We start from the raw sequence: 139,046 nt of genomic DNA on the forward strand, positions 1-139,046 counted from the left end.
GTGCAGAATTTCTTTTCCTGAGGACATTTGGAGAGGGGTTGTGAGTGAACAGTGTCTGTGATTTAACGGGAGGAGCGGAGACCGCGGCGGTCGGAAAGCCAAGCTCTCTCACAAAGTGCTTTCCCATCGTTTGCTCGGCCTGAATCATCAGTTTCTCCCAGATTCCCCAAAGTTTTCTTGCTTTTGAAAGCCCAGGCTTCCCTCAGCAGTTTGAGCTCTGTGCCTGAGGGATCTGCAGGCAGTGATTCATCAGGGAGACAACGCATCCCAAACACCGCGGAGGTCAAACGCTTCTTAAGGCAAAACTATTTTGTGATGATTTGTAGCCATATCAGGGCAAACAGAGCTCCTACGTGGCTAAAACAGGCAAATCAGAGATGGAGAAGGATTTCTTCTCATCCCTCAGGGCCCTTCTCAAGCAAGCACCACACGTTTTCTGTACTGTAACAAAATGTAAGTTTTATTCCATTTTATTAGTAATGGGTGTGGAATAGCCACAGTTGAGTTGGGCTGGTGTCCCTTTCCCTTTTGACCAGTGTTTAATATTCTAACTACAGCCCAGGTGTAACATTTACACTGAAAAATACTTACAGATTCAACTTCATACTCCAAAAATTTCTAGTACAAATACAGTTAGTACATTAAAAAAAAAAAAAAAAATAAAAAAAAACAATCAAAAAAACCCAAAACAAAACAAAAAAACCTATCCCAGACACTTTGTAACAGCACAGACTTGTTATGGCCTTGAGTTAAGTTCAAGTATTTCCCAGTGGAATGCAATGCAAGCAAGAAGGTAATCTGGCTTTTGTGGGACATTCCTGGCCCTGAATGGTAAGAAAAGAAATATAAGTGTGGGCACTTTATCTGACCAAGTTTAGCGAGAAAGTCAACGTTTATGATTAGTTCAGCCACAAAGCTAAACCTGTCTTGTGTGTGGACAAAACTGCTACCTGGAGAAAACACAGAAATAAAAACAAAGCATTAATTATACCATTGGTATTTCTTCCGTGGCTGACACTTCACCCTCTAAATGAATTTCCTTGAGCTGCTGGTTGAGTTCAGAACAGTTGTGGTGGGGATTTTGCTTGTGGCTGTGAATACTTTGCTGCTCTATCCTTTTCCTGCCCCAAGTGACAGGATAAAGGAAGGGACTGTTGCTCCTGCCCTGAAAGGAGTCATTCCTGCAGAGTCATCATTGCATTTGGTCACCTTTGTGGCAGTGACTCAGTGGTGAAACCCAACGTCCTAAAAGGTTTATAGGTCACAGAGTGGAGGAAGAAGGGGAAAGTGAGCAAATCAGTATATGTAGCAATAATAATAACAACAATAATAATAATAATAACAAGAATAATAATATTTTCTGTTTCTAGGGCTGTTTGACCCCTGCTGGCTCCTGTGTGCAGCCCAGATGGGATCTGGGAGAACTGGGATCCCTCCTGCCCAGGCTCAGAGGATCAGCAGTGTCCTCCAGGCTGGCTGGGACCTCCCAGGCAACTTTGCATCCCTGACACCAGAGTATTCCTGCTGGGAATATATCCCTGTGCTTGAGTCCTTGGGAAACATGGGAAGGCAGGATCAGCTCCCATTGGGAAGGGATGTTATGCAGGGAACTACTCCAGGCCTGAGGGCTGAGCAGGGCTGGGGGTGGTTACCCTGTGTCCCTGCCCAACAAGGGGGTTATTGATCCCCCAAGAGTCTGCCCTGGGTCTGGTACTCGTCAATACTGCAGTTATTGACTCTCCCTGCGGAAAGCAGCGTGTGCAGATGAGATGTGAGGGTGACACCAGCTGGGAAGAGGATCCAAACCCTCTGCAGGACCCACGGGTCACTCAGAGCCCCCTGAGCTCACCGTGTGACAGTAAAAAGGGGGTTTGAAGGAGGGCAGGAAGATTCTGGCTGGGGAATTCCACACATCTGGGGAGGGCAGCAATCCCCAGGCCTGCAGGAGACTGGGAGGACCCGAGTGCAGGGAGAGAAGTTGGCACGAGGACCAGCACTGCCACACTGCTGGGAAGACATGAGTGAGGTGGCTGGTGTTGGTCCAAACGGGGAAAAAAACTCTAGAAAAGCAGCCCTTGGAGAAAGGTTGATGAGATTGGAGGTGTTCAGCTTAAAGCAGATTTGAGGGGGAAAAAAGTCTCCAAACAGACAAAATATGCAGAGGTTAAAGGCATGAGACTTCTCCATGTCTCCATGGGGGTGCAGAGAGGGGGTTCACATCACCCTTGAGGGAGCTGTTTGATGGTGGCAAGTTGGCAAAGTCCATGGTCTTTTCCCACCCTCCTGCTCTGGACCTGGAATCTCCTCCCATGGGCACTGCTGGGGTTTTGCTGGGGCAGCAGGTGCTAGCCCTGCTGTCTAGACTGGGTTTGATGACTTGATCAAGTCTCTGTGACCAGGTTTGGGGGGGTTTTGGTTTAAAATCTGCCTCCCGCTTTCCTCACGGCGAGGCGTTTGCCAAGATTTTTTCCTGGAGCGTTTGCGAGGGAGTCACATTCCTATCCCCGGTGTGGTGACTCACGGGGGGGATCTGCAGGTCAGCAGGAGCTGAGGGGCAGATCTGAGTCACCAGGAAGTGCTCAGACCATGAATGGTGCTGAGGGAGGTGTCGCTGGTAGGGGCAGGAGAAATCCAAACTCCCAGCTCCTGCAGGGCACGCTGCCTTCCAGCATCGTGTGGGAAGCACGAGTTTATCTGGGGCTGCGGTATCATTGCTCATGGAAAAGGAATCAGAAGAACCCAGGCAGCATCCAGCCATGGTTATCCTCAGAGTTTCCATCCTTCCCTTGGGATCACGACTTTAAATACACACAGATTCCCACGGGACACAGGGCTGGGAATAAAAGAGAAGTCCCACTGATGTAGAGGACAAGCTCCTGCCCTGGACAGCTGCAGCGACCAGGGAACAAATTTCCACCCAGGATCACCTCTCTCTCTCCTCCCCAGCAGCCTGGGCTGTGACCCTGCAGGCATTTTTTCCAGGTGACAGCAGCCCTGTGAGCACCCAGCCTCTCCTGCTCTGCCCCAGCCAGCAGAGCACATTCCCACACGTGGGACAAGGACAAACAGAGCAGTTGGATATGTTTGTCTCCCCACCAACACGGTGTGACCTTTCTGAGCCTTTTCTGCAAAATTCCCAGCAGAAGGGGATGGATGGATGTCACTACTGAGTGCTGCTGTGCTGATCCTCCTCCTGGCTCCAGTCATCCCATTTGAGAGGGGAAGCGAGAGCAAACAGCATTCCAGGCATTTTACCAATGCCTTCAGCAGGACCAGGAACAAGCCTGGAAGCATTCCCCAGACAGCTACACAAAGCCACAAAGCTGGATATTTGCTGCTGGATCCCATTTCATGGGATGTTTCTCTGCTTTCCTTTTTTTTTTTTTGCTTCCAGGACTGCCCTCTAATGCATCACACAGCTCAGCTGAAGTTCCCAGGGGGTGAAGGGCATATCCAAATTCTCTGCCTGCTCCCAAGAATGGCCAAAGGGCTGGACACTTGGGGAACAGGCATCCTCTGGGCTTTTAGGGCCTGATCTCAAGGACATGAGAGTGATGTCCAGCGAGAAGCCATGAATATCCCATGGATAAGAAATCCTGGCACAGCCTGAGGGAACAGCTTGGCACAGAGAGTGCAGTGTTCAGGGAGAATTTGCTTCTTTTGCAATAGGTTTGATCTTGTAGGCTCTGCCTCTCTGGGTTCCCCGTGGTGGTGGTGATGAAACCATCCTCTGACAAATAACAGTAGGAACCTTGGAGCTCAGCAGCCTGATTTTAACACACACCCAAAGTACTCTAAGTGCATGAAAACCACCCTGAAGTCAGGCCCAGCTGAAAAAATTCCTCATAAACTCAGGAAAAACTTCCTGCTATTGTCCTGATCCTGTCCCCGCTGAAGCCAGATCTCCTGCAAAGCCCCCCCAGCAAGTGTGGGACCCCTCCCAGTTCCCCAGGTGGGGCTGGAGGCTGAAATCCCCCAGGGTGAGATCAGCCCCAGTCCTGGAGCAGCTGGGTTTCCTCAGGGGAGGTGGAAGGCTCCAGAAGGAGCAGAGGGTTGATATTTTACGTTTACACCTATCTCTCTATGCCTACGTTCACACGCACGTGTTCATACGTGTCTGTATCTACACATGGACACACACACACACATCAGAGACACACTATGCATAGATCTGCCACCTGCCACTATTTATAAGGGTTTGATTAAGCAGAAAAACAAATTTGCCAACAGTGCTTTTTTCCTCAATTAATCAGGAAAACAAATTTGCCGACGCCGGTCGTCTCAAAATTCAGCAAGTAAAGGAGCCTAAACCCTTTAGGCTTTTGTTTTCCTGCATAAAGGCACTTTCTGATGATGTGAAGCAGCAGTTTGTTAAAAACTCTGAAACTGCAACAATTCCCATCACATCTGTAGCAAGTGCTACACAGGCACCAGTAGGACGCAATGTCACTGCTCACTCCTGCTCCGGAGGGTTTGGAGCAGATTTTTGCTTCAATGCAGAGGAAGAGAAGACGAAACCTTCAGCCCTGTGCTGGTTTTAGGTCTCCCTGTGCGAGGCAGTCGCTGTGTTCCTGCCCCAGACCTGACACGAGTGCCAGCTCTGTCTCACAGCATCCAACGAGTCCTTCTTTGGCATCTGCCAGCCCGGGCAGGCCATCAGCTGTGAGCCTGCCACCAAGGTCCGCGCAGTATTTCAGTGGTTTTCTTACCAAAGGATCAGAAATTAATTTGATTAGGGGTATTTAGTAATTAAACACTGCCTGGCCTGCAGCACTCGAGCCTTGCTGTGCAGGAGGGTGGCTGATCCCTGTCAGCCTCACTTCCCTCCTGAGCCACCAGCAGCTCCCCTTCCACCACAGCGCATTGTCCAGTCTCTGCCGGGGGCTCCGCTGATGACCCAGGGGCTGGGAGGTGTGGGGGGTTTGCTGTTACTCTCTGGAGGTTCCTGTCACCCACCAGAGGTTCCCAGCTGGAGAACACGTTGGAAACAGGGAAGAAATGTCTTTTGTTAACGCACTGGAAGACAGCATTAAATTGGTCCGAAACTCCTTGTACTCTCTTGGCTTCCACACAAAAATCGTGCCCTGCGAAACAAACGCGAGATAACACTGAAAACCAGAAACAAACCAAAATAAAAGCCCTGCTCACGCTGCCCTCTCGCCTTCCTGACGGAGTTATATCCACACAGACGTCTTCCCGTCTTTACTGCTGGAGCTGCCTTTCTCCAGGGAGGCCTTGGGTTTAGCACCTTGTTTCTCCTGGGCGGTGTTGGCCCTGTTCTGCTCCACCACGGTGCCCCCCGAGGCGGGGCTGCTGGTCCGAGAGGGCTGTGTGTTGGCCTGGGTGCTGCTGTAGCTCTGGAAGGCGATGTCCAGCTGCTCCTGGGCCACCCGCAGGTGCTTGTGCAGCGTGGACAGATCCGCCGGCAGGTTCTCGTCCGGGCTGGTGCACTGCTGCTCCTGAGCCACGTTGGCCAAGTTCTGCTCGTGGGCCATCAGGCTGTTGGGGATCTTGGTGGACTTCTCGGATTTGACGACCAGGTTGTACTCGGGAGGGCAGGAGATGTTCTTGGGGTAGGCGTAGTTGTAGGGAGGCTGCCGGAAGCTGTTGATTTTCCGGTTGCGGATGGCGTCGCGGATGGTCCCGAATCCCAGGTGGAACATCTCGCACATGTTCAGCAGCAGGCACAGGCAGCTCACCACGTACATCACCAGGAGGAAGATGGTCTTCTCCGTGGGCCGGGACACAAAGCAGTCCACGGTGTGGGGACAAGGGACCCTGTTGCAGACGTAATAAGCTTCCACCTCAAAGCCGTAGAGCAAATACTGCCCTATCAAAAAGCAAACCTCGAAGGAAGCCCGGGTGAGGAGCTGGAAGACGTAGATTTTCATCAGTCCCTCCTGCTGGATACGCCTCCTCCCGTCGTGCTTCTGCTGCTCCTTGCACTTGGGCTTGGCCTTGTCTTTCTCGTGCTCGGCCGCGTCGTCGGAGATCATGGGCTCCTCCTCGTCGGCCTCCATGGCGTCCTCCATGTTGCGCACGGCCTGCCAGTTCAGGGCAAACTGCTTCTTCTTCTTGAACCCCTTGAACTTCTTCTCCTCCTCGGCCGAGCGGGCGATCCTGTGGATGGCGTAGCCCAGGTACATGACCGAGGGCGTGGAGATCATGATGATCTGGAAGACCCAGAACCTGACGTGCGACAGCGGCGCGAAGGCATCGTAGCAGACGTTGTCGCAGCCTGGCTGCTTGGTGTTGCAGGTGAACTTGCTCTGCTCATCGGAGTAGATGGACTCGCCCCCCACCGCCGTCAGGACGATGCGGAAGACGATGAGCACGGTGAGCCAGACCTTCCCCACGAAGGTGGAGTGATTGTGAATCTCTTCTAGCAGGCGGGTGAGGAAGCTCCAGCTCATGTTGGTCATAAGGGCTACTCAGTTATAACCTGCAGGGAGAGGGGGAAATAAAAACCAGGGCTGTGAGGTCATGTCTTGTGCCAGCAGGAGGAACAGAGCAGGGACCGTCCCCTGGGCACTGGTGAGGCCACACCTCAAATCCTGGTGTCAGTTTTGGGCTCCTTTTGACAACACTGGGGTGCTGGAGAGTGTTCAGGGAAGGGAACAGAGCTGAGGAAGGTTCTGGAGCACCAGGAGAGGCTGAGGGAGCTGGGAAAGGGGCTCAGCCTGGAGAAGAGGAGGCTCAGGGGGAATTTCTGGCTCTGCACAACTCCCTGACAGCAGGGGACAGCCAGAGGTGTCGGGCTCTGCTCCCAGGGAAGGAGAGGGAACAGCCTCAATTAGCACCAGGGAAAGTTTAGATTGGAAATTAGGGAAACTTTCTCCCCTTAAAGGGTGGTCAGTGGAGGATGCTCCCACATCACAGAGACTTGCCCTGCTGAAACATCTTTCATTAGCAAACCCAAAAAAATGCAAAGAATCAGTGAAAGAATGGGAATATTTATGTTTACAGGCTGATGGCCCTTTTAAGTTCCTCTTGAAACAAAGCAAAACAAAACAAAACTTTAATCAAATACAGACTGTTTCAAAAATAAACCTTGAGAAGCTTCCAAGAGAAAACCATGCATTTATTAGGAGACCTGGACAGCTGGGGAGGAAGAGCTTCTAATAAGCATTTTGTGTTTAGCTTAACTTGCAGTGGGACCTCTGCCCGAGTTCCTTGGGCGACCTCAGGCAGCACAAAAGACAGGAGGCAATTTCACTGCTTGACTGGTACAGATACTGGGAGATAAAAGCAGAAGAGAGAGCACCTGCACCCCAAGAACAGTGGAGGAAGAAAAGAGAAAGGAGAAAGGAGCTTTTTTCCTATGTGGAAGGAGTTGGGACATCAACCCTAACTCTCCATGCTGGGAGAGCATGGCTGAGTGGGGGTGAAGATCCAGGGGGGGAAATGATCATAAAATCCCAGAATCCTATAATTTGGAGGGTTGGAAGGGACCCTAAAGATCATCTTGTTCCATGGGCAAGGACACTTTCCTCTAGACCAGGTTGCTCTAAACTCCATCCAACCTGGTTTGATGATGCCGTGAGACACTAACTTGGCTTTGCACCACTGGAGACACAAAATTTGGCTGTAGGGTTTCGGTGCTGGGAGCAGCCACAAGCACGACCCCACACGGGAGCAGGAAGGGAAACGTGCCCCGCTCTGCTCTCCACAGCCAGCCTCTCTGGAATGCGATTTTGCTCCTGCTGCTTCCCAGGACGGGAGCCAAGCAGAGCTGGTTTGCTCCGCGCTGGTTCGCTCGGCGCTGCCCCTGTCGAGGGCTCTCGAGAGCAGGCAGATGGAATTTTCTAACCCTGCTATTTCCAGATCAAACAAATCCCCTGCGAACACAAACCCTCCAGTCTTCACACGCCGGGCCGAGCCTGTGGGAGCGCTCTGCAGATGGTGCTGTTCTTGTCCTGGGCTGGGGAAACTGAGGCAGGGAGGGGAGAAGCAGCTGGGTCATAAGCCAGAAGGAGAGGTGGGGAAATTCTTCTCTCTGCCCTCAATCCTCAAAGCTGCTGGGACCAGAATCCCCCTCTCCTGCCCCCAAAGTGATGCCTTGGTCAGTACAACTGTGCAGGTGGGACAATTCAGGCACTGCAGGACGTGGAAAGTGATGCCCACTGAGATATTCTTTACTTATTGAGGAAATTTGGTTTATTCAGGGGTGAGATGGGGAAGTTCCCTCTTTGAGTGCCTTTTTTTGCTGCCTTACAGTGGGTACACCCTCAGGGGTCTTTAACTCTTCCTGTGTTGTGTTCACATTCAGATATGGGCAAACTGGGGTGTTAAATGATTTGCAGAATTAATCCAGGCACTCAGCCAAGCTCCAGCTGATGGGGGGCTGGGAAGGGAAGACCCTGCTGGGTGTGGGGCATGGTGCATCTGTCTGTGGAGCATCCGGGCCTGGATGAGGCAGGGTTGGATGCAGCCCCACCTTGGCTGGCCCCATGCAGGTGTCCAGACACCCCCAAATTAGCTGCAAGCCCCCAATTGTTCTTAAAAATCCACTTTGAATGTCCTATAGAGCAGTTTATCCAAAATTCAGTGCTCCCCAAAAGGGTTTCTGAAGCCTACACGGAGGATAATTCAGCATTTTATGGTCAAATGTTACTCATGGACACATTCCCAAAGCTCCAATGCACCTCCCAGGAGCTGTTTGCTGGAGCAGGGAGGGTCTGACCAAGCTTTTGGAGTAAATATTCAAGTTTTGAACTGGTATTTCTCAGGGTTGTTAGCAAAGCACCCCCTCTAGGAGGCACATTTTAGAAAGGAGAACCCAACTAAGTGCTCCCAAATCTCCTGAGCCAAGGAAAAGGGAAGGAATTGTAAAATAACAGAAGTGATGGGTTGTTGCTTTGAGAAGACCATCCCTGGCTACCAGCCACCACCCTGAGCTGTGGCTCCTGCCACTGCCCCTGCACATCTGGATCTACAGGAACATCTGCAGGAAACAGTCCTGAGCTGTTCCTGTGGCCCTGGGACCCCTCTTTGTGGGGTCACACCTTGGTATTGCACCCCTGTGTGTCCACCTGCCCTCCTGGCATTGTATTTGGGAGCAGGAGCCGAAGGAAATGAGGTAGAAACCCCTCCCTACAAATCAGTTTGGTTAAATTCCCAGTGGGTTTTAGGATTCACTGCCTACAAAGACTAAAATGTGGGATTTCAATGTTTTTAATTGCTTGTGTGGGGGTTTAGTGGACCTTGATGTTTTGGAATCAATTATAAATAAAACAAGCTTCTAAGGAAAGTTTTGTTCACAGTGCTGATTAATAGATTGGCACTAGGAAAAGGCTGTGGCTCCTCTCCTCACAATCCCAACCTTCAAAGCACAGAAAGTGGATTTTTGCATCTTTCCACCTGCTACAGACCCGATTCCTCTGTGCAGTGTGAAAGTTACGCAGTCTGGATGAAAAATAAAGCAAAGAGAACCGATCTGGGTGGATCTGCAGCAGGTAGATGGATTAGCTGAGGTGGTTCATGTAGCTCAGTTGTCTCCCTGAGAAAGGACTCCCCATCCCTGTGGCTTTGAAATCCATTCATTCAGGCATCCATCATCGCATGCCACCTCCAGGGGTGTATGAAACACACACAGGGTACCAGCTTCACTTCAGAACAGCTGCAAAGGGGGGATTGGACTGCTCAAACCACCTCAAGTAGTCAGAACTGTGTGCAGCCAGTTCCTGTGAATGAGCTGTTGGCTCCACGTTCTCACCCACAGTGGTTCCCCAAAACCCGCTGACCCCTCCACACAATCTAGGCACAGCTCTAGGAAGTGGGAAAACTTTATAAAACTGAGTCTAAAATACGCCAAAGAATGAAAAAAACCACATCAATCAGCGCTAGCGGGACATCCTTCCATTCTGCACGCTTCTCTCTCCGCTGCCTGAACTGCAGGGAAAACAACGGCGAGGGGGGAGAAAAATCTACTCACAGAGACATGATGCTTCTCGCGGTGGCTTTCCCTCCTCCACCGACATTCCTGTGCCTCCAATCCCTCCGCCTTGCCCTGGATAAAGCCCCGCCGGCTCGGTCCAGCTGTGCTCCAGCGGTTGGGAAGCGGAGCTCCAGGGATATTTAAGGCGCTGCCAGACCCCGCCTTTGCCGCACCACCTGCCCGACCCCCGGGGCTGCTCCCACCGCCTGTGCCCACCCTCCTGCCCCTCGCCAAGCCTCGCAAGGTGCTCCACACACAACGCCAGGCAAGAGAAGGGCATTGGTTTTAAATCCAAACAAGCCGCCGGGTCTGGTTTTAGGAGCGCTGCCTGGAATTCTGCCCTTGTGTCGGTTGGGAGTAAATTAATAGCATCAGCTTGTGGCACTGGTAACAGATTTGTCAGACTGAGAGCATGACTAATTGGGAACATGTGGGAAACACATTCTGGTAAAAGTTCCTTGGCTGATGGGGGTGAAAAAAATAATAGTAATGAAAAAAAAATAAAAGTAGGGGGAGCTCACTGGTGGGAAACACTGCCCTGGAGCTCCGGCTTTGCTGCACTCCCAGGAAAAGCTGGAGGAGGTGGATCCCCTCTCTCCAAGCTGGTGGGGGGAGCAGAGAGCAGGTGAAGGGGTTTTGAGGACCAGCAGAGACTTTTCTGGCTTCTTTGCAGCTGCAGGAGGGAATAGCTAGGATGGGGATGCACTGAGACAAGTGGTTTTCAAGGAGAAAACCTCCACCCTGATGGCCCAAGGATCACCTGCTCCATCCATGAGGAGCTTTGGCATTGCCCAGCAGCACCAGGGCTCGGGGTGTCTGCTGAGGTGGAAATGGAGAGGATTTCCAGTCATGGAAAGTCCACCCAAGGGCCAATGAGGAGGAGAAGGAAGCAACAGCAGCTGCCAGGTCATGGAAATGATCGGATATCAGGGAAGAACTGCCCTGGGATGAAGGGAGGGTGTTAGAAACCATAGGGTTTATCAGGAACTATTATCCCTGGTGCTGACAAAGCAGGATATTCAGATTTCTGATTTCCCAAGAAGCCTGAATGGACCTGGAAGGGTAATTCCTGCTCATTGGAACTTGTTGCCTGGCTGCTCTTGCAAGGAGCAGCATCTGTACCACATTTTATTGCAGTAGCATTCCTCAAGGTTTTCTGCTATAAGCTAATTACTCACTTATCATTACTGATAATTCCCTGTTTGGAATTAGTCACCCTAGATAGGCAGGAAAAGCCCTATCAGCTGAGTGAGGTGTAGAGATGAACACACCTTTGTGGGAATTTGCCACGCCAGGAAAACCAGGGTTTGGGAGGCATTTTTGGGGAATAAACCTCTAAAAAAAGTTAAATTACCACAAGCCTGGCTTCATGTTTCAACTTCAGCACATGGCACGCTGACAGCCTGCTCTCCCAAAGGCCACAGGGAGGTTCTAAAACACCAGCACCAGGCCTGGAGATCTCCAAACCCATCCCCAGCCTCCCTGGAGATCTCCCACTGAGAGTGAGAAGATGCAGCAGGCTGAGGCCACATTATCCCTACTTATTCCTGGGGCAGGGATTGGCCTCCAGCACGCTGGGGCAGTGACCTCCTTCCCCTGCAGGTCCTTCAGCTCTGGAGACAGCTGTGGGTCACCTCGTGGTCACTCCACAGGGGCCACTGAATGTTCTTGGGGTGCATCCCCTGCCAGCAGGGTCCCCCCAGCACACGTCACACCTGCTCCCTCTGAAAGCCACAGCCCGTGACATCCACCAGAGCCCAGGGATGGCCACCAAGAGCTCCTTCCCACCCAAGGCCTGCGGTGAAAGTCCCACCTGCTGGTGCAGGACAGAGCTGCAGGGAAGGGTTATTGGTTATTTAAAAATAACCAGCTGAGAACAGCTCCCAGGCTCTGCAGGACTGCAGGCAGCAGGAGATAAAAGGCAGCTCAGCGTGGTCCCAGTCCCGTGGGTCAGGAAGATTTTCCAGGCTCTTTGCTTTCTAACCATGAGGGTTATTTATACACACAGCACTCGTGTCTGGGCAAAGTTTTGTGGGGCATCTGTGCTTCAGGCAGGCCAGGCAACATCTGCTGCTGCTCCAGCCATCACTGACCCATCACCCACCCATCACCCAGGGAAGGAGGCAGGAGGCAGAGCCATTAATGAGTGTACAGAGAAAAAAACATCCCGTGTCCTCAGTTCAATGCCTGGCTCTGAGAAATGGGAATAAAAGAGAGGAGATGGAGGGGAAAGGATGTGATGGAGCTTTGTATAATTCTGGCTGCTGCTGGGAATCACCTCTCCAAGCCACCTCTGCCCCAGGCACCATTTGTGTGTCAGAGCAGTGATCTATACATATTTATTTAAATGTGCTATTGGAATAAATAAGTGCTGTCACCAATGATAATGAGACCCGGTGTAACATCTCCCTGCTAGGTCAGGGATGAGGAGTGGCCATAATTACCCACTCTGAGCACAAACCTGCAAAGCTCTCTGCTGGATTGTGCTGACAGGCCATTTTCTTCTCTAATTTTCCTCTTTTGGATGTTCATTTGTTCAGTTTTTAAACTGAACGCAATGAAGGTATTCATCTTTGTGCAAATGATGAGCCTGTTTTTAACACAAGGCCCACTGTGTTGAGACAAATGTGACAAAATCGGGATAAATTAAAAACGCCATCTTTTTACCTTATTGATTATTGTTGGATTTGGGCTTTTGAGATGATGGAATTTCACCTCTGAGACAGAAAAATGTTTGAACACCACGAGCGAGAGCAAAACGTGAAGCAGCAGTTTTAGTTCTTATATTTTTCCTCTTGGATTTATTTCACTAAACTTTTTTTCCCTGACTTTTGGGTGTGGGATGCAGGCCTCATCCTCACTTTTGGTGGCTGTGTGTGCTGTCCACTTTGAAAGGGATTTGTGATGGAAAGTGTGGCAAAGGCACTACTTTTTAAAAAGTAATGTTACATATTAATTAATATTAATTATTAATTAATATTAATTATGCCTAGTAATTAATTTTAAAAGGAATATTGGGATGTGGAAAATAGTCTTTCCCCTTCTGCACAGACTAAAAATCCAGGGAACTGTGTTATTATTCTTATTTGCCAGTAATTTGGTGGCAGTTATGGGGAAAAAGGGATCTGGGGGCTTCCAGCTTGGTCAGAAAGTGACAGTCACAAGGGAGGCACACCGAGGTTTCATCCCCTTCAAGATGGGCTTCAGGGGACACCCCCCTCCTCAATGTGTCCTCCTTCCCTCCACCCTCTCTTCTGCTTTCAGAGCTGCTGTCCCATGAGCACACAGGAATCCATGGGTTTGGAAGAGGATTTGGGCTCATTTTTGACCGCTTTGGTTCAAGCCAGTGTTGCAGATTTGACATTTCTAGTGGCACTGGCTGATAGGACGAGGTGAATGGAGCACTGTGGAGATTCCCAGAATGGTTTGGGCTGGAAGAGACCTTAAAGAAACTTCAGTTCCACCCCCTTGCCATGGGTGGGGACACCTTCCAGTGCACCAGGTTCCTTGGACAAGAGTCCAAATGTGTGTCCCACTGGGACATCTCCATTTGCATTTCCTGGTGGGAAAGAGCTCGAATGGGAGCTCCTTCTCCATGCCTGGAGTCTCCAGAGCCTCCAGCAAGCCCAGGAGCCAAGCTGTGTCCCCAGGGCCCCAGGCTGTGTCACCGCCTCGGTGACATGGCCGGGCTGGGCCACATCTCTGGTGTGCTTTGGGACAGGCCAGCGCCTCCCAGCAAGGATGGAAGCACCATGCTGGGACAGAACTGAGGTTAATGGGTGGAGGGGCTGTGCCTGGGGTCAGAAACAGCCCATTTCTTCATGGAACAAACCCAACCAACAACTCCATGGCTGATGGGATCAAGGACAAGCGTGGCTGTCCCAGGGAGCCGTTCAGGATCTGGGAAGCTGAGGCAGGAGGGAGCAGGTGGGAATGGCCCCTGCTCGACTCAGCCGTGCCAGCCCAGGCCTCCAGGCTCCCTTTCAGTCCCACCAAACTCCCTGACTTAACACCAAAACTGTTGGAGTCTGAGACACAGAGTGTGTGCCCTTGTTTCTAATACTTAGTTCTAGGATCCAAAGAAACACTGAATTTCATATAACATGAAATTCATGAGCGTGTTTTCATGGTGATACATGAGAACAAATGCTAAAGTTAGATAAGAAAAATGTAAGTGTGTAGATTAGAAAGTTTCTTAAATCACTGGGTGAAAAAGAAGTTTAGAGAACAAGAGACAAGATGGAGGATTTAAGGTGTTGTCTCTTGTCCTTCTTCTTTCTTCTTCATGTTCTTCTCCTGGGGGTTTTTGGGTAGCAGTGAGTGATTGGGTAAAAAATGCCACAGTGCAGCACACAGGTGTTGGGTCATTGGGTCACTAATAAAAATAATTTAGTTGGCATCTGTTAATTGGGTAAATGGGCATATAAAAGACCTTGAAGAGGATCTTTTTTAGCCATTTTACCCCTTTTCTATCTTAGTGCACATAGCTCCTTGAACCCTGTAATGCTGATAAGAAAAGAATAAACAACTGAGACCGAACGAGAGAAAACTGCCTCCCTCTCATCAATCTTCAGTTCAAAGGGAAAAAGAACCCAATCCAAAAGTCCCTAACAAGACACAAAACCATCCCAGTTGTGCAAACTTCTTCCCTCCTTCATGCAGAGCTTTGGGTGCTCTCCAAGATTTGGGGCTAATCAGGGCTCGCATCCTAAGAACTCAGCCAGAACCTTAACTCTGTTAAAAAAAACCAATTTACAAGCAGCAGAAAAAGCTGTGCCAGGGTCTGTTCCTAAAATCTGCTTCATCACCAATCTCTGCTTAGACTTTTCAGGGCAGTGGTGATGACAACCCCAATGCAAATGTGTCGTTTGAAGGGCAGAAAGACAAAATCTCTGCTATTCATCATCAGGTTGGTTTTTACGCCATATCCAGCTCTGCTTGTTGGATGAACCCAGGAAGGTTTTGATCTGGAAAAGAGTTATGTGGTTGGTCTCTGGCTCTTTGCAAGGATAAAACAGAGAAAATCTGGTCTTACACATTTTTCCAAAGCCCGTGGGGATTTTGGCTGAATAATGTAAGACTGTTTGAAAGCGAGGTGAGGGATGTTTTCCTTCATGCACTCTGAAAATGTAAACTCTGGCTCTGAGCTGCCATGACATTTGGACCACAGTTATGCCTCAGTTAGCACAAAGATAGGTCAGAAAATGGAATTTCTGTGAAGTTTGCATTGGTTTGTGCCTGGAGCCAGAAGCAAAAGCTGTTAGCAGAATAAATAACATTTCTGCTGAAAAGCAGGGAAAAGTTTCCTTTCAGATATCGCTGGCTGATGACTGCGGAAAGGTAAAAGCACTTCACTTTGAAATGACCTAAAAACTTATCTGATATGGTTAAATAACAATGAGATTTAAATTCTCAAGTACAAAACCCCAGAGGAAATGTTTAAACCCGAGCTGGAGAGCAGAAGCAATTTATTCCAGCCCTTCCCAGCTGAAAATTTCGCTGCGATGGACACATTCTTGAGAAAAATTTCAGTGTTGAGAAAAAAACACATTAATTTTTCTGAGGGGAACCTTTCTGCTGAAGTGTCTGAGGTGGTGAGATGACAGGGGATGTACTGAGAGCTGGCAAGAAGGGCCTCAGGTGGAGCCCTGGGACGTGGCTCAGCAAAGCCCTCTATAGCTTTTTTTTCCCCAGCATCTATTCCTGCTCCAAAGAAAACATCTGCCTCGACAGCCAGAGGTCAAATCGAGCCATTATTCCCTCCTCTATTTGCTTCCCTTTCCTGAAGTAGCTGGAGGAGCAATGAGAATGAAAGGCCATCTCCAACCCCACCCACCAGGGTCATCCCTGGAGTTAGAGCTGCCCGAGCTTCTCCTGAAATCCCATCATGGCTCCCTGAGCTCTCATAACAGGAAACAATAAAATTTCCACTCGGTGTTGCCAGCCCTGTGAAGCCAGGCCAGGCTTGCCTTGCTCTAGACCTTCCTGAACTTGTACAAAAGAGTGAAAAAAAAAAATAAAAAATTAAAACAATTCAATTAAAATTGGAGGAAATCCATCCCTGGGCCATGCAAAAGCTCACGGATCATCTCCTCCTCCTGCTTTTGTTCATGTGAATATCCCTCCATCCACAGTTCAGCCCACAGCGGGGCCTTAATGCAGGTGGGGGCAGAGGAAAAGGGTCAGGGTGTATGGGAAAGGTTAGGGGATGCTGGAAAAAAAGGGAAATGGACACATTTTTGGCTGCTCCAGAAAGGTGTGGGTTTTTTTTTTTCCCTAACACCTGTGGACAGGCAGAGGTGGAGTGTTAGGAGGGAGCTTGGAAGAGCCCCAGGAAAAGGGGTCAGGAGAGGTTGGGAGCTCAGCCACGGCTTCCGAGCTGCATTCAGGAGCTGCTGGGTGAGGTCCCTGACTGGTGCCAAGTGGATGAAAGGAACATTTTCCCCTATTCCTCAGCGGCACGAAAACCACATTCCCTGTGTCAGTGTGGGAAGAGGGAAGGGGATGGGAGCAGCAGCACCTTGAGAACAGCTTGAGCATAAAGACAGCAACCCCCAAAATGGAGGTGGAGCAGTTCTGTCCGTGGGACCTGCACAAGCAAAGCACAGGAAAGGACATGGAGCTGTCAGAGCAACTCCAGAGGAGACCCCAGAGCTGCTCCAGGGCTGGAGCCCCTCTGCTCTGGAGCTGGGAGAGCTGGGAATGTTCCCCTGGAGAGGAGAAGCTCCAGGGAGGGCTCAGAGCCCCTTGCAGGGCCTGAAGGGGCTCCAGGAGAGCTGGAGAGGGACTGGGGACAAGGGATGGAGGGACAGGACACAGGGAATGGTTTCCCACTGCCAGAGGGCGGGGATGGATGGGATATTGGGAAGGAATTCTTGGATGGGATATTGGGAAAGAATTTCAGGCTGTGAGGGTGGGGAGGCCCTGGCACAGGCTGCCCAGAGCAGCTGTGGCTGCCCCTGGATCCCTGGAAGTGTCCAAGGCCAGGTTGGACAGGGCTTGGATCACCCTGGGACAGTGGAAGGTGTCCCTGCCATGGCAGGGGTGGGACAGGATGGGTTTTAAGGTCTCTTCCCAGCCAAACCATTCCATGATTCCACAGTTCTTTGAAAGCAGCTCAACACCTCCTCCAGCTTTCCTCACCAATCTCCTCTTGCAAACACCTGCAATACTCACAGGTTTGGGGTGGTTTTGTGTGTGGAAAATGTTTTGCAGTGTCACAGTCAGGCTGCTGACCCTGAGAGTCTGACTCTTTTATTTTCCCCTGGAAGTTCCAGTGGAAAAACTAATGGTGTCATTTCTGTCATCACACACCTCATCCCTGTCAGACACAGGGACAGCCACTGCAGCAGATGGCACGACCTGTTCACACCCAGCCAGGACAGCCATGAGAAATGGTCCGAAGTTATTTAATGTTTTTATCTTCTCGCAGATAACGAGTGACAGGAGAAGAAGAAATGGCCTCAAGTTGCACCAGGGAAGGTTTAGATGGGATATTAGGGGAAAAATCTTCTTCACAGAGAGAGCTGTAAAATACTAGAACAGTCTGCCCAGGGCAGTGGTGGAGTCACCTTCACTGGAAGTGTTCAAAACTGTGTGGATATGGCACCTGGGGATGTGGTTTAGGGGTGGTTATGATGGTGCTGGGTTGACTGGTGATGATCTGAAACAATTCTATGATCCTCATTTTTTAGAAAGGCAAAAGTATCTGTAATTTGCCAACCAAAGTTGATGTTAAAGAAATCTCTCAATTCTACCAAGGCCAGGAGCTTGCAGCGAGCAAGTGCCCCATAGATTTGTCCAGGAACAGGACCCACAGGGCCCAGCCCAGGTATTTGCATCAGGTCCATGCTCTGCCTGGTTCTCAGGGTGTGGTCTCTGCCCTGGCCAGACCCTGGGACCACTGAGCCCTGCCCTATCCCACACCATCCTGGGGGCAGAGCTCATGTCTTGCTGCTCTGAAGAGCCTTAACAGCTCTGAGGTGGTTAAAGACCATCTGGGTCTCATTTGGAGCAGACGCTGTGCTCTAGAGCAGCTTCCAGGTCCTGCTCTGGTGTGTCACCTTCTCAGGGTGCTGAGTCACCCTCTGCAGTCTGCTCTGCCAGGAATGGAATCCCAGAATGGTTTGGGATGGAAGGGATCTTAAATCCCATCTTGTTCCAACCCCTTGCCACGGGCAGAGACACCTTCCACCATCCCAGGATGCTCCAAGCCCTGTCCAACCTGGCCTTGGACACTTCCAGGGATCCAGGGGCAGCCACAGCTGCTCTGGGCACCTGTGCCAGGGCCTGCCCACCCTCACAGGAAACAATTTATTCCTAATATCTCATCTAAGGCTACTCTCTATCAATATAAAGCCATCCCCCCTTGTCCTGTCCCTCGATCCCTTGTCCAAAATCCCCCTCCAGCTCTCTTGGAGCCCCTTTAGCCACAAGGAAGGGTTCCAAGGTCACCTTGAAGCTTTCTCTTCTCCAGGCTGAACAATCCCAGTTGTCTCAGCCTTTCCCCACAGGAGAGGGTCTCCATCCCTCTGGTCACCCTGGTGATCCTCCTCTGGTCTCTCAAACCCATCACCCACCACAGGGCTCTGAGGTGAAGCTCAGCCAGCAGGACTTGTGAGATAAGACAAAATTTTACCTGAACCATAATAGCTGAAAAACCAAAAATTTCTGTAGATTCCAACACTCATTGCTGGGATATCTATTTTATCTATTTCCCAATCTTTTGGCTTTGGAGAAGCCTCTGACTTGCCAGGTCAGATGGAGCCGTCACAGTGAGGCTGCTCCATGATCCAAGTGTTGTGCAAGCAGGGACAACGGCTGGGAACAGCTGTCAAACCCTTCCTTCCACCTTATAAAACCATACCTGTGCCCTCCCCAAATAAATCTGCTGCACACTTGCCACCCCAAATCACCAAAACGTCCTCCTGAGCTCAGCCCTGGACACCAGATTTTCTTTATGGTAATGAAATCTTTATGGTAAAGAAATTCAACACCAACTTTAAAATTATATTGAAGACAACAAGAAGCTGCCCAGAGAGGCTGTGCCCTCCCCATCCATCCCTGCAGCTCTTCCAGGCCAGGCTGGATGGGACTTGGAGCAGCCTGGGGTGGTGGAAGGTGTTCCTGGCACGGGGTTGGAATGAGATGATCTTTAAGGTTTCTTCCAACTCAAACCATTCTGGAATTCCATGAAGACAAGGAGGGAAATTCCACAGCAATAGTCCACAGCACTTAGATGTGACTTCGTGGCCCATTTCCCCATTACTAATTAGACCTAAACAGGGTTAAAAGGGAGGACAGAGACTCGAGCATGAAAAATAAAGCAGCAAATGGGCTGGATGTGCTCTTGCCAACTGTTCTTAGATAACAGACCAAACAGAAAATAAGGGAAAAAAGGAAACATTATTTCCACAAGAGCTTTCCTACCCTTCTGGCCAGGTTCCCAGCACGACCAGGACAGGTTCCTATGCTGCTCACCGAGATATTTCCCTACACTGATATCACCAGCAAGTATTTAATAACCCCTGAGGTAATTGCAGACTCGGTTACGCGGCCAGGTTTACACGCAGAGAGGAGGATGAGAGAGAAATGATGAGAGAGAGGAGAGCCCAGGGCTGGGCGAGCAGCACGGTACCTTCCCGGAGCTCCGGGATGGAGCATCGGCGTGGGCTGCTGGTCCTGATCCACTGAGGCTCTGATCCGAAGGCGAGCACGGGCTGGAACAGGGACGGGAACCTTCCTGGACGTGTTTACATAGGTGGTCCCCACCCGCTGACGCCGCAGAGGTCAGCAGCTCCTGCCTCACATCTGGACAGCTCCGGGTGCCCCGTGCCAGGAAGGGACACCACGTGTCTGTTCATCCCCAAAGCTCGTGGGGTTGGAGGGGTGTTGGATCAGGGTCCCCCCTCCCCTCAGGAGCTGGACAGTGGCATGGGGAAGGTGCCCCCAGACTGGCATCCAGGTGGGAATGGAGCCAGCGCCAGCTGGCCCTGGGCCACGCTGCTGCTGCTCAAAGCAAAGGTTACCCCTGTGATCTGCAGTGCTGGACTCCTTTGGGTATCCAGCAGGGCTCCAGCAGCACCTTCTCCACCCCCTCCACCACAATGGGCATGAACCCACACCTGCCTGTTGGCCAAACCCTACAGCACAGCACCAAACTTTGTACCAGCAGCACCAAACCCTACACCAGCACCACAAAAACCTACACCACACCACCAAACCTACATCAGCAGCACCAAATCCTACACCAGCACCACAAAAACCTACACCACGCCACCAAACCTACACTGGCAACACCAAATCCTACACCAGCACCACAAAAACCTACACCACACCACCAAACCTACACTGGTACACCCAAACCTACATCAGCACCACAAAAACCTACACCACACTACCAAACCTACACTGGTACCCCCAAACCTACATCAGCAGCACCAAACCCCACACCAGCACCACAAAAACCTACACCACACCACCAAACCTACACTGGTACACCCAAACCTACATCAGCACCACAAAAACCTACACCACACTACCAAACCTACACTGGTACACCCAAACCTACATCAGCAGCACCAAACCCCACACCAGCACCACAAAAACCTACACCACACCACCAAACCCTGCACCAGCAGCACCAAACCCTACACCAGGCCCACAAAAATCTACACCACACCACCAAACCTACATCAGCAGCACCCACCCTACACCAGCACCACAAAAACCTGCACCACACCACCAAACCTACACTGGCACCACTAAACTTGTACCAGCACCACCAACCCTATGCCAGCACCACAAAAATCTACCCTACACCACCAAACTCACACTACCAAACCTACAGCAGCATCCCCAGATCCTACACCAGCACCGCAATAATCTATGCCATGCCACAAAACTTATACTGGCACCACCAAACCTACAGCAGCATCCCCAAACCCTACACCAGCACCACAAACTTATACCACACCACCAAACCTGTACCAGCACACCCAAACTCTACAACAGCACCACCAAACCCACACCAGCACCATGAAAAACTACCCAACACCCCCAAAACCTACACCAACACCCCCAAACCTACCCCAGAGCACCAATCCATGCCCCACCTTCACCAAACCCTAGAGCATTCCCCAAGCTCATGGTGTGCCCAGGCTGGGACCACGATCCCGAGGGTTTGCTGTGATCCCAACATGCTCCAGACCAAGGCAAATGCTCCCAGCCTTGCTCTGTGGTGGACCAAGCTGGTTCCTTCACCCCACACCAAGCCAGGATAGAAGGACCCAGGAGATCTTGGCTGCAGCCAGGTGTTCTGAGGGGACCATTATGGGATGGCATCTTCCTCCCTCCCCATTGCATGGCCTCACTGCAGGAGCACATAATCCCTTCCAGCCTCAATCCTTAATGAGCACATGGGGCTGTGCAGGCCATGGAATCACAGAATCCTAAAATTGTGGTTGAAAGGGATTGCTGGAGATGATCCAGTCCAACCCCCTGACAAGGCAGGGTCACCTGGAGCAGGTGACACAGGAACTCATCCAGGTGGGTTTGGGATGTCTCCAGAGAGGGAGACTCCACACCCTCCCTGGGCAGCTCTTCCAGAGTTCTGGGAAGAAGATTTTCCTCATGTTGAGGTGGAACTCATTGTGCTTTTGTTTTTTGCTCCTCATCCTGTCCTGGGCACCCCTGGGGAGGCCACCAGTCCTGGGGGGACAGCACCACTCGCTGCCCCTCGGGCAGCCACAGCAGGCTGTGCTCCACCTGAGCTCACACTCTGCTTCCCAACAGGTTGCTGTGGGGAATGAGCACTAATAAAAAGCTGGAGAGAAGAAAGGATAATATGGAATTCAGCTGTGAAAACAAAGATTAAGTCCCTCTGAGCCTACAACCTCCCTTGGCCGACGCGCGGGAAAAAACGCGCCAACATCAATTCCTCTCCCCACGGCCATCCAACTGGGAATTGTTCATGAATGAGCGCGTTGAGGCAGAAGGGGAAGGCAGGAAGATGGAGGAGGAGGAGGAGGAGGAGGTGGAGGAGGAGGAGCAGCAGCACAGCCCTTCCATGCCTGTTACACAGGGGAAACTGCAGCTCATGGCTGTGGGCCTGAGCCAGCAGCGCTCCAGTGCCCAGGGCTGATCCACCCTGAGAAAAGGGGGCAGTGAGATGAGGATTCTTCATTTTTAGGCTGGTCCTGAATGCACAGATCTTCCCAAGGGAGCCCCAGGCCAGAGGGTGCAGGTTTTGCTAGAGAAATGAACAGCTCAGGTGAGCCCTGCCCTGCTCACACCAAACCCTCAAACACCAAACGCTGGGAAGAGGGGAGCTCCTGCTGCCAGGGCAGGTACCCCTGGTGAATTTGTCTTGTTCCCAGGCAGGGATGCCTGAAGCTTCACTGTGAGGCTGGGAATGGGACACAGAGGATGTTGCAGTCATGGTTTAATTCACAATAATACTAAAATCCCTCCACGATGTGCAGTGAGCCCCTTCCCAGGCTCCCAGTCTGGTGCTCACATTTCTTCCACACTTTGTGCCAGCCCAGGGCCAGTTCATCGTCCTCTGCTAAGTTTGAAGAGGCAAACAGCACAGAAAATGCTGTGGAAAGAGGGTATTTAAGGGAAAAAAAAGCCTGATTCTCCTTCACTTAGTGATAAATAGACCTTAAAATTGCCAAGCCAGACCTCCAGGCAGCTTTTGGGACATGCCTCAGTTTGTTGCTGCTCAGCTGAGGTCCATCCTCTTTGCTGTGGTGGTCACTGGCTGGGCAGCCAGCCCACCACATTTCAATACTCCAGGAAACCCCTGAGAATTTTCCAGAGTGAAAAGCTGCAATCACTGGCCCTGGCCATCACCAGAAGCTGAGAAAAGAAGATGAATTGGTGGCAGGCTCTTCTTGAAAATTCACTCTTTCCGTCTCTGATTCTTCCCCTCCCTTCCTCTGTAAGTCATCGTCCAGACAGAAATAATTAAGAAACCACACCACCATCTGTGTTTCTGAGAAACTTAAACAACTTGACATGAACCAAATCCCCAAATCATGTCCTGCTGGGGAGCCTGGAGCCAGAGGAGCAGTCCCACACCGGACTGGTGGCACCTGATTCACTGAGCTGTGATAAATACAGAGCCTCTGAGCTTCCTTGTGTCATTTACAAGCAGATCTACATCTTTTTTCCTGGCTGTTTTTTGGTCTCTGCTGACCTCAAAGTCTTGGAACCTCCACTTGAATCCCCTGGAGCTCATGTCAGTGCTGCTTGGCCAGCTCTGTGCTGCCTCTAGGCTGACTCCAGGCAGAAAAGAGCAGGAGATCCCTATTCCATACCCTTCATTCCCGATTCCACCCCTTGGTCACACAGGGGATTAGCTCTGGTGGTGGAGTGCTCGTTCACCATGTGAGAGGTAATGGGATTGGTGCCTGCATTCTCCTTTTGGGAGCCGGATGATCTTTAACGTCCCTTCCAACCCACACCAAGGGATTCTGTGATTTCCCCCTCTCCCAAAGAGAACAAGGGAAATATGGGAACAAGGGGATGGTTTTGTCTTCTCTTGAGCTGTGAGAGTCCTGCAAATCTGGACCAGACACAGCCTGGGATGGAGGGTGGCAGAGATAGGACGAGGGAAGGGACAATATCCAAACCAGGATGTCCCACAGAGATTTTCCCCCATGCATTGTCACCCTGTGCCATGTGAGACCTGATCCAAACCAGCTGCATCATTACCTCCTTCATGGATGTGTGCAAAATTCTGTATCATCACCCTGACATGACCCCAGACCCCTTTATGTCCATCCCCACTGTTTTCACTCGTGCTGCTGGTCCCAAAAGTGATCAGGCCTTCTCCTGGCACAGCTGACAGCACATCCCAACAACCTCAGCAGAGCACACCCAGCCCTTGTCCTGCTGCTGCCCACTCGGAGCTCCTCACTCCACCCTTTCCAAAAATCCCGCTGACCAAGTGGGATTTCTCCTTTGGCCAAAGGCTTCTTTTCTGCTCTGCATTTAATTGCCAAGAATTTCCAAACCCTGGCGGAAAATTAGAGAACCAGCAAAGCCTGCCCTGCCTTGGAGCGCGGCGCTCTCTTTTCCTGCCAGCCATCCTCTGTCAGGCACTGAGAGCAAAATATTTCGGGCCTTTCCAGGCACTAAATCACCCTGTTGGACTCGTGTTGGGGGCAGCTGAACTACACCTAGTTCCACCTATTGAAATGACGGCAGCAGCCTCCATCCCACAGGAACTGACCCCTCTGCTGCTGCTGGAAGTGCCGATGACATCCATTTCCAGAGGTGTTTGTGGAGCTTGGAGCCACTGCAGAGCCAGGGGAGGAGGGCTGTGAGCTCAAGGGACTGGAGAGGGGATGTGGGATGTTCAACACAAAGGAGAAGCCAAAATTCTCGTGGAGGGGTGGCCTTGCTGTGTTAGCCCTACCAGGCTACATCATGAAGTGTCATTAAGGTTGGAAATGAGCTCTAAGATCATCAAGTCCAACCCAGCACTGCTGTGTTCCCCTCAAACCATGTCTCCAGGTGCCACATCAGTGTGTGTTTGAACACTTCCAGGGATGGGAACTGCCCTGGGCAGCCCCTTCCAATGCCTGACCAGCCTTTCAGGGATGAAATTTTCCCTGATGTCCAAACTACACCTCACCTGGTGCTAATTGAGGCCATTCCCTCTCCTCCTGTCCCTGTTCCCTGGGAGCAGAGCCTGATCCCCCAGCTGCCCCCTCCTGTCAGGGAGTTGTGCAGAGCCAGAAATTCCCCCTGAGTCTCCTTTGCTCCAGGCTGAGCCCCTTCCCAGCTCCCTCAGGAATTCTCCAGCCCATTCCCAGCTCCCTCAGGAATTCTCCAGCCCCTTCCCAGCTCCCTCAGGAATTCTCCAGCCCCTTCCCAGCTCCCTCAGGAATTCTCCAGCCCATTCCCAGCTCCCTCAGGAATTCTCCAGCCCCTTCCCAGCTCCCTCAGGAATTCTCCAGCCCATTCCCAGCTCTGTTTCCTTCCCTGGATATGTTCCAGCCCCTCAACATCCCTCTCATCATGAGGAGCCCAAACACGGACACAGAATTCAAGGTGTCCCATCTGTGCCAGCACAGGGGGACAATCCCTGCTCTGGATCAAGCCAGGTGTCAGCTGGTTGGTCAGGATGCACATCAGCACCTGTTCCAGACATTGATAGAACCAGAGAACATCTAAATTGGAAGGGATCTACAAGGACTCTCCAGTCACCACTGAAGTTCTATACTCAAAAATGCCTGATGTGGTCACTGGGCTTCACAGGATTGAGAAATGGGGTCAGCACGGAGGTCACCACAGAGGTCACCATGGAGGTCACCACAGAGGTCACCACAGAGGTCACCATGGAGGTCACCACAGAGGTCACCACAGAGGTCACCATGGAGGTCACCATGGAGGTCACCACAGAGGTCACCATGGAGGTCACCATGGGCTCCTCCTGCAGCTCTCAGCAAAGTCTGCCCAGCACAGATGTCCACACACACCCCCAGCCCATCACCTGCCTCATCCTGGCCAGCCCCAAGAGGTCCTTGCTGCCCCACCAGCTCTCCCTGCTCAGATTTCTGTCCAGCTCCCACTTTAGGAATTTTGGGTGCTTTCACTTGCATTTTGGGAGATCACCAATTTTACCCTGCCTGTCCATACAATGTCCCCGTTAAGCCAGGGACAAGAAGGGGATTTGGGAACATTCAGCCTCTCTGCCGTGCGATGGAAGGGTGAAATCTGCTTCCCTGGGCAGATCTGTTTTTGAAAAGCAATTACCGGCAGGGAAGACCAAATCCCGCATTCCTCAGCGAAGGAATGTGGATGATGTCACCTCCTGCCCGGTGGCAGGAGCATTCCTGCCCGAAGTCTCTCCCTCCAGGCAGCCCCTGCCTTTCCTCCAAATATTTGTTTTGGCTGGTTTTTTGGAAGCTTCCCATTACAAGGAATAACAGCAGGATGGACTCTCCTACTGTAAGGTTTGTCCCTGAGCAGCACGTTCACAGGGCCATGGGTTAATAGAGGCTCACATGTGTCAGCCAAAATTTTACTGCCAGTAGCAGAAGTGGGGGATTTGTTGGTTTTGTGTCTTTTTGGTTTTTTTTCTCTTTTAGAATCTGTCTGGTTCAGTGCAGGCTGAGAGATATCAGAAATCTCTTAAAACAGAAGGTTCTCTGCTTCGCTAAAACACTTTGAACCAAATTCCTTAAATTTTCCTGTGTGTGTGACTGGACTAGAGGCACGTAGATGTTCTTGTAATGCTGTGCTTTTCTTTCCCTCCTTTCTTATTAGGATCCATCCAGCAGGACACATCTACTGAGGTGCCTCGTGCCAGCCAGGACCTTTCCCAAACAACTGGCCTGGAATCAAATGCCCTTTTGCCTGGCTGTGGAGTCCCAGTGGATGTTTCTGGGAGAAGGGTTGCAGGGCTATGGAGCAGCTGTGGGGTGATGTGGAGGCAGGACCTTGTGCCACACTCTCCTCAAAAGGATAAAATCGCTGTGGCATCCTCCAAAACTGGTTTAAGGCACTTGGGTGGGATTGCATTGTCTAAACTTGGGTGGTCAACCCTCCCTGGAGCTGAGCAAAGGTTGCCCAGAGCAGCTGTGGCTGCTCCATCCCTGGAAGTGTCCAAGGCCAGGTTGGACAGGGCTTGGAGCAGCCTGGGACAGTGGGAGGTGTCCCTGCCCATGGCAGGGGGCTGGAACAACAAGGGCCCTCACAACCCAAACCATTCTGGGATTCTGTGACCTGCCAAGGTCCAAGGGGGACTCATCCCAGTTTCCAGCTCTTCACTCCTCTAGATTTCACCACCTGCTCTCAGGAAACAGGAGACCTGAAGCACTCCCTGCCCATGATGTGATATCCCCCTGCAACTCTTTCCTGCTGTTTTACATTTTAAACTGCCCTTAAGAATTCCCCATCCCACACCAAGGTGCTGCTCACACCCCATGGATCCCCCACATCTCCTTAGCACCTGTGATGCTGGAGAAGGGAAGGTGGACACGACTGGAGGGATCAGGAGCTGATTTTAAAGTAGGTTTCTTATGGCAGATGGATAAATTCCTTCCCTATGCTCCAAGGTGAGACATTGCTGGCACCTGAAAACGTTTCCTACACAGAATAATTCTGCAGGACTAATGGGAGAGGGATAATCCAGTGGAAAATGAGGAGCAGGAGGTTCTTTCTTGTGAGGGGCTTGTGAGGGTCAATCACTCCAAATCCCACAGATGCTGATGGGATCTCGCCAAGGCACTGAATTCACTAAAACCTCAGCTGGGACACTGAGATCCTACAAAGACACGGGGTGGGAATGAGCTCTGTTTCCAGCACCAGCACAAGGTGTTGCCCCACATCTGAGTGTGGTCTGGGTTATAAAATAAAAAAAAAAGCAACACATTTAAGCAGCTGCTTTCCTTCCCAAGCTGGAGCCTCTTGCATCTGCTGTTTGTCTTGTTCTCTCAAGGGTGAGCAGGGACAGGAGCCCGAGGCACGGTGATCTGTCCCTCTCAGTGCCAGATGTGACCTTCGCTGGCAAAACGGCTCAACCTGGATGGATCCCACCCTGCTGATGGATGAAATCGTCTCTCCTTCCCCACGGGGACTGCAGGCAGCAGCAGCCCCTCGGAGCCAAGCGGGAGCCATGCATTTGGCAGCCCCAGCCCTAAATCAACCCCTCCCCAATTAACGCAGGACTTTTCATCAGCGGCTCTGTTGTTTTTCAGCTCCGGCGATAAAAGGCTTCAGCGAACATTTCTAACCGTACATAAACTCCAGCCTGCCAACATAAACACCATAAAAACGCTCCCTATAAATCAGAGCTCGCCCTCGCTAGAAATGTTCAAATTCTCCGGAATGGCTAAAAAAAAAAAGTGCCGTGGGCTGCCAGGAGGGCAGGCGGACAAGAGAGGCGAAAGCTTGGGAGAAAGCAGCTGCCCTGAGCTGAGCTTCCTCCTCATCCTCATCCTCATCCTCATCCTCATCCTCATCCTCATCCTCATCCTCATCCTCATCCTCCCTCCCTCCCCGGGATCTCCAGGAGAGCTCCGCTGATGGAGGAATAAATAAAGGAGCTCCACGCCCACACGTGTCCTGGCCAGCACACAAAACCTCGCATGTCTTTGCCTTTATACACAGAATTTCTTGCAGAAAGCTGCTCCGCTGAGCTGGCCGCATCCCTCTCCTGTTTTCCCAGTTTTTCCCCCTGAGTTTTTTCCCTGATCTCCAGGCAGAAACAGCCCCGAGAGCCGAGCGGGACAGGTCTGGAGCAGCCCCAGGCAGGGACCAAACCCCAGCCCTGCTCGTTTTGTGGGTCTCACCCACAGAAAGACCAGTCCCAGGTCATCCCCCAGGCCGAAAGAGAGGGCACAGAAGTCCTCCCTTCTCCCAAAATCCCGGCGGCACGCGGTCCCTCTCCCGGCTCCGGGATCCCCGGCAGAGCTCCTCACCTCTCCACTCACCCCGGGATGCCGGACAGGTCTCCATGGCCTGGCCAGGGGTGTCTCCTGCTCCACCAGGCCAGCCTCCATCCCCTGCAAGCCTCTGCCTCCATCCAAGCAGGCGCTGAAGCTGCGGCTGATCTCACCCGTCTCCCCGCGGCCCCGCAGCGTGGAAAATGCTTTGTCCGGGCATTCTGCGAGCCCGAGAGCGACCACCTCCCACCAAGCCAAGCCAAGCATGCAGCAAAGCCCCGTGAGAGGCAGATTTCTCTCTGGATGCCCTCGGAGAGGAGGCTGCAGGAGCGGCGAGCGGCTCCTCCCGGCAGCCGGAGCATCCCTGGAGCCAGCGGCTCTCCCCGGCACAAATAATGGGTTGTGGCATCTGGGATGACCCTAAACACCTGCCCAAAGCAGCCCGGGGTGTCCCTGACACTCTGGGCACTGAGGTCAGCTCAGGGTCCTGGCCCTGGTGGTCTCCCCTTTCCTGGGGGATCCAACCACAGCTCCCAGGAGGAGCCGCGCTATCAAACGATAGGATCAAACAATCCCTGTGTCCACAAAGCAGGGATTGCTTTACAACGCCCGTGGCATCATCTTTTCTCTCTCTCTCTCTCTCTCCCCTCCCCTCTTCTCCAGCACCGCTTTTTATTATCATCCTGATGCGTTTTGACTGGAAAGCGCGGAGCCGGTCCCATGTCCCGGAGCCAGGAGGTGCTCCCAGAGCAGGGATCCCAGAAAAGCTCTGTGCCGAGCCCCAGAAAAGCCCCGAGCCCCGGGCAGTGCTCGCACAGGGCCACCGGCTCACGGAGACATCCTCTGCTCTCGCACCGCGGCTCCTCCCCGGAGAAATCGAGGACATTTCATTTCTTAGCCAACCTGCTTAACTATTTCTGTCTGGCAGCGCAGAGGAAAGGGCTGGGCAGGGCCCTGAGCAAATCTATTGTCACCGGCAGGAAAAAAAAGAAAAAAAAAAATAATAAAAACGTGCCTGGAGGAATTTGGCTCGGGTTCATGTTTGAAGAGGCTTCAGATTTCTGAAGCAGAGGCTTCCGGATGCACGGCGGGTGTTCTCTGGGGCTGGAACCGGCAGGGAACACAATTTGGGGTTGTGAGAGGGATTAGCTCTGCCTCGAGCCAGAGGGTGACAGAGAAGGGATGGAAGCACCCAAAGATGCTCAGGGCTGGGCTGGAAGTGATGCCTCGCCCTGCTGGGGGATGAGCCCCATTTCTGGGCTGTTTTCCTGGGATTTTGCCCATTTCCATCCCAAATGATGGTGGTGCCATCAGGGGCTCGCTGCCTCGCTGGCCCCCGGCCTGTGTTTGAAAGCAGGCTTGCATGGCTCTGGGCCACTTTAGGAGGGTGTTAAAAAGAGGTCAGAAATAACAACTCAAAGCAAAAAACCAGCCTCAGGAGGTGCTGAGCTCCCTCAATCCTTACTTTGCCAAAACAGACCTGATCTCTGGGGCAGTGGGGATGCTGGGTGTAAAAAAACAGGGTCTTGTGACCTCACCACCACCTGAGGAGCAGCTGGTGCCACCCTGGCACCCCCCAGTGCTGACAGGTCCTGGCTGGTGGTGGCATCTCCTGGGGATGAGGAGTGGGGACAGGGCTGTGGAGTGTCATTAACGATCAGGGTGATGGGGATGGCACCGAGTTTGGGGGGGGAGAGCAGTGCTGCTCTGTTGGGGGTTCTCACAGACACCCCAAAAACACGCCATGCAAGGAGAAGATGCAGCCAGAAGAATTTCAGCTGGATAGGAAATAAAAGCCTGCCTGACAAACAGTGGTGTAGGGAGCTGGTGGCACCCACAGCTCCTGAGGGACCCTCAGCCTCTGCTGTCCTGTGATCACCCTCAGATCCCCACCTCGCTCAGCATTTCCCACACCCCCACTGGTAGCCAGGAAAAGGTGGAACCCTCCCCAGAGGATGGAGAAGGAGCAAAGAGAGTGTGCAGCTCTTAGAGGAGCAACTCTGACCTGCTTGAGGGCCTGGCTTGTCCCATTTATAGAGTCACTCCCTTCCTTGGGGACAGCTCAGGACACCTGAGGGTGGCACATGGGATCCTCACCTTCTGAGGAAACAGCAGGACAACCCACAGCACCAAAAAATGGGAGAAGCAGGGAGATAAATTTCTCCAGCAAAATTTATTCTCATGTACCTTAATTAATTTATAGGATGATGGGGCTCCCCCTTTTCTAACCATTTTCCATGTCTTCTACTGCTACAGTCCCTGGTTGCAACAGTGACGTGCAGAAATCCCACAAAAACCCCTTTATTTTCCCTTCTCCTGGCAGCAAGGAGCAGAAACCACGTGGATTTTCATTGCCACCACAATCTCCAAGGGACAGACCAGGTCAAAGGGAGCTGTGCAGCCTTAAAACTGACCCTTGGGATGCTGGGATGAACACTGGGTGGAAGAACTCCAAGCAGGCCATAAATTGCAGGAGAAGAAAGCTCTCCACAGCACGGGGATCGTTCAGGAATATGGTGCACACCATCTCAGATTGCTGGGGAAGGAGGGGGTTTCTTATGGAAACACAAAAAACCCCTCCTGGTGTTTTGGTCTTGGACAAGACCCAAGGATTGTGTCAGAAATGGCTCTCCCAGCTTGCAGGAGGAGCACAAGCTGCAGATTCCCCATCTGCCCTTTTTCCGTTCCCATTGTCTGGAGCTGGGTTCTGCTGGGATTTCCTCCCTCTGGCTTTCTAAGGAAGCTTTGGACACAGGGCAGGTTGCCCTCCTGTGGCATTCCAAGGAAATTTGGGTGAAAGGAGAAGATGCCTGTGGCCTCCCAGGATTTAAGGGATTCTGTTTCCCTTTGGGGCTATGGGAATGTTCACTTGCCATCAAGCAGAGCTTAAATAAATTCATTAAGCCAAGCTCCTGTGTTTGGGATAGACGGGAAAGGGTTTTTGGGATGGGAGGAGATGGAGACAGGAATGCCCTCCCAGGCCACCTCATGAACAAGGAGGGGTCAAAGCTCCTTCCAGCCCCCCCTTCTCCAAGAAATCCTTTGGACAAACACTGGTTGCAATTAAATCTGCAGAGATCTGGAGGCAGAAGGGACATAACTCAGGGTCACCCATCAGCCACGGGGAAGATCTTTAGGATTTTAAAGGATGGGACCATTAAAAGCTGTGGAAATACAACAGCATCTCCACATGAGGCTCATCTCAGGACCTTGAGGTGGGGATGAGGGTTCCCAGTTGGAGATCCCACCCCAGTGGAGCATCCTGGGTGTTTGGGAACTAAAGGAGAGTTTTCTCTCAAAGAAGGTTGGCCAAGAAGATGAGGCCGCCGAGGAGCAGCTTCAGCTCCCACTGGTGGTGAGCTATGAGCTTCCCCTGCCTCAGTTTCCCCAGCTGCACAGAAGGGAACACAGCCTTTCCAAGGTGTTTAGGATGTGAAAGTGAAAAGTGTGCTCACAGCCTTGGATCTTATTTTGAAAGCAAGCCAAAAGCACCTTAGACAGAAGATAAACTTCTCATGGATGAGAGACACCAGCTGCAAATCCACAGCTGCTGCTGGGCTGGGCCCTGGTGGGTGCTGGCCTCAAAGCCCAGCTCATCATGCAGGAGCAGGGGGATCTAAGCTGATGATCCCAAAGTCAGGAGGATGCAGACCCCAAAATTTGCAGAAACCTCGGGAATGTAACACAGGATCAACGGGAAAATCAGAACCTGGTGTTCCTCCCCCCAGCTCGGGTGGTCTGAGGTAAGAGGAGGTTTGGGATAGGGACTGGCCAGGAGGTCCCAGAGCACAGAGACATTTCACAGAATCCCAGAATGGATTGGCTTGGATGAGACCTTAAGGATCACCTCATTCCACCCCTGCCATGGCAGGGAGGAATATCCACTATCCCAGGCTGCTCCAAACCCCAACCTGGCTTTGGGCACTTCCAGGGATCCAGGGACAGCCACAGCTGCTCTGGGCACCCTGTGCCAGGCCCTCCCCACCTCACAGGGAACAATTCCTTCCTTTTTCTGTGAGGAAAAACCTAAACCACAGCTGGTTTAATCCCAAACTCCCTGGACACGGCTTTGCAGTGCCCTGCGTGCCGGGGGATGATTTATGCCAGCAAAATGTGCACAAACTGATGCCAAATAGGGATGTTGTGCCTCTTACCCCGGCAGGAAAGGCACCACACGAACATTCAGCCTCAACAAACGCATTTCCCACCCCAATAACCCGGAAAGGGCAGAAAATGAAGAGCAGGGAGGGAGCAGAGGGGGGCTGCAGCACAGGGAGGGGATCTGCGAAGTGCTGGGAGCCAGCCAAGCTAAAAACCACCGGCAAAACATCAACACGAGGAGGAGGGAGAAGAAAACAAAACAAACACCAAAGTAACATACAGAGAAGCGCTGGGATCAGTCCTTTCTGGAATTGTCCCATCCTGGCCAGCTGTGGATCCCTGGATTCCTGGATCCCTGTCCGGCGCCGCTCTCCTCCCTCCCACCCAGCCAAAGCCGCGCTCTGACGTGGAGCGGGAAAACTCCTCTGGATCTGCAACCCCAGCGTTCCCTGGGACAGCAAGGATTCCTTTGGCTTCCCTTTATTTTTTTTTTTTTTTTTTTGATTTTCCTTCTCAGCACGCATAAAAGGTGCCATAAAAAACAGAGTGAGAGGAGTAACTCCAGAGCCAAGAGTGGTGCTTATGGAAAAAAAAAAAAAAAAAATCAAATCATTTAAATAGTCAAAGGGTTTAGGGCTAAAAATAGCAAAAAGAGCTCCTTGGAGCAGGAGAGGGAGGGGGAAGCGGAGGTGCTGCAGCAGGATAAGAAATGTTTCCTTCTTGTTTGGGATTTCTTTTCCTTTCTGCTCCAAATCTGGTGGAAAGTTGGCTACAAACTCTCGCTGTCCTTGCAGCTACAGTGAAACACTGCAGCACCACCAAAAATCATTTCACCCCCCACCAATTTTTACGCCCAAAGCAGTGCTGAAATTTTGTATTTTAATGCTTTATGTTGACCAGAGGCTCCTATGCCAGCCCCTCTTCGTCCCCGCTCTCCCTTCCCAACGCCGTTTTGCTGGGCAGGGGAACAGCTGGAATCATCTCCCTGCTCTGTGGAGAACAGCTGGAAGGGAAAACAGCTGGAAGGGGACAGAGAGACATTTTCCTCCTGCCCCAGCCCCTCCTGCCCTCTGCCAGAGGGATTTTTTTCCCCTGTACCCATCTCTGCTGCAGGGGAGGGATGTTGCCCCCAACTCAAACCCACAAGCAGGGGTTCAATAATTGCCCCATGCAGAGGCCACAACCTTTGGCGCGTCATCCTCTGTTCCTTCCCATTGCCAGCCCGCATGATTTTATGGCTGACCTCACAAAAATTGATGTTTTCCTTAAAGGCCCCATGTTGTAAGGGGAGATTTGGCTTCCAGGAGTCCAAATCAGTGAGGTTTTACACGCTGCAATTAAAGAAAACCCCAAAACTAAACAAATTCGGCATGAGGAAAGCCCTAAACCTTTAAAATCTGGTGGCTCTTCATTTCTTAAACACACATGACCCTCAGCGTTGTCTTAAGCAGCTCCCACCATGTGAAACTCCTCACAATAACTTGTTTTTCCTGGTTTGAAGGAAATTTTGAGAGATGTCCTTGCTCCTCAGAGCAGCTGGGGATGGGGCAGCCAAGTTCTCATCCTCGAATTTAATTTCTCAAGTGTGCTTCTGCTCTCCAGCTGCTTCAGGGGAGGAACAAGCTGGGAGCAGCCTGGCTGACTGTGCAGGGGTTGTGTGTTCCCAGAAGGAGTTTTCCAGAGAAAATCAGCTCCTAGGGTGCTCCAGGGATGGAGGAGGATGAGGAAGAAGAGAGGCATCACCACAGCACTTGATGCTGCCGCCCTTGACACAGTCACGAGCCCAAAGTTCAGCCCAAATCCAAGGATTTCAAGGAATTTTGGGCAAGGAAAACACCCTCAACCAGAAAATGTGTGGGGAGATCCCTTTTGTAATCACACAGCTCCAAAACAACCTGAAAGATGCTCCTAAAAAACCTCAGCACTGCTCTGTATCAGACACGGAGCAAACTCTCATCCAGCCTTGTATAAAACAGCTCCAAGCAAAATCCTGGATCCAAATTTCAAGGGATTGTCCAGACCCCAAGCAGAGTTGGATTTCTGTATCTTATGCAAATCTTTAATGAAAAACATTATCTTTATAATTTTAGAAATATAAATTATATATAATTATAATTTTTATTTATAATATTATAATTTATTCTTAGGAAGAAATTATAATTTTCACGTCTCTCAGTGCTGCCTTTATACATTTAATATATCAAATATAACAAATATGTGATATAGTACAGGGATCAATGGAACAGTGACACGGCCTGCTGGGATGAGGAACATCTTTTTGCTCCCAAATCCACAGCCCCTCCCTGGAGAGCCCCACCCTGGTCAGGAGGTGACGATGGAGCCCTACCTTTCACAGCCAGGAAAAAAGGTGCCCGTGGAGCTGCGGCTCTTCACCGCATAACCGGAGCCCTGGCTGGGGAGAAGCCCTGCAGCAGCAACAGCACAGCCCTGCAACAAAGCCAAGGAGGAGGCGATTATTCCCGGGCATCTCTCTGCCAGGCACAATACGGCAGCGTGTCACTGTCCCCACTCAATGGCACCATTGTCCCCTCCCCGAGCCACGGCTCCTGCGGGTGGTGGCACAGGGAGAAGCTTCTGCTCCTCAGGGAGAGCCTAAAAGGCTTCGTCCCACCGATAGGAGGCTTTGTTTTGGATCCCAGGGTGAGGTTCCTGCAGGAGAGGGAGGAAATGGGATCTTGGGTGAAATAAATGGGGGTCACAAAGGGGATGGGAGGGTTGGGGTGGGAATGGGAGTTCGCAGCTCACTGATAAAAGAGAGGGATGCTCCCAGGGGGATTTTGTTGGGATCCCTGCAGGGGTTTGCAGCTGGATGCTGCTTCCAGGGGAAGAGCACACTGAGGAGCTGGAGAAATCTTAGAATCCCAGAATGGTTTGGCTTGGAAGTGACCTTAAAGCTCACCCAGCTGCACCCCCTGCCACGGGCAGGGACACCTGCCACCATCCCAGGGTGTCCCAAGCCCCATCCAACCTGGCCTTGGACACTCCAGGGATCCGGGGGCAGCCACAGCTGCTCTGGGAAGTGCAGGGAACATGGTCAGGGCTGGAGGATGGGATGCACAAAGGGAGACTCAGCAGGGAGACTTCACTGATAAACACAACTCTTAAATGGGAAAGTGGTGCAAAAACAGAGCCAAAATATTCTCAGAGGCACCCAAGGCCCAGAGAGGCAGCACATCCGTGGCAGCCACAGTGGTGAGAGTGCACAAGGGAAGATCCTGACTGCTTTTGGAAACACCAGCAGCTGCTGCAAGAACACCAGTGAAAAGTCTTCCCTATAGGACAAAGAGGATCAGAAAAAAAAAACCACAGTAAAGATCCCAGAGATGCCACCACAGCTGTGGGGCAAAGCTGCAGAGGGATGACCCCAAGGAGCAGCAGCATCTGTGCATGGGAAGGCAGGGAAGGTGAACAAAACATTATGTATTAAAAAAGAAGGTATAAAAAGGCAAATTAAACAGAAACGCTGCTGTGATGGAGCCAGGCTGCTCCTGGGGATGCTGGCAGGGGCTGGGAGGGCAGGCAGCCCCTGGAGGAGGCAGCAGAGGGAGGTTCCCAGGTGGGAGGTTGGGATAACCGTGGGTCAGGCTGCAGCAGGAACCAGCAGTCGGATCTGGGATGGATGGAACGTGTGAGATCTCCCTCCCTGCTCAGGGGCACAACCTGACAGGCACTCAGCCACAGACACCCTGCCAGGGAGGGAGATTATCCCTCTCTGTTCTGGGCTGTGGCACCACTTTCCCCTCTCCACCCAAACCGGGGTGCTGTTTTCTCTCTCATCACACCCCCACATCCAGGAGGCACCACAGGATTGCAGCCACGTTCAAAGCAAGGGATGCAGCTCACGTATCCTGCCCTTCCAGCCAGGAAAAATAATGAATCTCCTCTATTTTCTCATCCCTTACCCAGCATATCCAGGTCAGCACATTGGTGGTGACTCTGGAACATTCCTCTTGGCTTTCTGAGGTTTTTCCATCACCTCCATGCTGACTCCACATTAGGGAGCCAGGCCATCCCTTAAGTTCAATGCCCACCACACAGACACTTTGTTTTCCATCAAGACTTGATAGAAACAGGAGCAGCAACCCCTGACCCTTCAGGGAATATCTTCAGATTAATGCTGGGCTGATGACTTGGGCTCCTTCCCTGTGCCCACTGGACCCAGCTCCCAGGGGTTTTATTCCCACATGGCTTCAATAAAATAAACCCTCTGGAAATTGAGGAATATATATCTATATTTTCCCAGCTCCACCTGGATACTGGAATTTTGCTTTTCTGCCTCCCTTCTTTTTTTATCCCTTCCTTGCATCTCCAGAGATGGGGAAAGTAAAATCCAGAAAAACATCCTGTTCTCCCTCCTTTTTGTGGCCGGACAGAGAGGAATCAGGCGTCAGGAGGGGGATGCATCCCCGATTCCACAAACATCCGGTTGTTCCGGTGGCTGTAGCAGTTGCCACGGCACAATGGGAATTGCAGATGGCTTCTGGTTGTTTACAGGGCTGCAGCAGTGTCCGGGACAAGCGGAGACACAGCTGCTGCTGGTGGAAAAAGCCGAGCCTGTACTGGATTCCTGAGTTTTGGAGGCTGGGAGCAGGGATGAGCCGGGAGCAGGGTGAGGATGCCGGGCCGTGCGTGCCATGCCGGCCGTGGTTATGGATTGGTGTCCCACGCTCTCCAGGGATGGCACAGTTGCACATCCAGTCGATGTGGCTGACCCAAATAACAGCTCCCAGCAAGGCAGGCACAGCCTGGCCCCTGAGCCAGCTGCTCTCAGCCTCGTGGAGCTGATGGGCACGGCAGAACTCCTACAAGAACCCTGGAGCATCCAGAAAATTCCATCCTCCCACTCAACTTCCCTTCCAGCAGCAGCACAGGCAGAGAAAAGCCCTGGAGGAACAATGCTTTGGCCAAGGGATGCTGGCACAGATCCATTTGAGTCCCACCTGGATCAATTATCCCAGGGATAATGGGACTGGTGTGGGACAATGGGACCTACCTGTGGTCAGCGTTGGTGGTGCTGGCTGGAATCTCACCCTGAGGCTGGAGGGTGGTGGTCACCTCCTTGTCCTGTGGGAGACACAAGGGACATCAGGATACCCTGGATCACACCACCCAGCCCAGCTGCAACCTCCTGACAAAAAGCCCAGGATCCACATGGCTGGAGAAATCCATCCCAAGCCCAGTTCCCTCTGCTCCCACGGGCTCCACTGCCCTTTATTCCCTTTGGAACAGCTGGGAGCTGCCAGAGGTTTTTGCACCCTGGCAGGTTGGGGAACACGGGCAGGTGGGTCCACAGCGGAGGGATGAGGATGAGACCCCAAATTCCCTGCTCTCCTGTTTGAAGCCATGCAGGGATGAGGATTAGACCCCAAATTCCCTGCTCTCCTGTTTGAAGCCATGCAGGGATGAGGATGAGACCCCAAATTCCCTACTCTCCTGTTTGAAGCCATGCATGCTGCTGAAGGGTTTCCTAATGCTTCCATCATGGATAGAGCAGGAAAGCTGTCTTTGCCAAAAAAGGTGGGAATTAGTGACCTCTCGCATTGAACAGCCTCTCCAGAAGATCCCAGGAGCTTTTCCTCACAGGATAACTGCTGGCAGCATTTAGGACACCCATGACACCCCCTCCCCATGCCCCAACACAAGCACATCCCCTCCCACTTCCATACCTGGGATGCTCAATCCCAGCGCTGCCGTGGGAAACGCGCGGAGCGAGCCGGACGCTGATGGACGAGCAGGAAAATCAGGATTATTCCTGCTCCTTCTTCCCCCCGTTGCTCATTTTCTACGCCGGCTGCCCAATTATTTCCCAGGCCGGCTCTGCCCCGCGGTGCCTTTCTGCAGTGGCATGGAAGGAAGCCTGAAAATCAGAGCTGCCTCCAACGGCACTGAGATGCCAAGGAAAACCACGGCAAGGACGAGTCTCTGGACCGTGGGCTCATCAGGATGGGGGAAAATGGGCTTTGGGCTAATGTTGGCTGCTTCAAGTTGTCCTGGAGTGAGGCTCCAGCTTTTCTTGGATGATTTGGGCTTTGGGGACTGCCTGTCCTCCTGCATCCCTGCACAACATCCTTCTCAAGCAGGGTCGGGGTGCTGCTGGGTCAGAGCAGAGGTGACCTCTGAGTCCAAACCCCACGTTCACTCCTTGAAGGAATATTTGTATTGACAAAGAGCTTGGGTAGGAAGGAAAATCGAAAAATGGGGGAACAATAATCAGCTCCTGCCCCAAAAGCAGTGTGTCAGACTGGATTCAGTGAAAAAACAATGCTATGGCTGCAAAGCAACAGCTTTGAAGCAGAAGTGCTACAGGGGGTTGTTATTTCTTTGGCATTGGTTCCAAAATATCCTCAGCCTCAGACAGGAGAGCTCCCAGGGCAGGTTTTATCCCAGCTTTTACCATCCCCTGCACTCCTCTTCCTCCCCCAGCATCCTCCTCCTCCTGCAGGAATGTAGGTGCTGCCACATTTCCCACAGCATCTCAGCTGAAAAAAGCTGAAGTCTGTCCAAATTTATCTCAGTCTGACGGAACAGTGAATATACAGTTATATAAAATCCCTACTTCCGGCATTTGTGGAAGCAACCGAGGAGCAGGCCTGCTCCTTTACTTGGGTGCACCCCAAGATGGGAACAGCAGCATCCTGCCTGGAAGATCTAGGTGGGGAAATGGTCCTCCAGGAGGAGCATCTTTAATCCCAGACAACCCCTGGGTTGACAGGCTCCTGTATCCTCACTTTCCCCATCTGACCCCTCAGTGCCAGCCCCACATGGAGCACTGGCAGCAGATGTTTGCAGCTGTGGAGAACCCAGCATTCGACACCTGCCATGCTCAGCGTGGTCCTTGCCTGCCCCAGGGATGTGGGAATGGAATATCCCAATGGGCCAGCACCAAACCCACAGGTCCAGAAAGGCATTTATGGCTGCAAATACCAATTAACAAAACAGACATCCCATTTCTGAGGGTGCAGGAATTAAACTCACTTCAACAAGTGCCTTCACCCACCCAGCTTTGGGATTTGATGCACAGCCCCTCCAAATCACCAAACCTGGAGAGGGGCACTGCTGACAGCACCCAAAATGACTCCCTGGAGATGCTCCACAGCCATGTCACCTGCTTGGGGACCAGCCTGGCTCCACCACCCACTCCTGCTCCCTCCTCTTCCCATCGCCATCCCGATGGCCATCCCGTCACTTCACGTTAGCACCAGCGTTCCAGGCGTTCTCCGTCTGCTCCATCGCCCACAGCAGCTACAGCAGGGCACCCCACCAGGCTGGGATATTTCCAACTTCCCTCTCCCTGCCCATCACCAGGAAAGGGGGGATGCAAACGATCCAAAGGATTTGTTTTTCCCGTTTTCCAAGAGCTGCCACGCGGCTGGAGCATCGCTGCCGTTCCCCGGCGCACTCACCTGTCCCGCAGGGATGAGCCGAGGCCGGGCTGGCGGGAGGGATCCGCAGGGAGCAGCTGGGCACTTCCATCTGGTGCCAGCCCCGCAGGTGCCACGCGGTGGCCGCAGAGCCCCGGACTGAGGCGGGCGCCGTGTCCTGCACCTCGGCTCTGCTGCTCCGCGACTCTGCCGCGTTCCCGCTGCCGTTCCTGCCATCTAGAGGAGACCTTCTCTCATCGCAAACGCAATTCCCTCCGATTGTAACAAAATCCCACGATTCAGAAGGAAAAAATAATCACAGCCCATCACTTGATGGCGAAGGAAGAGCCTGAACACAGCCGTTCAAACCATGAATCCACACAGGACTTTCCTGCTTGTTTAGCCAGTTCCAGAACCAAGCAGTGGGAAACCCACAACAACAGGAAGTGTTATTTTCTAGGAAATCTAGACCAAGAAACCAGTCCAAGAAAGGTAAATGAGCAAAATAATCTTCAAAACATAGCTGTGAATGAAAGGTACTAAAAGGGTTGCCCAAGGGGGTTTCTGCTTGTTGTCTCCTTAAGGTGGAGGACGGGGCTTTGGAGATGACCTGGACCAAGAGCAGTGCAGCTGGATAAACTGGAGGGGTAGGATGTAAAGAGGATGAAACCCAAAAATGGAGTGTTTAGGTACAAACCTGCCCTGGTAAGATGTGGTCTGGGTAAGAAAATATCCCAGCCTGGCACTGCGGGGCATGGCTGGTCATGGGCTGTGTGGGGAAAGCAGCTGTAGGATGGGAGCTCTGACAGACAGACTGGTCATCCCACAGAATGGAATCCCAGAAGGGTTTGGCTTGGATGAGACCTTAAGGGTCACCTCATTCCACCCTTGCCATAGCAGGGACACCTTCCACCATCCCAGGCTGCTCCAAGCCCTGTCCAGCCTGGCCTTGGGCACTTCCAGGGATTCAGGGCCTGCCACCCTCCCAGTCAGGAATTCCTTCCCAATATCCCATCCAACCAGTGGGAGTCATTCCCTGTGTCCTGTCCCTCCATCCCTTGTCCCCAGTCCCTCTCCAGCTCTCCTGGAGCCCCTCTAGGCTCTGGAAGGGGCTCTGAGCTCTCCCTGGATCCTTCTCCAGGGGAACATCCCCAGCTCTCCCAGCTTGTCCCCACAGTTTTCACAGTGTGAGAAACCAACCCAGGGACACTGAGGATATCTCCTGCTGGAGGGATCGAAGGCCTTGGAAGTTTCATGAAAACATCAATGTTAAGGCTAAAGAAAACTTGGGAAATGAAGTGCAAAGCTCTCCAGGTCTCAGAAGAGAGACCTGTACAAGCAACAGTTACTGGATGCAGTGGATTCCCCCTAGGAAAAGGGATTTATCGCTGCCTTCAAGCACATCAGCCCAACAGCTTCCTACAGCCTTCCAGAAGGGCTCAGCCCTTTGGCAGCTCAAACCTGGGGGAGCACGTGCTGAGCACTCAGTGAACACAAACACAGGCATGACCCAGGTTTCCTTTTCTTTCCTTTTAATATAAACATCCTAGGTAGGTTGGGGGAAGGAGCAGCCTAAAGGGAATGTCTTTTGGAATAAAACAGTGACGTGCTTCGGGAATGATGTGCAAAATTGAAACGGCCAAGTAGGGTCAGCTCAGGACTTCCTGGATTCTTCGGTCTTCTTGATTTCCTGCAAGGAGATCAGGAAAGAGACTGAGAATCTGCCACTCTTTGATTTCACAGGGAAACAACTCCTGGTTCCACAGCTTAGGAGACCAGGAGTGACCAACAATTCAGACCAGTTCCATGACATCCCAGGACCAAGCCCTGAGTGCACCTTTAGGGATAAGGCAAGGTTTGACTTGGAAGCTCCAGAAACAGGAATCCCCTTCTTTGCTACTCAGGGATGAATGTTTACTTTGCCCAAACTCAGGATTGTGTTGGATTCATTTCCCACTCTTAGGCCACTGATCCATCAATCTCAGCAGCTCCAAGCAGACCAAGCGTGGGATGAGGTGACATTTCTGTGGCTGCCTGAGAAGACCCTCACCTGCCTGACCCAGGAACAAAGAGGAAAAAAATCCCCAAGGACTCACCTCCAGCAGCACCTCCTTCAATTCAGAATAGGCCTTTTCTAAATCATCATTAATAATGACCAGGTCGAACAGCCCAGGCTCTTTACCTGGGGAAGGAGAAGATGACAGAGTTAGAGGAGAACTTTTCCTCCCTGAGTTCTCATGCACAGAGTCCTGTGGCATTTTAATATCCTTTTTTAGCATTAATATTATTTCAGCTGCTGCTAATGAACTGCTCTGCCAAGCACCCCCAAGGAACTGCAGTGGGAAATGCAGCAGAGATCCAACTCAGCCCATGGCAAGCCCTGCCAGCACTGCTGGAGAGCACAAAGCAGATGTTCCCAGAAAAACCAGCTCCCAAATCACGCAGGCATCCCCTCTCCCTGCACACACCACTCCAAGGACTTACTGAGCTCCAGGTCCACACGGGCTGCAGTCAAGCGCTTCTGTAAACTCTCCTCTGTCTCAGTCTTTCGGTCCCGTAGTCGTTTCTCCTAAACCCAAGGACAAGGACATTAAAGAAATGAGTGTCCTGAAAGCTGCAGGCAGAAACCACCCCCACCCTCAGGCCGGTGCTGTCTGTGACCACGGGCACGTGAGAACACCCTGCAAAGGGTGAGGGGCCTCACTTACAGCCCAGTGCAAACCAGTGGCTTAAGATCTCCTACCCAGAGTTCAGGGTCCCAGGTTTCTTTTACCTCCCTCTCATTTATTTATTTTTCCAGGTACTGCTGGAAATGAGATCTCTCTGCTGTGCTCTGGCATCTGGTGCTGCTGGCTTCCTCCTCCACAAACTCAACGAGAAACAGAGCCTGCCTGATGTACTGAGAGCAAGAGGGGAGAATCAGGAGTTGTGCTCATGTGTCCTCATCCCTCTCTGAACCATGACAGTCATTCCACTCCTGCACAAGTCCCACCTCAATCACTTACATAGGGGTAAGACCAGAGGGCCATAGAATTTATGGTGCTGCACAGAACCAGCCTCCCTGGGTTTAATTTTAACTGTGGAGACAAATCTCAGCACAAAATCCTTGTCTCCCCAGCATGAAGCACAATTAATGTGTTCAAAGACTGGCCACGCTGCAATGGAGTCCATAACCAAGGTGTGGAAAATATTTGAGGAAGGACTCAACAAAACACAGGAAGATCAATCCCTGCAAGCCTGGGGAGCTGGGCTGGACAGAGATATTCTTGGGAATGTCCTCCCCATCTAGTGCAGGGCCCTGAGGAAGACAGAGGTGGCTGAGGAAGGGGAGCCCCGTGGCTGCAGAGCCGGACGCTGATTACCTCTAACTGCTAACGGCAAAGCAAGGCGGGCGCTCACCAGGATCTCAATGGACGGCGGCTGCACCGAGATGTAGATGGGGTTCAGCTCCGTCTTCTTGATGTTCTTCACGCCCTGGATGTCGATGTCGAGGACACAGATCTGGTTCTGGGCCTGCACGGCCTGCACAGCTCCTTTACTGGGGACACAGCACACAGGGAAGGGGTCAGAGCGCCCGGGGGGTTGGGGTGTCCCCATCCAGCAGCGGGGGAACCTCACAGGGCTCCCCTGTGCCCGGAGAGGACAGAGCCTGCTCTGCTCTCGGTGAAGAGTTTCTCCAGGTGTCACTGCTCTGGGTGGAGCTGGGAGCTGCTGTCTCCTGTTAGAGAGGCTGGCAAAGCCATGCTGGAAGGTGTGGGAATGGATCAGGTGTGACTATCCCACAGGATGGGTGGGATGTCCACAAACTCCCGCCTTGGCAGAGCTTCACCAGCTAGATGGAAGTTTCCTGCTCATGGCAGGAGATTGGAACTCGATGATCTTAAAGATCCTTTCCAACCCAAACCATCCCAGGATTCTGTGACAAACATGGAAACAACCTTCACCCAAAAGCAAAACCACTGAGAACTCCACTTCTCCAGAGATCTACACACCCTCCTGTGTGGATGGACATCAATGCTCCATCAAGTCACAAGATGCACTTAATTCTCTACTTAATTTTTTCTAGTGGTGGCATTTTTACATTTAAAATTTTTAAATTTTTCTAGTGGTGGCATTTATATCCGATAAAGACAATTTCTCTTCCCCAATTTGGGGAATTGCCTCAAGCCTTTTAATCATTCATTATTATTCACTGATGAGAGTTAGGGAGCAGAAAGGATTGGTGACAACTTCAACTAAGCATGAGGGACTCCCCATTTTGTCCCACACCTGAGCAGGAACATCCTCAGGGGCTTGGAGAGGTTCTGTATTTATTTTCTAGAACCCCAGAACAGTTTGGATTGGAAAGGGTCTTCAGCACCATCTAATTCCAGCCACTCTGGCACAGGCAGGGACACCTGACCCACCTTGTCCCGTACATATTCCCAGAGAATTCCGCGTGCTCGATAAATTCACCAGCATCAATTTCCTTCTGCATTTCCTCTCTGGTCACAAAGTGATAATCTGGAGAAGGGAAAATGGGAAAAATGGACAGAAATTAACATTTGGTCAAAATGACACCCATGGGTTTTGGGAGGAGAAGACACTTAAAATCTGCTTTAGGCAATGCTGGCAGATTGCAGAGATTCGCTTCCTACTTCCACACCAGTGGTCCAAACACCTGCTCAAAACATTCTGGAGTTTTCTGTGTGGCCAAAATGCTGCTCTACCCTATTTTTCATATCCTTTCCCCATTCCTAGTGCAGTGGGAACTTCTCCCCCCTTGCCTGCAGGTGTGGGACACATTACAGCAGGAATGGTAAGGCTTTTCATTTGAAAGGGCTTCTCATTAAAGATCAGAATGGGATGAGAGAAGGGAGATAAAAGGGAACATCAAAACCAAACTAATTAAAAAGGAATATTTCTCTATCTTCTGTTGAAATTCCTTCCTTTCATTTCAGAGAAAACTGCCATTAGAAATTAAGAGCAAACCTCATTTGATTGTTCTTAAATATGCAAATGCATAAGAAAACAGCTGGGCACAAGTTATCAATACAGCCAAAACCACCTCAGCAGCAGCTGCACTTCCCAAAGCAGTGGCCATTGGAGATATCTCCCCAAAACTACCTGGAACTCTGGAAAATCAAATTACTCAACACCCAAGTTCAGAGCACAGTACCTAAAATGAGAGCCCAGCTTTGAAAACCTGAATTATTCTGAGAGCCCAATGAGACAGACCCAACTGCAACAGGCTCACCTTTGCCATTCACTTCTCCAGGTCTTGGCTGCCTTGTGGTATCTGTAGGGGAAAAAAAAGAAAAAAAAAAATTGTAAATTCTGTATATCACTCACAGGTGTTGCAGGATCAAAGAAATGCCAAGGTCTGAGTGGCACGTGGATCTCCAGGAAAAAAAATCTCTAGCAAGAGGCAGCTTGGGAAAAATAAGGTTTAGTTTGGAGTGAGATGAGAGATTCAGTTGAATCAGGAGCGTAGAATCACACACACACAGAAAAAAAAAAAAAGACAATTTAAAGTTTTTTTCTCCTCCAACAGCATTATATTTTTATACATCCAGTATTTTCTCTTTCATGGTAGAGAGAATCCAGATCTCAAATCACAGATTTTACTTGCAGTAGGCAAAATGTTGGGACATTAAAACACATTTTGGTAATGGACCTAAAAACACCTTTCAAAGCTCCATGGAAAAATCAAATGGCTTTTGAAGCAGAAATGTGGGGGGGATTCTGTTACTTTCAGGGTCAAGAATCACCCAGAAGGTTCTTGTTTCCTCTCTGAGTTGTGTTTAGAGATGTGGGGCATCACCAGACCTGTGGAAAGGTGTTACTCCAGACCAATCCTAGACTTGCCACTCAATACCAAGAGTAAAAGGTGCCATGAATTATTTAAACATCCCCAAGAGCCCACAGGCAGACTGGGACACAGAAAAACCATGAAAAAGCATTATTTGGGGTATAAAGAGAGGCTCTGAGCTGGCACTCCTGAGCTCCTCCACAGCCCATCCTTGGATACTCACGGGAGACGCTGAAACCGAAGATGTTCTCATAATCTTTGAGCAGTTTCTTTAACAAAGTGCTTTTCCCTGCACCTGATGGGCCACTCAGAACCACTGGCCTTGGTCCCTGCATGACTGGGGAGAGACAGAAAAATGTGTCTGGTTAGAAACACCCTTGGAAACACAGCTGTGGATTCCCAGGGGTGCTCAGTCCCTCAAAACAGCACCATTCCTTCACCCTTGGGTACAAATTTCTGCAGGAAAACCTGAAAAGATGCAAAATCACAAGCCTAGAGCTGATATAAAGTACTGGGAGTGCAGAAACACTTCTCAAGTGACTGAGGTTAAGCTCATAGGATGTAACTCAAAGGAGGAGGAAACTGGGATTTAACTGCCACTAAACTGGGATGATTCAAGCCAGCTGTTTTCCATCACAGCTGGGCTTCACTGGGACCAAAATCCTAAGGAAAACTCTGTCTAAAAGGAACAAAATGCTATTTGTGCCTGGTGGCATTTGGAATCATGGGACAGAGGTACAGCAGTCCCATCCCTGTCCCTCTGACAGGGAGAAAGGAGCTTCAAGGAGAGTTTGCAGATAAGACTTTGCATCACCAACCCCCAAACCCTTGCAAAGGGTCTGAACACAGGTGCAGTCACTGCCATGAACATGCTCAGGGGTTTATTCCTGTTTCCTGAAGCACCAACTCCATCTGCAGGTGCTTCACAGCAAAACAGAAAGAGATCCCAGAGATCAGCTCCTGGTACAGGTGAAAAAAGGCAGCCTGAGGCCACACAGAGCTTGCTGCAGTTGCTTCTTCAGCCAGAAAGAAAGAAAAGTGCTTTCATGTTGCTGTGTCTCTGGAGAGGAAGAAAGGTTAATTGTCCACATGGGAAAAAGAAGAAACGCTGTGTAAAGGTGCAGGGGGCACCACTGGGGACCCTCATCCATCAGCAGCTTCCAAACCCAGAAGTGATGGTGAGAGTGACAAATCAAACAAGTTCTTCCTATTTAAAAACAGTTACTTTCAGCAAGCCGTAAAGTCTCTGGAAAAGCATTTTTTTAGCCTCCCGGGCTGGGTGTGGCATGGGGAGCCACCAGCCAAGAGGCAGATAATGCCTTTCCATTTTAAATTAGCTCATAGCAATGTCACCCTGACCTTACACATCACTTTTCAAACAGCCTTAAGCCAAATGCTGTCTCACCAGAGCGGCCGCGGGCTAATCCCGCCGGGCTCCCTCTCCCTGACCCCGCCTGCGTGAGCGGGACGCCTCCTTAGCCCTAAATCCCTCCTCCCCCGGGCAGCACGACAGCCCGGAGAATTACACAACTTTTCCCTCTGCTCCCTGAGGATACTTGTCTGACCGCAGTTCATCCCAGGCTGCGCCAAGGGACGGGATATTAATACACAAAGGCTAAGGCGGTGCCAACAGCGGCAACGTGGGCGGTGAAAACACCCACGGGCAAGAATCATCCATAAGGAAATTCCTTTATTCCTTCTTTTTCCTTTGCTGATGCCTCAGAGATCCAACAGATGAAATCTTGTGAGGACCAATCTCATCAGCACACTGTTGGATTAGGCTCCATCATCCCCAAACCACAACTCTAGGAAGTCCTTTGGGGGCATTCCTACCATTCCCCTGGTCCTTAAACTCCGTAATTTACAAAACACACAGGTTTTGCCTAAATGTTCAATACACCAGAGAAATGCTACTCAGTGCTTGCAGCAATGGAGCAGAGCACTCCCTGAGGAATTATCCAAAATTTCCCTCTCTCCTGTCCCTCACAGTTCTCTCCCACAGAATTCCATCAGGTAATCCCTAAGCATTCCTTGGAAAACTCTCCACACAAATTCATCCCCTTCAGACATCCCAATGTGCTTCACAACACGTCTGCCCCCAAACAATGCTCCTTCATCACACACCAGCTTCCTCAAGCACCCCAAAACTCCACAAGTGACACTGGGATGCCAACCTGGATTTCCAGATGTTCCAGACTTCCTTCCAGGATCCAGCTGGGCCAGAACTGTGCTGGATTTGTGCACAAACCCCAGTCCCAGATCCCAACCAAGGGAAGGAAAAAGCTTTCCCCTCTTCTCCCTCAAAATTCCATCTGCTCCTCAGCAAACACCAGTAGGAATTCAAAGCTGCCCAAATCACTTCCAATCATTTCATTCAAGCCCAAACACTGGGAAGAGGAATGGGCTGGGAGCAGGCCCCAACACATCCTTACCTTTTCCTTGTGCTCCCTTCCAGCCACGGAAAGCAGTGCAGCCCCTGGCAGCAGCACAGGCTCCTGGTGACAGAGCTGGGCTATTTGTGAGCTCCTAAAGCCTTAATTAATGAGCCACAATTTGAAGATGGCCAATGAGAACAATCCTGCTGAGCTTTAATCTCCCCTCGAGGTTCCTCCTCCACTCTCTGCTCTCTTGGCTGGCAAAGCTGCATCCAACACCCCCAAAAGGCTGAGGGGTGCCAGCCCTTGCTGGTCTGGAACCATGGAGAACAGCAAGGCTGTCCCTGCAGTCACCAAAGGCTCAGGGATTTTGTCTGTGTGGAAGCCTGGAATGGTTTCTGTTGGAAGGGACCTCCTGATTCCAAACCCCTGCCATGGACAAGGACAATTTCCACTAGACCAGGCTGCTCCAAGCTCCATCCAACCTGGAACACTTCCTGGCACTTTCCTTCTGCAGGAACATGCCTTTTCCTCTGGATCAAATGCACAGCTTCATCTCAGGTCCAGGACCACAAAGTCAACAGGAAAACTCCTTCTCCTGCTCACAGACCCAAACTACTTCCACAGTGGGACCCTCTCCTTTACTTCACTCCCTTTTCTTTCCCCAAAATACTCATAACTAAGAGAAAAGACACCTGGGTTGTGATCATGTCTCACTTCTTTCAAAACAGCTAAAAATAAACCTAAAGACTTGCAGGTGTTTCCTCCTGCCTCCCTCGTGAATCCCTTCTCTTGCTGGAGATCTGCAGAGGAAAACAGAGGGAACAAAAGCCATTTCCACTCCCAGATAATGGAGCTGGGCCCTCACACAAGGAATGATGGCAAACTGAGAATTTCATAGAATTCTAGAAAACTTTGGTTGGAAGTGATTTTAAAGCTCATCTCATTCCACCCCTGCCGTGGGCAGGGACACCTCCCACTATCCCAGGTTGCTCCAAGCCCTGTCCAGCCTGGCCTTGGGCACTTCCAGGGATGGAGCATCCCTGGGCAATCCCAGGATCTCTCTGCCCTCGTTCCCTGCTCTCCCATCCCTGCCAAACAGCTCCTCCCTCCACAGGTAAAGCAACAAATGAACCCCAAAACCCCAGGTCTGGTGGATGTGGCACTTTTCTCTCTCTCCTGTTTGGTTCCAGGAATGCATCGGTGAATCACATTTCCAAGCTGCCTGCAGCAGGAGTGTCACAAGGATGTGTTTATTTTAGGCAGAAGCTCAGATTTTTTCCCCCCCCTTTTGTCAGATTTTGGCATTTTCAGAGCAGCCAATCTGCAAATATCCAGAACAGAGGGTTTCCTAAAAATGGGTTGGGATCCAGCCTGATCCACCAAAACCACTGCAGAGTTGATCAGCAAGAAAATAGCCCAACAAATTATCAATATTAATTATCTCCCACACCTGGGACTGAGGACAAAGAGGTACATAAACCCCTCTGGGCTGCAAAAAGACGAGGTGGTCACAGGAGAATGTCCCCAGTGCAAGGAATGGTTCCTGGTCTGCCTGTGCTGTTAATTCACCCTGGATTTTACCTCGTAGGTGGCAACATAACCAGGGAAGCAAAGGACAGACATCACAAGAGTTAAACAAATTAAAACTGATTAGCAGAGAGGCTTTACAGGGAAGGCAAAGCCCCCTTATGAAGAAGAAAAGAAGATTAAAGCACAGTTTCCCTGGAGCCTTGAGAAAGGTCTCCTAGATTAGGATTATAATCCCACCCCCTATTTTTAGCCGGTTTGTTATAAAGGTGCCACCCCCACCTTTCTAAGATTTGGGACAGGTTCCAAAAAGGGAGAGAGCTCCTGCTGTGACAGACAGGGAATTATCTGCAGCACAGGAGCAGGGAGGTTCCAACCTTCCAACTTTCCCCATCCTGGGATTCTGTGAGGAGGAGAGCATATCACAGCAGTACAGGGCTGGAACTCAGCCACCTTTTTCCTGGAAACAATTACCTAAAAAGCACTAATTAGCCTCTCCACTGGCTGCACTCCTGGCTTGCAGGGAGCAGTGATGCTGCAGATGGAATACAAACCACTTGCTCAAGGTGACTGCAGAAATCAGAGAGGTCCAAACCAGTTATATCCCAGACCATGTCCTCCTGTAAACCAGACCAGTTTAACCCACCAGTAGGATAAAACCAGTTTACCCACCTGGGAAAACCTCTACAGAGGTGAAGCTCACACAGGTGTGGTTTTGCCATCCACTTGCCCACATGTGTTTGTTTCCAGACACCTGAAGGATGCTTATCCCTAAACCTCTCTTACCTCACCATACCCCACGGTGCCCACAAACCTCACCTGATTCCACATCCCTGCCTGGCTTATCCAAGCAGGGACACCTTGGAGCCACCCTGGAGCAGCTCAGCAATGGGGACCCAGTGTGGATGTTGGGAAGGGGACACAGCCAGCCCGGGGACAGCCCTGTGGGGCTGTGACCTGTCCCAACCCCCTCAGCCATCCCACATGGATAACACAGGACATGCAGGATGCAGCGGATCAGGAGGAGCTCAGCCTCCCCGGGGCCGGGTATCAGCCCCCTCATCCAGGGGGGGATCAGCACCCCCAGGTCGGCACCTCAGTGTCCCGGGACACTCCAGCCGAGGAACTGAGGATCCCCATGAGGCACTCAACAGCTGGGGCCAGCTGGGACCACTTAGCTCAGGGATCCCATAAGGGGCTGAGGGCTCTCAGTGCAGGACCCTGTGACCCGCTGAGCATCCTGGGGCCTGCTGGAGCCCCCCAGTCCCAGGCCTTTGTGAGGGGCTGAGCACCGCAAACGCAGCCAGGACTCCTCAATCCAGGGCTCCCAAGAGGAACTGAGCACCCCGGCATCCCTCAGCAGAGGAGCCCCACGAGGAGTTCGGCACCCCAGGGCAGGTTGGGTCCCCTCAGCCAAGGGCCCTTGTGAGGGGCTGAGAACCCCGGAGCTGGCCAGGACTCCTCATTCCAGGCCCCCCGTGAGGGGCTGAACGCCCCGAGGCCCCTCAGCCGAGGACCCCCGTGAGTGACCGAGCTCTTTGGGCTGGTTAGACCCCCTCTATCCACGGCTCTTGGGAGGGTTTCGGCACCCCGCGGCCGGCTGTGCCGCTCAGCATGCGCTCCCCGTGAGGGTGTGAGCCCCGCGCCCCATCCCCGCTCACCCGCCCGGGCGATCCCCGCCCCGCGCATCCGCCCGAGGATCATGAGGGGACGGGGGGGGCGGTCCCGGCAGCCCCCGCGCGCGCCTGCCGCCACCGCCGCGCGCCCTGACGTCACTGTGGGGGCGGGGCCCTGGGGTGTGCGCGGTCACGTGAGTGCGGGGCGGCGGGACGGACCACGCAGCGGCCCGGGCGGGGGGGTGGGGTGAGCGCGGCTGCGGCGCCTCGGATGAACCATGCTCGGGGAGGGGGAAGCACCGGCAGGGCCGTGATTGTGGAGGGGAAGTTGGGGGAGAACGGAGGGGGCTAAAACATGGCGGGGCAGAGGGAGGGCGGTGTTGAGCCGAACCACGATGGGATGGCGGGAGCCATAGTGGGGCTGAACCATGGTTGGAGAGAGGTGGGAGGGCTGAACCAAGGAGGGTGTGGGGGGAAGCATTATTGGACCGGTGGTGGGCTGAACCATGACGGGGAGAGGGGGGAGCTATCACGGAACTGACCCACGGCTGGGCAGGGGGAAACGTGGTTGAGCTGAACCATTGCGGGAATGGGGGGGAACCATAGTGGGACCGAACCATGGCGAGGGCGGGGGAGACATAGGGCTGAACCATTGCGGGGGCGGGGGGAGCCAGCATGAAGCCCGACCGTGGCAGGAGCTGTCAAGGGCTGCTCCGTGCTGCAGCGGTGATGTGGAAGCTTCACAGTGATGGAGACACGGCCATATCGCCCCACAGCCACGCCAGGACCTTTCCTTACCCTCAGAGTATCCCTAGGCTGTGTCATCTGCTCCGTCTGCTGGAGCTGGGCTGAGATGGCGAGCCGGGCACTGAGGTGAGCACCGAGTGCCTGTGACCCAGCGCTGGGAGCGGCCTGCTGGAGTTGGTGTCACCCTCACGCTGACCCCGCTCCTCTCCCGTCAGTGCCCTGCGCCTCCGGGCCGCGTCCCGGCCGCCGCTCGCTGCCTGTGTCCGCAGCAACTCCAACCGCGCCGCCATCTCCCACCTGCACCGGCAGCTCTACGGCCGCCTCTACCCCGTGCTGCTGGTCAGCACCGACGGCTCCACCGTCCGCCTCCGCTACCGCGAGCCCAAGAGGATCCTCATGGTACGGGCACAAAGCGAGGCCTGGCAGCCTCGGGCGGTGTCCCAGGGGTCTGGTGCCTTGTCTCAGGGCTTCGCGCTGTGTCCTGTCCCTGGGGAACCTCACACCGTGTCCCTGGGGAACCTCACACCGTGTCCCTGGGGTGTCACACCGTGTCCCCGCGGTCTCATGCCCGTGTCCCCCGTGTCCCCAGATGCCCCTGGACAGCAGCACGCTGCCCGAAGCCGAGCGCAAGGCTCGTCTGCGCCGGCACTTCCCCAGCAAGCTTAAGGCCAAGGAGGAGGAGACCTTCGAGGGCATCGACCTGGACACCTACAAGAAGTTCTGGAAGAAGTGAAACGCTAAAACAAGAAATGTATAAATCCATAAATAAATACATATAACTGCATCCGTGTGTCGACGGTGCGGCTCTGCGGGGTTCCCCCCGCGCTGGCGGCGCGGTGGTACCGCCCGTCTCGTCACTCCCCCCCCCCCCGGCGGTGCCCGCGGTGGTAGCGGCGGGGCGGGCGGGCGCGCGCTCGGCGGCCGGAGGTGCGTGAGGGGAGCGGGGGCGGCTTTGGGGTTTGGGGATTTTGGGATTTGGGGGCTCCAGCTGTGACCCCGCGGGTCGGGCTCACCCGATCCTCGCACTCCCCAACCCAGAGGGTCCGGGGCTGCCCCGAGCTGCTTTCACAAGCCTCGGGGACAGGCAAACTCCCACCTCAGGCCCTGCAGCGTCCAGGTCCTGCAGCTTCTCCCGGCCCTGAACCCCTTCCCAGACCTTGAAACTCTCCCCCAGGTAATGTCCCACCCCGGGCCGTACAGCCTCTTCTCGGGCTGTACCACCTTTCCTCCAGGCCGTGTAATGCCCTCCCCAGGCCATGACCCCCCCTTACAGCTCTCATCCCATCCAGGCTGTGAACCCTCTCCTAGACCCTGAAAACCCCCAGGTCCCGAACCCTCCCTCTTGAAGCCCAGAACCCCCATGCGGGTATTAAACCCCTCCATCAACCCTGGAACCTCCTCCCAGACCCAAACCTTCTTGCTATTAGTCCTGGACTCTCCCCGCACAGACTGTGAACCCCCCTCGCTCTGCAGCCCCTTCCCAGACCCTGAAACCCCCATGCTGTGGCTGCCCCACTGCTGACCCTAAACCCTGCTTGAGGCTCTGAACCCCACCCCAAACTCTGAACCCCCAAGGCCATGAACCCCCTCGAGGCTGCCCTAAGTCCCCCTCCTCACCCAGCAACCTCCCCCGAGGCTGGGACCCTCCCCAAGGCATTCACCCCCTCTTACCTCCTCATAAACCCCCCTTCCAGCCTGTAACACCCCCACAAAGGGCCTTTGGTTATTCCACTGACCCCTGGTGGGGCAAATTTGGTTCCCTGTACCTTCAGGAGCCCCCCCAGAGTTGCATGGAGGATCTGGGGTGGGTAAACCCAGGGCTGTTGTCTTTGCAGGTCACCGGAATCCTCCCGAATTTGCCGCGGGGTGCGGTGCCATGTTCGGCTCTTCCCGGGGCGGGGTCCGGGGGGGCCAGGACCAGTTCAGCTGGGAGGATGTCAAGACGGACAAACAGCGTGAGAATTACCTGGGTAAGGGCTGGTCCTGCTCAGATCCCCTACCCCACCCTCCCTGTCCCCTCTGCCACGGTTTTGGGGTGCCATGGTGTTGAGGGGGGGTCATTGTTTCCCCGCAGGGAACTCCCTGATGGCACCGGTGGGGCGGTGGCAGAAGGGCAAGGACCTGACCTGGTATGCCAAGGGCAAGAAGGACACGGCTCCCTCGTTATCCCGGGAGGAAGAGCTGGCTGCTGTCCGCCTGGCTGAGCAGGAGGCCATGATGGCAGCACTGTGAGTCCACACCCCACAAAAAAACCCAAAAAACAGGAGGGGTGTGTGTGTCCCCTCACATATCACCTGTTCTTGTTTCTGTAGGGGCTACAAGAACTTGAAGAGGCAGCCCACGGGCCTCAGCAAAGAGGTAAGAGGGGCACCACAGTCCCAGCAGTGTCCCCTGGGCTGTAATTTTGGGGACACACACAGGACACTGTCCCCCTCTCCCCACAGGACCTGGCTGAGGTGTGCAAGAGGGACGGCGCCGAGCGGGACGACAAGGACGTGGATCGGGTGGTGGGTTTGGGCAGCTCCAGGTAAGGAGAAGGAAAGATCCCATACCAATTTCAGAACAATTTGTTTGATTTCAGTGGTTTTTATGCTTTTTTTGTGTGGTTTCTCTGCAGTGGCAGTGCTGGCCGGGTGATGCTTTCCAAGGAGGACAGAGAGGCAGCCAAGCTGGGGCTCTCGGTCTTCACGGTACGGTGCCAGTCACGTCCTTGGAAGGTTCAAAAATAGATGGAAAAACGCAAAAAGCAGTGCCCCACACTTGGAATATTTTATTTAAAAACCTATCTGGATATTGTAGCACAGAGATCTGCAGGAGTTTCCTGTGTCCTGTTGGCGTGGAGCTCATTTGTGGGGCTTTAATTTGCTAGCAGCTCCTAAGTGTACTCTGATTTTTCCCAAATGTAATTTAATTCTTTTTTCCAGGTTTAAATTTTAAAGGGAGAAAACCCCCTTTGTTTTGTAATTACAAACTATGGCCTTATGGATTCACTCTTTTTCCCTCTCTCCAACCCTAGCACCAGAAAGTCTCCAGCAGCCCAGAGATACCTGTCTCCAAGAAGAAGCAGGAAAAGGAGGAGAAGGTGGAGGAGAAACGGTGAGGATTTTTCCCAATTTGGTGGGAAATCACCAGAAATGCCCTGGCTTTTGTGGGAAATGTTTTACAAAATGTTTCCATGGCTCTGTTTGGCACTGGGCTTGTTTTGCATCTCTCTGAATCATCCCCAAAAGCATCTGTGGGCTTTTCTTTGGCAAAGGAGGGATGTGGTGGGATGTGCCTGGAAAAAGGGTTGGGGATGAGTTTTTGGAGCCAGAGGGATGCACAGTGCAGGGATTCTCATTGCTTGATCTCTTCTCTGCAGACCTGAGAGCAGCAAAAAATCCAAAAAGGAGAAAAAGAAGAAGAAAAAGAAGAAACATAAGAAGGAGAAGAAGAAGGACAAAGACAAGCATTCCAAGAAGGATGCTGCCCCATCATCCTCCGATTCTTCCCCAGATCGGGATAAGAGGTAGCTGGGATGGGATGAGGCATCATCAATGGAAATCAGGAGGAAGGATTCAGGAGAGCCACCTGGTCATGGCTTGCATCAGGCTGCCCCACTGGCATTTCCTGGCTTTCCAAAACCCCTTTTTCACCCGCAGAATCAACTTGTTGGCGTTCCCATTATCCCTGCTGTCACTTCCCCCCTGTCCCCGCAGGCACCACCGCAGGAAAGCGCAGCAGCACTCGGAGGCCCCGCGGCACGGCAGCCGGCGGCGGCAGGACACGGAATCCTCGGCGAGCAGCGGCAATTGCGGCCGGGGCCCCGCCCGCCGGCGCAGCCGGAGCAGGGACGGCCGGGGCCGCCACCCGTCCCCGCGGAGAAAGGGCAGGAAAAGGAGCAGGTCCCGCTCCCCCCCGGCCCGCGGGGTGCGGCAGCGCCACGACACCGACTCGGAGGACTGAGAGGGAGCCTGGGGTTGTTTCAGGGAGATCTTCCAGAGATTTATATTTTTTAAGGTGATTAAATTAAAAACGCCGCAGCCCCGCGGGCGCAGGGGCAGAGTCTGGCAAAGGGCATTAAGGTTTTGGTGCCAGCAGCCCTTCCCTGCCCGCCCAGGGGCAGCACCAGCGGGTGAGGGGGGCAGCAGGGCCTGGGCACCCTTCTCCTCACTCCCTAAAATCCATCTGGGCAGGACTGAGCACAGAGGATGCTCTGGGTGGGGACTGGTGCTGGGGTGGTTCTGGCTGTGGTGCTGAAAATGCTGTGGATACCTCGTGTTTATGTACAGAGACTTTGGAAGAGATGATTATTATTATTATTACTATTATTATTATGGGGTTTTGTCTTCTTTCTCTGCCCTTGAGTGCTTGCCAGTACAGTGGCTGAAGAGTTTCTTTCCTTAAAAATTCCTTAAACTTATCAGCTGCATGGATGGAGGCTTAAAGCTCATCTAATTCCAGTTCCCCTGGGCCAGGCTGCTCCAAGCCCTGCCCAACCTGGCCTTGGACACCTAAATAATTCCTAATCTTATGAGGAGAAAGTGGATGGGACCAGGGCCCCTGGCCTCATCCACCCACCCCAGGGAGCAGCAAACTCCATTCCCATCCAGGATTCAAACCCTCAGCACATGATTATTTATGTTCTTGGCATACTGAAAGAAGGGAATTTTACACCAATAAATAGAAATATTGATCTGAATGGAAAGGGGGTGTCCCGGGCGGCTCCAGAGCATCGCTGGCTGTGGCGTGGCTGTGCCAAGCACAAGGGCCTCATTTGTGTAATTAATGATGCAATTGAAGACAGGGAGGGTTTGTGTATCTTGGTGGACAAAAGCCCAGTGGGACCGTGCTCAGGAGCTGACAAAGCCCTTCTGTCCCAACAGGAGCAGAGGGAGATGCTGTGGGGCCGTCACAGCCTTCAGTGATCCCCGCCCCAAGATGATTTTTGGGGTTGACAGGCTCTTGGCACGAGGGCTGCTCCTCGTGCTCTGAGCAGCTGCAGCTCCAGATCCATCCCAGGGATGCCCTGAGCCCATGCACTCCCTGGCCAGGGGCTCTGCCGCTGCTCACCGGGCTGAGCTTGGATTTTGGGATCCAAACTGTGGCTGGAGCCTGCTGGGAACATTCCAGAGCAGGACTGGACCTAACGGGAACTGGGCAGCAGGTTGAAAAGGGAGCCAGGGGAGAGTGAAAACAGCACAGAGAAAAAATACCACAAATCCCAGTGTCCTGCTGCCTCCATGGGCTCCCAGTTCCCATCTTCACATCCCAAAGTTTGGGATGGATGCTGTGGCAGGCCTGGGCTCTGGCAGGATGAGCTGCACCCACAGCTCCTCAGCAGATGGAGAGTGCTGGGCAGAGGGGCCAGGGCACTGCTGGCCCAGCTCAGTTCAGCTCTCCTGGGCTTTCTCCTGCTCTCCCCCCTTCCTGTTTCACACTCCAAGATCTGAGGAAATCAGGTTTAGAAACATGGGAAGCCAAAACTGAAGGGGACAGGGATAAAGGAGCCCAGCCCCATCCCTGCTCACCCCAAAACCTGCCTGTCCAGCTGCTGGGTGGCCAAAATCCAGGCTGAGAGCCTGGAACAGAGCAAAGCCTGTGCTGCCCAGAGCAGAGGGCAGAGCTCCCACAGCTGTACTGATAACATCACCATATTACTCATTTTCCACAGCAAATTCTGCATGCAGAAAAGAAGCATCCTAACCCAGCTTCCCCTTCAAGTTCAATTCCTACCCAGAACAGGAATAAAGAGCTGTCCTGCCCTATTAGGGATGCAAATATCCTGATTCAGAGCTTGGAATTCCAAGGTGAATTTCTGACTTGCAGGAGGTTTGTGATCCCAGCTTGCCCAGTGTTTTTTACCCTTTACTACAGCCCCAGCCACAGTCCGTGTTAGCCACCCTGGTCCCAGGTTTTCCCACAGGGAATTTTTTTCTCTCTAACCTGCAGGACAGACCTTCCATCCTATAGCTTTCCAGCCTGTGAAATGGGGAATGTGCTGCAGCTCCAGCCAGGAGAACAGCTGGGAGCTGGCAGGCAGCCCAAGCGTGAGCACTGGGGAGGAGAAGCTGCAGCTGACAGGGAAGGCAGGAGGATCATCCAGAGGAGGAGCTCTGTCCCGGATCCAGAGGGGACTGCAGAAAGGAAAAATGCAAAACAAAGCACTTAGGAAGCGGAATTCCTATTTTTTCCCCACAAAACTGCTAATTTACAGATCCTGTAATTAACTGGGAGCAGCAGGAGGAACAACCTGTTGGGGGAAGTGATGGGGCTGCTCAAGAAGCTCAAGCTGTGCTGGCCCAGAAGCAACAAAATGACTCCAGTAGAACCCAACAAGCATCACCACCATTTTACCTGCAGGGTTCCAGCCAGGAATGATACATTTTGTGGAAAATACAGGAGATATCCTCAAATTTTCATGCAAATCATGATGTTGGCAAAACGCTGCCTGGATGTGGATCCCCTGCACAAAGATGATAAAAACCAACACGATACCAGTGCAAGTTTCATGAAACTTTTTATTCAACAAGTATTTAATTATGATTCTGCCAAGATGATCGAATGAACAGCAAGGCATAAAAAACATGAAATAGTTAAGAGATTTTATTCTAATAGCTTTAATTACAGTGCTTGTTTGTCGAAATGAAAACTGAAAACAAGTATACAAAACAGTTGATTACTAGTTGTGTATTGAAAGCAATAAAGGTTTCCACAACACTAAATAAACCAGTTCTGATAGTTCCTCGAGTTAAAGTTTAACAGCTCCAGCTTCTTCAGTGTTTATCAAAATACAAAAGAAAAGTAAAGAGGTCTTTTTTTTATTTTTCTGATGGCAAATCTGAACCTTGCAGTATGAGGGATGCCAAGGGTTTTCACACATATACAGATATGGGATTGTTCCAAAATGGGATTGAATACTTGTAGAGTGGAATGACTCTCCAAACTCTCATGCTTTTTGTTTGTTTTCCCTAGACACTATACATAGATGTTTGGTGTTTTTCATGGCAATTCTTACGTTAAGTACAGTACTTTCTGCCTATAGAGCTTAGGACTAGGACAGGCTGTGCTTCCTGTGGAAAGGTTTTGCCTTCTGGAGTGGTTTACGCACAAGAAAAGTACAAAACACTTTTTGACAAATATGACAGGCTAAAAATGTTGACTTCTGGAAATGATTCAAGTTCAATGGAAACAAGAAATCTCACCTGAACCAAAAGTCAGATGTTTAGCATGAGTCTGCAAAGCTCATCTAAACCAGGCCCGGGAAATCTTTTGAACGGTTGTGAACGAAGATGAGCACAGACTACGAGCTACACAAAGAGCCAGAGATCTACTACTTATGATCTGTTCGTTAAGCAGATGAAGCTAATTGGGTGTCAGTCATTGCTTCACCCTTTCAAAAGAATCAAGAGTCACCACATTAGAGCTGGAGCAGCAGAAGCGATGTCAAACGTTTGTGTGTTTTAAGTGTTTTTACTTTTCCTTGTCTATTTAAAAAAATACAGAATTCAGGTTAAAAACCAACCACCAAAATGGATCTCACAGATCTCACAACCCAACCAAGATGGAATCCAGCTCTACTGCACAAGGACTACTGACAACCCTTACGTTATTAACCCACTTAATTCCCTTCCAGGTACTAAACAGTGACTTGATTCTTTACAATAAAAAAGCTGAGTAATATTGCATAGGAGTACCAGAAACTGCCTCATTGGAAACAAAAACTATTTACATTAAATAAGAAACCTAACTGTTTTCAGGCTTGTATTTGCCACATTTACAGCATGATGCAATATATACTGTGACAAAAAGAAATGAAAACAGCTTCCGGCACTCAATACCACAAAGTAGCACAGTTTGCCACATTAGAGTAAAGCGAAGGGCGAATAGGAGGAAATAAGAGGGAGGGGTGGAAAAAGAGGGAAGAGGAAGGTTTATGGTTTCATTTCTGGTTTCGGAGCTGATTGGACAACCAGTCCAGTCCTTCATAGAGACCGTCTCCACTAGTGGCACAGGTTGCCTGGATGTACCAGTTCCTGTGACGAAGAGAATGCAGTCCAAGTTTGTCTGTGATTTCTGCTGCATTCATGGCGTTCGGCAGGTCCTGAGGGAAGCAACAACAGTCATTCCCCACTCTTCACCACCAGCTTTAAAGGCATTTCAACAAAGTTAAGAGCTCTCAGAACTTCTTTTTCAGAAAACCCCAATGGATTACTTTGATATTCAAGCTATTTCCCCAACACTGACAAAAACCTCAAAGGTTTAACAACCCAATGTGAATCAACATTATGGAATATTTCATAGGGAAGTGAGACAGCTGATACCTGGATCCAGCCATTTCCCCAGTGCTGATACTGCTGACAATTCCAAGTCTGTTTTCACTCAGAGGTATCCTTTTTGTGACTGCAGTTATGATTTAAGATCACATTTTATCACCCAGTACTACTCTGTTGAGCACAGCTTCTTTAGAGCCCATCCTTTCTGCTCCTGGACATGACTTAGGGCATCTTCACCCTTCCCAGCTGAGGCTGTGCAATCAGTGGAGCAGGATGTTATTCCCTCTTTACATTTCCTGCTCACATTTCAGGCCCTTGACATTTGGGGTTAAGCTGCCAAGACCTTTACAAGCAATAAAAGGCACAGCTCTCAGCTAACTCTGAGGCCTGGGAGAGCCCAGCTCACAGCTCAACACAAGCACATTAAAACTCCAGTGCTTCCACCAACACCAGCAGTGCCCTCAAACACCCTAAATGAGGAATTCGGGGAGGTTCTGGCATTCCAGCATTCCTCTCTGGAGGAGGTTTGGGCACGTGCTGTAATTGAGCCATGTCAACCTGAAAATTCAAACTGGTTTTCACTAAAACTGAAAACCTCTTAGCTAAGACTGTTTAAAGGATGCTCTTTTCAGATGAGAATTTAATCCACGGTTTTCTCCCTTCAACATACCTGAATGGCCATTTACTCTGAGTTTATTTATCATTACACTGAAAATACGAAAATCAAGATCTGGCACTCACAAAGATGTTGGAAGTTTTGAAGGGTTCTGACAGACAGACACCTTTCTTGGACATACCTGTTTGTTAGCAAACACTAATAAAACAGCATCTCTGAGCTCATCTTCTGCCAACATTCTCATAAGCTCTTCTCTGGCCTCATTCACACGTTCTCTGTCATTGCTGTCAACCACAAAAATCAGACCTAGAAATAAGCAAACAAGAATAAACATAAACTTGAAGTCTCATGTCTGAGAGAAAGTCTGTTCTTGCTGAAAGATGGTGAAAACTGGTGTTGGTTTGCATTTGTTTTTGCAACTTGGGTCCTCTTTCTACATAAGCACTTGGCATTTTCCAGGGAGCAGCAGCTCTTGAAATGCTGCCACAGGACTCAAAACACGCACATGGAAAAGGCCCAGCAGTGACAGAAGTGACAAACTCTCAGTTCATGGGGCTGCAGAGCTTCCAGTAAAGACTCTGCTTTGAAGTGAGGGCAGAGCTGTGATGCTGACAGAAGGAAAACAAACTCCTGAACTCGTTCTGAGTCAGAAGGACAAGGAAGACTGGTTTCTGGAATTCTTCCTATCCCTCTTTGAACCTGCAGTGGCTTAAGAGAAGAACCAGAGCAGCACACCAACACACCCTTTTATAACAATAAATATTTCCACTCCCCTCCAAGAAACTTGCAAGATTAACTTGGTGAAGACAGTGAAAAACTCTCTTAGATTGTGGAAAGCTGGGAACGAGGTGTGTGGACTCACCTTGTGTGTTCTGGAAGTAGTGGCGCCAGAGCGGTCTGATCTTGTCCTGACCGCCCACGTCCCACACTGTGAAGCTGATGTTCTTGTATTCTACTGTTTCCACATTGAAACCTAAAAAGATTGTGGCACAAATCTCACTTAAACATAACTGCCCTGTTGTATTTAGCAAGTCACAATCAGACTGTCATCATTTTAAAAAAGTTCAGTTAAAACTGGAATTACTTTAAACTGGCAGAATCCTGTGCTGAAGTTCTCGAAGCAGACAGACATGGGTTGACCTGCTCCCACCATCACCCCAATGAACAAATCTAATTGCTCTCTGAGCAGCTACAAGAAACAAACTATGTTGCCTTAAAAAAAAAAAACAACAACTAAACAAAAAAACCCCACACCCAAACTCCCCTGGGTTTTAAGAGCTGCAAATCTCAATACCCTCCAATAAAGAAAAATAAATAAATTTTAAAAAGTGAACCCTCTGCTACTCAGTCTGATTGACATGATGCCACAACAGCCTGGGAGACAAACTGCCTTTCTGTAGCCCATAAAGGCTCATTCCACAAACAACTGATGAGAGGGAGTGGAGTGAGAAAAGAGTCACAATCTCCTCCCATGGCAGAACATTTGGCTGTGCCATCTTCACACTGTGGCTTTAACAAATGTTTGTTCTGACAGACAAGTCACTTAAATCAGCTGAGACCCCAATCTCAAAGCCATCAGTTAGAGAAACATAAAACTCTTACCTATAGTAGGGATAGTAGTTACTATTTCACCAAGTTTAAGTTTGTACAAAATAGTTGTCTTTCCTGCAGCATCCAGGCCAACCATTAGAATACGCATTTCTTTTTTGCCAAAAAGGCCTTTGAAGAGGTTAGCAAAAATATTTCCCATGGTTGAGATATGTTCTCACTGGCCAGTAAAGTCTGGAGAAAAAAAGATCAGAGTATCACTCATGAGTTACCACCAGTTGTGTTCTGACCACGACACAAAAACCACAAAAAAACCAAAAGTAAGAGATAATGTGAATCATTTATAGACACTCCAGCCACCACTGAGCATTTTTCCCCCACTGAAGCAACACAAAGATGAGCAGATGTGCCAAAACTCGGTGCTCATGAAATGACTCAGCTTTAAGTGCTTGAAATGCTTCAAATATTCTTTCAGAGGTTTTAGCATTAATTGCTGTTCTCAAACTTTTGCTTGCAAAATTCATGCAGCATTTCAGATACTTTGCTTCCTATTGTTATGGGATAATTAATCTGCAAAAAAGTGTCACCATTAAACAAATTTTTCCCAACTGACCTGCAGATAGTAAGTTTTTGCTTAGCACAGCAATAGCTGGTCCTTCTTTTGGGAAGGAAACTGAATACAGCTTGGATTTTCTGCTACTCAAAACAGTTTCCTTCCTCTCCATCCCTGAGGAAATGGTGTGTGAATAGCACATAAACACAGAACAGTTACTTTCATTAACAGCGGAGGGAGACCTTCTGTAGGAAGCAAATCCACATTTAATCAAACTTAACTACGGAGAATTAACAGCCACATTAAAAGAGCAGGTTCAAGGATGAGCATTTCCTTCACAGCCAACACTCCTGACTGGATGATTAACATGATTAATGTCAGGAGGGGCTTCCTGTTAGGAACTGCAGAAGCTGCCTCTGCACTCCAGCCTCAGACACTTTCCTGTGCCCCTGGGACCTGACCCATCCCATCACAAATTCCCCCCCTCTTTCCAACCTTACCCCTGCACAGTTTACAGCAGGATTGAAATCCCCATGAGAACTTTGCTGTGCTCATACAAGGCATGAGAAAACAGCCTAGAAGCTCCACAGACCAGGGACAATTCATACCCTCCCTGCTGCCAGCTCTAGAAGCTCTCAGATGTCAGTTAAGAAGAGACACAGCCCAACTGAAAATTCAAGTTTCACATAAGATGAACAGCCAATACATTCAAAGTATGAGCTTCCTGTAAACCAAACCAAATTTAAAGCATAACATGAAGTTTGAATCATCTCTGGAAATATTCTGTATTTAATGATGAAGCTGTAGTTGAAGCAAAACTCTCCCTAGAAAGAGGCTTTACATAGATAAAAATGTCTCTTAAATAGATATTTAAGAACATTAAAGCAAGATTTGGATTGAAAAGCACACCACAACACAAAAGCCTTTTCCCACTCTCTTTAGTCCTACTCATGTCTGAGGCCCAGCTTCCCCACCCTGCACTGGGAAAGGGCTGAGCAGTTCTGTCCTCTTCAGGAAGCTTTGCTGGATACAATTTTTAACCCAAAAGTTAAACTCTGAAACATTAACCAAGTCACGTGCCCAAGCAGCCGCAGCTCCACAGGGAAGATCAGAGTCCACTCGAGTCCCTGCAGGACGTCAAACCCCACACGTCAACTTGCTGAAGCAACGCCAGTCAAAGATCCATTTCGTTTAAATGGCTGAAGCTTTAAAACCAAACTCCTCTACAAACCAGACTGGGAAGCCTGGGAATTAAAACCAAAGGGGAGGTTTAGAAGTTCTATTATTCCCCCATTTCCTTTTGTATTTCTGCAGCATGACCATGGATATTCCATTCCCACTGGAATATATGAAGGCTGTATAAACAGGAAGGTTAATTAGGAAGCAGAGAAAACAGTTTTGCTGCAGTCTCCATCTCTCCACAGCAGGAAATCTCCCATCCCAACCCACAGCACAGTTCTCACCGGGCTGGAGGGCAGGGAGGCAGTAAAGCTTTTCTTTGTCTGGCTGCTCATGCCACCTCTATCTCCTGCTTCATCTGGAAAGCAGCAGTCAGGGCTCAACTGTGACCTTTTACCAGAGCTCACAGAAAGGGACTGCAAGAACTTCTGCAGCAAGAGAACCTTAGAAGTCTGCACAAAGAATGCCTTTCTTTGGTTTGCACACGTTTAAAAGCATAATAGGTTATCAAATGCTTGGACTGATCACAGTAATTATGTAAAAGAGCAAAATCCTATCATTTACATCCATGACATCGTTCCACACACTGGAGAAGTCACAGGTTGCTGAACAAGTTGCTTGTCCTTGGCACTAAGAGCAGCGAATCCCATTAGATCCCTGTTTCCCTGGCAGCTATTTCCAGGTCAAGCCTGCCCTTTGCCATTGAAGCTGCTTTTATACCACCCATCCTCCCTATTTTTACTTTTTGTGAAGAGTAAGAAGTTAAGATCCATTTAAGCACTTGGTTTCCATTCCCCTCTTGTTCTCTTCCACATACCTCCTATCCAAACCCATTCTGTAACTTTATTTGGTACTTCAGGGTAGGTGGCATTACAAAAAGTCACGTTTATTTTTATAGGCAGCACAGCATAGTTTACAGCCCACTCCTGCAAGAAAAGTGTGTTTACAAGTTGACTAAAAAGTAGCTGAATCCTTGCTGTCTGAAATTAAAAAAAAAACAAAACAGGAGAAATTTTTCTGCAGAACTCCCACAAACTGTTTTGGTTCCCATCAGCGTTTTTTTGGATGGGGCTGGGGCAGGGTCCCTGTCCTCCCCAAGGGTGGGACCATCCCCTGAGCAGAAATCACTGATGTTCATCTCTTCCCACAGGGAAGGAACTCACAGCCCATGGTTTGTACTCCACACTCCTCTCCCTGCATTGCCACAGGAACTTCCCCGATGGGCCTGAGCTGCTTTGGCTGCCTCTGTTAATACAGCTCAGCTGAGGGATCACGCGACTGCTCCCGCTGCACTCCAGGAATGAGCTTTAATTCCCATTCCAGCCCATTACTTGCACCATGAGTCTTCAATTTCCTCCTATATGAAGTTAAGCAAAAAAACCTGTTATTTTTTCAGGCATCATCACCCCTTGCAATGTGTACCCTGACTCATCAATATCAGACCTGTATTCCTTACTGAAGTTTAACTTCCTCCTTCCCTCCACTCAAATGTTGTCAGTAATTGCTACAAAGAGCACAAGTTGAATAAAATTCCTGAAAACATAAAAGACTAAGGCTTGTGAGCTGCTTGTAGTGCTTGAGCACATCTTCAAAAGAGGGATCCATCAGGCTAAGTGGGAAGATTTGAGTATGAAAGAGAACGATTTGAATAAACAGCACAGACTATTTTCACAGAGCTCAGTGCGTATTTTCCCTCAGTACAACTCCAGCTTCTGGAAACGCTCAGCACCCCTGACCAGACCCAGTTCACTCCAGCACTGAAGTGTCTGTCAGTCTGTCTGTCTGTCCCCCTGCCCGTGGAAGCCCTACAGCACTTTAACCCACCGCACTCCACCTGAGCAGCACTAAAACCCGTCAGGCAGGTTCGGCTAAGATACAATGTGCCATTGGTAAACAGCAGCGCTGCAGTTCAATGGGCAAGTTGCAGTTTCATTTCATGAAACAAAAGTATTTTCAGCCACCCGTTTCCTAGTAAGCGATACATTCAGATAAGCCATGAGGAGAACAGGCAGCCCTTTGCAGAGAAGCTGGCAGTGAGAAGTTAAAAATGAATGAGTGTCTGCAACAGCAGCAGCCCGGTGGTTGTTAAAGTGATACAGCCCATGAGGAAGAAGCAGAATCTGCTTTTATTAATTGTAGTGGTTAGAGTAAGAGCTCTGAGGAATATCTCAGGGCCAAAGAGCACTAAACACTTAATCATCCTGCAGCATTTTATATTCAAACGTACATTAATGCATCTGAACGTCATTTCATTCAGGCTGCTTATCATGACAAGTCCAATCTGCTGCTTGACCTCCAAACTCCTTGGGTGAGCTTGGTTAACAACCCCACGGATGTATGACCAGAAGGATGTGCAGGCCATCAAAGACAGCATAATACACCTTGAAATTCCCACAGAACCTCAGTTTCACTCCTCTGGGAAAGTTCTTTTTGACCACATAGAGATTAAACTTCCCTGAGACAAGAATTGTGTTTAAACAATTAGGTTTACACCATTTCTTTAAACATACCAGAGACAAAATGAGAGGCTGAGGATGCCATATGCATTATTTAGTCAAACTGCAATACAGAAATACATTTATTTCACTTCTATGGACCAGCACTTACCACATAAAGCTCCCACAACGAAAAAATAACACTCCAAACTCTGCAAGTGTTAAAATCAAGCTTGCTGGGCCCGTCATTTTGGTAATCTGAAAATCCCAGCAGCCATGAATACGGCAAGGGGTTGGAACCAGAGGAGCTTTAAGGTCCCTTCCAACCCAAACCATTCTAGGATTTTATGGTTCTGTGGTAAGATCAGTCAAGGAAAGTTCAAGCCTCTGTCCCTCCCCTGCACAGCAGGCTGGGATAGAGGTACAGAGGGCATTTGCTGTCTCTGGGAGCTGCTCCTATCCTGTTTTAAATGCCCATTTCAAGGAGAGAGAAACACGTCACCACTACCAATGACACGCTGAGCTACACAGCTACAGTCAGACCAAATATTAAAGCACAGGTAAAAGCCCCAACAGCTGCAGGTTTATCAAAAAGCTCCTTCCTGCACCTTCTTCCATTTGCTTGGGCACCTTGGCAAGTAAAACTGGCCTGTTTATAAAGGCAGTGGATTCACTACCAAAATTCAATCGCCAGTTAAAGGAAAATCTACTTGATATTGGCCTAAGCTTTTACTCCATGTCTAAAACAATTAGAAAACCCCCAAATCAATAATTCCTAACCTGCTATTAACATACTGGTTCTATCAGTCACAGGGGAACAAAAAATGGATCAATTTGTTATTTACCAGAAATACTGACTTGAAATTCAGCCAGCTATCACTAGTTGGCCTGAACCATTCTTTCTCATTTATAGCGTTCTAGAATGTTTTAAATTAAATTATCAAGAGAAGCAAAATATTCACACAAGAGATCACCAAACCAATGTGCAAATAAGAGGTGAGAAAGCATTTTTTAAAAAACTCATGCAACACCAACAGCTGTTACTGGTGTAACGTGCAAGAACAACTGGCAAATAATTTAAAGTACAAATCTAACCCGACAGCTTGTTCTTAACAATATAAAGTGTGATTTAAAGGAGAATGTGAGAAGAGATCCAACAAGAATAGAACACTGCTAAAATTCAGGATTAATCTACAGCCCCAGTGTTTCACACCCCCACTCAGCAGGGAACAGGACTGATGTGTTCTCTTGAACTTGAAATAATTTCTTTACAGATTAAAGCATTCTGTTACAGCAAATTTTGGAAACACCTCTTTAAATATAGCCAGGGTGGCCCAATACACTATTCCAGTACAGTTACATTCAACTATTTTTAGAAACTGTTTACTGGCCTTCAACATCTGCTAAGCTGAGAGATGACAACTTCCCAACTCCTTTAACTTTGGGGCCTTAACACTGAAATTTAGCTCGGATAATTTGGATCTGAGCTCCTTTAGACCGTATCAATATGAGTAGGCATGGATGACGTGTAAAATGAAAGAGCAGCCAACAAGCAGGCCGGGCCCTTTCTTCACCAGGTGATTCATTATCCTGCACAAACAGCACTGTAATAAAGGCCATGCCAACAACATCTTCCCAAAGCTCTTCATTAATATTAAGTCCTAACTCCTTTATAATTTTAACCATGAGAACCAGAGGAGTGTTAACTGGAAATCAACACTGACCACTGCAAACATTTCCCCCCAGCTTGCACTGGGGGTGCTTCTGCAAATTTGGGATGGAAAAGGTGTCCTGAAAAATCCTAACCTGGTTATTGGAGGGAAAAGGTAGCAGCACTGAAATCAAAGTTAAAGATACAAAACTGTGCTGGCATCTAAATACAGACTGCTGGATTTGTCCACCAAAGGCTTGCAGGGTTTAACTAATAAAAATGGGTCCAAAAGCACTGTGCACGTCCAAGGCAGATGGAGGACAAGCCAAGCACAGGTGGGACGCCAGGTGAAAGGAAATCTCCTTGTCCAGCACCTTTGTTTTACCCAAGGAGGTTGAACACCCCACTGCCTACACACCTTACCCAGACAGAGCATTTCCCACATGCTGGAACATTCTCTTGAGAGCGCTGGGCTTGGACTGGCAGAAAACAGAAAACAGTTTCACTTACAAGATCAAAACAAGGACAAAAGAGGGAGAATTTCCTTTGGGGTCATGCCCATTTCTCAGACTCACTCCTAAAATAACGGCCAGAATAAAAAGGGCCAGAATCAAAGAGAGTAGGTTGCTTGACTTGATACTCAAATCCCAAACCAGAATTATTCCTTTATTCTCACCTTCAAGCAGGGAAAGCAAACTGCTGCTGTTTCACAACAAAACCTCTAATTATTTTAAAGATTTATACACTACCATAACCCAAGAGCACACAAACCAACCCAGAGGAAAAACAGATATCTGGTCTGAAAAATATCTTATTTAAAGCACAGGCTGACTAGTGAAAAGCACAGAGGGAGCTGCATCCATGCCCTCCCTGCCCAGGAAATACTGTGGTGACAATAATGCAGTTATGAACCCCAAGAATGACCTGTGCCTTTGTGCTCACCAGTTCAGCACTGGGTACACTGGTGAGAACTGGTAGGCACAAAGAATTTATTTTCAGATAAGCGGTGCACAGTTGGGGTGTTTTTTGGTTTTGAGGCTGAATTGTTCCCGAGTTCAAAATCTCCAATTTTAAGCCAAATATCCTGTTATTCATTCCCAGGAACTGGGCACTAAGTCAACATTTACACTCCTAGTAGAAATGGCAAGAACTCACAGAGAGCTCCATCCAGCAATGAAATTGGCTTATGGTTTGGGGGAAATGTCAAGGCAGAAGCCCTGAGTTGTGAAGCACCAGAGCAGTGGGTGAACAAGAGCTGTGTTAGACACCAGAGTTTTATTAGAACTGAAACATCAGCAGAAGCTCCACCACAGCCCCTCCGACGTTTGCGTGTGTTAAAAATAAGGAATAAAATCGGATACTCGCAAGCAGAAAGAAAAAAATGCTGAATTACACAGAAAAAACAGCTGCTGTAGTAGGAAGCTGATTCTGAACTTCTTTACTCATCAGTTAAAGAAAGGAATGGCTGAGGATGGCGCCAGCTCTAACACAAGCTCTGTAGCATTCCAGGAGCAGAACTTCCAAGAGATTTCTAAAAAAAGAATCAGAACTATTCCTTTGCAGATAAAGTTAGCTCACGTTCACCAAATTTATCCACTGTAAAGGAAGCTGGATGCTTGGGATCTGTTGGAGGCTGTTGAAATCTGTAAGAAGTCTTGCTTGAAAGCCCATCCTTAAAAATAAGAGGTTGTTTTAGAAATAAAAGCCTCTGGGATGTGTAAAGGTGATTCTTTACATTTCACCACTGCCAATTCAGCTGGAATCCTGGGTTTTGAGCTTTTCCTCCTTCCACCAATTCATGTCACCAATGGGCTTAGCTGATAATTATCTATATAAATGCTCCTGCTTGAAGCAGCTGGAGCACAGCACACTGTGGAGAATTCCCAGGAGCAGAATCCAGCCCCTACTCCCACACACGCTTGGTTTGCCTTGAAAAGCTGTGCCTGGTCCTCCCCCCACTTGGTCAGCATGACTAACACTCACAGGGAACTCGGTGCACAGCCCCTGCCAGGCCCTTCCACATTCCAACTATTTCACAACCTAGGAAATGTTCAGAGAAACCAATCTGAGATCCTCAGACCATTTACACCGAGGGGTTTGACTTTTAACAGGATTTACATCACAAACACAAAGCTGTTCTGAGGGGAGGGCTGCTCTGCTTGAGCCATTTTAATTCCTGATGCTCCACCGCAGGAAGCACCAACAAACTTGGCAAAGCTGTGGAGTTTGAGTTGCAGGAGGTTCAATCGAGGTGAGTTTCCTCACCCTTTCACCCGATGCAATTATTACAACAGGGAAAGCAGCCCAACAGGGCTCTCCAGCACTGCAGACATGTTTGTAGCAGAGAGAAAATCAGTGGCATCAGACCAATCCCAAGAACTTTCCTCTCAGAGAATCCCTTTATCCATAAAGCTACACTTCTATTTTATTCCATTGCAAACCTCATGAATAAAAGCAAAATAGCAATCCTCCATTTCAGCCACACTTCCTTTTTTTTTCCCCTCACAGAAGCGCTCCAAATGAGCAGCAAAAATAGCAATAAAGATATTGCAGAATGACCTTGGAAAAATCCACTTTGCCTCGGTTTCTCCGCCTGGAAAATAAGGTTAATGGAATACCCTGCAAAGGGCTGCTGTAAACCTCACAAGACAAAACTCCAAGTATTAAATAAATACTCGGAATTTTAGTTATTGACAAAGCTACAATTTCAACACCAGACCTCTGGTCACGACTCTAATCAACCTGTGGAATTTACTTTGGCAGGAGCAGAGCAGCAAAGCCACAAGGTCAATGTCAAACACGACAACATTTGGGGCAGTTTTATGGCCCGGCAGAGTTTTGGTCTCGCTCTGCTGGGGCAGAGCCGGGCTATCACTTCATCACACCGAGGTTTATCAGCCCCAAAGTATCACGTTCAGTCAGGATAGAGTATTTTCAGACAGAATATAATATCCTCCCACCGGGAGCTGCTCCGCCAAGGAAAGCTGATCTCCCACACCATCCAAGCCGATGGATGGCAAACAAGAGTTGTTTGCTCCAGGATAAAGCTCAACTCCTCAGCCCAGCAAAAAATACGAACTCAGCAGCCAAAGGCTTACGGTGAAACAACCTCTGCCCCGCGAGCTTCATCCGAGCCTCGTCTGCCCCACCAGACGAGGGGCTTCGGGGGGAGAGGAGAAGGAGGAAATGCCTCTCCTTCCTCGGAGCCGTCCACGGGCGGGGCAGGGGCCGGAATGAGCGAGTTTGGGGAAGGGAGGACAAGCCCATCCCGTCTAATCCCATCGCTAGAGGGAGCGGAGAGGGGCCTTGTGCAGCTGCTGGCGAGCTGGAGCGATTCCCCTTTCCCACTCCTGCCAATCCCACCCCTTCCCACCCACAAGCAGGGAAGCGAAAGGCCCAACTCGCCCCCCCACCCCCCGCCCCAAAGACGTGGAGGGGGGGACGGACGGGGAAGCGCCGCTCCCGGAGGCCTCTGGTCCTGTGCGGAAAAAGGAATGAGTAGGGATAAGATGGAATGAGAAGGAATTAAAAGGAATGAGAAGGAAAGAGGAGGAAAGAACAGCCCGGCCCCGCTTCCTCAGCGCCCACCGCCGCCTCCCCTTAGCGCCAAGGCCGCGGGATGCGGGCGGGGGCACGGCGCTGAGGGCCGGGGAGGAAAAAAAGGTTCGAAAGGAGGGAAGGAGAAGGTGTCGGCAAACCCACCGGCGTCGTCGGGAGCCGCGGGCCGTGGGTCTGGCTGCCTCGGAGGGTCCCGCTCGGAGCCCGCTCGCCCCGGCCGCGATCCGCCCTGGAGCACAAGATGGCGGCGCGATGCGGCCACGTCAGTGCCCGCCCCGCGCGAGGCACCACGGGGAAGCGAGGAGGGAGCAGGGGGCGTGGCCTGGACGGAGTAGGCGTGGCCAAGGCGGGCTGCCGCAGGGCCGGGGTGAACGGGGGCGTGGCCTAGAGACGCAGTGGGCGTGGCTACAGCGGGAACGGCAGCCCTGGCAGGACGGGGGCGTGGCCTGAACCAAGTAGGCGTGGCCACGGCGGGAGCCGCGGCTCGGGGGCGTGGTCAAGGCGCAGGCCACGCCCACTCGCTGGCGCGTGACCGGACGCGGCGCGCGGCGCGCGCGGGGCCGGGATCCCCCCGGGATTGCGGGAATGGAATCGGGATCGTGGGGACCGTGCCTGCCCTTCCTGCACAGCTCCCCTACCGCTGCACCCCGCCCTCCCCTGCATTGCCCTGTGGCCTTTCCTGCGCTCTTCTCACTTCCCTGCACCATTCCCTCTTCCCCACCCCGTTCCCCTTTCCCTGCACCATTCCCTCTTTCCTGCCCCGTTCCCCTTTCCCTGCAGCCTTCCTTCACCTTCTCTGCACCATTCCTTCCCTCTTCCCTTCATCTTTCCCCCTTTCCCTGCACCATTCCCATTTCCTTTCACCTCTTTCCCCCTTCCCTGCACCGTTGCCCTTCATGTGCATCGCTCCCCTTTCTCTACATCATTCCCCTTTCCCTGCACCGTTCCCATTTCCCTGCACCGTTCCCATTTCCCTTCACCTCTTTCCCCATTTCCCTGCACCGTTCCCCTGTCCCTGCTCTGTTCCCATTTCCTTTCCTCCTTCCCTGCACCGTTGTCCTTTCCCTGCATCATTCCCCTTTCTCTACATCATTCCCCTTTCCCTGCACCGTTCCTTCATCTCTGCACCAACCCTTCCCCTTTCCCTGCACCATTCCCCCTTTCCCTGCACCATTCCCCATTCCCAAAGCAGCCAGCAATCCTCTCTGCTTGCTGCAGCCTCTCTGTGCCTCAGTTTCCCCATACAGGAAAATTTGCTTTTCGTTTTTTTTTTTTTTTTCACCTAAGCAGTTAATTTTCATTATTTAAACTAATATTAATTCATTTTTATCTTACACAGCGTAGAGGGAACAGGTCAGCACAGCAGTATCTCAGCTCCAACATGGAAAGAGAATAACTCACATGGTTCCAAAGCTCAAGAGGTCGGTACAGAAACAACTGTGCACAATAAATTTCGGCTTATCTCCTGTCTGTTTTGAGTTAACTCTGAGATAAATCGAGGTCATATGCTGTCCCAAGCTAAATCCTAAATACTTCCTTCATTAAAGACAGGATGAGAAGTTTTGAAACACAGCAGGAAGCCACCCAAACTGCTTATTTCCAGAGTTCCCCTTGATGTCCATTTGAAATGAATATCCCAAAAACTTCCATCCCCTGTCAAACGGGGTTGAAATCACCCAGCATTACACAGAGAAGGCAGACAGGCAGATGGGCGCCAGCCCAAAAGCTTCTTTTCCTAAAAAAAGTGGGTCACACGCAAGAGAGATGGCAGCAGCAGGGCTGAGAAGTGCCAGGAGGGAGCCTGGGGAGGAGGCAAGATCATCCCTGTGCTCCTTGCAGGGAGGCACCAGCCCCATGCAGAGCAGGTATAAATTAATATTATTATTTTGCTTAAGAAAGCACCCAAATTGCATTAAATCTCCTCAGAAGGTCACTCAGCAGCAGCAGCACTGATGGGCTAAGAAAGTGACGGCAGAGACACGCTGAGAAATCAAATGAATCCTGTTGTCCTGTGCTGTGGAAGCTGACCTGGCTGAAATGGGGGGTTTCAAGAAGGGGAAAAAGCGTTCCAGGGAACAGATTGCTGCCCACCTCGATGGCCAGGCACCAACAGCTACCACTGGGATCACAAATGTCCCCATCCCTTCAGTGCAGCCCTGGCTTTGTGACCTGCCTGGGACACAGCGGCCTCCAGGATCTGCTTTGAGAGAGACCCAAAAATACCAAATGAGATTTAGGGAGAATAAGGAGACTTTGCACTTGCTCAGGGCTTCTGGGGAGTATCTGCCTCTGTCCTTGCTGGATATTTTGGGTGAGCCCTGGGGCAGGAGCTGAGCTGGGAGGCTCTGTGTCCGTGACAGGAGGAAGCTGCTTCCAAGTCAACAGCAAAACCTCATTAACAAATTTCTCCCCATCCCCAAATTCCCTCCTGGCCACAGCTGAGCTGAGCAGCCCTTGTTTCACAGCCCTGTCTCCATGCCCGGGTGGTGAACCAGATCAGGGCTGCTCTGAGTTAAAAATAACCCTTCTCTCTTTTTTTTTTCCATTTTTTTTTCCTCTTTATTTTTAACTCAGAGCAGCTCCTCATTTTAGCTCGCTCAGGGCAGAAGATGCTCAACCCCAACGGGGTGAAAATCCAGCTGAGGTGGAGGTACAGAACAAGCCAGAGGAGGTTATTTCATTATTATCATCAGTGACACATCACCAGTGAGACCTGATTTCGTCATTATCATCCTGTGGAGACCCGAGTGGACGAGGCTCCGTCCATCTGATTCATCCCTGAGGCTGCTGGGATGCAACTGGAACCCTTTGCCCGGTGACTCATGGCATTCGTGGAAAGAAGAAAGAGGCCTCAGTTTCTTTTTCAGCTGAGGGAGCAGAAGTGCCCCTTGCTTTCTCCATCCTGAGAAAAACCCGTGTAGGAGAAGGACAAAACAAAACTGCTCCCTCCGGGCAGCTCTGCTCATTTTCTGGGTGCTCCCAGAAAACCCCTTGGCTTTTCCTGGATGGCCCCTTTGGAGCTGGAGAGTTTTCCTCTCCCCTCTGGGAGCCTCTGATGACAAATCTGCAGCTGAACTACACCCTGTTCTCGCTGCCCTTTTGGAAAGGAAAAAAAAAAAGGTGTTTGTGCAAGGCGATTTCTGAGGTTATAAAAATATCAGCCGGAGTCTCAAAGCTCTTCCCAAGCCGTGCTTTTCCCTCTTCATCTGCCCCGATGGAAAAATACCACAGGCTGCATTTGCTCTTGCTTCGGGGTTCCCCAAAATAATATTTTCTCCCAAGTGTGGGCAGGTTTATTGAGAAGATTCTTGATGAGAATGTTTGGTGTAATGGGGTGGTGGAGACCCCTGAGCAGGTGGCAGTGATGTCCAACCATTAAATCCTGCCTGGTCGTGATGAAAAGTAATTTTGGGGTGTTTTGGGGTGAACACCCACCCCAAAAAGGTGGAAGGGGCCGAAGGACACTGAGACCCATCACTGCTCCATTTTTTGCTGCCCTGGAGCTCCTGGCTGCTGTCAGGTTGAGGATTTCTCACCTCTGAGTCTCTCACCTTGAGGTGAGAATTGCAATTACTCACAGGAGCTGAGAAATTACAGCACCCTCCACCCCTCCAGCAATTTGCTATGTTGCCTACCAAAAATAGCGACGATTCCTGGGATTTGTGGTCCTGGGGTCACCTCTAGATGGGTTTGGGCTTTTGAAAAGATGACAAATCTAATGTTGCCGTTCATGTTTCACCATCCTGGAAGAAAAAAGGAAGGCGGAAAGAGGAGAAAAGCAAGAAAAACTCTACACAGCTGCCTGGAGAGGCAGAAAAATCAGAATATTTGCAGCCAGAGCTTTTATTTTGCTGTGGTTTCTCATCTCAGAGCTGATTTAGGTGGCAGAAGGATGCACTCAGCTGGAGCACCTTGGAGAGCCCCTCAGCTGTGGCACTGAGGGCTGGAGAGCAAAGGCAGCTGATCAGCTCCGTGCTCCCGACACCGACTCCCCAGGGATGTTGGGAAAATTGCCTCAGCTCTCTCTGCCTGATTTTTTTTCCCCCTCCTTCATCTGGAAGCAGCTGCACTTCATGGCTCTGTGGCATGCAGGGTAGCTTGGTGGTGAGGAGATGTTTAACGCTGCTGACACCTCGGGAGGTTGTGCCCTGTTTGGGCAGCCTTGGTGATGCCTTTTGGTACCCAGGGAAGGTGGCTTGGACAGGAAAAGTTGATTTTTGTGCTGTGGGATCACAGAATGGATTGGGGTTGGAAGGGATATTCCCCATTCCACCCCCTGCCGTGGGCAGGGGCACCTTCCACCATCCCAAGGTGCTCCAAGCCCCATCCAGCCTGGCCTTGGACACTCCCAGGGATCCAGGGGCAGCCACAGCAGCTCTGGGAATTCTCTTCCAGGGTCTCCCCCCACCTCAGATGTCAATGGAGATGAGGAGGGATTGACCCATCCTGCTCCAGACATCACATCCAGCAGGTTCCATCACCAGGGACCTGACCACGCTGGTGGGATTGGCCGTGTCTCCCACATTGTTCTGACCCCAAGCACATCATTTCCTCAGTATTTAGGTAGGAAAATGTACTCTGGCTGGATGTTTTTGCCTGAAAAACACCCTGAGACCTGTTCAGCCTGCCTGGTAACTCAAACATCTGTGGTCAAGGAGCACTCACTGGCTGCATCTCCTCCCCAGAACACCTCAGATGCAGGGGGGTCACCACCAGCCAGACCCACAGCTGGCAGCATTTGGGGCATCTGCAGCTGTAAAAACACAGCCCTGAGCACCCATCTCCTTTTTGGACAGCCAGACCTCACCTCAGAGGGGATGATGAGATGGATTCACCAGTGTGGGAGGCAAACTGCAGCAGCTCCTGAGCGTCCCAAACTTGTGTTTTAGGAGTGAGGGATAATGTCAGTGCTTGAACCCAGGGTTGTGCAGCTCAAGGCTGATGGTTGGTGCCTCCCTCCACCTTCTCCAATTTGGGGTTTTTAGGGTTTTAATGTTGGAGGTAACGTGGCAGTGCAGCTCCATCAGGTGTCCTGATCCATGGGGCTCAGCTCCACGTGGGGGATGGACGGGATGCCCCTGGCTTTGGGCATCCCCAAAGGAACCCAGCCACTCCCCAGGGTCTTCATGGCAGGGCCATGGGATTACCCATGGAAGTCTTTGATGGGATCAGGTCCTTAGGGATATCCTGGCAATCCCCAAAGCTCCTGCACAAGGATGTTTTGCTCCTGTGCCCTGGAGCTGCTGTGGGGATTAGAAATGCCCTCAACTGGGGATTCACCTGAACGTCCCACAGCCTCTCCCATTTGGTGGCTGTGGGCTGGAGGCAGCTGATTGCTCCATTTATGGTCCTGTAGGGAATCCTGGAGGGTGTGCTGGGTTTGTCTGGTCTCTGGGACCAGTCTGGGGTGGGCAGTGCAGCAATTCCAGAGTAAATTCCCATGGTCCTACCCCCAGCCCATCAGACACTGTAGTTCTTTTCCAAAACGCTGTTTCCTTGATTCTCTCAGAGTGTAAAGACAAAAGGCGGGAGCAATAAAACAAAAGGTGGGGGGAGCATTAAAACATCCCATTTGGAGATGCAGTTTCACAGAGCTCCATCAGGGAAAGCTGTCTGACCATCAGCAGGACACCACGCTGCTGTACAGGATTTCTTGTGGCATGAATCCTCCCACTTTTAATGACCACTGACAGAAAACCCGAATTTTTAAAGCTCAGCTGAAATATTTCCCCTCCATCAGCAGAGTGCTCTGAATCCCCAGCGAAGCTGCCACCTCAGAAACTCTTAATGTTGCATCCTGTCACTCAGGACACTTTTCCAGCCAGGATTCCTTGTTAAAAAAGAGAAAGGCTCCTCCTTTCCCAATGAAGTCGCTTGGCTGTGGAGCTCTGGAAGAAAATATCACACCAGAGGGAGCGAAGTTATTGCCGCAGTGTTTGCCTGGGTGGGAATGAAATCTCGCCTGCCCTCCATCATCAAAACCTCATTAAGCTGTGCAGCCACTAATTGATAAACCCAAACCTGACAAGGAGGAGATGGCAGCCGCCCTGGGACCTGCCAATCAATGTCACAGCCGTCCCAGGCCCTGGGTGAACTCTGACCGCTGGCAAGAATGACGGCGATTGTTCCGTTTGGGAGGGGAGAGATGGAAACCAGCCTAATTATAACATCAATGTCAGGGCACAGCCACCCACTGGACACCTGCCTGATGGAGAGGGAAAAAAAAAAAAAATCCAGACAGTGGTGATTGGGGTCCAGCTTCTGTTTCCAGGCTGGAAAAATGTCACCTTGAAGGGTTTTGTTGAGCCAGCGTCATTTTTCTGGGAGTCTGAGGATGTGCATTGCAGGAGGGAGGAATTCCAGCGTGGAAGGGTTGGTTTGCAGGGCAGAAGGATCTGGGCTGGGGAAGCTGCTGGAGGAAGGGCCATGGAGAAGGGTTTGGGGGTAGGAGAAAGGTGTGGTGCAGATTGGAGGTCAAAAAGCAGTGAATGTCTAACTGCAGGATCATTTAATCTCGTTTTGTCTCTATGAGCAATCCCCTGACAAGTTTGTAGAAAAATGGAACAGTTTGGGTGGGAAGGGGCCTTTAAAGAACATTTAGTCCAGGCCTGCAGGGAGCAGGGGCATCTTCAACCACATCAGGCTGCTCAGAGCTCTGTCCAACGTGATCCTGAATGTTTCCAGGGCTGGGGCATCTCCATCTTCCTTTCACGGATCTCTGTGCTAGGAGGAGAAAGAGAGTGACCAGAGGGATGAGAGAGGCCCTGGGCTGACTCTCTCCTTGCCATTATGCAGAGCTCAGGTGAGATCTGAGGGCTCTCAGAGCTTCCCCCAGGAGCAGAGATCCCTCTCTCTGTTCTGAAGTTCCTGCACCTTCCCACAAAGACAAAGCTGAGGACATTTTTTCCCTTCTTTCCCTGGACATGGAGCAGAGGACCTGCCTGGGCGGCAGGAGCGTGGTGGGCTCACTCAGCAGCCTCCAGCACCTGCCTGGAGCTCAGCAGATTTTGCTCCTGGGCTCCCATGGGCTGGATCAGGAGGTTTTTCTCTGGCCAAAGGTAAATCTGCTGAAGTCAGAGGTAAATTCAGGTGTGAAATAGCCAAAGCTCACGGCCTGTATGGTGCAGCAGTGCCTGAGCATCCTCCCATGTACTGCAGGACACTGCAGGGCTGAAAATTCACAGAGATCCATCAGAATTCCCAGGAAGAGGAAGCCCTCGAGGACTGAGGCTCTGAGCAGCCCTGGGAGTAGCGGGAGATCTGCCATAACATTTATAAATATCTCCATGTGACACCCACAAACGTCACAAATGAGGACCTTGAGAGGTCTCTGTGGTTCAGGAATCACCTGCCAGGACATCTCCTTGCCCAGAACCACAGGGCAGAGGGGAAGGACTTGATCTATCAGCAAGGTCTGGCCAAGGGACAACCTTGTGGTCGAGATCCTGGAGTGTGTTTTTTTCTCCCACCTCAGGGAAACAGGATAAAACCTAAAATCTGTCCCCTGGGTTTCTGCCACCCCTTGGAAAAACACCCATTTCCTTTACATTTTCAGGGCTTGTGCCACACTCATCTCTAGGGAAGCAGCTGGGATTTATCCTCGAGAAATAGATTGCAATTAACATTTAAGCATGTGCCCATGATGCAGCTACAAAGGCAATATAATGAGTCAGGTTTTGAATGATGAACTCACCCTGGTGGGAGCTGGGCACAGACAGAAAATGCTATCACTGATTCCAGAGCTGCCAGAACAGCTCCAGCTTTCCCTGATCCACTGGCCAGGCTCTGAGGAGTGTGTGCTGGTCACTAATTGAAGTGGAGGTGACAATAAACTTGTCTCTGCAGCCAGGATAGAGGTTGGTTCCCTGTTTTGTTCTGTGGGGATGGATGTGAGCTCAGCATGGGGGATAGGTGCTGGTGAAGTGGGATGGAGAGGCTGGAGGGGCCCAACCTCCTCTTCCCAACAGCGTGTGAGAGGCAGCCATGGGAAAATGGGGGAAAACGGAGATTCGAGGCCCTGAATTGAGAGCTGCTCTCCTAATCCACTGGCAGCCAGCATCCAGGACCTGAATCCACAGATTTCTGGAGGTGTGAACCCTGTAATGACAACCAGGTGAAGAAAACACCATTTCCAGGTGGATTCTGCACAGCCTGGGCTCGACCCTTGGTGGTGGGGACGTGGCTTTGGGACGGGACCCTTGGCTGCTGCATGGAGGAGAAGCTCAGGTGGGGACAGATTTTCTCCTGGGGGTGTTTTCCTCCTGCTTTGGTGGCTTCAGCAGAGGGTGAGACTTTGGGATGTGCCACCTGGAATTCCTTTAGCTGTAAAATGTGCAATGCCGACCTCTGGCTCCCTTTCTCCTTGGGTGCAGAGTTTTGGTGAGGGAGAGTCCCCGCTGGCCATCACAGGAGCAGCTGTTGATCCATGAACTCCCGAGTCTGAGTCACCCTGGGAGCTCCTCCACCCCTCTGGCTCCTGCTCCAGCTCACACTGACTCCAGTTCAACACCTCCCGAGAAGACTCTGGGCCCAAATCCTCATTTTCCAAGGAACAAACTACAGCAGTGAGTTTCCTTGGCTTCAAACCCCTCCAGCAGCTGCTCCAAGAGGTCCTGGATTAAAGAGCTTTCCAGAACATCTCCTAAACCAGGAACCATCATCCTGATTTTTCTGCTGCTACCCCAAAAAAAATCCCAAATCCAGCTTGGAGCTCCCAACGGTGCAATCCTGTTTGCAGGGAGCTGAAAGCTGTGCTGGGATGATTTTGGCTGCTCCCCTCATTTTAAGGAGATCAGGAATGTTTTTTAAGTCCTTGGTCCAGCCCCATCTGCTCTTTGCATTAGAAGAGGACAAGAGCAGGACTTTCTCTTCTCTGAGAAGCTTTTTGTGGTTTCATTTATCTTTTTTTTGTTTCAGTTTGTTTTTTTATTTGTTTGGTTTTTTGTTTGACTGGCTTTGGTTTTTGGGGTTTTTTTTGGTTTTTTTTGTTTGTTTTTTGTTTTGTTTTGTTTTTTTTCATTTCTTTCTTTTATTCCCTTTCCAACTGAAATGAAAGCAAAAGCAAAACTCTGGATAAGATTTAAATTTGCAGCTCTTTGCAATGCCAGAGGGCACATTCTGGTCCCAGCTGGCTCGAGATCAAGTAGGAAACCATGAAAAATTGGGGGAAAAAATGGGGGGAAAAGTAAAACAAACAGCCAGATAAAAAAACCCAAAAAACCAAGTTGGAGTATTTTGACCACTCTTCTCCAAGGAGAAACAGCATCAAACGTGGTCTTTTTCTGCTCTTTTTGCTTTCCATGAGTTACAACTTCACAGGAGAGGATTTGTCCCGTTGGAAAGTCTCAGTATTTCCTCCTGGAGGGGGAATAGGTGATATTTGAATGCACCAAAAAGAATAAACACACAATATTTCGGCTGTGATAGCCCATTCACAGCGGGGCTGAGGCTGAAATCAGCTGTGTGGATCCATGTTTTTATCAGGACAGACCCTCCCTGCAGGTAAACTGAGGCACTGGTGCCTGCCCAGCTGTGACTGGTTTGGGAAAGGTTTTTCCATCCCAATTTTTGGCTCCCAGGGAGGTCTCTTGCAGCAGATGGCAGCAGCGGCTTGGAGAAGCCTCCCTCAATCCAAGCCCGGGATTCCACCAGGGATTCCAGGGGAGGAATTTCCCCATCCGTGATCCAAGAACCAGCACATCCCACAGCGAAACATCAACCCCAGCTGCTCGTGTGTGCTACCCCGTGTGGATCCTCCGGTGTCCAGTGGAGGGGATGAGCAGCTCCTCCTCTCCCGAAATTCCCGGTGCTGGATGTGGGGGCTCTGAGCTGATATTCCCCCAGACACTGATCGTTCCCATGATCCCAGAAATCTCTGACATTGAGGTCATGTCCCCCCTCCTGCAGTGGTTTGGAGTGGACAGGAGCACAGACAGAACCTGATTGCTTTATCCTTATTTCTCTGCAGTGGAGATTCCTCTGGGAACCTCAGCCAGGCTCTTTGTAATCTCTGCTTCCTAATGAACATGTTTTCCCCCTTTTGCTGATTATTTTTTTAGCTAACTTTCTGAAATCAAGGAGGGGTGGGATGTCATTGGTGTGTCCTCTCCACAGGATTTGTGCTCTATAGGCTCATTTCAGCCCAGTCAAGGAAAGTGCTCTTCCCAAAACCTGAATTAAATCCCTGTGGGAGCCATCCAGCCGTGCCTGGATCCACCAGACCATGCCTGATGTAAATAAGGGAGGGTAACAGGGACAAGTGATGTGCCCAAGGCCACACACAGCAATGGCAGAGGAACCTCTGGTCCCCAATACGGAAAAAAATAAGATTTTCTCTCCATTAAGAGGTGGGAATGCTGGTGTGTTCCTGTTGAGCATTCCCTGGGGACTGGGAATAACACAGCCAGCCTGGTCCAGCGGGGATGAGGCTCAGGGATTTGGCTCATGGATGTGGCTCAGGGATGTGGCTCAGGGATTCAGGGATGTGGCTCAGGGATGTGGCTCAGGGATTCAGGGATGTGGTTCAGGGATTCAGGGATTTGGCTCATGGATGTGGCTCAGGGATGAGGCTCAGGGATGTGGCTCAGGGATTCAGGGATGTGGCTTGGCTCAGGGATGTGGCTCAGGGATTCAGGGATGTGGCTCAGGGATTTGGCTCAGGGATTTGGTTCAGGGATGTGGCTCAGGGATGTGGCTCAGGGATTCAGGGATGTGGCTCAGGGATGTGGCTCAGGGATTCAGGGATGTGGCTCAGGGATTCAGGGATGTGGCTCAGGGATTCAGGGATGTGGCTCAGGGATGTGGCTCAGGGATGTGGCTCAGGGATTCAGGGATGTGGCTCAGGGATGTGGCTCAGGGATTCAGGGATGTGGCTCAGGGATGTGGCTCAGGGATTCAGGGATGTGGCTCAGGGATTCAGGGATGTGGCTCAGGGATGTGGCTCAGGGATGTGGCTCAGGGATGTGGCTCAGGGATGTGGCTCAGGGATTTGGTTCAGGGATTTGGCTCAGGGATGTGGCTCAGCCCTTCTCCAGGTTTGTTTCTACCAGAATTAATTTAGATTTCTGGACAGCTGCTGTTTGTGGGGTCAGGGAGCTGATGTCTGAGCGTGATCTGCTCCAGGGGATGAGAGGATGGGAGAAGGGGATCTCTCTCCGGTCCAGTCCCATTCCATGTGAGTAAAAACCAGACAATGATTTATTATTACAGATAATGGCTGCAAAAAAAGGGTTGATTCTCCCCCCTACCCCAACATATATTTCTATGGATTTATATGCATAGATTTGCATGCCTGAGCTGGCAAACGCCTCTGCAGCCGATGCACGAGCACAGCAGTGGGGAAGAGGTGGCAAACAGGGGGTGGCTGCCTCTGTGCACCCCTAAAAACCCGAACCCCTCTGCTCACACACTGGGGCCAGCAGAGCCCCATAGCGAGCCCGACACCCCTTTCTGCACGTGCCTCATCCGTGTGGGATGCTCTGGGGCTCAGACCTGCATCCCTGCCCCAGAGAGGGGGGGACCAGAGCGGGACCCCACAGCCCCAGGTCGGCTCTGCCCCTCGCAGCGGGCGCTGGGGTGGCTTTGTCCTGCCGGCTCCTGGGTGGTCCCCCCCAGCATCGGCCGGTGAAAAGGGCTCTCTGAATCGCTGCGTTGCTTTATGGCAATAACTGCGGGGAGTTATTCTCCCCAGAATTAAGTCCATGACTGGTGGAAGAGCGTTAAGGTAGCGCTTCGCAGCTCCAATTATCTTGGCCCCCTTGGAACAAAAAAGCAGATTGTGTTGCCAGACAAAAGGCGTTCTCTGTGTAACTTCTTGTCTCGGAGCATTCAGAGTGTGTAATGCCGAGAGAAATACCCGAGGGCTGGGCGATCTCATGTCCTGGGCAAACCTCCCATTCAAAATAACCATTTGCTGGGAAATTGTATTCACTGGGGAAGGCAAAAGCGCATTCAGCTCCTCCTGATACGTCCCTGGCTTTAAGGTATGATCTGATTAAACTCCCTGGTGGCGCTGGGGCAGCTGTGACAGGAGGTGTGCGAGGCTGAGACTGCACATGGTGTGCACAGAGGGGCTTGTGCTCCCTCCCAGCTCCTGTTCCTGCAGCTTCCCTCCTTTTCTCCTCTCATTTCTAGAGTGAGAAGTGATGATGGAACTTTAGCCAAACACCTGAAGTCCAAAATCCCTCTCCAGCTCCTGACCATGGGTGCTTGTGGGAATTCCAAGCACAGAAAGCTCTCAAAATCTTGTAAATACAAGCTCAGACATAGACACGAGCACAGGGTTTGTCCTGAGGCCTTGGAGAAAGTGTCCAGATTTAGAATCATAAGTAAGAATGTGAGTTTAAATAGAAAGACATCAAGTTAGGTTGTAGGAAATTTTAAGGTTTTAAAGCTAAGATATAGAAGTAATTATAAGGGTAATAAGAAGTTTAGGGTATAATAAGGAGTTTTTTGTGTGTCATTATTGGTTGAGAAAGTCCACAAAGCAACAGAGATGTATAAAACATAATAATTAACTATTGGTGTAAAAGAAATTTTCTTTTGTGGCATTAGTTTATTGGTTAAATAACCTTTAAAAGACCTTGTGACCTGTAGTTTTGTGACCATTGACAGGTGGTCACCACCTGCCATGTGAGAGCAATTCCTCTCCACATTCCCTTCACTGGCACAGGGGACAACGCCAAGGCCAGGGCGACCCTTCAAGGCACACCTGGGGCATGTCCTGCACCTCTTGGTGTGACCCAAACCCCTGGTTTTGGGCAAGAGGTTGCACTGGAGACCCCCTGAGGTTCCCTTCACACCTGAGTTGTCCCACAGCCCTCAGAGACCAGGGATCTCTGCTCCTGTCCTGTCTGTCCATGCGTTTGGAGGTTCTTGTTCAGCTGGAGGGGTTCATCAAAGCTGTCACTCCTGGCTCTCTCCTGGCTGCTGGGACACCACTGGAGGCTCTGAAGGAGAATCCCAGAATGGTTTGGGTTGGAAGGGACATCAAAGATGATCCAGTTCCACCCCTGCCATGGGCAGGGACACCTTCTACCATCGCAGGATGCTCCAAGCCCTGTCCAGCCTGGCCTTGGACACTTCCAGGAATCCAGGGGCAGCCACAGCTGCTCTGGAAACCTGTGCCAGGGCCTGCCCACCCTCACGGGGAAGAATTGGTTCCAAATACCTAAATCTCACCTCTTTTAGTTTAAAACTATCCCCCCACCCTTGTACTGTCACTACCTGTCTAAAAGCTCACTGTCCCTCTCTTTTAAAAGCCTCCTTTCAGTACTGGAAGGCTCTGTTAAGGTCCTGAAGGTTCTGTTCTGGCATCAACCCAGATCCATGTGTGCTGCTTCCTAAATAACTAAAATTTCTCTCCCACTCCAGCATTTTTAAAATTTCACTTTGCTGTCACAGACATTTCATCAAAACAATTTGGAAGCAACCAGTGTTATTTGCAAGCTAGGAAAAAAAAAATCAATTTTCTTTTGGGAGCATGACTGTCTCAGATAATTATTTGGGGGGAGGAGGGGTTTGGGGTTTTTATTATTAATTTTTTTTATAAATGCTCCAGTAATATCACATTTCTCCAGGGATTTCAAACCAGAGCTGTGCCCAGAGTTGCCCCAACAGAGCCCATCTCACTCTGCTGACTGGGGAAAGCACTTTTGGTTCCCAACATCAACGCTGCAATTTGGATGCCCTGTGGTGTGACCTGATCCTACTTCCCCTGGAGCAGGATCAAAACCCTCCAGCCCTCTGAAAATGCTGGATAAAATCCTCCTTTCCTCCCTTTCCCACAGCCTGTGGGGTTTTTTCAGGATGGTATCCCAGGGATGGCAGACCCAGCTGAGTCACAAATGGTCGTTTTGGGCTATTTTTGAAAAAGGAGCCAATTTCCTCTGTTTCACCCCCAAAAGTTGAGAAAGTCTTGATCCCAGGCTGGTCTGAGATAGCTGCAAGGTTTTGCTGAGAGGTTGTTAATCATCCTCCCTGCTCAAATTCCTTGGAGAGAGGCAGAGCTGCCCTCCCAAAATGAGAAAGTGTTTACTCTGAACCCCGCTGATGGCATTTTTTTTTGTGTCACCATGAATTCTTCCCCTTTGTGGTGGGGATCCTGATTTCCCCTGAACCTAAAGCTTCATCTGGGGGTCGAGGTGTCACATTTGGGATCTGGGAATAAAGTGACCACCCGCGCTCCAGCGCTGGGGTTTGATCCAACTCTCCAGCTCGTTCCGTGGCATCTTTGGAGATCACCTGGAAAAGATTTTGGGATGTGAAAGAGAAAAGAGACAGATCTTCCTGGCAATAAAAAAACAAAAAACAACCAAAAAATCACCGAAAAACAAACCAAAACAACAACAAAAAAATATATAAAGCAACCCAAAAACCAGGAAACCAAACAGAATAAAGTCACAGGGGCTTTGTGCTCTTCCAAAACATTTTCAGCGTCGCGTTCTCCAGGCCGCCGATCTGTCCCTGCCCGGCGGTGGCTGCTGGAGGGACATTTCCAACACTAGATGGAGCAGTGACCCTAGACATGAAGGAAAACACCCCGCTCGTATTTCAGCCTCTCCACCTCGGCCCCGAAGGGGATTTGGGGCAGAGCAGCTCTTTGGCAGCGCTCAGGTCTCCATCCTTGGCGGATGCTCCGCTGCCCGGCCCCGGGGGACACGGCCCATCCCGGGAGGTGGAGCAGGGATCAGGGGATCACACTCCGGGTCATTTCCTTGTTGCCTTAACACGGGCCTTTCCCCTCGGCCTCAAAGGCAGGAGGTCAAAGGTTGGGGATTAAAAGGTGATGGACGGACGTTCGGGGCCGCTGCCGTCCTGCTTTAGGGGCGAGCTGGCTGCAAGGACACCTTGGGGTTTCTCCTGGGCTCAGGATCCTTGGATCCCTCATCCAAGCCCTCTCTGGTGGCACAGGGCTGTCCTGCCTTGTCACCACCTGCTCTAGTGTCACCCTGAAAGTTAAGCCTTCTGATAATGTTTTCATAGTTTTAGTTGCTTTCCCATGAAAGTCCCATAAACATAAGTTGTTTATCACATTCCTCCTGAGAAACCTCTTTTGATGGACGTTTCTCATGACCAGTCTGCTTGGGAAGGTGGTAACTTAATTATCCAGTCCCTGGTCATTGCTGAGAATCTGTAAATCCTGGAGTCAGAGAATAAAGGCAGGTTTCGTGTTCTGACACTGAGAGTGTTTGTGTTCATTTTGTGTCCTCTGGTGACACTGTAGGTGCTCTGAACACGCAGGGCAAAGCAGAAAGAACTTTTGCATGTCCCTCCTTCCCTGAGAGATTCCCCATCCCTCATCCACGTGGAATGTCTGTGTTTGGACACAATGGGATAGATTTAGGCACCAAAGTTCTTCTTCACAGTGATTCAAGGGGACATTTATGCTGTGTTCCCTCAGCCCTGCTTGTGTCTGTAGGAAATACCTCCGGTGGCAGATCAGCAGAAGCCTCCAGGATGGAGCTTCCCACAGGCTGGTGCCTCAGTTTACCTCATAATGGAATGGTTTGGGTTGGAAGGGACCCTAAAACTCTTCTCATTCCACCCCTGCCGTAGGCAGGGACACCTCCCACTGTCCCAGGGCACTCCAAGCTCTGTCCAGCCTGGCCTTGGACATTTCCAGGGATCCAGGGGCAGCCACAGCTGCTCTGGGCACCCTGTGCCAGGGCCTCTCAGGGCTGCTGTGCCACATGTGGGCTGTCCCTCCCCTGGGTGGTGTCTCTGTGACACGATGTGCTCCTGTGTCAGAGAGCAGAGCCTTCACATCAGGCTCAGGTTTGGATCCCCCCTCCCGGATTTGGCAGCTGTGCCTGTATCCAGCTCCTGTTTGTGACATTCCATGGAATTCCACGGCTCAGATGGACTTTTTGGAGTCTAGAGGTGCCTGGGCTCCAGAAAGTGTCCAGTTCCCAACTGAGGAATTGCCCAGTGCGACATGGGCATCGAGGTAGCTCTGAATTATCTTCACAGGAGGTAACTGTGGGAGCACATCAAGGAGCAGAGGGCTCAGTGCAGGACCTCGTGTCCATGTCCTGCACCATCCCCACGCCAGGACAAACCCACACTGAGCCCCAGGACCTCATGCCTTCCACCCCCAGACAAGAAGCATCAGTCTGGCTCTAGAGGAGATGCTGTTGCTGCTTTTTCAAGCTGGACCTGAAAGATGTGGGTTTGTTTCTCTGTCCAAAAACCAAGAAAGTCCCTCTGGTGTTAAGGCACGTGTTGGGGTCTTCTCCTGCAGGCTTCTCCATCACTCCAGGATGTCTGGGACAGGGGAAACAATGCCATAGCCAGGGGTGGTGGGAACTTGGGCACCCTACTGAGGATTTCCAAAGTCCCTCCCGGTGCTGGGAAGGTGACTTAGCTCAGGAATGGCCAAATTCTCAAATACCTGAGGCCTGAGTCACGGCTCGGGGAGGAAATGTGCGTAAACAAGCCTCAAGCCAGGAAACTCCACGGCTGGGATGGACAGAGGTGGTGCTCAGGGGGTTGGAATTTCGGGGCCATAGCAGCACAGCCCAAAGCATCGGGTTTGGGCTGATAATGCCAGCACCTCGGGCTGTGCTGAGAGCTGAGCCCAGTGCAGATTTGGGCTGAAGAGCTGAGGAACACCCAGGCTGCTGGAGCTCTCGTTTTGGGTGAAATCACAGCGCTCCCCTTGGATTTCTGCTGGGATGGGGGGATCAAAGCAGAGTGCATCCCATGGGAGGTGGAGAAACTGAGGCAGAGAGTTGGCAGCTCGTATTTCTGATGTTTCTGAGTCCTTGCATTACCCCAATTTCTATTGGGATCAAAAAATAAACAGCCCCAAACCTCAGCTACCAGGGCTGGATTCTAATGGGGCTTTTCACATCAGACCCCTCTGAATTCCCCCTCCAGCCTGAGCTGTGAAGGTAAGGAAATTTCTCCCTGGGAAGCTGAAGCATCAGCACAGGCAGTTCCAGCCCATTTTCAGGCCTGGTCACTCATTCAGAGAATGGATGTCCCCCCGTCTCTTTTGTGCCTCAGTTTCCTCTGCAAAACGAGACCAATCCAAGCTGTCACCCACAGGGATGATGGTTAAACTGACAGAGGAGCTTTTTAATTAGTAATTAGGAAGAAATTCCTGAATATGAGGGTGATGAAGGACTGGCACAGGTTGGATCCCTGGATCCCTGCAAGTGTCCAAGGCCAGGTTGGATGGGGCTTGGAGAAACCTGGGATGATGGAAGATGTCCCTGCCCATGGCAGGGGGTGGAATTGATGGTCTTTAAAGTTCCTTCCAACCCAAACCATTCTGAGATATGTGCTGAACATGATTAAATTATTCTGAAATTTTCTCTGCCAAATGTCCAGCAAAAAGAGGGCAAACCAATCTGGTGTTGGGAGGTGGGTGGAGGAGACCTGGGGATGATGGAGAGCTGCGAAAGTCGATCATTACTGGTGCCCATCATCTGTGGGGTGGACAGGGACAACTCCCTGGTGTGGGGTGAGGCTGAGCTGCTTTCCCCCTCATTAATATTGAGTTCTTTCTATCTCCTCAAGGCCTGAGCCAGCAGGATCCCCTCATCCAGGTGCCCAGGTGGCTGATAAAGAGCCGAGGAGTGATGGACACGCACCGAGTTTGCCTTCCTGGCTGGAGCAGCGCTTATCTCTCTCCTGGCATTTCCCATTTGCTCTGGTGCAGCACTTCACACACAGCAGAGACATTGTCCCTGTTCCAGGGGGGTGGGAAAACACCCTCCCTGCTCAGGCTGGCTCTGCCTGTGCCTCTGCTCCATAAATCAAGTGGATTTGTGCAGCTCCCTCGGTCAAGTATGGGCATTAGCGCTGCAAGGTGGACTCATTCCAGTAACCTGTGCCCAGGAATGTGCCTTATCTGATTTCCCTCCTGCATTTTCTCTTCCCCAGCACTGCAAACCAAGGCTCAGCCTCCACTCCGGGCTCCCAGAACGAGACATCCCAAGGGAGCATCAGTAAGGTGACAGTGGGATTCACTGGAATCTTCCCAGAGAGAGAGGATCCAGGAATGTTCCCCAATGGAGAGCAGAGCAGCCTCTGGATTTTGGGCACTGGAAAGTACCCCAGCCTGGACAGGGGCCATCCCATGTCGTTCAGGGATGGGACTGAGACGATGACAGCCCTCCCAAGGCAAAATTCAACCCTTCCCTTCGTGTTTCAAAACAGGGCAAGGATGGAAAAACTACCCTGGGAGCTCAAATATAACCAGCTCACCTCACAAATAGATCCCCCTCAGGATTTTTGTGGATGGGGAGCTTTCCATGCTGGATTTCTTTTGAAAAAAAGCCTTTTTCCTTCATGGGAGCAGGAGGGGGCCGGCGGCCGGGGGAAACACGCCTGGAATGTGACAAGCCTGTTCTCCTGCTTGTTTGTGTAAACGAGTTGGGTCTATTCCCTTCCTCTTCAAGTGCACGTTTTTCAGCCTCCTTGAAAAGCAAATTTACTTTCAGAGCACATGGATGCCAGCCCAGGGGTGAGGTGTGGTGGCTGGTGGCGATAATAATTAATAATATTAATTGTTGAGAATAATAAAGTGAAGGGTGAATTAAAGTGGTGGGTGATGAACAAGGGCTCCATCCAACACCAGCCACCACCTTCATGCCTGTATCACTTCTTACCCAACTCCTGTGAGAGCAGCTGGCCATCCCCAGCTGGGAATTTCTTCAGACAGTGCTTTTCCACCAGGAAAAGCTCAGGTGCCTACAGCTGGCCTGTTTTTGGACGTCCGGGTTGCAACAAAGAGCTCCTCGGTTCCTGAGTTCCGGCTGCAGCCAAGGACTGCGGAGCAGAACACAAAGAAACTCAAAATTCACTGTAAAATTCACCTGATGGCAACATCCCTGGTGGGTGAGGGAATTGCTCAGGTCCAGGAGGACACTCAGTATGGCCTTGCTGCTGCCCCAGGAAGAGCATCTTTGATTTCTCCCACTGATGTAAGGCTTTGAGATGTCCCTGTGAGGCAGATCAGGGGACAAAACTCACTGGCTTTGCCTTGAGAAAGTTCCTGTTCCACCCCCTCCACTGCCACCCTCAGTAATAACTTAGAGCACTTACTGGTAGCAATGTTTCAATAATTAATTATTATTAATAACAATAATTATGATGGTGGTGATCTACAACATCCCTGCAAATGCCACTCTCCCAGGAGATGCCAGCGAGTGCCTGGGGACTGAGCCCCACTCAAGTGATGTACAAAACCCCCAAAATGTCCCCTGTCACTCACCATCCTAGAGGGACAAGCAAGTTTTGGGAGCTTTATCCACTAAAACAGTCCCTGGAGCAGGGAATTGTTTTTTTCAGAGTGATGCTGGGTGTGGTAAGGATTTGTGGACCGTGCCTGTTCCTCATTCACCTCTCATATCTAACTGGACGTTTCAGATAAAATCCATGGATTTCCCTGCTCCCAGGGCAGACAGACAGACACATTTCTCCTCTTTCCCTGTCATTCCTGGCTGTCAAACCAGCTTCTTGCTGCTGGGCAGGCTGGCAAACAGCCTTGACACCACCTGATCGTGTCCTCCGGAGCGGCGTTTTGGCTGAAGCTGTGCAGGTGAGGACAGACATGCGAAAAACCTCCTCCAACCGCTCCAAACAGAGCCAGGAGGGGGAAAATGAGAATGTTGGAGGCAGCTTGGATGTGGCAGTTTGAGATAGAAGCCTCATCCTTATGTCCAGACCCTGTGGACCACCTGTGAGTGTTTTCCAGGCCAGGTTAAGCCTGTCCTGCCCCTGGGCAAGGACTGAGCAGGGAGGTCACTTTCTCCTCCTCTCCCTTTGCATCCTGCAGATTTCCCTGGCTCCAGACTCTGCCTGCAGCATCATCAGCTTCACTCCATGTGCACTGTCCAGCCTTTCCCACTCCTTGTATTGATAGGATCTGGAAAATCCCCCTCCATAACCTCCGTGCTGATGGGATTTGTCAGCACCACAACCCCTGTGTGTCCTGGAGATGGATCCAGCAAAGTCCCTGGGCATATCTGTGGTGCCTGGTGGTCATCAGGGCTGAAAGGCCAATGGGACAAGTTGTGTCCTCCCCTGAAAAGTCAGTTGGGAACATCCCCACCTTCACCCCATGAAAAAAAGGTGACTCTTGGCCCCTAGGGCTTCCTGAGGAAATTTGGGTACAAGGGCACTGAGGACTGGTTATTTGGGAATATTGCTGATTTTGTGAGGAAGGGTTAAATTCTGACACGTTCCTCTTCAGGTGCCCAAATCCCAAAAGTTTCCCTCAAGCTGATATTTGAGTCTCATTTTGACTCGGGTTGGGCCTCGTTTTGGTCCCTGTGGGAGTGCAGGGTGTGCTTGGCGTGGCCCTGGCCGGTGGGATCCTAACATAAAATTAATTTAGTGCAATTCCCAGGCTTGAATCCATTGGGCCTTGAGAAAAGACCATCCTGTAGGTTCCTCTTCTTCTGTATCCTCAGCTCTCTCTCCCTCCCTCCCTCCCAAGGAAACCTGTTCCACCAAATCTGAGATGTTCCCATTTGATCAACAGGGGCACCTTCTCAGGGCAGCTCATCCCACCAAATCTCCCTCCTGGAGATGTTCCCATCCTGGAGAGCAGCTCTCCAACGTGGTCCTCTAAGCCCTGGAGCACATGGGATTGCCTGATCCTGGCTTGGGCCCTTTTCTCATGCAGCTTTTGGTTTCTCCACTGCAATTCCCCATGTTTGAAGGGGCTGCTGCCCACTCCAGGCCTCTCCACCTCCCGAGCGTTGCTGTGGAGCGTGTCAGGCGTTGAGCTCTGTGTCGGGACACGTCCCAGGCACTGAGCTCCCAATGCCACGTGAGGATTGGGAACATTTCTGTGGCAGGCTGCCATCTTCCCCCGGATTGTTTTCCTCTTGAGTGACAAAGCTGGCTCCAAAATGCCTCTAATGCTTCGCGGTGCTGTGGCTTCTCTCGTGCGATCGCCTCCGACGTTATCTAATTACTGCCCTCCCTGAAGCAAAATGGGGCAATTCCTGGCATTTTCAGCATGCTTTGTGTTTGTGTCACATGGAGCCAGTCCAAGCAGACAGATAATCCCAAACGCTGGTGATGCTCCAGTCTGCCTCTCTGCAGGCTGCTGCCTCCCCAGCTGAGGATTGGGAAGGAAATATGAAGGTGGAGCAGAGGTTTTCAACAGGTCTTTGCTCAGGAGCTCAGATCCTTGTGTAAAAACATCTTTCAGATTGAATTCTTTGAGGTTTAAGTGCCCGGACAAAGCCCAGCATCTTTGCTCTTTCCTCTGGGAGCTCAAACACCAGGTGCCTAAGAAAACATTTTGTATGAACACCTCAATTTGGGGGTCTTAATTTGCCTGCTGACTTTCATCCCTATCATCAGGTGGGATGAATCCCACCTCAGCTGCAATTAGAAGTGGTGGGACCACGCTCCAATTCCTCGCTAGAGCTTCTCTCCTCGTTTTCTTCTCACGCAAACCCAGCCTGGCCACGTGGGCTCCAGGTGGGGTGGGAAATATCACACCAGCCCTGTGGTCTGGGGTTATTTCCATTCATCTCCCATTCAGATTTCAACCTCACCCCTGCAGCTGTCACCCAGTGTGGTTATTTAGACTTTAAACCAGTTGCTGAATTTTTTTTCCTCTTTTATTTTGCTTCCCCACCCCTTTTGGCCAATACACTTGGATGATTTTCTGGTGCAGATCTGCCGGATTAAGTCATGGATTCAATGCCTCTTGAGCGCCAAGAAAGAAATGCTCTGCATTAAAATAAATAAAAAGTGTGCCAGCAGATTTAGCCCTAAGTGCTGTTTAAGGGCTTCTGAAAAAGCTGCTTTGACACTGGCAGGGCCACCCAGGCTCCTGTTCCTGTGTCCCCTTCTCCAGTGCCTTGGGAAGATCTCATCAAGGATGAGAATGGGTTTTTATTCCCACCCGTTTCAGGGCCCTGTGGGTTATGTGGGGTCCAAAAGGTTTCTTCCAGCTTGGACAGGGTGAGAAATTATAATAATAATAGGATTTTTCCCATTCCTCGGCAAGGTGAGACCCAGGCCACCAAGAAAAGGACAAAGAGCAGCTCTGTGTGAGGATCACTGGTGGATCAGCCCTTCATAAGGTCAGAGATCCAAGTTCAACCTTCTCCTTCCCTCTGCCTTGCCCTTATCATAAAATCCTCAAGGAAGGGAGTGATTTGATGGTGCAATTACTTCATTGCTCATTAGGGTGGACATGAACTGCTCTTGCAATGGTTGTTTCTCCTTTGCTTTTAATCAGAAGTTTTGGGACAAAATAATGTTTCCTGGTGAGTTTGGTGGGAAATGGGATGTGCCTAAGACAGCTTTATTAATTCATGAAATAAAAAATGCTCTAAAAATTGTCCAAAACACCAACTCACACTCAACTGCTCTCAACAGCATTTTTGGTGGCCTAAATTGAGTGAAAATTTTACACTGGTAAGCCCAAGTGGAACGAACTAGCAAAATAGTACAAAAATATTGAAAAATCCTTTTTCACTTCTGGGTTTCTGCAAGTGAAGGTTTGGTTTAGCCCATGGCAGAAATGATTCATTTGTGACCTCTGCTGGAGACTTCAGGGGGACAACTGAGGACAAAAAGTAAAATGGGGATAGGAATTTTCTTCCAAAAAAATTTTAAAATAAGACAGAAGAGCGAGTGAAATATCACCTATGGAAAATTTGGTTGCCCTCTCTGATAAATGGTCAAGCCAAGGGTGAGAAATTCAGGTTGTTCTAATCATTGCTGGTAAATTACTTTATTTGAATTTGATTCTGTGATTGAAAAATAGATGCTGGCTTTAGATGCATCACCAAAGCTGAATTTAGTGATGTCTCCCAAGGCAAGTCCAAATGAGAGCGGCCAGAGGGCCCCAAAGAGGGAGAAAAAAAATACATGGCTGTGCTCAGAAACATTTGATCATTCTGAGTTTCCCACTCACTAAAAATGCCAGGAGCAGATTCAAAGCTCCTCAGCTATTCTGAACTGCAAAATAAACACCACTGGTTTAGAGAAAACCTCAGTAGGGTTTTCTCCCTACTAATTTTTTTCAGTGTTTTTTCCAGATTTTTTTTTTTTTTCCTTGGGGATACGGTTCCAGCATTAGCAACCGCTGTGTGACCCCTGGGGTTCCCGATGTTTCTCCTTCTGCCCTTCCAATTCTGGGCTCCTGAAATTTCGGAGCAGTCATGACTTTCCTCTTGAGGAACTGTCTCATTATGGACCTTTGGATTGGGTTCTTTTCCCCTTTGAACTGAAGATTGACGAGAGTGAGGCAGTTTTCTCTCGTTCGGTCTCAGTTGTTTATTCTTTTCTTATCAGCATTACAAGGTACAAGGAGCTATGTGCACTAAGATAGAAAAGGGGTAAAATGGCTAAAAAAGATCCTCTTCAAGGTCTTTTATATGCCCATTTACCCAATTAACAGATGCCAACTAAATTATTTTTATTAGTGACCCAATGACCCAACACCTGTGTGCTGCACTGTGGCATTTTTTACCCAATCACTCACTGCTACCCAAAAACCCCCAGGAGAAGAACATGAAGAAGAAAGAAGAAGGACAAGAGACAACGCCCTAAATCCTCCAACTTGTCTCCTGTTCTCTAAACTACTTTTTCACTCAGTGATTTAAGAAACTTTCTAATCTACACACTTACACTTTTCTTATCTAACTTTAGCATTTGTTCCCATGTATCACCATGAAAACACGCTCATGAATTTCATGTTATATGAAATTCAGTGTTTCTTTGGATCCTAGAACTGAGTATTAGAAACAAGGACACACACTCTGTGTCTCAGACTCCAACAAGGAACCAGCAGCTTTTAGCTCATGGAGAAGCACAACAGATCTTGGAAAAGTTACAGATTCAGAATTGACCAAAGGAAAAGGGGCTGTGCCCAAAGTCTAGGTGGCTGAAATGATTACACGTGTTTGGAATCCTCACTGATCCCAACCTCCTCACCCCTCTCGGAGCTCCACTGCTCACAGCTGATGGATATTTGAGCTTTCAGCCCCATGCTGCTGAGATGGTTAAAGAAACACAAGCTGATAATTAGTAAAAAATTATCACACCGCCAGGAGGAGAAAAAAAAAAACTAGGGAAAAAATGGTGTGACTGCAGTTCCCAGCTTGTGCCTGGCATGTTTTCCCTTTGGCAGCCCATCTCTGGGCTCGGGGAGAGGCCCTCAGAGAGCTGCTGAGTGCCCTTCATGGTCAGGACTCTAATTAGCCACTTGTCTCTCCCTGCAGGCATCTGGATGTGCTTCCCCAGCACCGTGCATCCCTCGGGAGGGCACGGAGGGGAGGCTGGCAGCCTCCTGCACAATTTGCTCCGGCTTGGTCGGAGGGAGCGGAGCTGGCCTGTCTCCTTCTCCTCCTTCCCCTCTCTCTCTTTGTTTTGCTCCGTGATGAGCTGCTGACTGTGTGAAGTGATGTGAATTGGTTTGATTTAATTAATCCCTTTAAGAAATATAGATCTGGTGTTGGTACATTTCTCCTCCGTCTCCCTCGACAGATTGTTGGCTCCGCGCTCCGGCGGGGCTGGGAGCCGGCGAGCTCCGGCTGCTGGCACGGCTGCCTCCCATTTCCCCACAGCCAGCAGTTTATGATATAATCTGGCTTTCCCCAGTGATTTTCTTCATGGGGACAGCATTGATTTCCTGGCTTTGCACACCAGTTGTGTATCAGCATCCTGGGTGTGCTGCAAGATTCCATCCCAACCAGCCAGGAGAGGATGGACGAGCCAATGTGGACATTCCCGAGGGAACAGGGCTCTGTCCAACAGCCAGAGTGGGTCCTTGACCACTCCTCTGAATTTTCCAGGTGGGACACAGGTCAAGCACGAGGGATCTGGGTGTTCCTACTCACAAAGCAAATTATTACCCAGGCTGAGCGACTGGCACCTGCCCAAGAGGGGAAGGAGTTATTAGAGAACCTTTCTGCAGAGATTCTGCCTGTCTAGTGCTGGGACCTTATCAGGGCTGGATGATGTTGAGGAAGGATGTTTGTCCAGTCAGACACTTTCTGTTGAAGAGATTTCTCCTCCACCAACCAGAAAAGCCCCCACTCATGTGGAGAGCTTCCTCCTTGGCCGTGGCAAATGTACTTGAGGCCGTGTACCTGAGCTCAGCCCTGAAAGCAGCCACTGTGCTAAAGTGTTTGCTTGGCCTCAGAAATGTGAAGAGAGGGAATTTCTCTTTGGAAAGCTCAGAGGTGCTGGTTTGGAGTTCATTCTGTGCCTGATCCAAAGCTTCTTGAAGTCAATGCAGAGTTATTGCTCACTGGATGAAGCTCTGAGCCCACAAACTCATACCTGAGCAGCAAAACAATATATAGCAGATATCACCAAATGAAGAGAGAACTTGTCTCCAAAATCTCCCCCTGAAATTCCGGGCACTGGAGATCCTCTCCCTGCTGGGCCCCAGAGGGGTCACCCTTCTGAATCTCCATCTGCATCAATGTCCAGCTTGCTTTTGAAACCTGCTGGAATCTTGTTCTCTGCTCCCCAGGGCAACCACACACCTCAGACAAAGCCATATTCTTTAAAAAAATCATTCCTTTACTATTTTTTTCCACAGGTAAATTGATGTTTTTCCTGTTCCTATGAAGCTTTGGAAGTTTTTTTTTGCAGTAATTAAATTTTTTGCAGGGTATGAAGCTGGTGCAGTGAAGCTTGGTGCCTGGCCAGGGTGAGGGAGATCCTGGCACGGGGGGTGGTTGAGCGCAGAGGGCTGGAGGTTGCTCTGCCTCCTGGGCTCTGTCCAGCTCTGATGGAATTTGGCCTGACACTTCCCACTAGAAATTGGTCTTCCAACTTTGCTTTCAGTATTTGGGATGAAATTTTCCAGGCTCACATCTGTCTATTTGCTGCTGCTGAGAGCAGAGACCTCAGTGGTTTGTTCCTCCCAACAACAGCTGCTAGCTTTGGTGGTGTGAACTCACACATTTTTGGGGCAAAATACCCCAGTTTGCAGTGGAGTTAGCTGAGGATTTTGTCGTCCTCCAGGGAGGAAACCCCTGTTTGCACATGACCTGGATAAACTAGCTAAAGGGCAAAGGCCAAATTCTGCCTCATCCCATCCTCATGGAAAACCCTCCAAGCACAGAGCCACTGCCACGGCCAGTCCTGCTCCTGGGATGTTGCAGGTCAGAGTTTGAAGCTCTCCATTTCAGTGAGTTTCATTTTCAGTGGTTATCACCCGTGGCTTGAGGAAGCCCCTGAGGTCAGCAAGGCTTGAGAAACCCTGTGGAGATAAAAATCTTCATGAACCCAGACCCTGAAGAACCACAGAATCACAGAACAGTTTCACTTGGAAGAGACCTTAAAGACCATCTCATTCCAACCCTGCCATGGTTCTACATCCCTCCTCTATCCCTGGTTGCTTCAAGCCCCACCCAGCCTGGCCTTGGATGCTTTCAGGGAAGTGGAATAATGGCAATGGGATTTCTCAAGCTCAGAATATCAGCTGCTGTAGAAAATGTCCTTCAGTGGTGCCATTTTTGGACTGGAAGTGTCTTTTTGGCTGAAAAGATGCAGCTGCTTGCTTGCAGGTATCTCAGCACATACTGGAATACTCCTATTCCTTCATTCTATGGAAAACCATCCAGGACCACATTGCTGCTGCTTTTCTGAGCCCTCATGCTCTCTCCCTCCCTCTTTAAGGGTGTCTGGGATGTAGCAGCCATTCCCTGGGCGTGCTGCTCATCTTCTTCGAGCTCCCTCACCCACGTTATCAAACCCCACATTCCTGCAGGGCACCCTGACACCACAGGCTCTCACAGGCCAGAAGTGGAAAAGCAAATTTTCCTTCTAGGCATGTTTGAAAGAAGGCACCAGAGAAGAATTTCCAGTGGAAAAATACCAAAAACTCTTGTACTTGACTGAGAAACAAAATAGATTGCAACAGTGCTTTCCTCTGGGAGGAATTTTCCTACCTGGGGGCGCTGAGTGGGGGTAAAAGGACTTGAACAGACAGGTATGAGGTTAAAAAAATGGTCAGGTCCTTTTTTTTTTGTGGAAGGAAAAGGGGAGGTTGGTGGCAGAGCATCTTTCCTGCATCTGCTGTGCACCAGGGATTGTTCCCTTGGAAGCCTCGTGGTGTTTTCCCAGTGAAGCTGGATGGATGGGTCCCATCGGGAGAGAAAGGCCTGGAATACGTTGTGCTCTGCCCTGGAGTACATTACACATCCATATATGTATATATTTATATCTATTCAGGGCCATGAGGTGCTCCAAAGGCTGGAGCATCTCTCCTATGAGGAAAAGCTGGAAGAGCTGGGAATGTTTACCTGGGAGAGCTCAGAGCCCCTTCCAGAGCCGAAAGGGGCTCCAGGAGAGCTGGAGAGGGACTGGGGACAAGGATTGGAGGGACAGAACACAGGGAATGGTTTCCCACTGCCAGAGGGCAGAGTTAGATGGGATTTTGGGAAGGAATTTCAGGCTGGAAGGGTGGGGAGGCCCTGGCACAAGGTGCCCAGAGCAGCTGTGGCTGTCCCTGGATCCCTGGAAGTGCCCAAGGCCAGGTTGGACAGGGCTTGGAGCAGCCTGGGGATGGTGGGAGGTGTCTCTGCCCATGGATGAGTTTTGGTGTCCCTTCCAACCCAAACTGTTCTGGGATTCTGTGACCCTACGAATTCACTGCATACTGTTATTTAATGTATATTTCATTTCATAGAATGATGGGAGAACTGAGGCTGTCAGGGATCTCTGGAGATCACTCTGCTCCAGCAAGGCAACCTAAAACAGGTTGTCCAGGTCAATGTCCCATTGGATTTTGCATTTCTCCAAGACTAGAGGCTCCACAGCCTCTCTGGGCAGCCCTGTCCTCTGTTTGACCACCCTCACAGTGAAAAAGCTTCTTCTTCTTCTTACATTTAAATGGGATTTCTTAATTATCTCTCTCAATTTATACTGATTATTTTATTTTGAAGGCTCACCAGGGTCTTTGAAACGAGCTCCCTTTCCAGCGCTGCCTCATGTCCAGGAGCCTTCCAGCCTAAGGCCCAAATTCAGCTCCAAGCTCCAACTCCAGCTCTCTGAGGAGATGTGCAGACCTGACCCTGCCCTCGGGATGCTCCCACCTGACCCACCCTGTTTCGTGGGGAGCAGGGAATAATCTGGGTCACATTTCCAACACCTCCCACTGCCCAGGCATCCCACCAGCCATCGTTGTGTCCAAAGCAGGTGCTGGAACATGGCCTGGAATTGCCTTCCCAGAGCTAAGAAGGGGATGGGGGCTCCTCTGGTGACTCCCTAAGGTCCCCTGAGGTGCAGGATCCAGCCCTGGGGCTGACAATGGGCTGCTTGTTGGGCTGAGGTGCTCGGCAGGACCCCGAGGTAAAGGGGAGACTCCCTTTTACTGCTTCTTGCTTAATAACAGGCTTGAGGATATTAATTACCTTAATTAGGGCTGGCCAAACCTGTTTGGCTTGGAGCTGGGAATCGGTGGGACCAGCTCTCTCAGCTTTTTTCTGCTCTCAGGTCTCGTGATGTTCCCCAGAGAGTGAGACCTGTCCTATTTCAAAGGTAATTAAAAGGCTTTTGAGAGGCTCCGAAGATCCTGAAGCTTTCCAAGCCCAGAACCCTCCTTTTGTGTGGGGCTGTGCTGCATAAACAGCAAGAAAAGTGACTTTTCCTCCCAAAAACAGAACCAGATGTTTTCAGTAATTCAGGGAAGCACTGGGCAACTTCCCAACCAGGAGCATGAGACAGTACCAATGCAAATAAAATAAAAATAATTATAAATCCTCTGTGGAGCTGTGGAGGGTGGGTTTGCAGGTGAAGAGCCTGAGGATGGAGGTGGCTCAGTCCCCCCTGCTTGGCTCCTGCCTCAGTTTCCCAGATGAAAAACGTGCCACGTGTCACCTTGTTATCACTTCTGGCACATGGGTAATTGTTGGAACCCCGGACACAGAGAATCTCACAGACCCACCAGAGAATATTGTGTTTGACCTGAGGCCGTGGGAAAGGCTTCTAAAATTGGTAGCTGGAACTGAAACTGTGAAGTTTGAGCAGAAGTGTGTCATATCACATGGTGGAAAATATAGACTTTAAGGTTTTGGGATATAGCAATAAATATGTAACAAGATGGAGGTTTTAGGGTGTAGGCTTGTCTTGCTTTTTCACCTCCTTCTTCCTGGGTTTGGGTGATATTATGTGATTGGGTGGAAAAGTCCTCAGCACAGAGCACAGGTGTTTGGATATTGGGCTAAAAGTAAAAATAAATGAGTTGGCATTTGATAATTGGGTATTTTTCACCTAAAAGGCCTTGCAGAGAGAGATTTGGGGCTCCATTTTTTGGTTTGTTAGCTCAGTGCGCAGACGAACTCACTGCCTGTGAGAATGTAATGTAGATAAGAAAAAATAAACAACTGGGTCTGAACATGAAAACCTTCTCTCTCGCTCATTAATCCCGACCTTGAGGAAAAGAACCTCGGGACATTCTACAGGTATTATTTATCTGGGGCCTGGGGTACCACAAGTGAAGCCTGGTGGCCCATTTGCTGTGATTTCACCCAGAGGAGTGACCTGGTGGTGAATGCCTCATCGGTGGCCTTGCGTTCCCAGAGCTGCGTGGCTTCTCCTGGGTTTTCCCCTGCTCCCTGTCACTCCCCAGAGCGGGTGGTGGTTGCTGCTGACCTGCTGCCATGATTCAACCTTCCTTTCCCCTTTGGCTGCAGCTCACCCCGGGCTGACCTCCGCGTGTGATTTATGCCCTTGTGGGTCTTGCTCTGCCCATGGCTGAGGGAGGACACTGCTGTGGTCAGTCTGAAATTCACCTTGCAGGGAAAGCAGGGCTGTCTGGGAGCACAATCCAGGCAATATTTGCAGCCTCTGATGGCAAGTCTCAACAGGGCTGCTGGTCCCTGATGCCCTTTATAACCCCAAAAGATGACAAAGCCCACAGCAGATGCCTCCAGTGCTAGCTGTGCTCGAATAACATCTTTGTCTCTCTTTATCCCCTGCTGTCCCATCTGTGCTCATCAGCTCCAAATCTTCCATTTCCTGCTGAGAAAATGAGGACATGCCATGGGCCAACCCCCTAAAGGTGTCACAGAGTAAACACTGGTCAGATGAAGGCATCTCAGTGACGTGACTGAACACCCACCTCATCTGCCTCTGGGTTTGGGGAAGGACTTCCTCCAGAAGGACACTTGGAGCTCCTAAGATGGAGTTTTGCTCTGACTCAGCCCCCAGAGGCATCTGATTTTTCCTGACCATCTCTCCCGATCATTTAAATATTATTCTGAAGGCTCTTAAATATATTTGTTCTCTGGTTATGGCAGCTGGGATCCTTCGTGCCTCACTGTGCGTGTGATCAATGCAAAGAGACTTAACCTAAAGAAAAATGTACCACTTCCCTCCAGTGACTCCTTTTCCTTTTCCTTTTCCTTTTCCTTTTCCTTTTCCTTTTCCTTTTCCTTTTCCTTTTCCTTTTCCTTTTCCTTTTCCTTTTCCTTTTCCTTTTCCTTTTCCTTTTCCTTTTCCTTTTCCTTTTCCTTTTCCTTTCTTCTTCTTCTTCTTCTTCTTCTTCTTCTTCTTCTCCTTCTCCTTCTCCTTCTCCTTCTCCTTCTCCTTCTCCTTCTCCTTCTCCTTCTCCTTCTCCTTCTCCTTCTTCTCCTTCTTTCCTTTATTTATTTTTTTTTACTATTTTATCTTCATTTTTCTTCCTTTTTTTTTCTCACCAGGGCTGCTCTCCTTCACGCTGCAGGTTGATTTCTTGTCCATCCCTCTGCGAGGGACTGAAAACCTGTGTACAGCAGTGCGAATATAGAACATCCCATGGAGGTTATGAACCAAAAGGAGGGATTTTCACACGAAATCCTGTGAGCTCAGGTGCTGGGGTCCCTGTTCTGTGATGTTTAGGGTGGAATTGACCCCTTGCAGGATCTCTGGGAACCATCCCAGCTGGAGATGCTCAGACACATCAGTTTGGCCTCCTCCAGGAATGACCCTGATCCACTGCCCAGCTGTTCTCTCCCTCCAGGCCGCCTGTCCCTCTCCTTTCTCTTTGGCCTCTCCTGGATCCCAGCTCCAGACACGCTCCCAGAATGTCCAACATTGCCAAGGGCAGAGCCTGCAGTGGGATTTGGGGAGTCTCCCTCCTGCTGGACCTTATCCATGCTGGCCCCAGCTCCTCTGTCACGTTTTGCCCTTGACATTGAATTAAAGACTCTTCTACACACGCTCAACTACAGATTTTTCTCAACCCACCTCTCATCTCCAACAAAATCTCTGAGTTGGGAGGAGGCTTCCTAGACCTCAAAAACCCCAGTGCAGCTTCTTCCCCCTGTCCTGGTGCTTTAGCAGAACCTCCAGCCTCCTCCAGGAAATGTGCCCTGCCTTTCGCCTTACCTTAGGAGCAAAAAATTGTTGCTTAAGCAGGTTTCAGGCATCCCAGCCTGTGACCTCTCTGTAACTGTTTGAATGAATGTATTGACTTGTTCTGTGAATTATAAACTCATTTAACTCTTTAGTGACTCCCCAGTGCTTGCTGAGAAGGGCTCGGATCCAGGGAATGTCTAATGTGCCAAAATCTCTTTGAGCTTATGGGAACAGGGAGCTTAATCCCTATTTCAGATCCAGTTCAAAATGCCCTTTCCAGGGGCAAACCCTGCCCTCTCTTTTAGAAAATACGTCCCTGACTTCCAGTCTACGAGAAATAAATGTGCTGTGCCTTTAATCTTAACCCTACTAAGATTTTCTCCTTTAAAAAAAACACACACAACCCAAACTGACTGCACTCCAGCAAACACCTGTATTGCCACTGAAAGGCCTTTTGCTAATATATTTTTCCCCCCCTGCTTTTCTTGATCACACCTGTCTAGCTTTGGGCAAAATAAAATATTCACATAGCTGCCAGAAGTAAAGTTCTTTCGTGGCTTGAGCTACTGTGTGTAAAGATCTCCAAAGAAATGTCAGATCACTTTATTGAATCCTACTGAAAACTTGTTTGACAGTAACATGCAGAAAGGATCAGGACCTCTCCGTAATTGCCAGTGGGTTGAAAAGAGCGTTTGTTTGGCAGGCTTAAAAAATGTGGGGCTTTTTTCTTCTTTTTTTTATTTTATTTTTTGGTTTTGTTTTGTTTAGTTTTTTTGGTGGTTTTTTTTGGGTTTTTTTTTTTTAAATTCAAGCTGTGATGAAATTTGAATGCATTAAAAACACGCTGCTGGTGCATTTGCATAGCTGCATGAACACACGCTGCCTGCACACGAACACACGGGGAGGGCAGGTTCTGCAGCTGGATTGCAGCCACTGCCACTGCTGCCAGAGCCCAGCCAGCAGCAGATTAAAATATGCAATTTTTCAGCTTCACACAGGGGTAAAAAACACCTTTATGCAAAGGACTTTTGCCCTCACAAAGCCCTGAGAGTGAGCAGGTCAGAGCTGCCTCAGAGAGGTGAATTCCACCCTCTGCACACTCTGTCTCACAGCCCTGTCCTCTCCTGAGTGGGAACAAACAGCTATTGTAGTGGGGGAATTAATTAGGAGCAGGTGAAAGCCTATTTTTATTGACCCCCTGACCAAACTGATATTTAATTTACAATAGGAGTCATTGCCTCTCACTGGCTGCTCCTAGATGTTAATTATGGTTTGTCATTCCTGTGTCTGCTGTGTGAAATTTGTGTTCCTCTGAGTGAGACCCAGTGCTGAGCTTTGCCTTGGATTTCTTCTTTAATTATTCTTTAATTATGAAAGGAGTAACCTGGGATTGCTGATATGATTAAGTTCTGGAACCCCCAATTCTATCTGAGCTTCCCATATAGCTTCAATCTGAGCTAACCTGAGCTAATCTGAGCCAGACCTCAAACTCTGGTTTATGGGAGTGCTCAAACCCCAGCTCTGGGTTTCTTTTTCCCAAATGCTGTTCCTGTTAACCCCAGACAAAGCCTCATCCTCAGAGATGGACTTTTTGAGGTCTGAGTTTTCTGTTCCTTAGGCTTCCAGTGATGACACATCTGGGTTTTTTCAGATTTAAACCCTGGCCCCCAACTTTCTGCTGTTCTAAGTCATTCCCCTGCTGCATGGCACCGGATATCACAGGATTTGGGGACACCTGAAGTGGCACCAGCTCAGAGAAATCTCAGCCCCCTTGGCTTGGACCGAAGTCAGCAGGTTCATTGAGGATGGTGCTCACCTCACCTGCCCTTAGAGGGCCACAGGGCTGGTTTGGCAGTCTGGGGTGGTCACCTGCCCTCTGCTGCCCATAAAAACAAACAGGAGGACTTTGAGGAGAGGTTCAGCCTGAAGAGACATGAGAGAAGCTGCCACCTTCTCTGGACATTCAAAGTTAAGAGGTTTGGACCATTCCCAAGGTCCTTGTCTCCATGTGGGCTTGGTTTTGACAGTGAACACAGCAGCTGGGCTGTATTTGTGACCTTAGAAACATGGAATATCCTGAGTTTGGATCATTGAGTGCAACCCCTGATGTAGCCAAGCTGATGGAGTGCCTGAATGTGGTGTGCACTGTGGACATCCATCAGAGTAAATCTGACACTGTCAGCTGGACCTTTGGGACTCAAATAAACCTCCCTGAGCTGCAGAACAGAACAGCCCAGGGCAAAGGAGCTTGGCCAAGGCCACAGAAGGAGCCAGACCCATGACAGGACAGAACTGAAGGAGAAGAGCTGGTGAGGTCAACATTTCCAGCCTGGAGACATCAGCAGCACAATGTGTGGCTGCTGATGGGGCTAATAGATGCTGACCAGCTCATCTAGACATCACATTCCCCAGCTGAGGGAATGCCCTTGGCTTCCTTGGCTTTATCAACAGGAGCCCTGCAATTAGCCAACATCCTGAGCAAAATCCCCTCACCAAACCAGCATGGCATCTTCCAGAGATTCACCCTAGGAGAGACTCCAGGCAGTGGTGGTGATTTTGAACATGTCCTGTGTTCACAAAAACCCATGGAGTGACCATTCTGTTGCAGGGATTGATTGGGAAGGCCAGGGTGCCCCTCACCTCCCACCCCGTGCTAGTGGCAAAAGGCTGATTTGGCACTGGAATCCCTCATCTATTCAATTTTTTGTTTTTCACAGCTGCAGCTAAGGAAGGGAAGGTGAAAGATAGCTCAGCAAGCTTCTCCTGGTGGTGAGTAGCCTGGAGTTTAAAATGTCCCATAGCAAAAGAGATCTTTTGGATTTGGGAGCACTGGATGAGAGGAAGCTCCATGAATTAGAAGAAGGTCCCCCAGCACGGCTGAGCTGAGTGACAAGAATTGCAGACCAGGTCTGCCCATGTAGAGCTCACCTAAAACTACCTAAAACTTGGCAAGGCTGTGAAAGCTTTTCGGTGCCTGTCTTGCAAGAGAGGCTTAAAAAGACTTTTATTCAAGGACATCCAGAGTCATTGGAGGAGCTGGGAGTACCTGGTACCATCCAAAATTTGCTCCTTTGGGTGATGCCTGTGTTGTTTAGCTGAGAGAGCTCTCTGCAGAGCCCTCCTCCTGCACAGTGCTGGTGTCTGCTGGATCTCATCCACAGAGACACCTGCATGAGCACGGAGTCCTGCCTGTGCAGCCCCGGGGCCGTGCCGGAGCAGGCAGGATCCCACGCTCTGCTCTGCTCCTGCCAAGGGGGTGTCCTCCTGCACCACCCCCCTGCTCCACAGAAACTCCTGCAGAGCCTCTGCTGACGAGTCAGACTGTTGGGAACCCTCTCCTGGGCTCTGGATCCCTCTCACAGCTGCCTATCCCTGCATGAATATCCCTGTCCCTGAGTGCACGTGGATAGATGGACTCTGCATGCCAGGTTAGAGTCTCACAGCCCACCACACCTGCAGCTCCAGGCTCAGAAAGGAGAAATCAGGAAATGGAGTGGTATTTATTGTTGTGCTGCATTCAGGTAAAACTCGTGCCCTGATCCCTGCCACCTTTCTGGAACCTGGAATCACCGTTCCCTTGGAGAGGGACGGACCTCTCCAGGGGCAAGTCTCATCTGGGCTGGTCCAAATTGCCCACTGGGATGAGGTTTCCTCAAAAACCTCATCCTTCAGATGAAGCCTGGTGCAAAATCAGTCTGACCATATTTATCCACAGAGCATCTGCTCTTTAACAAACCCAGGGGAGATCCAAGCTTGTTGCTCAGTGAAAGTGGGGGAAAAAATCAGGCAGGATTGAAGATCTCCAGTCTGGTCTGACACTGGGGGTCCAACACTCATGGAATTTCAAACCAGCACCTCCAGCAGGTCCCTGAGCAGAGGTGTGACCTGCACCTGCTGCTTTTGTCTCCCAAACACTTCTCACGCATCCCTCCATCTCTGCCTATGCTAGCTCCCCAAGGATAAATCATTCCTGCCTCACTTTTGGGACTAAAAACTGTTCTGGTGATGGGGTGAGAGTTTATTCTGCACAGCATCTGCTCCCAGTGCCATGGGGCCTCATCCCATGGCAGCAAACTGCGAGGCTTTGCAGCTTCAGCACTCACTAATCACTGCTAAATAAGCAAAGGGGCAGGAAGGCCACTGAACTCATAACAGGCGTGTTTAAATCAAGGAAAGAAAAATCAGAGGGCAAAAATTAAGGTGCTTTGATCCTTGATTTTATGTCAACAGAGACGAAAGAAGAACACTAAGTCTTTTTACTTTTTACCAGCTGCTGCTTGAAACAAAATAATTGGATAATTAAAAGGCCTTGCCTTATGTCAATTTTATTTAGGTGCCTTGATCCACTGATGGAATGTGTCATTGATAGAAGGTTTAAGAGCTCATTAGAAAAATCCTGGAGATAAAGCCAGGGCTCAGCCCCTTCAAAGGGCTGTCAGCTGTGAGGGGAGCAGGGATGCTGGCCTGGAGTGTCCCAGAGGAATGGTGCCACGAGGGACAGACCGTGCTGGGCAGCAGCTGGAGGAAAACAGGCTGTGCCTTGAGCCTGCAGGTGCTGAGGAGCACCCCAAGCCCTCCCTCAAATCTGGTTTGGGTTTGAAGGGACACTTTTGCTTGCTGTGATGGTGTGGCGTTTCTCCTTGGTGAGGTGGTGAAGGTTTTGGTGTGGTGAGATCTTGAAGGTCCATCCCAACTCAGTGATGTTTGCAATCCCTTGGCAAGCGTGGTGTTTCCCCAAGGAAAGCCACCTCCCCACCCTGCTGCTCACCTGCCTTCTCTGGCACTGAGCACTGGCTCTTGGAATGAAGATTCTTGCCCTCAGTCCACCAAATCCCAGAATTTTATCACAAGACTCAGTTGTCAATTATAAAAAATTCAGAATTCTTTTGAAAACACCCCCATGTTTAATACTCATATTTAATGTCTTGTGAGGGGTTTGACCTCTCATATAAAAATTCTTCTTTGTATAAATGCATCCCTTTAGACCCAAGGCTGAGGATAATGTCCAGCTCCTGCCTGGGAAAATGATTAAAACATTTGGGACAAAGAACAATTTATCCTGAAGTATTTCTTCCCGCTATGGATCTTGTGTGGATGTTTCCAAAGGCTCCTGAGCAGGAACAGATGGTCCATGAGAGGCACATTCCTGACTCTCTAACTCCTGTGAACCTTTGGAGAAAGACTTCCAGGTGCTGATGGATGGATGCTTTTGAAAAACAAACCTTTATCTCAAATACCTGCCCCGATTTGTTAACATTGGTTGTACAATTGTGAGTCCTTGGAGATTCCATTTCCCTCTTTATCCCCCTATGTGGCCACAGCAAACTGCAGCTCACGGCCAGAGAGGGGTGAGGGAATGTTTGGTACCTGTGTCTTCTGTGCTGGGTGGGATTGAGCCCATGGCTGCCAAAAGGGAAACAGGTACAGGAGGGCCAGAGTGGGTACACACACAAATAAAGAAATAAATACATGTATATTTATATGTATATGTATATGTATATTTATATTTATATTTATATTTATATTTATATTTATATTTATATTTATATTTATATTTATATTTATATTTATACTTATATTTATATTTATATTTATATCTATATCTATATAACATTTATACTTATACTTAGATCTATATTATTTATATTTATATTTATATTCATATATTTCTATATTTCTTTATATTTATATTTTATATTTATATTTATATTTATATTTATATTTATATGTGGTATTTGTGTGTCTAAGGTCGGTGTATCTAGACATCTTTAAATAGAAAGAAGAGCAAAGAAATATATAAAGAATATATAAGAAATATATATAATATATAATTATAAAATATATAAATATAATATATCAATATAATATATATAAGAATATATAAGAAATAAAGAATATATATAAATAGATATAATATATATTTATTAAGAAATATATATAAATATACATATAAAGAGATATAGCAAAATACATAAAATCTATATTAATATATAAATAGAGGTCTAAATACATTTATAAATATATTTTATAACATATTATACATATCATTTATTATAGTATAAATACATTATATAAATATAAATATAAATAATAAAAATATGTATAAATAATATATAATATACAAATAAATTACATATAGATATATATTTATATCTAGAAATTTATAAAATTATATACATATATAAAGATAAAATAAAATAAAAATAAAAATAAAAATAAAAATAAAAATAAAAATAAAAATAAAAATAAAAATAAAAAATAAAATAAAAATAAAAATTAGAAATAAAAATCAGAATAAATTAAAATTAAAATTAAAATTAAATAATATATATACATATGCATATGTATATATATACACATATACATATATATATATATATATTTATACATTTATATATAGATGTGTATATATATATCAGGGACAAATTCATTCTGTATGCAAAGGGTTTATACCATTTTTAAACCCATCTAAATGATGTGAAGTCAGCATGGGGGGAAGCACAGGGTAAAAAGAAACACAGTGCTGCTGATTCCTGACTCCAGAGGGGCAGTGGCAGCTCCCTACATCCCCAAAAGTGCCGAACTCGGGAGCAGAATCCCATTCCTGGGAGGGTTATAAGGGATCTTTTTGTTGAACTTGGGAGGTTAATTAAAGCTGTTACTGTTGGAGAGTTAATTGATGTTATGATAAAAGTTAACTATGTTTAATTGTTGTAAAGTTGTTAAGATGATTTTTAAGGCTTTTTGGAGTGTTCGTGGTTGATACTAGATTGGGTTGGGTGGATAGAACAGGGATTGGTAAGAAATATAAGGGGGCTTATGGGGGCCTGGAATAGAACATTCAAGAACATTCAAGAATGTGATGTCATCAGCACCGCGAGTAATGATTGGAAGAAACATCCACCAATCATTTGACGCCCTGGGAAAATGATTGGACCAGGATGAACGTGGCTATGGACCAATCAGAGCCCAGGAAAGCAGCCAATCCTGAAAAGGATCCAAAACGGGCCAATCCAGGCCTAAGGGAGGGTATAAATCAGGGTGTTACATGTTAGCTGGCGCTTTTTCTGTTCGAGAGTTTGTTGGGATGCGTTGTTGCTGTCCTGGTTTGTAGTGTGGAGCGCACAGGACTAGCCTGGGTTCTCCTTCAGCTGCAGCTCAGTATTAATAAACAGGCCAGGCTTTAATTACATCAAAAAGTCTCGAGCCTTGTTTATAACAGGAGCAGCACTGGCGCTGTGTGACTCCAAGCAGGCTGTGATCCTCTCCGCACTGAGTGGCACAAACCAGCGCTGCTTCTGGCTTTATTTGATTTGGGACTGATTTCCAGGCACTTTGGGGTGTAATCGGCTCTGCTGAGCCCTCAGAGCTGGGCTGGGCTCAGGTCTCCCATTCCCTGGCACAATCCCTGCACTGCTCTGACCTGTTGACATTGTGGTGTTGGCTTAGGAGATAATCAGTCTGAGTGATACCTGCATGGAAAATATCATTATAAGAAGCTTTTCTGGGCAGATTTCATTAGACGTGCCTCAAGGAGCACCAGGGCCTGCAGAAAGAGCAGACTCTTGTCCCCAGGGTAGGCCTTGGGGGCCCCAGAGCAGCCCTGGAGCAGCTGTACCCGGTGTGTGGGGTGAGGGTTGGCCGTGGGGTGATGCTGTTCCCTGACTCTGATTGTGTGATCCCACTGCTGTTCCCAGAGTCCAGCATGAAGAACACCGAGCTCATCACAGTCAGCTTCCTTTCCCTCTGCTCTCCCCAGGAGGGGATGGTTTGTGGGAATGCCATCCTCCCACAGTGCTGTGGCCATGAAAGAGTCCAGGTCCTGGCCAGGCAAAGGACCTGTCTGTGGTAAATCCTCTATGAACAAACCCTGAAGAAATCAAGCTCCATGGGCAACAGATGGGAAGAGATGGTGCATGGCAGTGTGGGAACATTCCCTGCTCCAGAGGCCTCCCCTCTTGCAGGCTTATCTGATTTTGGTGGGTTTATCCTTCTGATATATGTATTTGGTCCTAGAGCTGAATTCCTGTGGAGCTTCTGGATATTTATGTGTTAAGTGTAAATATAGGATGGTTCCTAAACAAGACAGTGATAAAATTAAATACTTCTTAATCCAGTCACCATTGAGGGATTTGGATTGGGGCTGCTTTAACCGATACAAGAGCCCAAAAATTGGGCTGAGATGAAATGGGGAGGCAAATGGGGGCTCCGTTCTCAGCCAAGGCACCAAAACTGTCATTGGTAGTGCTGCTCTAAGAAAATGCTGCTGCTCATAGACCCAGAACCCCAGAATGGATTTGGTTTAAAGGGACTTTAAAGTCGACACAGTTCCACCCCCTGCCATGGGCAGGGACACCTTCCACTATCCCAGGTTGCTCCAAGCCTCGTCCAGCCTGGCCTTGGACACTTCCAGAGATCCAGGGGCAGCCACAGCTGCTCTGGGCACCCTGTGCCAGGGTCTTTCCACCCTCACAGAGAAGAGTTTTTTCATAATAGCTTGTCTTTAACCCTAACCCTATAACCTATAACCCTAACCCTAACCCAAATCTCCCCTTTTTCCATTTAAAACCATTTTTCCCTGGAGCCTTCTCCAGGCTCAGCAATCCAAACACTCTCAGCCTTTCCTCTTAGTAGAGGTTCAGCGGAATGAGTTTATGTGAACACACAAATGGAAAGGAGGATTCCAAGAAATGGCAGGAATGCAAAGAAAGCCTTCCCTTGGCAGAAAGGATGAGAGGATTTCTGAGAATCGTGGTCTTCACAGGTGTAATTCGTTCTCCAGGCAATTCATGACGAATTCCCATCTGATGGTGTCTGTGTGGAAGCCTAATTGGGCTGGGAGTGACTCATGTGGTGATGCTTCCATGGTTCTCAGAGGACAGCGTTCCTTCTCATCCTCTGCCTCGGTTTAGGGAAGGAGTTTAAATAGCCAGAGAAGCACTGGGATTCCTCTCCCAGACTTCTTGTGCAAATAAAAGCCAGAGAAGAAAAAAATCCTGCTTTGAACTAGAACATACATAGAGATAAAATATTTTTCTCTTCTAAAAGATGTGTGATGTGAATTGTCATCCTCTCTGCTAAATTTCCCCATCACACAATCAACTTCAGTGCTGAAACAGGTGCCAGGTTTGGTGTTTGATTGTAGCTAACTTTGTTTATTTGCATTTAAATCTCCTCACACCTTCGTGTGACAGACTGAAGAGCTCTTTATTTCTGTACATCCATTCAGTGGACTGTTCATGGGCTCACAAACTACCATCCCTCTGTCCATGGAGTTGGTGGACTGAGCTCCTCTAAAGATTTCCAGCCTTGCCTCCGTTCCTGAGCCTCTACTCCAACTCTTCTTTGATTTAACAGCACATTTTCATGGCTCTAACTCCTGGTATTTCTGCTGCTCCCGGTTTGCAGCCTGGGAGGACTGGCTTGGGCAGCAAGAGGACTCAGCAGGACCACTCAGCGCCTCCTTCACCATCCCTGATAAACCTGCCTTTGATCCTGGACATCTCCCTCCACTGCCTGCTGGAGCAACCCAGAGGAATCTCACAGGAGAGTGGGGTCATGAGAACATCACAAAAATTCAACATTTCCTCCTTCCCAGCGTCCAAGAGCACTGGAGATTTCCTCAATAAACCCCAGTTGCAGGCAGACTGGGATGAATCATGGAATCATGGAATATTCTGAGTTGGAAGGGGCCCACAAGGATCACGAGTCCAACCCCAACCATCCCACCCCATGCCTGAGAGTGATGTCCAAACACCCCCGGAGCTCTGTCAGCCTTGGGAATGTGCCCATTCCCTGGGGAGCCTGGGCAGTGCTCCACCACCCTCTGGGGGAAGAACCTTTCCCTGATATCCAACTGAATCCTTGGAACAAGATCATCTTTAGGGTCCCCTCCAACCCAGACCATGGAATGATTCTGTTACTTTAGAAACTCTGACTTGTGTCCCCAAAGGGTTTCCAAAGTCCCTTTGGTTTTTCAATTCTCTTCTTCCCATGCACACAAAATTCTTGCATTTATTAATTTATTTTGCCTTCCAGTCTCGTTTCCTGCTCTGGGAAAAGCACCCAGGCTTTTAATCCACCCTTTCAGAGCTGGTTCCTTTACAGGAATCAGCGCTGCTCATCCTCAAACAGAAATGCTGGATCTTTATCCAGGACTGTGCTGGTGTTGGGATGGAATCCCACAGTTGCTCTCCTCACAGATTATTATTCACCCAAGCAATTGTTTGCTAAATCAGTGAAAACTCTGGCACAGCTCCAGCCTTTCCCCTGGGTCCTGTCCCCAGTCACAGGGAGCAGAGGTCAGAGCTGCCCCTCCACTGTCCCTCTGGAGGAGCTGCAGCTCCCAGTGAGGTCTGGCCTCAGTCTCTGCTCCAGCTGAGCAAACCAAGTGCCCTCAGCCTCTCCTCTGCCTGCTGTGACTCCCAAATCCCTCCTGCATTGCTCCTTCCCAGGAGGGGGAACACAACCACGTTCTCTTCAGCTCACCTGCCTCTACGTTTGGCCCTCACCTGCCTTCACCCACCTGAACAAAGGAGTCCTTTTCCTCCACCCCATTGACCTCAGCCTCTTCCTTACCTGCTGATCCAGTAGACCTTGTGTTGTCATCAGCAAATTTTTATTTTTTTATTTATTTTTTTTTCTCCCAGGACGTGGAGAAAATGTTAAAATGCGCATTGAGGAACGGTTCCCTGTGGGACCTGACTCGGAACACACCCATCTGGCAGCCATCTCTTGTTTAGAGGAACGCTCCGAGACCTACGTTAGCTGGTTTTTAATCCCTTTAATGTGTGCCATGTTTGGGACTCCAGTTTCTTAATCAAAATATCATGCAGTACCCAGGCAGTTGCCTTGAGGAAAATCCAAGTAAAATTACATCAGCACTCTTCCCCTTATTAACCACGCTTGTGCTGTTATCACAAAATACATCAAATTAATTTGACAAGATCTATTTTTCATAAACCCAAGTTGATTGGCAGCAATTATATTACCTTCCTTTGATTCCATAATAAACAAATCTCATATGAGCTATTCCATTATTGTTTTTTTTGCTGGGATTAATGGCAGGCTGGCACTCTAGAACCCGTGTTGTCCTCTTTTAAAACACCGACAAAACACTCATTTTCTCCTGGTCCTCTAGAACTTCCCTGCGGTTCAAAGACTTTTGAACAGGCTGCAATGCCTTCTTGGCCAGCTCTTTAAAAACCTCCTGGATGTAAATGATCTGAATCTGCAGATTTATTAATGGCTAGCTGTGGGAGATGCTGATTACCATCTCTTGCTTATGGTTAGAGCCCTAAGTGTGATCATCAGCAGTGTGTGGTAGAAGTAGCTTGTGCAGCTTTTTCTCAAAATGCAGAACTGAGGTCTTTATTGAACACCCAGGGCTTTTCTTGGTTATTATCCATGGTTCCACCATTCCCCTGGAGTAACAAATTAATGCTCTCGTCAGGGTTTCTTTGTTGCTTGCATAAGAAACGTGTCTTCTCTTCAGCCTTGACTCTGCTGACTATAAATATTTCTCCAAGTCCTTTATTTCCCTTATTGATTTTCCCCTCTCTTGAGCTCCAGCTAGGACAAAAATGTCTTTTTTACTCCATACATTGTGCTGCTTTTATTTTAATACAACAACTCGCTTGTCTTACTTCTTATCTTAAATACCTACTTTTACTTTCCTTCTTAATCTGCCCTAAAGAAAAGCCACGGTGGTCCCTCTCCTTGTTGATAAGCACTGTGGATTTTAAATCAGCAAGCAGAACCACTCTTGAATAGTTCACATATTGACTCATGTAAAGTCTCTGCTGCTGTTTGACCACTTGGATCTGCTCCTCCTTTGTTGTAAAATGGGTATTGTAGGGAATTCCTCTGCCTGGGACACAACCTGTGATGGATGAATCCTTGACATCCTTAATTATTAAAATAATTAATCCAAAATGTTAAAGGTCTTTCTCCGGTGCGTGGCCCAATTTATACCACTCAGCTTCCACCTGTGTGTTTCCAGTGTCCCTCACGGGGCTGGAGGACGTGGTTGTCTTGCTCTTCACTGAAGCCTGGCTGTCATTAATTCACATTAACCCCTGACCTGCTCTTCCTTCTTGTGTGGTTATGAAGATTTGCTGATCCCTTCCTTTCCGTGCCTCACCTCTGGACCATCGTTGTTGTGGTTGTGGACAGCTAACTGGTGTTGCTGTTGTGCGTTCATCCAGAGCTTTCCCTCACATCTGGATGAAATTCTTGCCAGGGACATTGGCAATCTAACCGTGCTTCAAAGCCACATTGCTCCTTAGCTCTGGACCTTGTTTGGGAATTTTCTAGTTCCAGATTTTGTGTTTTGCTCCTTGAAGCAGCCTGCTCTGACCTCACAGCTGGCCTTGCTTGGAGCAGGTAGCTGGAGGAGAGAGGGAGTCCCCTTCCTAACTGAATTATGCTCCAAGCCCATTCTTTGCTAAATCTCCTCACTTAAAAACAGAAAACTGTCCAAAAACCAAGATGTTCAAATTTGGCTAAGTTTCAAAAATCTCTCTTCTAATTTAAATATGTTTCCAGGTAGATTTGAGCACCAGACTTGGGCACCTACATTTAGATGTCCTCAGCTTCTAAGCTTGTGCCTGAGACTTCCTAATGATGACAGAGGTAAAAAAAGGCAGGTGAGCACTGGGGTCTCTGGGATCTCCTCCTGAGAGGCTCAGCTGAGTTGCTCACAGGGCTTGGGGGAGTCCTGTTCCCTTTGAAGGCATAGTCAGGAGAAGATTCTTCCCCCTGAGGCTGCTGGCACTGCCCAGGTTCCCCAGGGAATGGGCACATCCCCGAGGATTCCAGAGCTCCAGGAGCGTTTGGACAGCGCTCCAGGGATGCCCAGGGTGGAATTCTTGTGTGTCCTGTGTGGAGCCAGGAGCTGGACTTGTTAATCCTTGTGGGCCCCTTCCCACTGAGAATATTCCATGGTTCTGTGACAGTCTGAGGCTCCAGGGATGGCAGTGGGAGCCCTGGCACCAAAGACCCCTGGAAACACCCAGCACGTGGGTGTGAGTCTGGGAATGAGGCTCTCGGTTTACTGGACATGGAGGTATTTGCTCAGTTGGACTTGACAACCTCAGAGGTCTTTTCCAACTTTATTCATTCATGAATTTTGATTCTTAAGTGTGAAAAAAACATCAGTGAATTCCTGCAATCTGTTGCTACAGAAGGTTGTTGAGGCACATCATATCATCAGGTTCAAAAATTCATGGATACCAGGCTCAGCCATGGATGAAGAAGCAGCAGAGGGGCACTCTCCAGCATTCCTGTGTGATGGAAGTGGCTGCTGGGACAGCATCAGGGCAATGGCTGCAGAGAGTGGCCTCCCTGGAGAGCATCTCTTGTTTCTGGGGTCCTGAGCTACCCTTACTGCTGGTCTGACTCAGTGAAGTCTTTCTTGCATTTTCATTTTCTTACGACAATTCTTGATGTGAAAACGCCTTTTTTCATTTGAGATCACTTTGAAATTTGCCTTTCTCTCCTCTAGCTGTTGAACTCCCCCCAGGATTGTCAGGAATTGCTTTCTGCATCTCTCTGAACAGCTCTGCAGGTGTCTGGAGGACCTCAAGCCCACCATGGACATGTCCCACACTCTTGGCCTTGGAACCTTGCTGAGTTACAGCCCCCTGCCTGGGCACCCTGCCCTTTTGGGGGTGCAAAGCTGTGAGTGGCTTGGATGGTCCCTTCCTCTCCATGGGAGGTTCTGGGCTCTGCAGAAGAGATGCTTTACCAGGACTCGGATCTTGCTCCCGAGCCAACACATTTTATAACCCGCTTTCCTTAGTGTAAACTGACATTGGCAGGAGTTTATGTCAATATGTTGGGCCAATCCCCCAAGACTCCAGATAAGAGGCAAACACTCCACTCTTCTGCTGCCTACAGCGTTGAGAGAGAGGCCAGAGTTGATCTAATCTCTCTGTTTGCATTATAAGCATGCCTAGAGGCCTTGCTCTGCTGGGTCCTACACATCGACCCAAGGAGGGACCGTTCCTGCCTTGAGTACCTGGCAGCCAAACCTGGTGATGGGGATGGAAAATGTGAATGGAGTAAAAAGCAGGGGCTCACTTGGCAGTGGCCAGCGGAGTACTGGACTCCTGGTGACCTGTTAGAGGTCTAGGACTGTTATGTGTCCCAGTTAGGGAAGCCTAACACTCTTTAATCGAGCTCTTGTGGCTTGGCATTGCAAATTGTGAATGGTCAGCATGGGCCATTGTGAATGGTCAGCAGCAAATCTGACCTTGGCAATGCTCTTGAGGGAGCTGGAAACACCTCAGGGGAATGAATGCACAGCTTTCTTAATTAGCTAAATAAGGCCCTGGGAGCTGGGTGTTGAAAGCTCTGTTGTTTAATTGCACTCTCACATCATATCTGCTCACCGGGTGAGCCCCACCTGTTTTAGTCATCGAGAACAAACCAGTGAAGATGGACATTTCCCAGTCCCTGGTGGGCATGGGGTAGGAAAGGGCAAGGAACTCCCCAGAGCTGCGCCCACATTTCAAGCCCAACCAAGCTGTGGTGACACGGGGTGTAACTTCATATTGTTGGTTTGGGTTTTTTTTTTTCCCGGAATAATTGCTCTTGCTGAGAGACCTAATGGGAGGAGGCTGCTGCAAAAGGAGCAGTGGGCTGGAAGTCACGCTGGGAGGAGGCCGTGGTGCACCCAGCCTTGCAGAGGAGGAGGGTGAGGGATGGATGTGGAAGATTCCAGCTGGGAGTCCAGCAGAGGGCACTTGCTGAATGCATCAGCACCCAGCCCTGGGCCACAGTTTAATTACAAACCTTGGCATTAGAACCATCTCACCCTCCAGAGTCCACAGTTACTCAGTGTATCGGTTTCATAAACTTGCCTGCCTGCCCTCTGTGACTCAGTTAATAATAATTAAATGATTCTTTAACAATGCTGGGGAGATTTCCAGCTATTTTTCAATATGCATTAATAATGCTTGATGCTGGTACACTTCCAAAATTCCTGGGGTCTGGGTTGCTGAAATATACCCACATTGATGGGTCTGATTCTCTGTTCCCTTGGGCAGTCATTTACTGGCATTTAAAATGCAAAGTAGGTGTAAGTGAGCGGAGAGTGCTGATATTGGTAGGATTTTCTCTTAATGGTGCTCAGGTTTGTGAACCTGCTCCAACAGCCCTTGGTGCTGCAGAAGGCTTCAGTAGGCTTTGGAGGGCACTGGGCATGGCTGTGCAAGGTGAGAGGCATGGGATGTTATCCAAAACTCCTCCAAAGGCCTCAACTTGCTGACTCTGTGCAATTAGGCAAGTGTGTCCTGGGAACAAACAGGCTTCTCTCGTGCTGTGTCCTGCCATGAGGGAAAATGTTCAGATGCAAAACCTCCTGCAGCAGCTGGACCCATCCTTTCCTCTCTCCTCTCCTCTCCTCTCCTCTCCTCTCCTCTCCTCTCCTCTCCTCTCCTCTCCTCTCCTCTCCTCTCCTCTCCTCTCCTCTCCTCTCCTCTCCTCTCCTCTCCTCTCCTCGAGTCTCCTCTCCTCTCCTCGAGTCTCCTCTCCTCTCCTCTCCTCTCCTCTCCTCTCCTCTCCTCTCCTCTCCTCTCCTCTCCTCTCCTCTCCTCTCCTCTCCTCTCCTCTCCTCTCCTCTCCTCGAGTCTCCTCTCCTCGAGTCTCCTCGAGTCTCCTCGAGTCTCCTCGAGTCTCCTCGAGTCTCCTCTCCTCTCCTCGAGTCTCCTCTCCTCGAGTCTCCTCTCCTCTCCTCGAGTCTCCTCTCCTCTCCTCGAGTCTCCTCTCCTCTCCTCGAGTCTCCTCTCCTCGAGTCTCCTCGAGTCTCCTCTCCTCGAGTCTCCTCTCCTCGAGTCTCCTCTCCTCGAGTCTCCTCGAGTCTCCTCTCCTCGAGTCTCCTCGAGTCTCCTCTCCTCTCCTCGAGTCTCCTCTCCTCTCCTCTCCTCTCCTCTCCTCGAGTCTCCTCTCCTCTCCTCGAGTCTCCTCTCCTCTCCTCGAGTCTCCTCTCCTCGAGTCTCCTCTCCTCTCCTCTCCTCTCCTCTCCTCTCCTCTCCTCTCCTCTCCTCTCCTCTCCTCTCCTCTCCTCTCCTCTCCTCTCCTCTCCTCTCCTCTCCTCTCCTCTCCTCTCCTCTCCTCTCCTCTCCTCTCCTCTCCTCTCCTCTCCTCTCCTCTCCTCTCCTCTCCTCGAGTCTCCTCTCCTCTCCTCGAGTCTCCTCTCCTCTCCTCTCCTCGAGTCTCCTCTCCTCGAGTCTCCTCTCCTCGAGTCTCCTCTCCTCTCCTCTCCTCTCCTCGAGTCTCCTCTCCTCGAGTCTCCTCTCCTCGAGTCTCCTCTCCTCTCCTCTCCTCGAGTCTCCTCTCCTCGAGTCTCCTCTCCTTTGTCTTCAGCTGATTTTTGCAAATCCAACTTCACATGAAGGCAATTTTTGGGGCACTTACAGACTCTGAGCTGTAAGGGTCAAGAATAAAAAATTAAACTCTTAGACTCCTAAACTGGTGGATAACAACACAAAGGATCATGTGATCCCTGGCATTATACAGGACCAGCTCCACTTGGTGATTTCAGGGACAAGTTTTAAATACCAATCCAAAATCTGTCTGAGGTGAAAAGGACAGCATTGATTTTACCAAGGGTGTGTGGTGATGGAATTCAGTGGAATGGCTTCAAGCTGAAAGAGAGCAGATTTAGATGGGATATTGGGAAGGAATTCTTAGCTGGGAGGGCGGGCAGGCCCTGGCACAGGTACCCAGAGCAGCTGGGGCTGCCCCTGGATCTCTGGAAGTGTCCAAGGCCAGGTTGGACAGGGCTTGGAGCAGCCTGGGATAGTGGGAGGTGTCCCTGCCCATGGCAGGGACTGGAATGAGATGATCTTTAAAGTCCCTTTAAACCCAAACCATTCCATAATTCTATGATTTAATGAATTTATCTCATTAACTAGTAGATTAATTCCACTCCAGCTTGGAAGTTGATTCTTTATTCCTAGCCCCTGCTGATCTACTGAGTCATCTGCATAATTTTAGATATTTGCTTTAGGAAGGAATTTACAGATCTTTGGGAAAGGTTGATGGCTACACACAAAATCTGACCAAATACCTGGCTTAGCTGTCCATCTGTGCCCACCTGTGGGCACCAAGGCTCAAATCCTCAAAGGAAAAGATGAATCCAACTTTCCCACTCACCTCACTACTTTGGGAAACTTCCTGGAAAAGGTTTTAGCCCCTTAAATTGAGGTTAAACCACCTTTCTTGACCCATCTGTTGAAGTGCTGAGCAACAGCACAATGTCTTTAAGGACTTTTAAGGACTTGGACACTTCTTGCTTGGAAAGGAATTTATATCCCAGGTGATGGTGATGTTGTGATGTGCTTCTTCAGCAGAGGTGATTGGGAAGAATTCTCTAAGTTTCGGGGCCAGCATTATGAAAATACTCTGGAATTCATGTTTTTTGTTCTTCCTGCAGGACAATTTACTCCTCTGAGGATTCTGAGATCCTCATAGCCAGTGGGAATTAAGGATGAGGTTCAGCTTTCCTGCTTTGGGGTGAGATAAGTTGTACTGGTGGTGCAATCCAGATCTTCATGGTCCCTCAAAGACGTCCATGAGGGCCAGAAAAAGAGCCAGAGGGCTTTGTTTCATGTTTGTGCTTGGCCAGGTGATGTTTGTACAGTGTACTCTCCAGCTTCTGTATGAAAAGCCTTTCCTAAATTTGTGAATCCTCTATAAAGACTGAAGTGCTCCTCAGGTGAAAGAATATTCCCTTCCAGCCATCTTTCTCCTGGGATGGAAAACACCCAAGGGGCCATCTGTAGAACAGGATTTTTGAAGATGGTAGTGAGGCATCAAGCAGCAACTGGCTGTCCTCTTCCACATTTTGCTTCCTGACTTATTTGGCTCTGGGATGGCACAAACTGGGCTCACATCATTCTGTGCCCCAGGCACAAATGCTTCGCCGCATTTATTTTTTGATGCCAAGAAGCTGCCTGGTGGCACAAGCAGAGGGTCACTCCTCCTATTTGAAATTAATTTTAATAGTTCTTAGTATAAATTTTTATGGGAAATTAAGCGTTTTTCCATGGTTTTGTATGAGGTCTAGAGGGGCGGCTATATCCTGCTGGGAACACAGGAGAGTGGGTGTGTAAATACACCTATTTTTGAAGAGAACAGGTGATTCTGCTTCCAAAATGTTTGGTGACAGGCTGATACCATTTGGATAAAAAGGTGTGGATGAACAACTCCCCTTCCTTGTGCATCTCTATCCTTTGTTGGTGCTTTGAAGTGACACCTTCACTTCACGATCCAGGCACTGGGATGTGATGGATCAGCACCCAAACCAAAATCCAAAAGGCCAAATGCTCAGATGGAATGGAATGGGATGGAATGGAATGGAATGGAATGGAATGGAATGGAATGGAATGGAATGGAATGGGATGGGATGGAATGGGATGGAATGGAATGGAATGGCAGCTTCCTACAGGAGCCAGTGGAAGTGCACTGAGCTGCATCAGCTGGATTGGCTGTAGGGATTTTAGGTGAATTAGCCTCTGTTTTCTCAGGGACAGGCTGAAGCAGGTAAATGATCCTTGGGACACACTGCAGAGAACACCTTTCACCTTGATGTCAGGTTTTTAATAGACCCAAGCCTTGGTTTTGCACTGCTACACACTGAAGGTGATCTAAAGGAATCATCCCTCATTATCAGACTCATCCCATTATTGAAATAGCTCCAATGGTTCCTGACAATTACAATGCCTAATTTGCCCTCTGAGCATAAATGATATTAACACCAGTGACGTGCTCAGCCCTTTTTCCACCTGCAAATGTTTTGGGTAATCATTGCAGGTGCTTCTTTATAAAGTGAAGCAACTGCCTTTAAATATTTCAATTATTTTTATTAGATTCCACTGTTTTGCAAACCTCATTGGCTGCTAGCCAGTCCTTAACCTATTCCCCTGTCTTTTAGTGGCTTAATATTGGAGAGGGCTCGCCTTGCCCTTGGACTGGATGTGTTTGTACAAGTGAACTGTCTGCTGATAAAAGCAGATGTGCAAACCCCAGATTTTTTGAATGTTTGATCCACCTGAGTCCCAAACCCAGACATTTTCTCCCCAGCTGGCAGCCTGGTGCGAGGGTTACTGTGTAGATGTGATGGTGTTTGGTGCAGTCAGCTGGGTTTAGGTTTTCAGGTGGGATTGTGGTTTGATCCTAGGGCTGTCCTTGGGTTCTCCTGTTGAGATTAATTTCATTTAATGGTGGGATCAAATGGAGGCAACAGCACCAGTCCCAGCAGATTGTGTTACTTAGGGTCTGTCACCAAGTCTACACCAAAACTGCCACTATCTCCAGTGAGGAGGATTATTTTTGGAGGATTAGGCGCCAGAAACTACATCATGGAGTTTCACTACTCTTCCATTTTTCCCTCATTCCCTGTTCTTTTCAGAGAAGCATTGCTGCTTTGGAAAATTCCCTGGAATATCTTTAACAGAGTTACATTTCCATGTTGTTTTCTCACAGTAGCCACATTTCCCCCCTCTGTCCTGAATCCTCTCTGTTTCTGACTCTGAGCTGTTTCCCTCCACAGCCACATCCTTGGGAGACAGCAGAGGAGTCAAGAAAGACCTAAAACAACAGGTCTTGCTGTCTGTGGGGGATGCATTTTCCTGTAGATGTAGATGGGTTTGGAGCTGGTTGTAAGGCCAATTCTTACATCCAACACGGCTATGGAAGGTTACCATGGTCCTGTTTTCTGACTCACACCAAATATCTGCTCTGCTGGACTCTGCAAGCAGCTCCTGTTCCCTCTGCTCACCCAACCCTCTCCAAGTGTCACCAGCAGGATGAGATATGGAGCAAGGAAACCCCTCTGCCTGCCTGGAGGGCTTCAGTGGCCCGGGGCTGCCGTGCCAGACTGTCTCCAGTGCTGGTGTTTGGGCTCCTGCCTGGCCCATCTGGCCCGTCCCAAGCGAGGTGAGACAGCCATCGCCTCCCCTTGTGGTGCCAACACTTCCCTCCTTCACCCAGCTGCTAATTGCACTTCACAAGGAGGTGCTTGTGACACCTTTCACCACCTTTACCTTCTTGCTGGGAAAATGGGGCACTTTATTGGCCCAGGAACAGACAGTCAGACTTCAAAAGAAATCCTGTTTGTCTCTGGAGGAGGGGAGACCCTGCTTTGGGCTCGGAAAGTGGGTGCAGCACTTTTCTCGCAGGTCCTGCACAGATCCACCAGGATGTGGAGGGACTTCTTTCAACAGGACTGCTAAATTGTTGCTGGATTTAGCCAAAACTGAGCTTAAAAAGTTAATGTGGGAAATGAGGGGTGGCCCTTGTGGTTTAAAATCCCAAAATTCCTGTTGAGGGCCAACACATTTGGATGCACCCTGCCAAAGGCACCCTGTGCATTTTCTCCCACATCAGGTTTCTCAGTTATTGGTGTTTGTGCCGGCCAGGTGGAGGGTGGTGTACACAACTGCTGGTTTTTTTTGGTTCACTGGGTTCCCAAATTGTTCAGAGAACCAAAAAACGTCAGAAGCGTTTTGCCCCGAGATGAGTGGAATGCTGTGCTTGGCTCCAGAATGGCCCATTTTGTGCTGCTCCTAAGCTTTGGACGATTTTAATGATTTAATATTTGATTTTGGTTAAAGGCAAGAAACATCTAGTGAAAACAAAATCAAGGTTTGACTTTTTGAAATGTTCCCTCACCTCCCCAAGAGCCTTTTGTTTAAATCATCATCAATTCTCCCACAAAACGACCTGGGATGAGTCAAAACTGTGTTGGGTCACCGATAAGTTCTGCTCTTCACAGATGGGGGAGAGAGAAGTGGAGGCTTGACTGGTCATGATATTGAGGTATTGACCCACTCCTCATCACCCTGCAGCGTCTGCATCCTGGATTATCTCCACCATTCCAGCAGGAGGATGGAGAACAGAGTATCCACACCTGTCCCTCAGGTGGGAGCTGAGACTCTGTGGGCTCCAGGCTGAGCAGAAAGGCTCTTGGATCAGCTTTGCATGTCCCTTTCTCAGCCTGGATGCCTCTGGCCTGGGATTTGTTTCCCTGATGGAGGTGTTTTCTGCCCATTATTCTGGATTCTACCTCTGAAGGGGAGGAACTGTGAAATAACCAGTGGGAATGAGGATTAATTTGGGATGAGCCTCTCTGGAATGGAGGTTCTCCCAGGAGGTGGGCAGTAATGAATGTGGGGTGGTTTTTGGGGTGATTCAGGGTGTGCAGAGCTGTGGACACAGATCCAGAGCTGTTCCCAAGGAAACCCAGCAGGACACCCATCCTCAGGGAGTGAGGACAACCTCCCTCTGCATGAGTGACCCTACAGGGAATTCTGCCTCCAGCCCAGGACTCTGATTTCCTACAGAGCATCAAATGCATTTGGGCATCTGAAATCCTTAGGGTCCCCTCAAAAAAAAAAACCTCCCAAAAAAAACCCCAAATAAAAGAAATCCAGCTTTGGCTTTGTCTGAATTTGCTTGGATTTCTAGTGAAGTGGTTGGGTCACCATCCATGGAGGGATTTGAAAGACGTGGAAGTGGCACTTGGGGACGTGGGTTAGTGGTGGCTTTGGTGGCGCTGGGGTAATGCTGGGGCTCGATGATCTTGGAGGTATTGGTGATTCTGTGGTGAAGGAAGTGGAAGGCAGTAACTCAGCTGTCCCCTGGCCCAAATGATGTCCAGGGCCTGCATACAGACAAAGAAGATTTCAGCCCCAGCTGCTGCTCAGCCTGGAGGAGGTTGGAGTGGTCATGGAACAGCTTTTGGGCATCCTGGAGGTCTTCTCCAACCTTAATGATTATCATCATAAGAGGTTGGTGTTGGTGATTGATTTCCTAGGAAATGGAGCACTTGGCTGCTGGATCTTTCTGGATCTAGAATGTTCAAACATCACTAAATGAAGGACACAGATTTTAGGCTCTTACTTCAAATAAAACTGAAACAGACACAGTTTTCCACCTCCATCTCCCATTATTGCCTGATGACTGCCTGGAATGGTTATAGGGTTATTTATTTTGAATTAATAACAAAATTCAGATTTCATTAACTGGGCAGGTGAATAATAGGGTCTTTCCTTGACATCCACCACTTCATCCAAGCAGTCTGGAGCAGAGGCTCCCACCCCTGGCAGCTCCTGGCAGATCTTCAGATGAGGCCAGTAAATATTGACAGGTCAAAGGCATGAACTTGCCATTTCCTGGCTCAGCAGCACCTGGAAATTTACTTTTCTGCCCCACTTTATAGGCACAACTTATGCAATTCACAGTCCAGCTCAAATTTAAATATCAGGGCTTTTTTTTTTAATTCCTTCATACCCATCGAGAATTTCCATTTAAATCTAATCAGTTGCTGCATGGGCCCATCGTTTTTGCTTGGAAATGCACAGGACATGTCCATACAGCTCTACAGCACTGTTCCCCTCCCTACACCCTCTCCACCCCCGCTTCCCACCTCCCCCCTCCCCAAACTGTGACTCATCTCAAGGCAGAAGGTTAATTTAGGTTAATTATCTTCCTGGTTAGCAGTGCATACATGTCCTGAGCAGCAATAAAGGTTTGACACCCCTCCTGCTGCTGCAAATCAATTTTCTTCCTCATTTACTGTAAATGGAAACGAGCCAGGTCCTCTGGCATCAAAGTAAACATTTCTCTGCATGAAACTCAACTTGTGAACCTGGTAATTTCAGATTTGCTTATAACATGAGCATTTGCCAAGGAAAGAAAAAAAAAAAAAAAAAAGAAAGAAAAGAAAAGCAGCTGTTTGATGTCTCCAAAAACTGGAATTAGCCCTGTAGATCAAACATCAGTTCTCCTGCTGCTTTAATAATGGAAGGATCCAGTTGCATTAAGCACGAGGATATCATTAGAGCATGCACGGTGCTTACACATGAGCTAACCCCTAATTCCCCTACTTAGCAGCTAATGCATGTTATTATTATTTACTCCTGCAGCGAGAGGCTCAACCATGATCCGAGTCCTGCGGGGTGAGGTGCTCCAAAGGAGAGTCCCTGCCCCGGAGAGAGCTGCGAGTCTAAATAAGACACAGGAGACAACAAAGGAAGTTCTACTGCCCCCGGGGCAGGGGGGCGAGAAGGGACACGCAAATACCCCAGGGTGAGTTTGCAGCACAAGCTGGAATAAGACGCTTGCGGTTGCAGCTGCCACTCCTGGAGGTGGTATCAGGGAGGTGGAAGTCAGCTCAGCCCCCTGAAAATTGAGTTTTTCACCTGAGCTGCTCGTTCCAGCTGTCTCTGTGTCAGTGGAGAGGGCTCAGTGCCATGGGAGGGTGATTTTAGGGTTAAGGTGGAAGGTTTTTATTATGAGAACAAAACACTGGAACAGGTTGTCGGAAAGGTGGTGGATGTCCCGTTCCTGGAGATATTCCAGGCAGTTTGTACAAGGCCCTGAGCAACCTGAGCTGTTGGAGATGTCCCTGCTCATGGCAGTGGGTTGGATGAGGTGAGCTTCAAAGGTTCCTTCCAACCCGAAACATTTGGGGATCAATCTAGTGATTCTATGATTCACTGAATCCTCTGTAGGTGGGATGATTTTCCCACTGACCACAGAGTCTGGAACCACACTGATTTGTCCAAAATGAGATTCTTACAGCCCTTTGGGATGCCTTGGAGGACCTACAGCAGGCAGGAAAGCTGACAGCCATGGCGCACGCCCCAGAGACTCCAAACTGATGGATCTGGCAGAGGCCAGGAGGGATCCAAAGATGCCTCCACTGAGCAGAGCCCTGGATGACCAAACAAGAGTGATCATCTCAGAAGGGGAGGCGAATCCCAAACCCAGTTCCCAATCCTAAGAGCATTTCCCTCAGGGAAAATGGCACCTTTCCATGAGATGCAGGTAGAACATGATGTGAGAAGGTGTGAGAAGAGTGGTGGCCTTGTTAATCAAGGCTGAAATTGCTCACAGAAGCTCCAAATTCTGTTCCAAGACATTCAGCACCTCCTTGACATCTTCTTTTCTTCTGTCTGGAGGGAATGGTGATCCCTGCTTTTCCTCCAGACGTTGATGAAAGCCTCTGCTCAGGGCCAGCTCTGTCTCTTCTGACCTCAGCTGTTCTATGAATTCATGGTCCAAGACGGGAAATTTTTGAATATGGCCTGATCAAAACTGATCCTGGCATCGTGGAACCAGCACTTCAATTTAATAGAAAACAGGGAAATCTTTTTATTGTGATAAATGCTCAAGGAAGTTACTGAAGTGCAAATGGGAGGAGCTCAAGCAATGAAGAGGGAAATTTGCTTGAAAGGCTTCGAGATGGTCGGATTTGTTTGAAAGTAGTAAATGGTAAAAAACACCAAGAAGAGGCACAGAAAATCTGATGGGGGTAAACCCTGAGCACTCCCAGAGAGGCAAGGGATCTGAGGGGGGTTTGGCAGCTTTCTGCAGGAACTGGAGCCCTTTCCATGCTGTGGCCCACCAAGGATGAAATCTTTCTCTCCCACACCTCAAGAGTGCCTCCAAGAAGGATTCTTACAGAGTTCTGCCTGACCCATGAGCAGAGAGAGGGAGAATTAAAATTAAAATTGACTCTATCTCAAAATACCTAAAAAAAATAAAAATAAAACAATTTCTGGCATTTGTAAAAGACTGTTTTTATAGATTGTGACCTATGGGCCTTAAAACTAGAGCTGCTCCAGGACAGCGGGACAGTTATAACCACAGAATCTTCATTTAATCCAAATTGGGAAGAAAAACCCTCATATCCTGTAATTTCCTTCATCCCTCGTACTTCATTTATGACCTTTGTTGAAGGTTCTTAGAGATTGGGATGCAGCACTCTCTTCTCCAAGGAAGCATGTGATGAGTAGACAACGTGATGTCACAGAAACTTAAATTTCTGAGAGGAAAATTAATTGCACAAATCTATAATTCATCATAATGAGTCATATTTCCTCTCTGACAGCAAAAACAAAAAAAAAAAAGAAAAAAACAACCTTTTTCATGCTGTACTGCAGAAATTGAATTGTCCCAACCAATTAGGGACATCCTTGAGGGGATTTTATATTTAAAATAGAGTTAATTTTTCTTAGAGCAGAGAGACTGGGCAGATTTCTCCAAGTTCCTCCAAGCAGGATTATCTGTGGCTGTAGAAATATTCAGAGCTCCAAGAGGAATACAAAAATACAAATACAAAAAATAGCTCTATGGGTTATTTAGGTCAGGAATGACAATATATTTGATAAGTTCTCATAATTTTACATACAGATATTTTTTTTTTCTTGCTGAGGACAAAGCTGCCGAGTCAATGCTGCCCAGGCTGGAGCAGATTTCCCAGGGAAGTGATCGTGGCATCAAGCCTGACAATTCCAGGAGCATCAGGAACATGGTGGGAGTGTTGGAGTTGTTCTATGCAGAGTCAGGAATTGGATTCAATGACCTTTGTGGGTCCAGCTCAGGACATTCTGTGATTCTATGACCCTGCAGAGCACCTGGGTGTTTTGTTGGGATTGGAAATTAAAATAATTCAAGCTGTTCATTTGATTTGGTGGCTCAGTGAAACAGTGATTGCTGAAAAACTGGAAGAGCATCAAAACTGAGTTGGAAAAGAGCAGCATTTCTACTTTGTCATGAATCCCCCCCAGACTGAGACGTTCACACCCAACATTATCTCACTTCAGGCCTTCCTGAGCTTTCCCTTGACTTTGCTCTAGAACAAGAATAAATAAACACAGGTTGATTTGTGTTACCCTCTCACCTTGACTGATCTTTACAGATGACCTCCCCCTTCCTTTAGCCACAGTTTCTCCTGCTTTTGAAACCCCAAAATGATAAATATTCCTGAGAAATATCATGTTGGTGTTGGGACACAACTGGCAGGCAGAGGGTGGACAAAGGTACCACCCCTGGCTGAGAGCTCCACGAGCCACAGAAAGCTGATTTGTGTTGCCATTTTAAACTTTTGTTTCATAGCAGCACCTCAGTTCTCAACGAGATGAAGTCTCCACCATGCTTGGTTTTGTGCAGGAGATTAAACTCTGCCTTTGTGCATGGGCAAAGGCTGGCCTTCAGTCATGCAGAAAACTGGAACAACCTGGCTGCAATCAAAACTCATTTTTCTCTGAAAATAGTGCAGCTGCACCCAAAGTGCCTTCCTCAGGCTCCCCAGCTGAGCCAGCCACTGGACAGAGTCTATCAGTGCCAGGGTCCAGGCTAAAAATTCCATCAAACGTGTGCAATCCTCAAATCCATGTCTTTTTTTGTGCTGCTGAAGAGGGGCAGCTCTTACCTTAAAGAGTTTGTGATGAAGGTGATGGAGAGGGGGAGGAAGGACACAGCATTGCCCTGAGTACAGCTGGGCCTGGCACTGATATCCCAAGAGTTGTCAGGGATTTATTTCCTAACTCACAAAGGTCTGAAAATGTCACAAAAGTCTGAGTTTATAGACTCACAAATGGCAACACTGACCCCACCACACAGGTGGGAATAATGAAAATTAGTTCAGAACTGAGTGTTTTGAGCAAATTTCAGTTTCCTTAGGGGTTCAGAGCTCCAAAAATGACACTTCAACCAACAAATGGCAGCAGCTTGACTATTTTTAATGGCATTTTCATCATCACAGGAGCTCAGGGAGCTGAGACCTGCTCAAGGAATATATTCATGCAAGTCAAACAGCTCTGCTAGAGTGAAATGGATGCCAAACTTTATTCCCTGAGCGCTGCAGTCACTGCTTCTGCATTTCTGCATTTCTGGTCCTCTTTCTCCAATTCTGTTTAGAGTTTATCTGCCCAAGCACAACCATCTAAGATAAATCAGATAAATGATTCTCTAATTTTTATTCCTCCCTGTTGACCCTGGGAGGGTTCTTGTGTGAGCAGCTCACATCTGAGGTGAGCTGTGATGAATCCCATCCCTGCTGCCTGCACCCTGCTGGCTTGTGCCAGCTTGAACACCAGACTTGTTCAGCTCTGCATGATTTCATTATTCCCAGGCACCTGGAATCTACAGATCATCAACCTAGGAAATGAAATATATTCCTTAACTCGAGGAATCAGAGCCTGGTTTGCAGGAGCAGAGCATTATCCCTTGAGTTGTGGGAGCTGGTGGCACCGATGTCCCCCTGTGCACGTGCAGCAAATCAGGAGATGCAGCTGAGCAATTTTCCTTTTTTTTATTTTATTTTTTTTTGGCTGAGAAGGCAAGATTTGCTTCAGGATTAGTTATGCAAACATCTTGCTCTCTGCATGGCTATAAACACTAATTTGGAGACCCACAGCAAGCCAAGGAGTTGTTTATGAGATGTTGATGAGGCGGAGGCCAAGGAGGTGTTTATGAGGCAGTGGTGGTGCCAAAGCCAAGCAGCACCTCTGAGCCACGACTGGCACAGCCCCATCTCTCCAGGCTCAGCCACAGAGGGAGCTTATTGCATTCTCTGGGAATTCTGATGAGGAACTCCTCACAATTAACCTGGCGCTGGGATGGATGGGCATGAACTGAATCCTCCCCAGGTTCTGGCAGCTGAGCAAGAAACTCCTTGCAAAGAGGACAGAAAAGCTCATGTGAGAAGAAGAGTGTGGTACTGAACTCCATGGATAATCCAGGTTGTCCATGGTGTCCTTTTCCCACCATTCTGAACAGCCTGAAATCCCAGCTTTCCCACTGTCCTTACAAATTCATGTGGGAACTGCAATGTTGTTTCAGACCTTCCCCCCATGAGCTTTTCTCCTCTTGTAGTTTGAGGCCTTTATGCTTCCAACCTTTATTTTTAAGTGTGACATGATTTTATTTGTGCAGACATCATGTTCTTCATTGTCCTGTGGAGATCCTACAAAGCTCTTGGTCATGGAAAGGACATGACTGAGAACCGTCAAGGACTTTATGGGAGAAACATTTTTTATCAATAGTTGTCTTCCATCAAAAGTCGAGGTGTTCTTCTCTGCTTCTGCTTCTGCTGACTGAGGGCCTCTAGTTTTTAGCCTCCTCTTTTCCAGACAAAAATGTCTTCTAAGCTTCCTTATAGTTATTTTTTCTGTAGGTACGTTAGAATTTTCCTTTCTCTACCCTTTTCCAGCTTGTCTACATCTTATTTAAAATTATGTGTCCAAAACTAAACCATTAACTCTGTTCACTTCCACATTGCTTAATCAAGAAATGCTTTTAAAGTCAGGAATTTCTCTCTTTTCTGGTTATTCCTGACTCCAGATTTCATAGCTCCCTGGTGTTTGTATTCCCAATGAGTACCTCACAAATTACATAAGAGAATCACTTCAAGTGGAGTCTCTGTTTTTCCTTTGCAAATCCAAGCTCCTTACAAATCCAGGGACTTCCTAGGTTTTGTGGATCAGAGGTCTGAGGTCTTTGGGGCAGGTGAGGTTCAATCTGGAAGGTTCTTGGTACCAACTGTTATGCCCAGGATGGAAGTGGAGAATCCTAAAGGGGGAACCTTATTTAAATTTCCTGTGTAAGTTTTCGTGCCAGTGTTGAGATCCCAGCTGGATCAGGGGAGTTTCAAGGAGGAGCTGATAGTGGAGTGGCTGTGTCCAAACTTCCCCAAGTTAGGAATGGTGGATCCTAGCACAGGAGCTGGAGCTGGTGAGTGCAAGGGGATTGAAGAGGAGGATGAAGAAATGGCATTTCACAGTTCTGTCACCAGGACAAGGCTGCAGGAACCTGCTGGAGTCCAGACAGAGATCCTGCAGCAAGCAGGGAATGTCACCTGCTCCAGAGGCAGAGCCCAAACTTCCTCCCTCCTCTGTCCTCTCTAGCACTGACCCTGTGCAGAGCTTCACTGAAAATAGCAGGGCCACAGCCCCACCAAAACTAAATCTGCCCCCAAACATATCTGTCGAGGAAAGTACAGATCCCACGTGATTTAATTTGGGAAAGGGGGTCAGATATTATAATAAGAATATTGGATAAAAATAAGATTTTTTTTTAATAAAAACACCAGATGAAAAATGAGCACAGGGAAGGAGTGATACCAGCTGCTGTCCTGAAATAATATTGCAATTGCAATAAGAAACTCCTTTTATAATAAGAGAACATGCAAACGTCAGCAGTGTGGCATCTCCCCGAGCTGTTTAGATGCTGGATGTTTATTTACACAGCAAAGAGCCACGTGGGAAGGTGTTCTGTCTGCAGTGAGTGAAACCTTGTGGCTTGATTTAGAAGAAAGACCTTTCCAAGATAAACACAGCTGGTGTTGTGGCGCGGGAGCACGGGATTGGAAAAAAGGATAAAAAAAAAGCAAAGATGACGAGCCAGCATCTTCTCAACTTTTGGTTAGAGGTTGTTTGAGTCATAATTCACTCAAAGGCACAAAAACAAAACCCTAATCGTTCCCTCCCACCACGCTGAGATCTGAAAGGCCAGATACTGTGTAGGACAGGGCAGGAAATGCTGTCAGGTGGGGAGATGGGGCTTTTGTTGGGCTGTGTGAGAGGGTGGTGTGTCCATCGCTGCAGCTCCTCTGCAATTACAGGCTGCCTGTGCCCTTAATAAAACAGAGGTTGGCTCATTATTCACATAATCACCTGGAAAATGTTTTTGGTTTTTTTTTTCTCAGGCTTGTTCTTTGCTGTATCAAAGCTTTGTTTCTATATCTCTGCCTTTTTGTCCGTGCCCCCCCTCCCCTCCTTGCCCCTGTGAAGCGACCAGGGATGTCTTGCAGTGGAGCCCTTGCCTGTGATTAACGTGCTGACCTAGCAATTATTCACATCTGGATGGGTCTTTGTTCTACTTTGAAGTCTCTCAATGACTTCTCTTTCCCCTCACCTGTCTTCATTTTCCCCTCGGTGCCCCCATCCCACCTCCTCCCTCCCCACCTTGTCTATTAGCCCTCAGAAGTGCCAGTGGGCCCAGAATGAAATACAGGACGGACCAGAAATTCCTCCTTAATGGGCCCAGGTGAGCTTGGAGTGGCAAAGGGAAGGTTCAGACCTTGAAGATGACCTTTCCAAAGTGCTCAAGTCAATAACAGTGTGCAACCCTCCCCAGCCCCTTGTTATAATTGACAAGGTGGAGATGGACTGGAGGCTCTTTCTTCTCTCCAAGCATGTGAGATCTTTTAATCTTCACCCAAAAAGAAAAGAAAGGGGAGAGGGAGAGGGAAAAAGAAGGAGCAAAGAGCTGGATGATGGAAGAGATAGGGTAATTGGTTGGGCACAGAGTGAGGCCGGGGAGCTGGGGCTCCTCCCGAGCTCCTCCTGTGGTGGGAGAAGTCTTGGGTGAGCAGCAGCTCCTCTCACAAATCATCTTTTGTAGGGTGGGAGAGGAGGAGGGGACACCTCTCTCTTCCACATCCCTCCATCCAGCCACCCAGCCACATCCACCAGCCGCTGGTTCAGGAGAAAGATGAAGGGTTGTGGAGCTGGGAGGAGTGGGAAGTCCCTGTGCTTTGAGGAGATTAACTTTTGGAGTAAAAAATTGGGCAATTCTTTCAGAATTGCCTTCCAGCTGTGACAGGCAATACTCAGATTAATTTGATTGCAGATGCTCTTTTATATCTGGCAGATGGGTTGGGACATGGTGGGATGGGGAGCTGGGAGAGAAATCCTCCATTATTGGGTTTTTTTTTAATTCCATACTGCTATTTTTTGATGCAACACAGGTGTTCCCCACCTGCTTCCAAGCCCAGTGGTCAGCAAAAGGCCTCCAAAGGGTCTGAGTGGGCTTTGGAAAACACAGCTGGAGCAAGCACTCCTGTAGGAGGACATGAAGAAAAGATGTCCATGGTCCCAAAGGAAGAAGAAAGAAATAAAATGTAAGATATGAAGGTAGCATGACCAAAATTAGATTTTTCTCCTTTCAGTAGAAAGGTGTAGGTGAAATGATTTTGGGAAAACATTTTTTTTTTTTAAACATTTTTTTTTATTTGGGAAAAGATTTTTGATATCCAAGGAATTACATCCAGAGGAAGCTGTACCCATTTCTAGCACAGAACATTCAAAGATTTTCAGGCTTACGTTTACATATTTTTTATCCACCTAACCCTGAGAACCTCTTGTTTTTCCAAGTCTTTCTGGAAATAAGAAGGGGAAGCAGTGTGTGCTTTGCTCCTATGGGCATTGGAAAGAGCAGGGACAGAAAAATACTGACTGAGGATACATTTAAGAGAGAGCAAGAAAAACGTGGGGTGAGCCACAAATTATCAAATGTCTTGCAAAGTAAACCTGCTGTTCCAAAAAGTTTGCTACAGGGTAATTTTACCTGTCTTTAGCTGCCAGAACATTTAATGCCAAACAGGGCTCCTCACTCTACTTTTATATCCAATCGCTAGAAGAAGGCAACTCTAAAGATGTTTCTCTGCCCTTCAGATGGGATGAAATTTTTGGATTAATTATCTTTAATTGAGAATTGAGACCAACATGGCCAATTGTCACTGTTAAATCATGAACTACAGCTGAACAGCCGTAGATTGTTTAAATTAATTTCCAACTTTTGATAAACTCAAAGGCGTTTCCTTCCAAAACATGTGGTCCACATGGCAGAGTTTTTGCTGATGCTGGTTAACCTTCCAAGATGCAAGCTGTCCATGCATGGTGCTATGGAGCTGTGAGGTCATGAGGTGATCTCTACTCTCGGCCCATGAAATTCAGCATCCAGGATTTGAATCTCTCTCCAGGCTCAAAGCTGACCACAATCAGCCAGGTTGGTCCTTTTGCAGTGGGAGCAGTCAGGGCTGGAGGGTGCAGCATGAGATAAACCCCCACTGGGATGGAATTGGATTGAAACGTGGAGTAACTCATCCACATGGAGCAATAAAAACATCAATAGATGAGAACAGGGAGCTTGAGACCCAAACAGCCCAAACGAGACCAGAAGTTTTAAAGAACGAGCCCTGGATATCGGTCAGGACATTTGTGACACTGAATGCAAGAGCATGGCAAGTGTGAGAACAGCTTGTGTGGCCAAAATCAGGAGATGTAATACCATGGAGTAGGGAATGTTCTGTTTTCTAAGAAATCTGCAGCTTGGAGAACTTGGGACACAATTACCAAAGGGCTGTGGCCCACAGCAGGGTCTGTGAGGGGAATGAATCCTGCAGGAGGAGTCATCCACGAGCTAAACAGGAGAATGTATCCTGCTTTAAGCCCGATGGAGTCGGACAAACCCTGATGAAAAAGACATTTGTCCCTTGTGTGGGAACCTCTCCAAGGGGCAACAGACCCACATCAGGATCATCTCTGCCACCACCACCTGCCCACACCTCGCTGGTCTCTGATAAGGTGAAGGGACCTCTTACAGAGATCGCTCTGGATTGGCTGCATCAAGATAATCCAACTTTCCAAAAATTCATTGTGTGCCCGTGATGGCTGTTTCCTTCTGCTCTCAGAACTTCAGGAGAACTTCAGGAGTCTTTCACAGCCAGAAGGTGCATCCCAGTAGCACTGCTGGGAGCCTGCAGTGGGGAGCAACGAGGACTCATGATGCAGCATGGCCACTGTGAAACCCCTCCTGGCTCCATCCCCAAAATCCTTGGATGGAGCCGTACTTGGAGCTGCTTTTGGAAGGCCCTGACTCATTTTGTTCCCTCAGGACAGGTGGACACACTTCCTAGAAGGCCCATCCTGGTCCCTGCTCCTGACCTGTCCTTCTCTGTCACCTCTCGAGGCTCCCAGCCAGCACCAGGCAGATGTTCCATGCTTTGGAGGTGACATCAACACCACATGGGTGACACCTGAGCAACACCTTCATTTCCCTTCCAGCTCCATCTCCCTGTCCCTCTGCCTGTGCTCCTTGCAAGTGTAACCCCAGATGGGCCTAGAAAGTTTTTCCTGGTGGGACAAGGGAATGTTTGTCCATCACAGTGTCCCATCTGCCTCCCTGCAGCTTCTGAGCCGTTCCTATTTCATGAAATCATGGAATTGCTATGGTCAGAAAAGGCCTCTAAATCATCAAATCCAATTGTTAATCCAGCACTGCCAAGGCCACCACTAAGCCATACCCATAAGTCCACGCCCACACAATTTTTAATCATCTCCAGGGATGGTAATTCCACCATTTCCCTGTGTGGGAACTGTGGTTCCATGAATTGATCCCACTCAGGGCCATGTCCTTCATGTACTGAGAGTTTTGTACATTCCTCAGAGCTGGGAGGTTTAGAGAACTACATAAAGATGTGCAGGGAAAGAAAATAAAGTAAAATATGAATCCCAAAGGATTTTCATGGATGGGTGATCCTCCTACAGCAGGCTCTGGTAGGAGCAGCTGATCTGATCATGCACATGGCTTTGTCTGAGACTCAACCAGCACAGACCAAATGGCACAAACTCACCCCAAATGTGAATCAGTTGATCATGGCTGGATAAATGGTGCTGCTTTTTTCTCCCTGATGTCTTTATTCTTAATTTTAGACCACTGTCCCATGGTGATATCCCACTCTGCTGCCTTTATCTCTCAATTATGCAGGGATAATTACAGAATTAAAGGTGCATTTATAAGGCTTTTAGGAGGAGCCTGTGCTCTGCCACTGGCCATGGAAATGAACCATTCCAGGGACTTTTATCTCTCTTCCAACCAATGCAAAAAGCCTCTTTTCAGCTTCCAAACCTGCCAGTAAATAACCTGCCTTGAAACAACCCCCGACCCTCCCTCCTGCCCTCCACACTCCTTCCTCTCAGTTTTCTTCCTGTAATAGGTCTGGAAAGGTTGAAAGGTGCTGAACTCTTGTGCAGGGAATTCATCTTTAAAGACCCTGAACTCTGAGATTCCCCGAGGGGCACAGAGGAGGGGAGGAGGAGGAAGGGGGGGTGTCTGGTGCTTTAGCACAGTGACCTAAATGATACATCTCATGTACATGTCATGTCAAATGTCATCTCCAGGGCTGGAATTACTCCGAATAACCTGTCTGGTCAGTGGAGGTGACTGAAAATGCTTAGCTGGAAGCCATTGCTTTGAGAAAGTCTTCCCTTTATACTTCCTTTTTTTATTTATTTATGGGCTGGGGATTTTTTTCCCCTGTCCTTGCACAAGACCCACCAAGTGACTTTTGCTCCGACTGATTGTAGATCTGCCTGAGGAGCGGCAATCAGCAGCTGAGAAACAGGAAGGAATGAGTGAATCCCATTAGGAGGTGTTTTTTTGGGGTCAGAAATGAGGAATTGGGCCCAGGGATGAAGGCTGGAGGCAAAAGTTTGAGCAGTTCCCCTTGGCTGGGCTCAGCAGGGAGGAGAATACTTAACTGGAACCCTCCAGCAGAGCCTTGGACCCCATGTCCTGCAAAGCCAAGCAATGGTGACATTGTCATTGTCCTTGGGTGTGGTGGCTCTATTCCCCAAACAACTTCCTCTCTCCCACCTTTTCCTGCTTCAGAGCCTCCCACCACCATCCTTTGGGAAATATTTGTGGATTCCTCAAAGGATGGTGTAAAAGGTGGCTTGGGGAAGGAACATTGCCTGCTCAAAGGCTCTTCATTCCCCCCAAAAAACAGGCAGTAGGAGATGAAAATGTGGATTAATTAGCGACAGAAATTAGACAGAGGTGCCCTAGGAGGGAAAACCAGCCCAGCTGTTTGCCTCTAGCAAAAATAAAGATTTGGGACAATCTTCTTGGCCAGAATAAATGTCCAAAATTGAAACAGGTGATGTTTGGGATGCCATTAAACAGCGAGGGAGAAGATGCTGAAGCAAAGCCTGGGATCATAAACAGAGCCTTCCTCTGCATCAATAGCAAAATAAATCCATGCAAGGTAAGACTTGATGTAAAGTTTTACTTGAGGTAAAACCCAAGGTCTGGTCTTGGATAGGGGAATCAAGACCACTGAAACAGGAGTAAAACCAGAGCTGGGTGTCTCAGGCTCAGCATTGACTTCTGCACCTTCGGAGTGGCAGATGCAGGTCTTCAAATCAGCAGAATTGTTGGGATTATTCCTTCTTCCAGACTGGCTGAAATGTTATTTCCAGCCAGTGGGAACTCAAAACTTGGAAACTGAAATTCAGATCAAGAACTTAAACTCTCCAAAGAGAGAAAGTGGCTGGAGCAGGAATGGTTTTGCCAGCACTCCTGTGGACACATCTGAGAGGGTTTTTTCTGTACCAGCTATTTGGAAGACAGGAAATCTCATGCAAAACAGCATCTAATCCCTGTTCCTGCACAGCAGAGATTCCCAAATAAAGGTTTTTTTTCCAAACTCAGTGCTGCATTTTTCCATTTTGCCAGCAGGATACAGTTCATACTTGGGATTTCAAGTGAAAAAGAAAAATTAGACTAAGCCTTCCCAGCAAGTCCTATTAAAATCTGGGGGTTGTTTGTTTGTTTGTTGCTTTGGGTTTAACATAGATCTACACAGTGATGGAATTCCTTTGGCTTTTTGATAAATGCTTTGAACTTCCAGATGTTCTTGTGAAGGGAAGAAACATCAAAGACATTTCTGCAAAGTCCATTCATGTACCTGAGCAGCTCAGGGTTCTGTTCTTCTCTTGGGGTGCCTCTAGGAGACTGTGTGGAGGGACTGAGGGGTGTGAAACTGTGGCTTCTCCTGGGAATTCAGGAGAATTCCCTCTTTTCTGTGACTGGCTTCTTCATCAGGCTTCATTAAAAGTCTTTTTCAATCCATCCCTGTTCTTCAAGGACCCACAACATCTCAGTACTGATTGCCCCTCAACCATGAGCAGAGCTCCTTTTCAAGCTCCTTCCACAATTTGGAACAATAATGTTTCAAAACACCAAACAGCAATCAATTAATTAGTGGCAAAGACGGGTAAAGGATGGCTCTGATGCTCTCCCTGTGGGTAAGAGGGCAAGAGGCTCCCAGATTTCTTGGGTGAGCGATTCTCATCTGGTGTCTTGGTTACAAAAACAGGCTCTGGGGTTGCTCCCTCAGCCAAGATAGGTTCTCTGATGCCTGGTGAGGCTGGGACAGGAGGGTGGAAGGGCTGTGCAGGGTCTTGGAGGCAGCAGGAGCCCCCTCCCTGGGTGGGGGGCTGAGGGAAGGCAGCGTTCCCCCTGCAGGGAGCTCGCTGCTGCTCCTGAGCCTCACCTTTTGGGAAAGGCAGAATTATTCAGGCAGGAGTGGGTGATTTATCATGGGGAATGTCCTGATGTCTCTTCAATAATTGCTGAGGCTGTCGTGGCAGAAGGTGGAAATGACTTAGGAAGCAGCACCTCTTTCTTTTGAAATCAGAGTCTCTGTGGATGCTTCCTGCGTGTTGG

General features: G+C 49.4%; 5 protein-coding genes and 3 long non-coding RNA genes across 23 annotated transcripts; 4 read left to right on the forward strand and 4 right to left on the reverse strand.

The window, feature by feature from the left end:
- Positions 1–432: 432 nt before the first annotated feature.
- On the reverse strand, positions 433–40,029 carry GJC2 (gap junction protein gamma 2). 4 transcript variants are annotated; one of them, XM_023922054.2, is made up of 4 exons: positions 39,864–40,029; positions 37,454–37,524; positions 34,787–34,887; positions 433–6,442 (listed from the first exon to the last, which is right to left on the reverse strand). In XM_023922054.2, the coding sequence occupies exon 4, from the start codon at positions 6,420–6,422 to the stop codon at positions 5,175–5,177; it is 1,248 nt and encodes a 415-aa protein (XP_023777822.1). In that variant the 5' UTR covers positions 6,423–6,442; positions 34,787–34,887; positions 37,454–37,524; positions 39,864–40,029; the 3' UTR covers positions 433–5,174. The 4 variants fall into 4 exon arrangements, with proteins under 4 accessions (XP_023777822.1, XP_086723482.1, XP_023777824.1 ...); XM_086867356.1 differs by lacking the exons at positions 34,787–34,887; positions 37,454–37,524; positions 39,864–40,029 and adding exons at positions 19,575–19,656; positions 32,720–32,889; XM_023922056.2 differs by lacking the exons at positions 34,787–34,887; positions 37,454–37,524; positions 39,864–40,029 and adding an exon at positions 32,720–33,165.
- A 1,307-nt stretch (positions 40,030–41,336) lies between these two features.
- GUK1 (guanylate kinase 1) lies at positions 41,337–51,294 on the reverse strand. 9 transcript variants are annotated; one of them, XR_015280224.1, is made up of 10 exons: positions 51,179–51,207; positions 50,190–50,271; positions 45,836–45,949; positions 45,058–45,099; positions 44,228–44,324; positions 43,221–43,359; positions 42,595–42,720; positions 42,306–42,390; positions 41,918–42,003; positions 41,337–41,511 (listed from the first exon to the last, which is right to left on the reverse strand). XR_015280224.1 is itself a non-coding variant. In XM_023922059.2 (9 exons), the coding sequence occupies exons 2-9, from the start codon at positions 50,251–50,253 to the stop codon at positions 41,476–41,478; spliced, it is 663 nt and encodes a 220-aa protein (XP_023777827.1). In that variant the 5' UTR covers positions 50,254–50,271; positions 51,179–51,263; the 3' UTR covers positions 41,337–41,475. The 9 variants fall into 9 exon arrangements, 4 of the variants coding, with proteins under 4 accessions (XP_023777827.1, XP_023777828.1, XP_023777829.1 ...); XR_015280225.1 differs by lacking the exon at positions 50,190–50,271 and having other exon boundaries at positions 51,179–51,294; XR_015280222.1 differs by lacking the exon at positions 51,179–51,207 and having other exon boundaries at positions 50,190–50,371.
- On the forward strand, positions 51,267–52,664 carry MRPL55 (mitochondrial ribosomal protein L55). Of its 3 annotated transcripts, none has more exons than XM_086867446.1 (4): positions 51,267–51,327; positions 51,910–52,006; positions 52,096–52,279; positions 52,470–52,664. In XM_086867446.1, the coding sequence occupies exons 2-4, from the start codon at positions 51,987–51,989 to the stop codon at positions 52,611–52,613; spliced, it is 348 nt and encodes a 115-aa protein (XP_086723572.1). In that variant the 5' UTR covers positions 51,267–51,327; positions 51,910–51,986; the 3' UTR covers positions 52,614–52,664. The 3 variants fall into 3 exon arrangements, with proteins under 3 accessions (XP_086723572.1, XP_086723578.1, XP_086723566.1); XM_086867452.1 differs by having other exon boundaries at positions 51,310–51,380; XM_086867440.1 differs by lacking the exon at positions 51,267–51,327 and having other exon boundaries at positions 51,777–52,006.
- Positions 52,470–55,977, forward strand: C1H1orf35 (chromosome 1 C1orf35 homolog). 2 transcript variants are annotated; one of them, XM_086867382.1, is made up of 9 exons: positions 52,470–52,807; positions 53,716–53,850; positions 53,955–54,108; positions 54,193–54,238; positions 54,325–54,407; positions 54,498–54,570; positions 54,897–54,976; positions 55,242–55,388; positions 55,579–55,977. In XM_086867382.1, exons 2-9 carry the CDS (start codon positions 53,757–53,759, stop codon positions 55,823–55,825), a joined length of 924 nt encoding a protein of 307 aa, XP_086723508.1. In that variant the 5' UTR covers positions 52,470–52,807; positions 53,716–53,756; the 3' UTR covers positions 55,826–55,977. The 2 variants fall into 2 exon arrangements, with proteins under 2 accessions (XP_086723508.1, XP_023777832.2); XM_023922064.2 differs by having other exon boundaries at positions 52,770–53,054.
- On the reverse strand, positions 54,447–58,325 carry LOC147656039 (uncharacterized). Its single transcript, XR_015280243.1, has 3 exons — positions 58,217–58,325; positions 57,806–57,996; positions 54,447–55,243 (listed from the first exon to the last, which is right to left on the reverse strand). It is a non-coding gene; the product is annotated as an uncharacterized LOC147656039 (long non-coding RNA).
- A 37-nt stretch (positions 58,326–58,362) lies between these two features.
- On the reverse strand, positions 58,363–72,311 carry ARF1 (ARF GTPase 1). Its single transcript, XM_086867434.1, has 5 exons — positions 71,820–72,311; positions 62,354–62,533; positions 61,614–61,724; positions 60,933–61,057; positions 58,363–59,963 (listed from the first exon to the last, which is right to left on the reverse strand). Exons 2-5 carry the CDS (start codon positions 62,499–62,501, stop codon positions 59,802–59,804), a joined length of 546 nt encoding a protein of 181 aa, XP_086723560.1. The 5' UTR covers positions 62,502–62,533; positions 71,820–72,311; the 3' UTR covers positions 58,363–59,801.
- Positions 72,312–73,011: 700 nt separating this feature from the next.
- On the forward strand, positions 73,012–78,900 carry LOC147656040 (uncharacterized). The gene is made up of 2 exons (XR_015280255.1): positions 73,012–73,096; positions 74,250–78,900. It is a non-coding gene; the product is annotated as an uncharacterized LOC147656040 (long non-coding RNA).
- An 8,312-nt stretch (positions 78,901–87,212) lies between these two features.
- LOC111925606 (uncharacterized) lies at positions 87,213–96,105 on the forward strand. Of its 2 annotated transcripts, XR_002862323.2 has the most exons (6): positions 87,428–87,554; positions 87,645–87,839; positions 89,199–89,468; positions 89,565–91,224; positions 93,658–93,733; positions 95,882–96,105. It is a non-coding gene; the product is annotated as an uncharacterized LOC111925606 (long non-coding RNA). The 2 variants fall into 2 exon arrangements; XR_002862324.2 differs by lacking the exon at positions 95,882–96,105 and having other exon boundaries at positions 87,213–87,449.
- Positions 96,106–139,046: the final 42,941 nt, after the last annotated feature.

Source organism: Cyanistes caeruleus, chromosome 1, assembly GCF_971803275.1.
Source record: "Cyanistes caeruleus chromosome 1, bCyaCae1.hap1.1, whole genome shotgun sequence".
Classification (NCBI taxonomy): domain Eukaryota; kingdom Metazoa; phylum Chordata; class Aves; order Passeriformes; family Paridae; genus Cyanistes; species Cyanistes caeruleus.

Excerpts from the sequence above, each read along its gene's own strand:
- ARF1 (XM_086867434.1), bottom strand. The coding sequence starts at position 62,501 with ATGGGAAATATTTTTGCTAACCTCTTCAAAGGCCTTTTTGGCAAAAAA. Across the intron at positions 61,058-61,613 it reads CTACTTCCAGAACACACAAG|GTCTGATTTTTGTGGTTGAC; the intron begins GTGAGTCCACAC and ends GCTTATTTCTAG. Across the intron at positions 59,964-60,932 it reads TAGTGTTTGCTAACAAACAG|GACCTGCCGAACGCCATGAA; the intron begins GTATGTCCAAGA and ends TGCTTCCCTCAG.
- C1H1orf35 (XM_086867382.1), top strand. The coding sequence starts at position 53,757 with ATGTTCGGCTCTTCCCGGGGCGGGGTCCGGGGGGGCCAGGACCAGTTC. Across the intron at positions 54,571-54,896 it reads TGGGGCTCTCGGTCTTCACG|CACCAGAAAGTCTCCAGCAG; the intron begins GTACGGTGCCAG and ends CTCCAACCCTAG. Across the intron at positions 55,389-55,578 it reads TCCCCAGATCGGGATAAGAG|GCACCACCGCAGGAAAGCGC; the intron begins GTAGCTGGGATG and ends CTGTCCCCGCAG.
- GUK1 (XM_023922059.2), bottom strand. The coding sequence starts at position 50,253 with ATGTGGGCAAGTGGATGGCAAAACCACACCTGTGTGAGCTTCACCTCT. Across the intron at positions 43,360-44,227 it reads GGGAATATGTACGGGACAAG|TAAAGGAGCTGTGCAGGCCG; the intron begins GTGGGTCAGGTG and ends CTGTGTCCCCAG. Across the intron at positions 42,391-43,220 it reads CGCCGTCCATTGAGATCCTG|GAGAAACGACTACGGGACCG; the intron begins GTGAGCGCCCGC and ends CCTTGGGTTTAG.
- MRPL55 (XM_086867440.1), top strand. The coding sequence starts at position 51,882 with ATGGAGACACGGCCATATCGCCCCACAGCCACGCCAGGACCTTTCCTT. Across the intron at positions 52,007-52,095 it reads ATGGCGAGCCGGGCACTGAG|TGCCCTGCGCCTCCGGGCCG; the intron begins GTGAGCACCGAG and ends CTCTCCCGTCAG. Across the intron at positions 52,280-52,469 it reads AGCCCAAGAGGATCCTCATG|ATGCCCCTGGACAGCAGCAC; the intron begins GTACGGGCACAA and ends CCGTGTCCCCAG.
- GJC2 (XM_023922054.2), bottom strand. The coding sequence starts at position 6,422 with ATGACCAACATGAGCTGGAGCTTCCTCACCCGCCTGCTAGAAGAGATT.